Source organism: Narcine bancroftii, chromosome 4 (genome assembly GCF_036971445.1).
Source record: "Narcine bancroftii isolate sNarBan1 chromosome 4, sNarBan1.hap1, whole genome shotgun sequence".
Classification (NCBI taxonomy): Eukaryota; Metazoa; Chordata; class Chondrichthyes; order Torpediniformes; family Narcinidae; genus Narcine; species Narcine bancroftii.
The window spans coordinates 91,074,729-91,205,410 of record NC_091472.1 but is presented as its reverse complement, the minus strand read 5'-3'; the positions used below and the strand labels follow the sequence as shown (position 1 = coordinate 91,205,410).

General features: G+C 40.8%; 3 protein-coding genes across 4 annotated transcripts; 1 reads left to right on the top strand and 2 right to left on the bottom strand.

The window, feature by feature from the left end:
- Positions 1-26,699: 26,699 nt before the first annotated feature.
- On the bottom strand, positions 26,700-81,575 carry LOC138760819 (solute carrier family 22 member 2-like). The gene is made up of 11 exons (XM_069931985.1): positions 81,080-81,575; positions 69,454-69,557; positions 69,204-69,358; positions 66,573-66,741; positions 66,375-66,489; positions 64,996-65,102; positions 47,122-47,336; positions 44,816-44,924; positions 36,327-36,439; positions 28,955-29,054; positions 26,700-26,946 (listed from the first exon to the last, which is right to left on the bottom strand). Exons 1-11 carry the CDS (start codon positions 81,536-81,538, stop codon positions 26,844-26,846), a joined length of 1,749 nt encoding a protein of 582 aa, XP_069788086.1. The 5' UTR covers positions 81,539-81,575; the 3' UTR covers positions 26,700-26,843.
- Positions 81,576-92,139: 10,564 nt separating this feature from the next.
- LOC138759895 (cystatin-like) lies at positions 92,140-99,122 on the top strand. Of its 2 annotated transcripts, XR_011355204.1 has the most exons (4): positions 92,140-92,427; positions 95,777-95,893; positions 97,112-97,432; positions 98,834-99,122. XR_011355204.1 is itself a non-coding variant. In XM_069930407.1 (3 exons), exons 1-3 carry the CDS (start codon positions 92,242-92,244, stop codon positions 98,918-98,920), a joined length of 390 nt encoding a protein of 129 aa, XP_069786508.1. In that variant the 5' UTR covers positions 92,149-92,241; the 3' UTR covers positions 98,921-99,122. The 2 variants fall into 2 exon arrangements, 1 of the variants encoding a protein (XP_069786508.1); XM_069930407.1 differs by lacking the exon at positions 97,112-97,432 and having other exon boundaries at positions 92,149-92,427.
- A 24,641-nt stretch (positions 99,123-123,763) lies between these two features.
- Positions 123,764-125,253, bottom strand: LOC138759894 (cystatin-like). The gene is made up of 3 exons (XM_069930406.1): positions 125,007-125,253; positions 124,049-124,168; positions 123,764-123,951 (listed from the first exon to the last, which is right to left on the bottom strand). The coding sequence occupies exons 1-3, from the start codon at positions 125,250-125,252 to the stop codon at positions 123,862-123,864; spliced, it is 456 nt and encodes a 151-aa protein (XP_069786507.1). The 5' UTR covers position 125,253; the 3' UTR covers positions 123,764-123,861.
- Between the last annotated feature and the right edge of the window lie 5,429 nt (positions 125,254-130,682).

Genomic DNA, 130,682 nt, shown 5'->3' with positions numbered 1-130,682 from the left:
TATTTTTTTTTAACATTCACATAACATACAGAATCTGTATTTATCCCCTCACACCTTTGTACAACTGAAAGTACAGTCAATTAAATTATATTGATGCAACTAAATTATATTAAATAAAATTAAAAAGAAAGTAAAAAAGCTCAAAATGAAGCTGAAAGAAACACATCGCTTACGTCATGTCCCACTTCTTTGATCACATTCATTTCCCTTCTGGGACGGATTGCTACAGTACCCCTATTTCAAAGTGGAGGGGAAGGGGGTAATCAATTTGTGTGCCAATATATTCCAAGTAAGGTAGCCACACTAGTGAATGTGTCGTGTTTCTTCCTTAGATTGTTATGATTTTCTCCAGGGGATGCAACTCTGCATTTCCACATCCTGTCGTGTGGTATTTAGTTGGAAGTTGGACTTCCATGGCTACCAACAAGGCAACCTTCACAGACAGAATTTGTTCTTTGGGCAGTCTAAAACTCACATCCCCAGTGTCTCCCAGAAGTCTGGATCCTGTGGAAAACCCACTTCTGTAATTTTATTTAGAATGTCCCACAGGTCTTCCTAGAAAGATCTCACCTTTGTACATAGCTAGGTGGAGTGGACCAAGGTTTCAACCTCCACACCACACCTAAAGGACATTTCTGAAATTTCTGGCTTTGATTTGTATAATTTTTGTGGTGTAAGGTACAACTGGTGCAAGAAATTGTACGGCATCAACCTCAATCTGGCATTGATGACTCCAGTCACACACTTCCAGACAGAGGTCTTGCCACCTCTCTTCCTTGATTATTGTGACTCATTATCTCTCCCTTGACCTGTGTGAGCCTGGCTTTGGGCTCTCACTTTGGAATATGTAATACACCTTAGAGATAAATTTACACATATTCCCCTGTCGAATTAGAATCTCCATGTTACTACAACTAGATCGGATCAAAGATAGTCCCAATTTTTCCCTTAATAAAGATCATATTTTCAGATAGGAGAAGAATATTTCATTTCACAAATTGTATTTGTTCCTCATCTGCTTGAATGCCATGAGCTACCTTTGCTTGTAACAGTCCTCGATACACCTGATCCTTTTCTGGCACTAGGCATCCAGGATTTTATTACCCAGAGTCAAGGGTGTTAAGATGTTCTAGGTCAAAGGTGTTTTTGGAGATAACCCCACCTTCAATCCAATACATTGATTTATTCTTTTCACATCTGAAGTTCATGCTTCAGTATGGGGTTTTCTTTGAAATTAATTTAGTGTCCCATAAACTCTCCAGCTATCTTTTCACCTTCCACAATTTGTGCCCAGGAAGCAAGTTGATAAACCTTGCTTGGCTTGCTCAGTAATATAAACCTTGCTTGGCTTGCTCAGTAATATTTTTTTGAAATCAGCTAATTTTAAACCTCCCCCCCAAATTATAGTCCCATGTCAACTTTTCCATGGAGATTCCAGCCACTTTTGACACATTCGTTGAGAGCATCTTAAAAAATCCCTGTGGCAATGAAAGATGTAATGATTGAAAAAGATACTGGAGACTTGGCATCACCTTCATTTGACACAGTTAACTCTGTCCACCAGCGTTATGGGCAGAATCATTGTACTAGGAAGGGGTGTGGCTGTAATGTGACAGCACTGCCCCCCCCCCACTAGTCAGAGGACACACCAGCTGCCAATCAAAGTTTGGTTCTGCCTCACCCATTAGTGCTCATCTTGCTTTTATATCCATGTAAATTACCTGGACTGGACTCTCTAGTCTGCCTGTACTTGGCCTTGGGCCATTGGCTGTTGTAATTGGATTAACCATCCTGGCACTGAGTCATTGGCCCCTGCTAACGAGCTGGGCTGGAACCTCCAGCACTATAAAGTGCCATGTATTTTTTGTTTTCTCTCTTTGCCAGCTTGGGACCACCCTGCTTCACTCCAGGCCTAGAAATGTGGAAGGGCAATGGACAAACTGTTGGTAAGATGTGCACTGTTAAAAGGGTTAGGAGCATTTGATTAGTGTCCATTGTAGAATGGAGCTGTGTCTGCACTGAGTCAAGGGGTGGTACAGCATCATAGTGAGTTTTCTTTGATCATTGTATGTACCAGTTCATTGTATATCTGTGTGTGTATTTTGTTCCCACACTATTTACCACATGTTCATTATTAATTGTCTGCTATTACAGTTTACAGCAGCTGTGTGTGAATGTGTGTGCATGTTCACTCTGTTACTATTTCCCACACTTGCCTTCTGTAAATAAAATTCTTCCCCATCAAAACTGTGTTCAGAGTCCTTGCCTTTGAGACCTACCAAACCTGATTCCTCACTCACAAACCATCATCCATCTAGCAAGGTCCACCTCAATCTTCCAGAGCAAAGGGAGATAATTATGCTTATATAAATTGCACAAATCCTTTATCCCCAAAATATTTAATGCCTCTAGCAGCCATTTAAATGGACTTCTCTGTGATATTGCTTACAATCCTCATTCCATCAAAGGCATAAGCTCACTTTTGTCCATTTAGTTTATACCCTGAAACCTTTCCATAATCCCCCAGTATGGTCCTCAGCCTAGCTAACAACTCCCCAGAGTCTGTCAAATATACTAACACATAATCAGCTAAAAGGTTGATTTTGTGTTCCACCTCTTTATGTCTGGATCTTGCCATATGGCTTCTGCCAGCATCTCAATTACTAGTACAAACAAGGCTGGGGACAATGGATAACCCTGTCTACTGGACCTGCTCAAAGGAAACACTACCCATTTGTAACAATTTTTGCTTGAAGTTTACAATAAAGTACAATAAAGTTAATAAATGTTTGGCCAATCCAAATTTCTCCAGTACCTTGAACAAAAAGTCCCATTCCACTCTGTCAAAGGCCTTTTCCACATGCAAAGCTATGACCATTCCTGGATCCACCCCCAGCTGTGCCAGATGTACTATATTAAATAATCTAAGTATGTTGTTTGCCAATTGTCTCCAGCTTGATTTGGATTAGTTAGTTTCATCAGATATTCTGCCAATGCATCATCATGAATCTCCCCACCAAGTCAGCGACCACTTCCTTGACCATCACTGGATCATTCCTCCCTATCAAGATAGACACTCCACTGGCTCTGGAATTGAAGGAGGACATCACCACCTGGCCCACCCACCCCCTCTTTAACCTTAATTTCTCCTCCTTTGTAAGGTGGGTCTCCTGTAAAAACATTGTACCCACCTGCATCTTTTTTAGGTGTGCCAAGATTCTTTTTCTTTTAATTGATTTGTTTATCTCATTTACATTAAAACTCATGAATTTGAGTGACTTATCCATTATCTCTGGACCACTCCGTTATATCTTTCCCCTTCTTTCTCATCCCCTGATACTTAACCTCCATCCTGGTTCTCCTCCATACATCCTTGGCACCGGGGACTGTGTTCTGCACAAGAACTAAACAAATTAACAAAACTAATGCCCACAATTCAGAACAAAATGAAAAACACCCCAGAAAACCCCCCCTCCTCTTTTCCCCCTCTGTTTACCTTTACTTCCTTCCCAGCACCAATAACCAAGCCATTGGCACCAATTCCCCCACCATTTTGAGATGTACCCAATGCACCCATCTACCATTTATATCTCCCAGCCTTTCTTTAAGCTCCCTGTATTCATTCTTACTTCTAATATACATTCATCTTTAAACATTAATATTATGAAAAAAAACACATATCCCACTTGTATTCCTCACAATTACAACATTTGCAATCCATCTTTCCCCTAATTCCCTCTTTCCATCTTATTTACATTTAATCCTGAAGTGGTGGCAGCGTTTCTTACAAAGTCCATTACCTTCCTTGGATTCTTAAAAAAACTTTCTTTCCCCTCTTCCCTTTACTATCTTCAGCGTTGCCGGGTGAAGAAGGGTAAAGGTGATTCCTTTTTTTAAATTTTTTTATTTTTCACACTATGAACCATATTAATCAAAATACACACAAACATTTCCCTCTTGAATATACACAGTGTAATTTTCTCCCCTTTTCCCGCTCCCTTTTCACCCCCCTCTAAACCCATTAACATTTACAATACAATAAAACCATTAAACAATGTCATCACACAATGAAAATAAACAAGAAAATTGTGTCATCTACTTTTACACACTGGGTCAGTTCATTTCGTCTTCTTCTCATTTTTTCATTTTAGGGGGTGGAGGTCCGAGGCAAGCCCTCTCTGTTGTGTTCCATGTACGGTTCCCAAATTTGTTTAAATAATGTGACTTTATTTTTTTAAATTATATGTTATTTTTTCCAATGGAATACATTTATTCATTTCTATGTACCATTGCTGTACTCTCATGCTCCCTTCTGATTTCCAAGTTGACATTATACATTTTTTTGCATCAACTAAGGCTATCATAATAAATCTTCTTTGTGCTTCATCCAGTTTGAGGCCTAATTCTTTACTTCTTATATTATTTAGAAGAAAGATCTCTGGATTTTTTGGTATGTTGTTTTTTGTGATTTTATTTAATACTTGATTTAGATCTTCCAAAATTTTATCACTTTCTCACATGCCCAAATTGCATGTACAGCGAAAATATCTATCTGATACATTTATTTAACTTTTGGAACATGGTGTATAGGCTGTGTAACCAATTATATTGTATCATGCGTAACCTCTTATTTATTATATTTCTCATAGTTCCGGAGCATAACTTTTCCCATATTTCATTTTTCATCTTTATGTTTGGATCTTTTTCCCATTTTTGTTTGGGTTTATAGCTTATTTCATCATTTTCTTTCTCTTGCAGTTTAATGTACATGTTTGTTATCACATATTCAAAACTGCTTCCTTCTGGTAATCTCAGTCTGCTTCCCAATTTGTCCTTTAAGTAGGCTTTCAGTTGATGGTATGCAAACATTGTACCATGAGTTATTCCATATTTGTACTTCAGTTGTTCAAATGTGAATAAATTATTTCCCAAAAAAAATTTCTATTCTTTTAATTCCTTTTATCTCCCATTCTCTAAAGGAAAGGTTATCTATTGTGAAAGGGATTAGTTGATTTTGCATCAATAATAATTTTGGTAGTTGGTAATTTGCTTTTTTCTTTTCTACGTGAACCTTCTTCCAAATGTTGAGTAGATGGTGCAGTACTGGTGAACTTCTTTATTGCACCAGTTTTTTATCCCACTTATAAAGTATATATTCTGGTACCTTCTCCCCTATTTTATCTAGCTCTAATCTTGGTCCAATCTGGTTTTTCCCTTGTTTGATAAAAATCTGATATATATCTTAATTGTGCTGCTCTATAATAATTTTGAAAGTTTGGTAGCTGCAAACCACCTTGTTTGTACCATTCTGTTAATTTATCTAATGCTATCCTCGGTTTCCCCTCTTTCCATAAGAATTTCCTTATTATTCTCTTTAGTTCATTGAAGAATTTCTCTGTTAAGGGAATTGGTAACGATCGAAATAGGTATTGTATCCTTGGGAAGATATTCATTTTAATGCAATTTTCCTTTCCTATCAGTGTTAGTGGTAAATCTTTCCAATGTTCTAAGTCATCTTGTAATTTCTTCATTAATGGCTGATAATTTAATTTGTATAAATGGCCTAGATTATTATCTAATCTAATACCTAGGTATCAGATTGCTTGTGTTTGCCATTTAAATGGTGATTATTTTCTAAACTTTGTGTAATCCGCATTATTCATTGGCATTGCTTCACTTTTATTTGCATTGATCTTGTACCCTGATATTTATCCATATTCCTTCAATTTCTTATGTAATTCTTTTATTGATAATTCTGGTTCTGTTAAGTATACTATAATGTCATCTGCAAATAAACTGATTTTATATTCCTTCTCTTTTATTTTAATCCCTTTTATTTTATTTTCTGTTCTTATCAGTTCTGCCAATGGTTCTATTGCTAAAGTGAACAGTGAGGGAGATAGTGGACATCCCTGCCTAGTTCATCTGCTTAATTTAAATTGGTTCAATATATATCCATTTACTGTCACTTTCGCCATTGGTCCCTTATATAATGCTTTAATCCAATTAATATATTTCTCTGGTAGGTTGAACCTCTGTAATACTTTGAATAAATAATTCCATTCTACTCTGTCAAAGGCTTTCTCTGTGTCTAAAGCAACAGCCACTGTTGGTGTCTTATTTCCTTGTACTGCATGGATTAAGTTAATGAACTTACAGACATTGTCTGTTGTTCATCTTTTCATAAAAAATCCAGTTTGATCTAGTGTTGCTATTTTTGGTACACAGTCGGCCAATCTGTTTGCTAATAGTTTGGCTATTATCTTATAATCTGAGTTAAATAGAGATATTGGTCTATACGATGCTGTTGTTAATGGATCTTTCCCCATCTTTGGTATTACTGTCATTATTGCTGTTTTACATGAATCTAGCAAGCTTTGTGTTTCTTCTATCTGGTTCATTACTTCCAGGAGAGGAGGAATTAATAATTCTTTAAATGTTTGATAGAATTCTATTGGGAGTCCGTTTTATTGTTCAGTACTTTTTTAATATATCCTGTACTTCCTCTATTTCAAATGGTTTTATCAATTTGTTTTGCTCCTCTTCTTGCAATTTTGGTAGTTCAATTTTAGCTAAAAACTCATCTATTTTGTCTTCTTTCCCTTCATTCTCAGTTCGGTATAATTGCTCGTAGAATTCCTTGATGTTTTCATTGATCTCTGTTTAGTTATATGTAATTTGTTTGTCCTTTTACCTTGATGCCAATACCATTCTTTTAGCTTGTTCTGTTTTAACCGGTCAGGCTAGTATTTTGTGTGTTTTTTTCTCCTAGCTCATAATACTTCTGCTTTATTTTCATTATGTTCTTCTCCACCTTATATGTCTGTAATGTTTTGTATTTTATTTTTTTGTCTGCCGATTCTCTTCTTTATGTTGCATCTTCCCTTGTTGCTAGTTCTTTTTCTGTACTTACTATTTCCCTTTCCAGCTGTTCTATTTCCCAATTGTAGTCCTTTTTCATCTTAGTTACATAACTTATTATCTGCCCTCTGATGAAGGCTTTAATTGCATCCCATAATATAAATTTGTCTTTCACTGATTCCATATTTATTTCAATGTACATTTTAATTTGGTGCTCAATAAATTCTCTAAATTCCTGTCTTTTAAATAGCATGGAGTTTAATTTCCATCTATATGTTCTTTGTGGGATGTCCTCCAGTTCTAATGCTAATAACAGGGGTGAGTGATCAGATAACAATCTAGTTTTATATTCCATTTCCTAACTCTCCCTTGGATATGGGCTGACAACAGGAACAGGTCAATCCTTGAGTAAGTTTTATGTCTACTCAAATAATATGAGTATTCCTTCTCCTTTGGGTGTTGCCTCCTCCATATATCCAAAAGTTGGATTTCTTGCATTGATTTAACCATAAATTTGGCTACTTTGTTCTTTTTGCTAGTCTTTTGTCCAGTTTTATCCATCTTTGAATCCAAATTAAGGTTAAAGTCCCCTCCTATCAATATATTCCCCTGCATATCTACAATCTTCAAAAAAATATCTTGCATAAACTTTTGATCCTCTTCGTAAGGTGCATATATATTGAGCAAATTTCAGAGTTCTGAATATATCTGATACTTTATCATTACATATCTCCCTGCTGGATCTATTATTTTCTCCTCTATTTTGATTGGTACATTTTTATTGATTAATATAGCTACACCTCTGGCTTTTGAAATATGTGATGCTGCCATTACTTGCCCTACCCACTCTCTCCTTAATTTATTGTGTTCCACTTCAGTTAGATGTGTTTCCTGCACAAATGCTATATCTTTTTTCTTTTTTCAGTATATTTAATAGCCTCTTCCTTTTGATTTGGTTATGTATTCCGTTAATATTTATAGTCATATAGTTCAACATGGCCATCTCATACTCTGTTTACATTTCATTTCTGCTTCCTCACCACCACCTTTCCCCTTTTCCCCATTTTCATTTCTCAGTTTTCCTTTTTTGAACTCAATGGATGACAAAACTTCTAAAACATAAAATACTTCAACCATTCCCACATCTAAAATTCCCTTAACCCCAAGTGTCCCCCCCCACCTCTGAGTCACCCCTTGTTCCTTGCCGGGCAACCATAACTTCCCTCTCCATTCGGAATGCAAACCCGTTCGTAAGTGTCAATTGATTTCGCAGTGACTGTTATTCTCTCCCACCCAACCCCCTCCAGAAAAGACTTTTATCTTCATATTAAAACAAAGCTCCCCCTCTTTTCTTCCCTTTTTCTTTTTTTACCCCCTCCTCTTTCCCCCCCTTCTCCCTTACTTCCCTTTCCTTCCCTCCTTTAGTTCTTACTTATACATTATTTTTACATGTTTATATGTAGTTTGTCATCATTCTTCATTCTTATTACATCTCTTCATCTCTCTTTCTGTCCTGCAGGCATTCTGCAAATTCTCATGGTTTCTCTGAGAACAGTTTGTTTTGCTCCCCCGGGATAACTATTTTAAGCATTGCTGGATATCTTAACATAAATTTATAGCATTTTTTTTCCATAGGATCGATTTTGCTGTGTTAAACTCCTTCCTCTTGTTTAGGAGCTCAAAACATATATCCGGGTAGAAATTTTTTTTGACCTTTGTACTCCAGTGGTTTTTTTGTCTTCTCTAATTTTATTCATTGACTTCTCCAATATATTTTCTCTTTGTCGTGTATCTCAGAAATTTTACTAAAACAGATCTTGGTTTTTGTTGTGACTGTGGTTTCAGGGCTAATGTTCTGTGTGCCCTTTCTATTTCCATTCCTTCCTGCATTTCTGGCATTCCCAGGAGTTTTGGGATCCATTCTTTTATAAATTTTTTCATATCTTTGCCTTCTTCATCTTCCTTTAGGCCCAGTATCTTTATATTTTTTCACCTTCTATAGTTTTCCATTATATCCATCTTCTGAGCTAACAATTCTTCTGTTTCTTTAACTTTTTTGTCACTTTCTTCCAATTATCTTTTTAAGACGTTCACTTCCATTTCTACTGCCATTACCATTCTTCCACATTTTCTAATCCTTTCCCTACATCTGTTATGACCCTGCATCTATTATATTCACTTTTTCTTCTGTACTTTTCATTTTTCTTTTAATTTCACTAAATTCTAATGCTTTCATTTGTTCTTGAAATTTTTTAAAATCTATGTACTGTCCATTCATTTTACCTTCTATTCCTCTGTGCAGAGCTTGGTGTTCTCCTTCTTCTTCTGTGTCTGCTCTTGGGTTTGTGTCTTCTACTTCTCTTCCTTGTATCTGTGTCTTTTCTGACTTTCTTGTTGAGCTGCTTGCCTCAGTGTGTTGGGTATTTTTTTTTCATGGCTTCTTGATGTTGGTCCTCTTCTTCTGGGCTGGTTATCTGTTGGGCCTCCTGCTTCTGTTTTTCTTTCTCATCCCTCCCTTTCCCATTGCTTTCCTTTTCTTCCAGCTGGGAGCCCTGCTGTTGGACATCTCTCGGCTGTTCGTTCTGTGTAGTTTCACTCCACAGCTGGTCCCCCTCCCATCGGTGTTCTCCTTTTCCTTGTTGTGCGCAGTTGCACACCTCTATTTGGCTCAATGAGCAATTTTTGCAGTCCCACGGTTGGGAGGTCATGACACTGTGGGGTCTCCACTATCCTCGGGGAGCGGGCTCCTCTTTCCATGGCGGGTCCCTGCTTTTTTGTGCAGGTAAGGCCTTCCCCTTTCTCTTCTGGTGTTTTTCCTTCTTTTTTTCCCGTTGTTTTTGGTTTTTCTTTCTTAGGTGCCATTTTCTTTCTTTTCTCCACACCTTTATCTTTTATTTGTTGTGTTTTGTGTATTTGGGGCTTTGGTTTTCCTTCACTTTTTTTCTTCTTTTCTGGAGAGGGCTGGTATTCTCCTACCGGCCACTACTCCATCACGTGACTCCTCCCAATCCTTTTTTGTTTAAGGCTCTTTTTAACAGCTCAAACTCCCTCCTGCGTTTCAATAGTGTCATGCTTATGTCCAGGCAGAATAAAATCTCCCCACCCCCCATATTCCACTGGACCCCACCCCACCCCCCCCCCCCCCCCCCCGCCTTTGCACCGACCACAGCTACCCGTAAAATCTTCTCTCTATCCTGCTAGTGAAGAAGTCTTACCAGGATAGAGTGTGGCTGTTGATTTTTTTTTTAAACTTTATTTATTCGTTCAAAATACAAATACTAAATAACACATACAACAATTAACCATAAACCATAAACATGAATGTTATATTTTATATAAAAAAAAGAAAAGAAAAGAAAAGAACCCCCCCCTTCAGCCAACTCTCCTAAGGAGAGCCATAAAGAAAGAGATAAAATATTAAGAAAAAATTAAACATACATATTGAGATCTAATCAACGTAAATCAAAATGTAAATATTCTTAATATAACAACCACTTATTAATAAAAAAACTATAGTTAACACGCGAAATGTAATTTTTTCCATTATTAAACAATATTTCATCTCATTATGCCATCTATTAATATCAATCATATTTGTATCTTTCCACATACTAGCAATACATTTTTTCGCTACAGATAATGCTAAATATATAAAAGCAAGTTGAAATTTATCTAATCCCAAACCTTTCAGAGGATGCAAACTGCCCAATAAAAATACTGTTGGATCTAAAGGTATTTTAATCTTATATAGGTATTCTAAAAACAATTGAATTTTCTTCCAAAAAGATTGTGTGTGTATATATATATATATATATATATATATATATACATGACCAGACAGCACGAAAAAAAGTTCCAATAGAATTACCACATCTAAAACACAAATGTGATTCATGAAAACCATACTTTTTTAGTTTTTCAGGTGTTAACTATAATTGATGTAAAAAAATTATAATTAATCATTGCATAACGTGCATTTATCAGTCTAGTTACACTATCATAACAAATATCTGACCAATCATCCTCGGAAAATATAAAACCAATATCCACTTCCCATTTACTTTTGGATTTATCCCAACCCTTTTTATCCATACCATCCTGTAATATTTGATACATAGATGAAATATAACCCTTCATAAGAAAAGTCTCAAATTTAGTCATTTCAGGTAAAATCATATCTCTATCAAAAACATGTTTTACCAAAGATCGAATTTGATAGTAAAGAAACAGAGTTCTTATCAATACCATAACTGTCCCTCATCTGATGTGGCTGTTGATTTAAGGTGCAAGAGACTGGTGGGCCCATTCTATCTGAGATCTACTTTTTCAGGAACTCCACCATGTTTCTCTCCTCCTTATCCTCCTTCACCCCCACAATTTTAACTGTATTCCTACTGCTGATATTTTCTAAGGTAGCCATCTACTCCCACATCCTTGCCCCATCCTTTTCCCACACCTCTATTTTGTTTTCCCTCTTATCCAATCTTTTTTCCACTCTCTCAATTCTCTCTTCCATTTCTGATACCCTTTCTGTTAAGTTATCCAGCCTTTTTTTGATTGCCTCCTATCCTGTCACCAGTGTCTTCAAAGTTCTCCAGTATCTCTCGGGCAAAAGGCATCAGGAACTTTGCCCCCTTTAACTGTTCTTCCACTCTCTGTATTGTCCTTCTTTTACTCTCTCATTCTTCCCCTTCTCCCTCTTCTTTCCCCTCACATTCTGACTCCAGGCCATCCTGCCACATTACTTTCCCGCTGAATACCTTCTGGACACATTGCTCCAGGCCTGATGCCTCGAAAACCCACCAACACCTTGGACCCGACATTTTTGTGCCCACTAGTTGGAGCGGCCTTGTCAGGTAAGTCCTTGTCTTCAATTTTATTTTTTCTTCCAGCCCGCGGGGTCCTTCTCTCTGCCACCACAGCATTGCTGCCAACTCCACCTCAGCTTGACTCCCCAACCTCGGGTCCCCAAATCTCCCACACTCGACAGTGCTCCATCACCACCAATATCACCGTCAGCACCTCTTCAGCTCGGTTCCCCTGACCTCAAGCCCCTGAACCATCCGCATCCGACAGAGCTCCCGTTGACTCTGCCTCAGCTCGATTCCCCTGACCTCGGGTCCCCAGATCTCCCACGCCCAACAACACTCCTGTCATCTCCACCTCGGTTCGGCCCTCATGCCCTCAGGTGTCTGAATCACCTCTTACAAATTACAAAGCTCCCAGCACTTTGGTTGCATCCTTCCCTTGACCCCTTCAGATCCAACCATATCAAGGCCACCCTGTTTCTCCCTCCTGAGCAAGTCTTGTTCCTTTGTGAAGTTTCAGAGTTCCGCTGCCATCGGTCTTATTAGGCCCGTGTCAGCCTCTCCACTTCCTCCTCGTGGTGAAGCTTTTCCTCCATCCCATTTATTCATTCTTTTTCTCCATTTTTTTTCTCTCCCTTCTCACTCTTTCTTCTATTCATATTCTTGGTTGTCTTCCCTCTTTTTGTTTTTTTTTATTTTAGGGGATCTTCTTATATCAATCTTTTATTCTCTTTTCCTCGGGGTGATCTTGGATCACCTTACAAGCCCCTTGTTGCCATCTTGGATCCCCACCCAAACACATTCATCATTGAAAAGGATCTTTAATTCATTGACGATCGGATTTGCTTTAATTATTACCAATGAACAGTTTGAAGGAACAGGAATGTTTGCAAAATGGGATGTTTTTAAAAATGTGAATAGGGCAAAAAAGTGGACAGCAGACAGCACTGGTAGATAATGTTAAGGATAATCTCAAGAAATTTTAGAAGTACATGAAGGAAAAATGTCTCTGACAAAACAATGGGACCCCTGAGAAATCAATGTGGTCAACTCTGTATGGAGCCATAGGAGATGGACAAGGTCTTCAATGAGTATGGCTCCTCTGTTTTTACTGTCGAGAAATACATGAGGACAGTGGAACTTGGGGTAGTTTTGACATCAGTTAGTATTAGAGTTGAGGAGGTGCTGAAGGTCTTGATGTGTATGAAGGAAGACAAATCTCCTAGGCCTAATCAGATAAATCGAAGGACACAGTAAGAAGCAAGAGAGTAAATTGCAGGTGCCAGGCTGAGATTTTTTTGGGTTATCATTAGTCAAGGTAAAAGCCAGAAGACTGGAGGGTGGCAAATGTTGTGCTTCTATTCAAGAAAGGCTGTGTTTCAAAAGCCTGAGAAATAGGCCAATGAGCCAAATGACTGTGTGTAGAATAATAGCTATAGAATATCTAGTTATTGGAATTATGATGAAGAAACTATCACACAGACTTTGCCAGTAAGATGGGGGAGATAGAGAAAGAGTAACCAAGGGCATTCCAGACAAGAATCAAGTCTCACCTCTTCGACTGAGCCATATCCTAATGCCTGCCTGACCTCTTTAACACAATAGTGTTAACTGACTAACTGACTACTACCTGTTAGACGTGATCTAAAGGCAGCAACAAGTGTCCAGCACCACTCAGATTAAATGACCAACGACAAATCATTTCCCTGTCTTTAGGAAGAGGATATGCAAAATGTAAAACATAAGCTGTAGCAATACCTTTAAAGAAATAATATCCAATTTGTATGCAGAAAAATGCCTTAAATATTGTACCCTGTGACTGTGTTCTTTGAATGAGACCAAACAATCTTAGTGAGGTAACCTTGTCTACCCAACACTGCAGACTGCTCATTGCCCGCTAGCATTTGAATTGTACTGTGTGGCTTGGTTGTACTTTTTGCTTCTTGACAGGAGCTCAACCTTAACATTGGTGTAATCAGCCATCCCTCGCTGGGAAGATCACCACATATGTTGCAAATGGCCACAAGGACACTGGGACATCAGATGGAACGGCAGTGCATCTTCAGGTCCCTTGAGCTTGAACTCCTTCACTGACCCAAGGTAACATTGTGGTCCATCATATGAGGTTGATCTCATTCCCTGCTGAGAGAAAAAGAACCACACACAAAGCCCAAGACACAGGGGTGAGTTGAGAAGAATTAAGATTGTGATTTGTGAGCAAAATGTTCTGCTCGTTGTGAGTATATGTGCAAGGCTATCACCCACACTCGGGCATCATTTTTTTTGAGCGATTGGTTGTAGCATCGACCTAGTTGAATGGAGAGGTTCCTAAATTATGATACCTGACCATTGACTAAGGGGTTGACTACAGGGATAGTCTATAATTTTGTCCTGCCAACTGCAAATATCAGCACGCAGATGAAAAAGATACCTTACAACTGCTGGGGAAGGTTTGGACCACACAAATATCTCAGAGGCTGGTAGTGGAAAGTTACGTTCTGACACTTGAGTATTATTTTGAGCAGCTGGTTGCGTAACCAACCTAGTCTATTTAATCTATTCGGAAATGGTGTTTTACCCCATTCAATTACGATAATTGACTATAAATTTTTCCTGTTAAGTGAAAGGGTCAGTTGGCAGACGATTTAGTCAGTACAATTCGGAACTAAGGCTGGGAAATGGGTCAGGCTATCAATAAAAGCTGGGTTGGATGCCCAGGGCAAACAATGTGCACATCAATCCTAACCATGGTAAACAATAACATCCTGTCAGCGGTATTAACTAAGAAACTAGGAAATGAAACAAAGCCAAGGACGTGAAATTGCCAATGCTGAACGACTACTGTGGCAAAAAGACTCCTCTAAGAAATGCAAAATAGAATTAGAGAATGGAAGGAGAAGGCTCACAAAAAATGGGATGAGGAAAGGAATAAGAATTGGAAGGTTAATGCAAGTAGAAAAGGCTTAGCAGTTAGCACTCAATATGGACAACAAAAAACATGGGAGGTATTGCAATCAGAGTGCAACTGGCATGATAAACAACGACAGAAAAGGGATAAGAAAAATAAACAAAAGCACTTAATGACTAATAAAGTAACGAGAAAACAAAATGACATATTAGAAGAAAAAGAGGGGGATGTTGTAGGGCACGGGGCAACAGCAGAAACAGTCCAAAAGACACATATTGAACCTTTCTCCAGTACATCAAGCTAGAAGGTGTGAAGTGTCAAAACAGAAGCCCTGTAGAAGACATTACATTAAATGGGATATGTAAAGACCACAAATTATCATTTCAGATAAAAAACCTGGTAGTTACAAAATATTAAGGAGCTTGAGAAAAAATGCGCACAATTTATAGTGTGGGAAAATACCGACTCGAATGTTTTATAACAACGAACAGGAGCAGATCGCAACAGGGTTAAAATATTTAAAGTTCTGCCCACTTAAACTCAAACCCAGAGAGAGAGACTTGCTGTCCCCCTAACTGACTTACTCCTTTGTTGTTCTGCTAATCTGTATGTACATGCTAATACCATTTTAAGTGCTGTTTCAAGGAGCCCAGTTCAATTTTCTACTGGCACTATCCAAAGAGGAAACATTTTATCAACAAAAGGAGGCTTGTAATTAGCAGCTCTTAAAATACATGGAGAAAATTTAGACATTAAAAAGAAGTCATTTATCAGTGCCCATTTTTCATACATGACTTCATGTTAGCAGGGAAGTACCATTGGTGAACATTTTTTTTCCATTTACATCAGATCATATATTGCTTTCAGAAGATTAACCACGTTAGAACTCTTTTTTTCAAATGGACCCCTTCTTGAATAGGTTGGAACAATACTGACTTAACAGTCTGCCAACTTACTGCTTCAAGTTCAGTCAGGCTAGATGGGGCTTTTATCTCAGGAGATTAACTAAGGAGGTACTTGCCCATGGTCATTAAATAAAGTCAGGATGGTGTATGGAAAACAAGTAAAATTGAAGATAATTTAAAGTGGATGTAAGAAACAAATGATCATGAATAAATTGAGTAAGAAATTCAATAAAACCATTTTCTTGATAGAGTTAAAATATGAAGAAGTTGAGATGAATTGCCAGGCTCACAGTAAAGTGGGTGGAAACAAATGGAATAATAACATTTAAGAGGCTTCCAGACAGCCAAAGGCAAATGAAGAGGATGGAGGGATGTTCAAGTGACAACTTTAGTTTGATTTGTACCCTGGGACCGGCACAGACATGTGGAGTTAGGCTGTTCCTGTGCAGTGCTATTTGATGAATGATTTTGAGGGGAAGTGAGCTAAGCAGCAAAACTATAGGAGGACTATAAAAGGATGTGTAATGTGAAAACAAGCGTGATTGGAGGCCGCTCTAATGGCCTATAAATATCAGCATGGAGTAAATGAGTTTCAGAGTCTGAAAAAGGTCACCTGCAAATCAGAACAATACCTCATCTTCTGACTGGCCACCATTGAGAACAACTTCAACTTGGTTCTTTTTTCACTTCAGATCTAACTGTGTGCGGTAGCATTTGATGGTTTAAAAGCCTTGCAGGAAATGCCTTAGAGGCAAATTATACCCCAAATAAGGATGTTAAAAAATGGTTCGGATTCAGCCATACTTGTGTGACATAACATTTGTTGAGAAAACAGTAGTTCAAAATACTTACTGAAGTCTACATTTTTATAGCTACCTTTTTAACTCAGAATATTCACTTTCAAACAACCCTTGTTTTTAGTAAAAACACTCCAATTTTCTTTATAATCTCAATTATAAATTAACCTAGTGTTCCTGCAGACTGAAAGGAAAATCAATCAATAATTGGTTAAATTGAAAATTAACGGAGAATGCCTAAAAATTTCCATTCCATTGAAATGCAGCAATTCACTAACAGAGACAAGCTGCCCAAGTGAGCAGGCAGACATCAAGTTTCTGGACAACTGGGAGAGAGAAAATTAAAAGCTGCCTTCTTACAGTAGAGGGACGCCTCTGCCACTGAGACCCAACCCTGGGAATAGAGGAATCGCGCCCCCACATCCCGATACTTAGTTATAAATTATGCTGGCTGGCTAAACATATGTACAGTACCTGATATCTTTGTTACTTGCTTATGTGAACAATTACACCCACATTGGCAAGGAGGGAATGGTTAATGTTACTTTGTAGATACCTCTCTACAAACATGGTGGCATCCAAAATTTTAATTAAACAGACAAAAAAAAACAAAAAATGCTGCATGCCAATAAAACAATGTCGATAAAGGGACACCATGCCAGAAGAGATGTTCATCTAGCTATGAAGCAATTTTTTCATGGTAATAATCTGAGTTATCTGAGTTTACTGAATTATTGAGAGTACATTGCTGTAAATATTGCTGCTTTATTTGTTAAAATGATACTGCTTTCACAATTAGTTTAAAATTTATCAAGGGAAATAATTCCTTGCAATGGACTACCTGAGGTACTGAACTCAGATAATGGTCCTCACTTTGAAACTGAGATAAATAAAGAACTGAATAAGGAATTGGAGATCCTATTATATTTCCACTACTCCCATCAAACCCAGACAGCAGGAATAGTGGAATGTGTGAATAGAGCATTAAAAAATTAAACTGGCAAAATTGACGAAGGAAACAGGGCTAAAATTGGCTAAAAGTGCTACCCCCAGCATTATTTAAAATGCGAGTGACACCGCAGATTAATTCTGCTGCACTGATGGACCACAGACAGCCAATTCGGACACTTTTGGGAGCAAAGCCCGCACTGCCAGTGGGGATGAAATTATTATCATCAAGCCACAACGTGAGAAAATATTTTAGTAATCTAACTAAGACTTCTTCAAGCAGTGCATTCACAGGCGTATCAATTCCACCTAAAGGATGGTAATCCAACAGAATGTGGTGAATATCCTAATGTCGAATCTGAAAATTCTATCCTTGTGAGGAAATGGGATCAGAGGAAATTGAGAACTCAGTGAGGAATGGCCATTCCAGGTGCTTTTAAACAATATTGACTGCAGTAAAGCTTGAAGGACGCCCTCACCGTATATACCAAACAGACTGAAGGAAAAAAGCCCATCTCAAACTCCACGCAGACCTGGCAAGATCTGATCATTTCCCTGACGTCTTCCACTGAGTAGGGCAGATTGCACGCCTTGACAAAACCCTGGATGACAGAGCTCGTTATGCAGAGACCGCAGTTGGCTGGTGTGTGCAGAGGCACAGTTTCCTCTGGATAAGGCATCTGGAGGGTCATTAAGGGCACCTCGCCAATGGACAATGTCATAATTGTAGGTGAAGAGTTCAATCCTCCACCTAGCAATTTTGTCATTTTTGACTTTTCCCCACTTGACATTATTAAATATGAATGCGACAGAGTGCTGGTCGGTGAGGAGCACAAATTTCCTACCAGCCAGGTAGTGTCTCCGGTGCCTCACAGCCTCTACAATGGTTGGAGCCTCCTTTTATGCAGATGGGCTCCAGAGCTCGTGGCCTTGTAATGTCCAAGGGGAAAATAATGCAACCAGCCTGCCCGCAGTGGGTAGTGGCCAGGGCTACATCCGAAGTGTTGTTTTCCACTTGGAAAGATACATTCTCATCAACCACATGCATAGCGGCTTTCGCAATGTGATTCCAGAGGTAGTTAAAAGCCATTTGGGCTTCAGCCGAGAGGGGGAAATTAGTGGTTTTTAAGAGAGGGTGAACTTTATCACCGTATCCACTGGGTGTAAAATGAGAAAATCCTCAGGCATCTCCTCAAAGCCTTCATGGTCCTGGGAATGGGGAGCTCTAACAGGGGGAACATCCTATGGAATCGGGGCCAATGATGCCATTCTCCACCATGTAGCCAAGGATGGCCAGACGTTTAGACCTGAACATGCACTTGCTAGAATTATAAGTGAGGTTCAGGGCTTTCACCACATGGAGAAAACTCTGGAGGTTGGCATCATGGTCTTCCAAGGTATGGCCACAGATGGTGACATTATCGAGGTAGGGGAAGGTAGCCTTCAACCATTCTGTCCATCTGCCTCTGGAAGATAGAAACCCTGTTAGTGATGCCAAAAGGGACCCTCCGGAATTGATAGAGATGACAGTTGGCCTCAAATGCCTTATATGGGCGGTCCTCGGAACGGATTGGCAACTGGTGATAAGCAACTTTCAGGTTGATAGTTGAATAGACCCGATACTGCACGATATCGTTCACCATGTCTGAAATTCAAGGGAGGGGTTATATGTCCAGGAGTCTGTACCAATTAATAGTTTGGCTACAGTCAATTACTAGCCTGGACTTGTTTTCCATTTTACCACTACCACTTGTGCTCTCCACGGGCTGGTGCTAGGTTTGATGATATCTTCATTGAGCAGACTTTGTGTATCAGACTTTATGAAATCTCGATCTGTTGTGCTCTTATCTCCTGCTCTTGGTAGCAATAGCTTTGCAGTCTGAAGACAGATTTGGGAAGAGGGGTGGGGGGGGTTGATATTTAGTGTGGAGAGGCTGCATGTGGGTTCTGATGTTAGGGGCCCTCTGTTCCAAACCATTACAGGAGGGAGGGGTCAGAATACTCCAAGTTCACGCTTTTAAGGTGACACAGGGAGTCCAGACACAACAACACAATTCACCAAGTACATACATGCATATCTTACAAAATTCTCCCCCCCCTCCCCCACCCAAACCACAGATGTACTATACAAATGCGCGTAGAATATCCGGTAATTAGAAGGATACATCTTTAAGTTGTATTCTTGCATAGTCCGTGAGTCTATGAAGCTTTCAGTAGAGCCTGTGTTGATTAGGCATTTAGTGGAATGTCCATTTACCTTCACAGTCACTATGGAGTTACTGAGCTGGTGAGGTCTGGACTGATCTAGGACCATTGAGGCTAAGACATCGGAGACTCCATACTCCTTACTCAAGTAGCCCCACTGTCCTGGGTTTCCCTGCGTGGGTAAGATGGCGTTGATCTCGTGGCATGGCAAGGTGGCTGCCCTCCTTCCATGATGGTGCTGAGTTTAAATTTTGGTCACAACAAGATGGCTGCTGAGCCTTTTTGCGCTGTTTCCTCACTGCCACCCTCCGTCAGCATGTAGCGCAGCAAGTGGGCTCGGGTGAACTTGGGGCAGACAGCTTGGGGCTGGAATGAGATCTGGGAGCAGTGTAGGCCCTGAATTTTCCCAGGCTTCCCTTTGCGTGGCTTCCCCTTACCCAATACCCTTTCTTGCCACAGGTGGAACACTGAGTCTTTAGCCAGGCAATGAGATCGGGGATGCTGGCTCTTGCCGCAGAAAAAGCATTTCCTAGTATGGGAAGCAGCAGCTGTTAGGGCTGGGGTAGTGGGAGCGGTCCTTGGAAGGAGTCACCTGGGTGGGCGAGCCCACTGGCTTCAAAGTCATCGATTGTTCTCATGCTTAGCCTGTTCCAGTGACTTGGCCAGTTCAATGTGGCTAGCCAGGTCCTTCTTACCCGATTTGAACAGTCGCTGCCTCATGTACCTCGAGCGAACCCCTGCGACTAGAGTGTGCTGGATCTGTTTTTATTCACTAACATGGCCCATAGCCTCTTCATACCTGCACTTCTTGGCAAGCATCCACAGATCCAGCAGGTAGTCATTGATGGTCTCTCCTGGCCATTGGCGACGTAGAGCTAGTCAGTGCCCAGCTAGGACCTCGCTTTGTGCCTTTAGGTACTGAGTCTTCAACGCCTCAATGGCAGCATTATATGTAGTGCAGTCCCTGATGACTGCATATCCTTTCGTTCCTACCCTCGAAACGAATGCAGACCTCCTGAGTTCATCAGTGTGGAAGATGTCTCTGGTCGCATTCAGGTAGGCCTGGAAGCAGTCTAGCCAGAACGTGAAATCCTCAGCCATGTCGGGGGTCAGGGGGTCTATCAGCAGCATGCCTGGCTTGAGTAGCACTTCCATCTTTTAGGGAATAAGCTAATAAAATTGTAGCACGAATAAAAGCTCTCACGACTGGAGGGAGAACAAACACTTTTATTAGCTTATAACTGAGAGTAGGGTCTCACAGAAGTCAGAAGGGTTCTGGGTTTAGGTGGGACACTGGGGTTATGTGAGCAGATGGGCCGGAGCCAGCCATCAACACAACATACTACCAGTGAATCCCAGTTCACTGCACACAGCATTTGTGTGTTTGTGGGGTGGAAGGGGCAGGGTGGGGGAGGAGAAGATGATGAGAATGTGGAGAGAATAAAACAAAGGATTTGTGTAATGGTCAGCAGGGACTTGGGGGACTGCAGGGCCTGTTCTTGTACTGTATCTCTTAATGACACAAACTTGTTTAACAAATTGTCTAACACATTTTCACAATAGTTTAACATTGAAAAATGTTGTATAAACTTCAACCCTGGAGTTGGTCATCGAAGGGGTGTTGTCTACTGGAAAGAGAAATTTGAAAACCCAAGAAGAACAGCAGTCCTCCCTGCTCCCACGGACAATGTTCAGCTTGTTTGTGGGGAGCTGGAATACACTCAGGAGCTGATGGATCCACAGAGAAGGACCGGAAAGCTCCAAGGATGACAGTTTAAGATTGCACGTCACTGCAACCTGACTACCTCTTTCGCCACCAAAGCATAAAAGGTCAAAATACCTCAAGCCACTTCCCACTCCTCTCTCTACCATACCAAACAGACCCCATTGTGGTTGCTGGCTCATTCTGCACTAAACCTCCCCACAGTCACTAACACAAAGACATTAACTTGCTTCAGTTCATTGGAGTTTCAGATGTATAGTTTGCACTTGTCTTTCAATGAACCCATGACCTTTGTGGTAGTATGGGGATGATGTAATGATAACAACCCAAACTCTACAGCCATCTTCCTAAATTCTTGTGACGTGAACTGTGTTCCATTGTCACATATTACTTGCTCGGGTATTCCTTGTTCAGCATGGAGTGCTCTCATTTCTGAGGTGATAGTTGATGCTCCCAGGTCTTTCACCCTTTTGACGAATGGAATCTTAGAGTAGTAACAGGTTACTATTAAATACCACTCTTGATTCTCAGTGAACAAGCCTGCTCCCACTGTGTGCCATGGACTGGGAGGTACTTCAGTAGAAATCATTTCCTATTTATTTGTGTGTTTCTGTTGATGCTTTTGGATATCTTCTTCGTCTGGATCTTACAGTTGACAGAGGTCAATTGCAACTCCCAGCAGCTATCCAGATCTAGAATTGCTGGTCCATCTGCATCTACCATGTAGAACATACAGAGGATGTTCTTTTCTTTATGGCAGCCATTGATCTTAGCTCTCCCTAGTTGCTTGATCATGGGTCCACCATAGGCCGTTAATGTGACATTTGCTGTTTCCAATACACCGTTTTTTGGATACCCTTTTATTATGTTCTCTGGGAACATTTGGCGGTAGAGTCTGAGTGGAAGGGCGTTGCTTTGTGATCTTGTATCCAGCTTTACCTTTAGGTTAAATATCGTAGGGTTGTTCTGGATTGTCTTCTGTATTTGGATCCTTGTGTGCAACTCCCTTCCTTCTTTCATCTCACCTGACATCTCATGAAGGCGTATGGATTCTATGTCCAGTATTTGGGTGTCGGAGTCCTCACTGTTGTTTCCTTTTCTGTGGCGGATCTTCTTCTTGCCTTTTTTCTTCACTAGTATTACTGTTTTCTTAATGCCAGACTTGCACATTTTAGCCCAATGGTTTGCTTTATCACAGGCTCTACATTCAGAACCGTATGCAGGGCATTTGTTTTGGTCATCGAAGGGGTGTTGTCTACTGCATTTCCTGCAGGTCTTGGGGGTTGCCACTTTTCTGATTGTGCCCTTTATAGTATCAACCCTTCCTTCTCTTTGCTGTAGGTGAGTCTGCATAGATAGGGATTTCATTTGCATCCTCGTGGCTTCGAAGGCTCTGGCTGTGTCTATAGCTTCAGCCAGATTCAAGCTATCCTTCCCTATAAGGGACTTTTGCCCTTTGAGATGGGCAAACCCCAATATTAGTTGATCAACTAATCTTTCCTTTATATCTTTAAATTTGCATTTTGCAGCAACAATTTTTAGTCTAGTGAGAAAGTTATCAACAGTTTCATCAGTCTCTTGCATTAAGCCTTGAAATTCATAGCGTTTAATTCTATGACCTGGGTCAAGGTGAGAAGCAAACTTAGCAAATATCTGCTCTGGATCATTTTTCTTCACCTCTGTAAGGTCCCAGCTATTAAATAAGTCAATGCCTCACTCCCCTGTCCAGAGAAGTGTATAACTGACCTTCTCCTCTGCTGTTGCATTTTTAAAATAGCTTTTGAATGCTAAATTGCACTTATGGTGAAACTTTTTAAATGATTCAACAATGTCTTCAGCCTCGCAGTCCATCATTGGGTGAACTGCTGTTGATCCAGCCATTTTGTTTCAGTCACATTTTTTCTTTTCTTCCCCTTCATATTTCAGTGACATAATCTATTATATGGCTTTATTCCTGTTCTCTTATACTACTACCATCATGTTATGTCTCTGGAGTTACTTAGGAGGATTCTTAAATAACTTAGAGATGCAAGATTCAAATAACTGAAGAGACCTTTACTTACTGATGTCTTCCACCATCTCAGGAAACTTTTCACACACTCACATATACATACACATACGTCCCACAGTGCTGCACTTTAGTTACTACAGTGAGATGGGTGCATTCTTGCGCAGTTACAAAATAGTTCACATTATCCTGACTATATAACAGACATCTATATCAGTGATTTAGATGAAAATGCACATGGGATGATTAGAAAGTTTGTGGATTCAAGATTTCTTTCTTGTCATGTAATAATACAGAAAATATCATACTGCAAGAAATTGCCTTCTGTCTGCTATTAGTATTTCTCAGTGCCCCTTGCAGCCACAGAAAGTGTAGCAAAAAAGATTCCCTTCAGAGACACAGCACATCCATGAATTCTTCTCCAATGCCCCTGCAGCTTCTGCAACCCCACAGAACCTGTTTGATCCTTCAGCAACCTGAGCTCCAGTTCAAAAGCTCTGACATTATCAGAAAGCCTTCAGCACCCGAGGCACCTCGGGAGCCCTTCTTGCCCTCAGCACCCAGTTGAATCCTGGTTCCACGAGTCCCTCAACCACAAATTGCTTACCGGCTGCAGCCTTTGTGGGTCCTTCAGCCGCTAAGACCCTCACTGGTCCGATGCTGTGGTCACTGTGCTGTAGGGTCACCTCCTCTGCTTCTCCTTCTCAACAGGGAGAGTGTTCTCCCCATTTCTGGTGCCCTGTGCTGATCCCCTGATTCCCCAGAGTCTGCAATCTGAAAATAGCCATTGCCATCTGGGGGACAGACCCTGTGGTTATAAGATTTTAATTAAAACACTGTCAGCTCATTTAACAATAGCAAACTGTTTAAAGCCTTTATGGAGGCACTAGCATTAGAACCAGGTGGTTAGACCCTGCAGAGCTCCCCGCTCTCCTGGGTCCACACCAATGGCAGGGTTGCCATCGAAGCAACTCTGGCAGTGTATACTAAAGCATCTAGTATTGTAGATAATGAAGATGGTTGCCAAAGATTTCAGCAGATCTTGATCAGTTGGGAAGGTGGGCAGAAAAATGGTTGATGGAGTTTAATATAGAGAAATGTGAGGTTTGCATTTTGGAAGGCCTAATATGGTTAGGACCTACACAGTGAATGGTAGGGATCATGGAGTGTTGTAGAGCAGAAGAACCTAAGAGCACAAGTATATAGGACTTTGAAAGACATATCACAGCTAGATTAATGGTTAAAAAGGCCTTGATCGGTCAAAGTATTGAGTATAGAAGTTGGGAGGTCATATTGCAGTTGTAAAAGACGTAATTGAGGCCCCATTTGGAGAACTGATCAGTTTTGGTCACTATGCTACATGAAAGATGTAGTCAAATTGGAGAGGATGTAGAGAATAATGCCCTGGATTGCTCTAAGCCCAGCGCTGAAGGGATTGTCCTGGGGCCAGGGACTGTCCATGGAATATCTCACTCTGGGAGGGTAGCACCACCTCAATTCTGCTGGCATCCAATGCTACTGTTGGCTACCAAGGCGCCATTCCACACCATCATATCCATGACCCCTTCCACGCAGTCTGTCCATGGCCTCATGATCTGCCAAGCCAAGGCCACCTGCAGGATGGAGGAGCAGCACCTAATATTCCATCTGGGCATTCTCCAACCAGATGATATTAACATCAACCCAGTTTCTGTTAGACCCCTCCCCTGCCCCCTCTCTCTCTCTCCCTGTCCCTCTGTTTCCTTTCCTCCAGCTTCCTGCCCCCTTCATTCAGAGAACTCTCCCCTCCCCCTGTCAGTTCTCAGCTCTTTTTTCTTCTGCCCTTCCACCCATATCTAACCATTACCTTTTGCCTGTTGGCCTGTGGTCCTCCCCTTTGCCCCTTCTTCCCTCTTTCCCTTTCTCCCTTCTCACCCTAAACCTTAACCCTCCAGTTCTAGAATCCACCCTGGGAAATAGACAGTGAGCATTCACTATATCCATGCATGTCATGACTTTATAAACCTTGAGAAGGTCACCTCTCAGCTTCTGATGCTCCAGGGAATAAAGACCCAACTCTTCCCTATGACTCAACCCCTCTGATGAATCCCTTCTGAACTTTTTCTAACTTAATGACTTCCCTCCTATATCTGGGCTACCAGAATCACACATAGTCCTCCACCAAAGATTTCTGCAGCTGTGTCATGAAATCACAGCTTTCGTGCTTGAAACTTGGCCCAAGTGTGCCAAGCGCCTTCTTCACCACCCTGTTCATCTGTATCACCACTTGCACCTGTAATCCTGGCTTTCTCTTTTCTATTAAACTCTCCAGGTCTCTGCCATTTACAGTGTGTATTAATTATGACTTTAGAAATCTTCACTATCTGTAAAATACACGCGATAAATCACAATATCAAACATCAACCTAGCACCCAAAGGACATGGTGAGTTATCTCCTCACCTGCAGGGGGACAGATATAAAGCAGAAACCCTGAACAATGAGCAAGTCAGGCAGCATCTGTGAAGAGAAAAAAACAGCTGACGTCTCAGGCTAATATTCTTCATCAGAAATGGGAGAATGAGAAAAAAGGCTGGTTTAAGTTACAGAGGTTGTTGGTAGTGGGGGGTGGGGGGGGGGGCATGGTGGAATGGAGAGGACAAAGGGAATCTCTGAGATAGGGTGAGACCTGGATTGTCATGGGGATAAGTTGTTAATGGTTCAGTTAAAGGGTGATAAAGAAATGTGATGTATTGAAGATAGCAGGCCAAGGGTTGGTGACAGAGAGAGGAAAAACCAGGCAAATATCACATCCAAATGTTCTCTGGTAAAAATGTCAACTTCTGATACAAAGAAAAAGAGTATTCTAAAGTTGGAGGATTCAACATTGAATCCAAAAGGCTGTAGTATGCCCAGACAGATGAAGTGTTATTCCTCAAGCTTGTATTAGATTTTAATTTTTTTTTTAGCGATATCGAGTGGCAGAAGGCCCTTCTGACCCTTTAACCTTTTACATATTGGAGGGTGGATGAAACCAGAACACCTGAAAGAAACCCACAGAAGGTCATGGGGAGAATGGACAAACTCCTTGCAGGTAATGTCAGTTTCAAACCCACCACTGTAATAGCGTTGTGCTAACTGCTACACTAAACATGCGGCCTGAGTGTACAGGAGGCCACAGACTGATGGGTCAGAATAAGAATGAAAGTGATAGACACTGGGGAGCACAGCACTCTGCATTTGGCTTCTCTAATCCAGAGGCCACATTGTGAACACCATTCATGGTACACCAAATGGGAAGATATCTAGGTGGTTGATGCTTCTCCTGGAAAGGTTGTTCAGGTGCCTGGGAGGAAGGGAAGAGGTTAAAGGTCAGGTGTTGCATCGCCTATGGCTGCATTGGGAAGGTGCTGTGAGATGGGGAGTGGTGTGGTTTGCAAAGGGAACCGTCATTTCAAAAGTGAATGGGAGGATGTGTCAAGTGAAGGAATCCTGTTGGAGCTGGTGGAAGTTGCAAAAGGTGATATGTTGGAAAGGAATTACTTATAGACATAAACAGTTAGATTAATTGTTCCATTTAATATTCCTTGCATGATCAACAACCATGAATCATTGACATTATTACAGAAACTGCATTTCTAAAACATCTTGTCACTGCAATCCATTAAATATACTAATTTTTTATTTTATTGATCTCATCTCCTCATAAAATGATGTTCTCTGAAGCAGGATCCTTCTCAGTTGTTTTAACAGAGGAATATGCAGCCCCCATCTGGTAGCTCACCTTGGGGGAGGGTTTCTTCTTCCTGGAGGTGCAAAGAAGTTTGCTTATCAAAATAAACCAGGAATTTAATCTCACACAAGGTTAAAGTCTTTTACATTTACATTCTCATTGATTTGGTCTGAAGCTGCACTGATAGAAGTGGTGAGTATGTCATTGTCAGTCCCCATGGTAATTGGGTGAGCAGCTTAAACGGGTGACTCAAGTCGGGTGACTCCAGAGGCACCTTTGGAGGAGTGGACGACAAAGTCTGGACCCAGCCAATTTCCATATAACAATTACAGCACAGAAACAGGCCATCTCGGCCCTTCTAGTCCGCACCAAACCAAGAACTCTCCTCTAGTCCCACCTACCTGCACCCTGCCCATAACCCTCCATTCCTTTCCCATCCATATACCTATCCAATTTTTTCTTAAATGACAAAATGGACCCTGCCACCCAGAAGCTCATTCCACACAGCCACCACTCTCTGAGTGAAGGAGTTTCCCTCATGTTACTTCTAATTTTTTTCCCCCTAACTCTTAACTCATGACCTCTTGTTTCAATCTCTCCTACCCTCAAGGGAAAAATCCTATCCAATCAACTCTATCTATCCCTCTCATAATCTATAAAATCCCCTCTCAACCTTCTACACTCCAAGGAATAAAGACCTAATCTGCTCAATCTTTCTTTGTAATATAGATTCTGAAACCCAGGTAACATTTTCGTAAATCTTCTCTGCACTCTCTCTACCTTGCTGATATCCTTCCTATAATTCAGTGACTAGAACTGTACACAGTATTCCAAATTTGGCCATACCAATGCGTTGAACAGTCTCAACATCACCTCCCAACTCCTGTATTCTATGCTTTGATTTATAAAGGCCAGCATACTAAAAGCCTTCTTCACCACCCTATCCACATGAGATTCTACCTTCAGGGAATGATGAACCATTATTCCTAGATCTTTCTGCTCCACTGCATTCCTCAATGCCCTCCCAGTTACTACGAATGTTCTGTTTTGATTATTCTTTCCAAAATGAAGCATTTTGCACTTCTCAGCATTAAACTCCATCTGCCATCTTTCAGCCCACTCTTCTAAGCAGTCCAACTCCTTGTGCAATCTCTGAAAATCTTCTTCATTATCCACAATTCCACCTATTTTAGTATCATCCACATATTTACTAATCCAATTTACCACCCCATCATCCAGATCATTAATGTAAATGACAGTCACTGATAAAATCTGGAGGGTTGGGGGGAAGGAATTGATGAGAATGGGGGTAAAAATAAAATGAGATTATTGTAGGATTTGTGCAAATGAGTGGTTGGCATGGCCAATGGATTAAAGGGCTCGTTTCTGTGCTGAATCTCTCTGTGACTGCAGAGATGAACAAGAAGAGATATTCTAGTATGGATGAACAAACTGGTTTTAGAACAAATTAATTCAGGGAAGCAGTAAGGAATGTATTAGTAATAAGGGAGGCTGTGTTGTTTACCCATTGCTGTGGTTAAGGACATCTCCTCAGGGCTGGATAGAGATAGAAGGTCCTGACCCATATGAGAAAGGGATTAAGATGGAGGTTCTGGTAAAGGAATGTGAGCAACTCAGCTCAAAATATGAAGCATAAGCATAACGTTAATATCTTGGGATTCACTGGAACTGTGTGCAAATTGGCTCAAGGTAAACCAGGGAGTTTTGTGTGAAGCTAGAAAGCTAAGACCAGAGTGCAAGGAAGGGGATGCTGGTGCTGTTACTGGGGCATTCTGTCAGGCTTCATTGTAAACTGTCTGCGACCAATGCAGAGGAATAAGGGCTGTGGAAAAAGCTTCAAACAAAGTAGTTGGGGTGGAGGGTGAGGAAGGGGTGCTGGATTAGCAAGATTGACACTTTGTGAATGTTAAGGGAATCCTGGGATATGGGGTTAGCAGTGTTGAGATAAAGGATCAGCCGTGATCATATTGAATGGTAGGACAGGCAGGAGGGGCTGAATGACCAAACTTCTTTATGATGGTGTTATCTCCCAGTATGGGTTAAGTCACTCGTTCACTTACTGTCCAATGGTTTCTGCCTCTTCGATGGTCTCTGGTAATCTGATCCCCTTTGTTTCAGGCAAACACAAGACCAGCCCTCCAGCAACCAGAGCAATTACCCCTGCAAGGGAATGGGCACAATATGCATAAGGACTACATGCCTCCTTCACTTTCTAAGAAACCAGTCCAGACTTTAACAGTAATTCCTCATCCACTGGACCAGCAGTTGCTCTGCATCCTGTCCAAGTTCACCAGACCAATTTGAGCACTCTGCAAGCCCCTTAGAGAATATGATTTGTACATCGGAGGGGACCTTGATGGGAAAGGTTGGGTTACAAGTATCGAGTAGCCTGGCTTTGATGTCTCGAGTAGGGTAGAAGGCCACTGCCAGGAATCACACTCATTTCCCACCCCCAGTGAGCAACACTCCCACCTGCTGGTACCCAGGAAAAATGCAAAGTGCTGGCATGTTCCTTTAAGATGGAGTATCATGTTTATTAGAGTGCAAACACAGATTTCACCGTAGCCATTTCTATTGATGGAAGCTACTTCTGATACGGCACAACCTCACATTTGGCTCCTGTCAGTTTGTTTATGCAATGCGGTTCTGTGCAGACATAAAACAAGTGCAATGCAATTCCAATATAATGCTGTTGTTGGGAGACAACTTTTAACACTTATATTATGAGCTAGGCATTTTACATTAAACTAACGTTTAACTAATTTTGCAACTGATTTTTATTTTTATTTATTACAGTAGATACACCAATAGTTTGAACAGATTTCTCTGACACTCATCCCTATTCCCTCCATTCAGTTTCCATATATTTTGGTGCGATGTTTTATAGAACAGATCCCAGTCTTGCTCCTTTACTAAAACCTCTTACTCAGTGCTACTGTTGCCAGAGAACTTTCACAACCAAAGGCCTGTTGCCATCTTTTGGGAATGTTACAGCCTCCCTGTGGCCCTTGATTAAAAACATGCACCTTCCGAAGGAGATATGGCCTACGACCAATGTATCCAACACCATGAAATAACAAGTCTCGCAACTTACACTTCCTGTCTCCCCCCCACCCACCCCCATATTTCTCTAGACGTCGCAGGGCATTCTAAAACAAATGGCATGTGATGCCTCCTGATGTCATGAGAAAACCATTAACACACTCTCATCACTGAAGATGCAGGACATGAACATTATAAAAATGGGGTGGAAAGCACGAGACAAATATCTCAGTGTACTGGCTTGAGGAATTTTTTTTAAATAATTTTTTATTTTTCACACTATGAACCAAAATATGTACAAACATTTCTCATTAAATTTACACAGTGGTCTTTTCTCCCCTTTCCCCCCCCCCCTTTCCCTCCCTTCCCTCTTCCCACCCCCCTCCAAAACCCATAAATATTCAACATATACAATACAAAACCATAAAACACTATCTTCACACAAAGGAAAATAAACAAGAAAAATGCATCATCTATTTATTACACACTGAATCTAGTCGTTTTGTCTTCTTATCATTTTCATTCTCATCTTAGGGGATGGAGGTCATAGGTAAGCTCTCTCTGATATGTTCCATGTATGGTTATCAAATTTGTTCAAACGTTGTGACTTTATTTTTTAAATTATATGTTATTTTTTTCCAATGGAATACATTTATTCATTTCCATGTACCATTGCTGTATCTCTTCCATTTTCCAAGTTGACATTATACATTATTTTTGCTATCACTAAGGCTATCATAATGAATTTTTTTTGTACTTTATCCAATTTGAGGCCTAATTCTCTACTTCTTATGTTACTTAAAATAAATATCTCTTTTTTTTTGGTATGTTATTTTTTGTAATTTTATTTAGTATCTGATTTAATTCTTCCCAAAATGTATTTACTTTCGTGTGTATTGTTGTTCCCATTTCCTTCTTGCAGAGAAAACATCTATCCGATAATGGTGAATCCCATTCTTTTAACTTTTGAGGAGTGATATATACCCTGTGTAACCAATTATACTGTATCATGCATAACCTTGTGTTTATTGTATTCTTCATAGTTCCAGAACATAACTTTTCCCATGTTTCATTTTTTATCTTTATGTTTAGATCCTTTTCCCACTTCTGCTGAGGTTTATAGTTTATTTCATTTTCCTTATCTCGCAGCTTAATGTACATGTTCATTATAAATCTTTTAATTATCATTGTGTCTGTAATCACGTATTCAAAGCTGCTTTCTTCAGGTAATCTCAAGCTGTTTCCCAATTTATCCTTTAAATAAGCTTTCAGTTGATGATATGCAAACATTGTACCATGAGTTATTCCATATTTGTACTTCAACTGTTCAAATGTTAATAAATTATTTCCCAAAAAACAATTTTCTATTCTTTTGATTCCTTTTCTCTCCCATTCTCTAAAGGAGAGGTTGTCTATTGTAAAAGGGATTAGCGGATTTTGCGTCAATAGTAATTTTGGTATTTGATAATTCGTTTTTTCCTTTCTAAGTGGATCTTCTTCCATGTATTAAGTAAATGATGCAATACTGGTGAGCTTTTATATTGCACCAGCTTTTCATCCCACTTATAAAGTACATGTTCCGGGTACCTTCTCACCTATTTTATCTAGTTCTCTCTTAGTCCAGTCTGGTTTTTCCCTTGTCTGGTAAAAATCTGATAAATATCTTAATTGTGTGGCTCTATAATAATTTCTAAAATTTGGTAACTTCAAACCACCTTGATTATACCTCTCTGCTAATTTATCTAACGCTACCCTTGGATTCCTCCCTTTCCACAAGAATTTCCTTATTATTCTCTTTAGTTCCTTAAAGACATTTTCTGTTAATGGAATAGGTAACATTTGAAGTAAGTATTGTATCCTTGGGAACACATTCATTTTAATGCAGTTTACCCTCCCTATCAATGTTAGCGGTAAATCTTTCAAATGTTCTAAGTCTTCCTGCAACTTCTTTATTAGTGGCTGATAATTTAGTTTGCACAAGTGGCTTAAATTATTATCTAACCTAATACCTAGGTATTGGATTGCTTGTGTTTGCCATTTAAATGGTGATTCTTTTTTTAAATTCTGTATAGTCTGCATTACTCATTGGCATCACTTCACTTTTATTTGCGTTGATCTTGTATCCTTCAATTTCTTATGTAATTCTTTTACTGATACCTCTGTTCTGTTGGGTATACTATGATGTAATCTGCAAATAAGCTGATTTTATACTCCATCTCCTTTATTTTTTATCCTTTTTATTTTATTTTCTATTCTATCAGTTCTGCCAAAGGTTCTATTGCTAAAATGAACAATGAGGGGGATAGTGGACATCCCTGTCTAGCTGACCTACTTAATTTAAAGTGATTCGATACATATCCATTTACTGTTACCTTCGCCAATGGTCCATTATACAATGCTTTAATCCAATTTATTTATTTTTCTGGTAGATTGAATTTCTGTAATACTTTAAATAAGTAATTCCACTCTACTCTGTCAAAGGCTTTTTCTGCGTCTAGAACAACACCCACTGTTGGTTTCTTATTTCCTTGAACTGCGTAGATTAGATTAATAAATTTGCAGACATTGTCTGCTGTTTGACTTCTCTTAATAAATCCAGTTTGATCTTGTTTTTCTATTTTAGGTACACAATCAGCCAATCTGTTTGCTAATAATTTCGCTATTATCTTATAGCCTGAGTTAAGAAGAGATATTGGTCTATATGATGCTGGTGTTGATGGATCCTTCCCCATCTTTGGTATTACTGTAATTATTGCTGTCTTACATGAATCTGGCAAGTTTTGTGTTTCTTCTATCTGGTTTATTACTTCCAGGAGAGGAGGAATTAATAACTCTTTAAATGTTTTATAAAATTCTATTGGAAATCCATCCTCTCCTGGTGTTTTATTGTTTGGCAGCTTTTTAAATATATCCTGTACTTCCTCTATTTCAAATGGTTTTATTAGTTTGTTTTGTTCCTCTTCTTGCAATTTCAGCAGTTCAATTTTAGCTAAAAATTCCTCTATTTTATCATCTTTCCCCTTGTTCTCAGTTTGATACATTTGTTCATAAAGTTCCTTAAAACTTTCATTAATCTCTGATTGATTATATGTAATTTGTTTGTCCTTTTTCTTTGATGCCAGTATCATTCTTTTAGCTTGTTCTGTTTTAAGTTGCCAGGCTAATATTTTATGTGCTTTTTCATAAGTTCATAATACTTTTGCTTTGTTTTCATTATGTTCTTCTCCACCTTGTATGTTTGTAATGTTTCGTATTTAATTTTTTTGTCCGCCAATTCTCTCCTTTTCATTATATCTTCCCTTTTTACTAATTCCTTTTCTGTACTTACTATCTCCTTTTCCAACTGCTCTATTTCCCGATTGTAATCCTTTTTCATCTCTGTCACATAACTTGTTATCTGCCCTCTAATGAAGGCTTTTATTGCATCCCATAATATAAATTTGTCTTTCACTGATCCTGTGTTTATTTCAAAATATGTTTTAATTTGGCTTTCAATTAACTCCCTAAATTCCTGTCTTTTAAATAGCATGGAGTTTAACCTCCATCAATATGTTCTTGGTGGGATGTCCTCCAGTTCTATTGCTAATAATAGGGGTGAATGATCTGATAGTAGTCTAGCTTTATACTCAGTTTTCCTAACTCTCCTTTGTATATAGGCTAACAACAAAAAAACACATCAATCCTTGTGTAAGTTTTGTACCTACTCAAATAATATGAAAATTCCTTCTCTCTTGGGTGTTGCCTCCTCCATATATCTATAAGTTTCATTTCCTGCATTTAACCATAAATTTGGCTACTTTATTCTTTGTACTTGTCTTTGATTGGTACATTCTTGTTAACTGGTATGGCTACACCTCTAGCTTTTGAATTATAGGATGCTGCCGTTACGTGTCCTACCCAGTCTCTCTTTAGTTTGTTACGTTCCGCTTCAGTTAGATGTGTTTCCTGCACAAATGCTATATCTATTTTTTCCTTCTTCAATAAATTTAGTAGCCTCTTCCTTTTAATTTGGTTATGTATTCCATTAATGTTAATAGTCATATAGTTCAACATGGCCATCTTATATCTCGTGTACACTTCTTTTCCACCTCTTCGCCACCTTCATCCCCTTTTCATCTCTTAGTTTTCTCTTATTACACTTAATGTACGACAACACATTTAAGACATAAAGTACCCCTGCAGTTTCCACATCCACTAATACCTTAAGCCCAAACGTTCCCCCCTCACTGAGTTGCCCCATATCCCTTGCTGGGCAATCACAACTCCCCTTTTCATTTGGATTGCGATCTTGTTCGCAGCGTCAACTGATTTTTGCAGTGACGGTTTTTCCCCCTCTACCCAGCCCTCTCCACAAAACACTTTTTTAAAAATCACATATAATAAAGCTCTCTCTCTCTCTTCTTCACCCCCACCACTCCCTTCCTTCCCTTCTCTTTTCCCTCTTTAGTTCTTTATGTATACATCATTTTTACATCTTTATATATACTTTATCACTGTTCTTCATTCTTGTTACATCTCTTCATCTCTTCTCCTGTCCTGTAAATGTTCTGCGATTTCTTGTACTTCTCTGGATCCAAGAACAGTCTGTTTTGCTCCCCGGGTATAAATATTTTAAGCATGGCTGGATGTGAATGCCTTAATATAAATTTGTAACCTTTTTTCCATAAAATCGATTTAGCTGTATTAAACTCCTTCCTCCTCTAAGAGTTCAAAACTTATATCTGGGTAAAAAAAATATTTTTGACCCTTGTATTCCAATGGTTTATTATCTTCTCTAACTTTATTCCTTGCCCATTCCAGTATATTTTCTCTTGCCGTGTATCTCAAAAATCTTCGTTTTTGATGTGCCTATGGTTTCGGAGCTAATGCTCTGTGTGCCCTTTCTATTTCCATTTCTTCCTGCATTTCTGTCATTCTCAGGATCTTCAGGATCCATCCTTTTATAAATTCCTTCATATCTGTGCCTTCTTCACCCTCCTTCAGGCCCACTATTTTTATGTTGTTTTGCCTACTATAATTTTCCAATATATCAATTTTCTGAGATAACAACTCTTGTGTCTCTTTAATTTTTTTGTCACTTTCTTCCAATTTTTCTCTTGTCATTTACTTCCATTTCTACAGCCTTTTCTCATTCTTCCACATTCTCTACTCTTTTCCCTATTTCTGTCATTACCAGTTCTAACCTTTGCATTTTATCTTCTGTTCTTTTCATTTCTCTTTTAATTGCATTAAACTCTAATGACAACCATTCTTTTAGTGATCTCATTTGTTCTTCAAAAAAGACTTTTTCTCTATTCTGTTCATCAGTTTTATCTTTTATTTCACTTTATCCATCATTTTTACCTTCTATTTCTCTGTGAAGATCTTGGACTTCTTCCTCTTCTTCTGTGTCTGTATCTGTGTTTGTGTCTTCTTCTCTTTGTGTCTGTGTCTCTTCTGTTTTTCCTGATGAGCTACTTATATCTCTTTGTCGGGCCTCTTCATGCTGGTCCTCTTGTTTCTGGTCCTCCCTTCCTGGGCTGCTCATCTATTGTGTTTCCTGACGTTGGTCTTCTTGTCGGTTATCCCTCCATCTATCTCCCACGTCTGCTGCCTTCCTCGTCCTCCAGCTGAGCGCCCTGGTGTCGGACATCCCTCAGCTGTTCGCTTTGTGACAGCCAGCTCCTCTGATGAGCATCCCCCACCGCCCCCCCCCCCCCCCCAGCATCCTCTTTCCCCTTTGATTGCACACTGCGCACTTTTGATTGGCTCCAAGAGCCATTTTTGTAGTGCACTGGCTGGTGGGTCGCGACTCCACAGGGCAGACATTGATCTCGAGGATCGGGCACTCCTTGCCAACACAGTGTCCTGTTCCTTCATGCAGGTAAGGTCTTCTTTCTTCTCCAGTGACTTTTCTACTTTTTTCCAGTTGTTTTTACTTTCTACTTTTTGGAAGTCATCTTCTTTCTCTTCTCTGATTCTTTATCTTCTGTTTCTTATATTTTATTTTTGTTATGCTTTGGCTTTTCCTAACATTTTTCCTATTTTCCTGGAGAGGGCTGGTTTTCCCAACCAGCCACTACTCCATCACGTGACTCCTCACTTGAGGATTAATACATCAACCAGCTCCGACTGCTTCTGTACCTTGAACAGGTGTGCCAAGTTGAGCTGGTTCATTTTATTTGTAAACCTCCATGGAGCTCAGTGCTGTACCCCACACACAATGTCAGTGATAACATATACACACAGCTCTGAACGCTCTAAACAAATTCTCCTTTGACTCATCTCACTTCCTCCAAATCAAAGGAGCAACCCTCTAATGCTAGAATCACACACCTTACCTTTGGAGAAAAGAAAGCACATTTCATTGAATGCAGGTTAAATCATGTTAATGCAAGGCAGCTCCCTCACCAAAAGCCAACAGAGGCAGTTCCATCCACACTGCTGCCAAGCGGTACAAAATGAAAGGAGCCACTATGCCTCCGACGTCACACATTGCCGAACATAATGAGATGGCAAAGTTCCTGTTGGAGAAAACAAGGACTTCTTATTCCAATGGATCATGGCTTAATTTTACTAATTCTCCTTTCCAAAAATGAGAAACAATGTTTATTTTTACATTACATTGACTCAGCAGAAATGTTGTCCTGTTTCAATTTGTCCTTAATTGGAAATATGTTTTATCCGTGTATGGTGGGTAAAGATGAAAAGTACGTTTAGGTTTAACTGTTCCACTTTCCTCCCATGTTCCAAAGACATGAAGGGTTCATAGGTTAATTGGCCACATGGGTGTATTTGGGCAGCATGAGCTTGTGGGTCAAAAGGGCCTGTTACCAAGTTGTATCACTAAATAAAAAATGTAAATGAGTCTCTTTGGCGAGAAAGTGCTTTGAAATGAAAATAACTTCTGCGACCAAGCACAGCTTGTTTCCCCTTGCGGGAGACCTGCCGCAGGAGTGATCAGGATCCCATCATGCACTCAGTCCTCAGCCCAATAGTGAAGCAGGTGGAGCTGCTGCTTCACAGGTCACCAGCCAGGTTTGATCCTGACCTCAAGCTGTCTACATGAAGTTTGCATGTTCTCCATGTGCCCTCCTGGGTGGCCTGCAGTTGTCTTGTTCTGCATCCCAGAGATGGGCAGCTGGAGGGTTAATTGGCCGCTGTAGATTGCAACACTCAAGTGGGTAAGTGGAAGAATCTGGGGGCAGTCATGAAGGTGTGGTGATAGAGTGGTCATGATACTCTTGACCATTAGAGGGAATTGGAGATAAATGTCTCACCTCAGGTTAGATTAAAAAATGGTTGCACCACGAGTCATTAATAAAATACTGTTAATATAAAATAAACCAAGTTCCTTTATTACTTAAAAGAAACATCACAAGATACCAGGAATGTGTATCAGTCAACATCAGCAGGAAACATGGAGAGTGTGAAGGATCCTGATGCTGTTATTTGGACTGGGAATGTCGACCACAAATGGGAATTGTCTGCAAGCCATTGGACTCGATAGCAAACTGGATGCACGGAAGATTCCATCACTACTTAACCGTGGTAGAACTACAAGCATTACAGGTTTTCATCATATTTGTTTTTGCCAAGGTAGTGACCAGGGCATGTTCGACAAAGTATTAAGATGGATGATGAACACTGCTCACCAAAAAAAAGAAATATTCGAAAGTTATGTGTGCACACAGCTGCAGGCAGAGAGCTTTGATACTTTCTTAATGGACTTGAAACTAAAAGCAAGAACATGCAATTTTAGATCACAGCAAATTTCAATGATCCATGATCAAATTATGTTCAGAATTATTGATAAGAAAGTGAGAGAGAGGTTACTGAGAGAAACAGAGCTTACCTTAGCTTGAACTGTGAAGATATGCCAAGCCAGTGAATTAGCTCTGCAACATGCAATAAAGTTCAGTGAGAGTGCAAAAGCCAGTGAAAATGAAAGCATAGCTGTAGCCACAATGTGTGTCCACACACACAAACAAAAGATGAGATATAGGAAACAACAAAAAGAAGGAGAGACATTGATTTGTAAACAATGTGGGCCTCAACATGCACCAGAACAGTGCCCTGAATATGGAAAAATCTGTAATAAGTGTAAAGGGAAACTAAACAGAAGTGATAGTGTGCAGACTATAGAAGAAATTTCCCTCAGTGATGCATTCTTCATGGGCATGGTGATGCAGGAAGGTTTCAAACCAACAGACACTGAACAGCCAAGCATGAACAGAGTTGAGAAGGACAAGTGGACTGTGACATTGCATGAAAATGGAGCAGATATTCCTTTCAAATTGGTCACAGGGGCAAAGGCCATTTGATCTGTGAGTGCAACATCAGGACAATGAAGATAAAGCCATACATCCATCCAAATTCTGTTCAGCTCAAGGCCTACAATGGACAGAGCATTGGCACGAAAGGTACATGTCAACTAAAGTTAAAGGTAACCCTCATGTTTGCAGTAGTTCCAGACGGACATGACAAAGCATGTGAAAACTTAAGCCTAGTCAAGAGGGTGCATCATATTAACAGTGCCAATGCACAGAACAGTGTAGAGGAAATACTGAACCAATTTCCAGATATCTTCAAGGGGTATCTATAAGATACTGTTAAAGGAGGATGCACAGCCCCAAGGCAGGTTCCAGCACCACTAAATGACAAGCTCAAGCAGGAACTCAACTGAATGACATCACTAAGAGTCATAAAGAAAGTGGAGGAGCCCACAGAATGGGTGAATTCATTGATGTGTGTTAAAAAGAAGAAAGGTGACCTATACATGTGCATGGACCCAAAAGACTTGAATGCCAATATAAAGAGGGAACATTATCAGATTCCAACCAGGGATGAAATTACAAGTGAGGTGAAGAGAGCACAAAATACTGTACATTTAATACACTTTGGCCGATACTCCTATCTAAGGATGCCTTTTGGAATTTCCTCAGGTCCTGAAGTGTTCCACAGGACAATGGAGCACATCATAGAAGGCATAAATAGGGTACATGTATACATGGATGATATGCTACTATGGGGATCCACACAAAAACAACATAATGAGAGGCTCATCAAAGTGCTTCAACACATCCAGAAGTATGGATTAAACCTAAACAGAGCAAAATGTCAGTTTGGTGTGAAGGAAATCACCTTTCTGGGAGATAAGCTCTCGGAGGCAGGTGTGAAAGCAATTCTAGAGATTCCCATTTTGAGAGTGCTGGGAATGATCATTTTCATTGGTAAATTCATTCTAAACCTGTCTTCAAAAACAAAGTACCTGAGGAAGTTGTTACAGGACAAATGTGAATTTAAGTAGATGGCCAACCATGAAGAAGAATAGGGATGACCGAAGACCATTCTAACTACAGAGCCAGTACTTTTGACATTCTTTCATGCATCCAGAAGGACGAAAATATCTACGGATGCTTCAAAAGATGGACTAGGTGCCGTATTACTTCAGGCTGTGAGTGAAGATTGGAGGCCAGTAGAATACGCATCAAGGACAATGAAAACATCTGAATGTCGATATGCACAGATCGAGAAAGAGTGTTTAGGTCTGGTTGATGGACTCAGTTATGTGTATGGTCTATCAACAGTTTTGTGGCAGAGATGCACCTCAAGCCACTAGTAACGGTAATCAAGAAACATCTCAATGAGATGTCGCCAAGAATCCAAAGATTGATGATGCAGTGACAATGTTATGATTTTGAATTGGTGTACACACCAGGGAAACGTATTGTGCTGGATGATGTGTTGTTCAGGGCAACACACAGAGAGAAGCACACAATAAGAGTTCCACAGAAAAAGATGTGAATCTCCATGGGAATCTGATCGCTGAATCTCTTCCTGTATCTGACATGAAATCCAAGCAGATCACAGCTGAAACAGAAAAGGACACAGTTCTACAGAAGGTCATCAAGAATCTGAATGAAGGATGGCCTAGAGGTATGTGATAAAAATTAGCCCAGATGGTGTTGTACAGGTACACAATCCTCTATCTGGAACCCTTGGGGGACAATGTGTTCAGAATTTCGGATTTTTCTGGATTTCGGAAAGCCAGATTTAAACCTACCCGAATTGCGCTGCCACATCCACCCCCACCACTTCCCACTCGCGCTGCTGGTCTCTTCCACTCGCGCTGCTGGTCTCTCCCCCTCGCCCGCCCAACTCGCCCTGCTGGTCTCTTGCCCACCCAACTCAAACTGTCGGTCTCTCACCCGACCGACTCGCGCTGCCTCTCTCAACTGGTCAACTCGCACTGCCAGTCTCTCATCTGACCTACTCGTGCTGCCGGTCTCTCACCCACCCAATTTGTGATCCCGGTCTCTCCCCCTTGCCCGTTCAACTCGCGCTGCCGTCCCTCTCCCCACCTGCTGGATTTTGGAGCTTTCTGGATTTTAGATGTCCAGATAAAGGATTGTGTACCTGTATTTAAAATAATATTTTAAATTGTTAATTAACAATTATGTTACACCTACTCCAACTAACTTATCTAAACTTAACTAAATTTATATACAATTATCTAACTCTAACTATGTGCGAATATAGTGGGGTGTATGGAATACCCCAAGTCACTGCAGCTCAAGGCTCAATTCAGGGAAGTTCAAAGTTAGGAATTCGGTGATGATACGTGGGCTTGAGATTGAGGTGACTCACAGGCTTTAGATGGTTGAGGCATGCAGGCCTTAGATGAAGTTAGCAGTTCCTCAAGTGGGTAAAAGTGGTCTCTCATTCCTCTATAAGCAAAAGGAGGAAATTTGACATTCTGTCTATAACCACACAATAAGGCCAAGTGGGTTTCTCACTCCCACAGAGGAGGATGAAGAGATGATAACTCTTGTGCTACTTCCTCAAAAAATGGCTTCCAGCCACTCCAACCTATTCAGTCTTAATCTGTTGGTCACATGTTCTCTGCACCTGGGTTTCAGAAACCCTGCCTTGCTTCTCTTTAAATCTATCCATTTAGAAGGCGATGTCTTCAAAGCCTGCTGCTAGTTTCACAGTCACTTCAAATCCTGCAGGCAGGTTGTTAAATTTATTCTCTTAAAGGAGAACTGCAAATGGGGGAACGTCACAGGTAAATGTCAACCATACTACAACATCAGACCAGACCTGAGTGTTGTCAATGGGCTTCTACTCAGACAGAACGGAATTATCATTCCTCAATCACTACGAAAAGATATGCTGAAAAGGGTGTATGGAATGGAAAAATGAAAGAGGAGGGCCAGAACTACCTTTTATTGGCCAGGTGTAAATGCTGACATTGACAGGATGGTCGCAAGCTGTGAGACCTGTCTGAAACATTATGCAAAGCAGCCAAAGGAACCCATGATGATAACTGATGTACCAGCGGAAACATGGCAGAAAGTTGGGACTGACCTTTTCCACCTAGATGGAAAGAATTACTTTCTGGTTATTAACTATCTATCAAACTATTTTGAAATGGTTCTGCTTCCTAATATGTCTGCTGCTTGTGTGATCAAATATATGAAATCAACCTTTGCAAGACATGGATATCCTCAAATCGTCTACAGTGACAATGGACCATGCTATAGCTGTAGAGAATTCTAGAACTTTGCAGAAGAGTATGATTTTCAACAGAAGAGCAAATTTCGAAGGAATAAGAAGGGATTTGGGGAGTATTGAGTGGGACAGGATATTTTCAGGTGAGGGTGTAAATGAGAAATGGAGGATATTCAAAAAAGAAATTTTGAGGGTACAGAGTAGTTATGTCCCAGTGAGGTTCAAAGGAAAGGCTGGAAGTCATAGGGAGGCTTCGTTTTCGAGGAATATTGGAAATTTGGTTAGGAGAAAAAGGGAGGTGTACAAGAGGTATAAAGAACAGAGAGCTGACAATTTGAAGGAGGACTACAAGGAGTGTAGAAGGAATCTTAAGAAAGAAATTAGAAAGGCCAAAAAAAGGCACGAAGAGGCTTTGGCAGACAGAGTAAAAATAAATCTAAAGGGTTTCTATAAGTACATTAAAAGTAAAAGATTAGTGAGGGATAAAATTGGACCCCTTGTAGATAGTGAGGGTAGGCTGAGTGAGAAGTCAGAGAAAATGGGGGAAATTTTGAATGATTTCTTTGCCTCGGTATTCACTAGGGAAAAAAATATTGAACCAGTTGAGGTAAAGAAAAATAGTGGGAGGTAATAAAGCATATAAGGATAACCAAGGAGGTAGTGATAGCTGTGTTGAAAAAGATAAAGGTGGATAAATCTCCGGGACCGGACAAAATATTCCCAAGGACACTCAGGGAGGCTAGTGGACAGATAGTAGGGCCATTAACAGAGATATTTAGGATGTCACTGGCCACGGGGGTAGTGCCAAAGGATTGGAGGGTGGCGCATGTGGTTCCGCTGTTTAAGAAAGGGTCTAAATGTAAACCTGGGAATTATAGGCCCGTGAGTCTGATGTCTGTGGTGGGCAAGTTGATGGAAAGTGTTCTGAGGGATGGTATTTACAATTATTTGGAGGTACAGGGATTGCTAGGGAGTAATCAGCATGGTTTTGTCAGGAGTAGATCATGCTTGACAAACCTGATTGAGTTTTTCGAGGGGGTTACAAAAAAGTTTGTTGAAGGGAAAGCTGTGGATGTTGTCTATTTAGACTTTAGTAAAGCTTTTGACAAAGTTCCCCACAGGAGGTTAGGAAAAAAGGTGGAGGCATTAGGTATAAATGAGGAGGTAGTGAAATGGATTCAGCAATGGTTGGATGGGAGGTGTCAGAGAGTAGTGGTAGAAAATTGTCCAATTGGAGGCCGGTGACTAGTGGAGTTCCTCAGGGATCGGTCCTGGGTCCACTATTGTTTGTTATATATATTAATGATCTGGAAGTAGGGGTGGAGAATTGGATAAGCAAGTTTGCGGACGATACAAAGATTGGTGGTGTTGTGAACAGTGAGGAAGATTACCGTAGATTAAAAAGTGATTTAGGAAGGCTGGAGGTGTGGGCTGAGAAATGGCTGATGGAATTTAATACAGATAAGTGTGAGGTGTTACATTTTGGAAAGGCAAATCTAAATAGGTCATATGCATTAAATGGTAGGCTATTGAGATGTGCAGAGCAACAAAGGGATTTAGGAGTTGTGGTAAATAGTACCCTCAAGGCTGATACTCAGGTAGATAGTGTGGTGAAGAAGGCATTTGGAATGTTGGCCTTCATAAATCGGAGTATTGAATTCAAGAGTAGGGAGGTTATGATGAAATTGTACAAGGCATTGGTGAGGCCAAATTTGGAGTACTGTGTACAGTTTTGGTCACCAAGGAAAGATATAAACAAAATAGAGAGAGTGCAGAGAAGGTTCACGAGAATGTTGACAGGATTTCAAAGTTTGAGTTACAGGGAAAGGTTGTGCAGACTGGGGTTTTTTTCTCTGGAGCGTAGAAGATTGAGAGGGGACTTGATAGAGGTGTTTAAGATTTTAAAAGGGACAGACAGAGTAAATGTGGATAGGCTTTTTCAATTAAGAGTGGGGGAGATTCAAACTAGAAGGCATGGTTTAAGATTAAAGGGGGAAAATTATAAGGGGAACATGAGGGGGAATTTCTTTATGCAAAGGGTGGTGGGAATGTGGAATGAGCTTCCGACAGACGTGGTCGAGGCGGGATCATTGGTTACATTTAAGAAAAACTGGATAGTTACATGGATAGGAGAGGACTGGAGGGGTATGGACAGGGTGCTGGTCAGTGGGACTAGGAGGATGGGGATTTGTTACGGCATGGACTAGTAAGGCCGAACTGGCCTGTTCTGTGCTGTAAGTGGTTATATGGTTATATGTGACTTCAAGTCCTCTTCATCCCCAGTCAAACAGTAAAGCAAAGAAAGGAGTTCACATAATTAAACAGCTGCTCAAGAAAGCACAAGGCAGCGGCTCAGATAATTATGTAGCTCTGTTGTGTTGCCGAGCTTCACCACTTGAACATGGCATGTCACCCACTGAGTTCCTGATGAGACGTAGACTACACACCACACTTCCCTACTCTGCAGATCCATATAAGAACAGAGATGTCAAACAGAAACAAAAGCATCTGCAAAGGGGACAAAAAGCAAACTATGACAAGTCAACAAGAAGCTTAGGGCCACTGGCACAACATGACACAGTGAGACTCAGATTCCAGCATCTGGGACAAGAAGGCCACTGTTCTGGAGGAAGGAAATCCAAAATCCTACACTGTCAGAAGAGGACAATCAAATAGGAATCAAAAGATCCTGCTGAAAATGCAAGACACTGCAGGAACAGACAAATGCAGAGGATCCAGCCTGCACAGCAACAGAGGAAACACCACCAGTGCTAGACAGTAGTGGAGCAGCAGAGCTGACACAAGCATCTATGTTGAGAAGATCCACACGTGTTATCAAAGCACCCGACAAGCTGAATCTCTAAAAAAGAACTGCACACTTAAAATGTTTGTGCTGCTGATGTTTGATTTTATGTTTGTGTTTAACATTATATTGAAACGAATACTGTATTAATGTGTTATGTTGCTACATTGAACACCTTAAGGAAAGGGGATGTGGTGATAGAGTGGTAGTGATACTCCTGACTATGAGAGTAAGTTGGAGATGAATGCAACACCTTGGGATAGATTCAAAAAATTGGCTGCATCATGAGGTTGTGAGTCAATAATAAAATATTATTAATATAAAAAAACACTCATTTCTTTATTACTTAAAAGAGACATCACAGAAGGCATGGGGGAATGTGTTGAGGGAATGGGATTGATCCATGAGCCAGCATAGACTCAGTGAGCTGGAGATGCTTCCTTTTATGTTGCATGAAATACCCAGTCTTGCCAACATCACTTGTTAAACTTTTATAAATCCACACACTGTTTCAAAGGAGCTCTTACTGCCTTTCGATACTGCCTAAAGTCATCTGCTGCAACTCAAAGTCAGAACCTACCTTAAAAATGTTGGGTATAATTCTGTATTTACAAAACAGACCATTAAAAAAGCTGTCGTTATGCCGAATTTTCCCAAAGATATGACTACAGTTTTCAGCCAGAAGATATCTAAATTAGAAATATATTAGATATACAATTAATCAAAGTAACCATATTTTCTCAAACCATATTGTAGAATTTAACTTTCATGTTATTTAAAATAATATGGGAAACCAAATACTCATTTTAACAATCTATATTTCTTAACCATTGTAATTTTATTTTCATTGAGGAAATGTCTTTTTATGTATTATTTAAAACATACAAGAAAAAAATAGATATTTAAATGATTTCACTTCTTAGCATTAATTTTATAAATATGCCAAGCATGAAAGGGTAAGTTTAATATGTCTCGGGCTTCATCTATTCTTACAAAGTCTTTCCAAAGTGTGCACACATTGATATGCAGTGGCTATTATATGAGGATGTTGGTCTAACTCTGGGTTAGAGTTGCCAATGTGAGCTGATGAATCCGGGATCACATCTTGGGAATACAGGGTCATCCTTGATTCACTGGATGGAATTCATGAGGTTGCATCATGTATATTGTAACTCCATAAAATGAATATTCCTGGTTATATGTTGTAGTTGGCGAGCCGTGTTTCCTGTTTAGGATGGTTCGATCAGAATGCAACCATATCATGCTCGAGTATCTTCAGCCTATCACGTTCAGCAGTTCTCCAGTGATGTGCAACACCTGTGACACGCTACAGCATGCAACACCTTCCAACAAATTGTATTGACAATACATTGCTAACATATTCATGGGTATCTTCAACATCTCACTCCAACAGGTTGTGGTACTCACCAGTTTCAACAGGTATCAATCGTACTGGTACCAAAGAATAATGTAATAACCTGCCTAAATGACTATCAACCAATGGCCCTCTAATCAAAAGTGATGAAGTGTTTTGAAAGGCTGGTGATGAGGTATATCAACTCTTGTCTGAGTGGTAACATGGATATGTTCCAGTTTGGCTATCATAGCAACAGGTCTATGGCGGATGCCATCTCACTGGCTCTACACAAAGTCCTGGAACACCTGGACAGTAAAGATGCATACATCAGGATGCTCTTTATCAGCTACAGTTCAGCATTTAACACCTCAAAACTGATCAGCAAACTCCAAGACCCGGAACACAACAGCCCGCCGTGTAATTGGATCATGGATTTCCACAAACAGAGAGGATTGGTAAGAACTTCTCCACATTCTCCATCAGTACTGGAGCACCACAGGGCTGCATTCTTAGATCTCTGCTCTATTCACTTTACACCTATGTCTTGGTACGACAACAACACCATCTACAAATTCACTGATGATACCACAGTAGGGGGTTGTATAAAAAGGGGTGATGAGTCAGCGTACAGGAGGGAGATTGAAAACATGGCTGAATGGTGCACCAACAACAACCTTGCACTCAATGTGACCAAAACTAAGGAGCTGATTGTTAACTTCAGGAGGGGAAAACCAGAGGAATAAAATTAGTGATCATTGAAGGGTCAGAGGTGGAGAAGGTGAGCAAATTTGTTCTTGAAAGTCATTATATGGGAGGATCTTTACTGGACCCAACACACTAATGGCATTGTGAAGAAAGCACATCAGCACTCTACTTCCACAGGAGTTTATGATGGTTTGGTATAATATCGGAACCCTGACAATGTCTGCAGATGTGTGGTGGAAAATGTGCTGACCAGCTGCATCATGGACTAGTAAAAGTGCTGGAAAAACTCAGCAGGTCACATAGCAGCCACAGAAAGGAAAAGCCAGTCCACGTTTCAAGCCTGTGGCCTTCACTGAGAATGTGGCAAAGTAGGCAGATACTTGAATAAAAAGACAGGGAGGGGTGGTGGTGTGAGGAGAGGAGGCAGGAAGGAGGAGGAACATAGGCTAACAGGTAAGGGAGTCTGCATGCAGACTGGGAGATTGTTTCATTAAAGCACCTTCCCTCTGTCCTCTGCAACAATAAGGATCTTCCAGTGGCCAACCGTTTCAATTCCACACACACCATTGCTACACCGGCATGTCTGTGTATGAACTCGTACTGGCAAATCAAAGCCAGCTGCCAACTAGAGGAAAACACCTGACAGTCTTCAGAGGATGTAATGACAGCTGTTTTACACCTGCCTTAAAAGGTAACCTGCTGACCTTCCCTTTCTCCTGGGAAACGCAGCAGAGGGATTCTGTTAGCTTAACTGCACTGTGGTCACTATATTGAAGCAAATATATTCTCTGGATTAGAATCCAAGTCAGTGGCATTCAACTTACCGTCAGGAATGAAGGCAGTTATCAGGCATGTGACCCCTGCTAACAGATTGCCTGCTGCAAAGGGCCAGCGGCGCCCGATTCGATCGATCAATAGTAGAACAATGATGGCCGAAGGGATCTCTATCACTCCCGAGATGAAGAAGTTAATGTAAATGTCCCCTCCTATAATTCCCAATCGCATTATGAGGCCACTATACACCACAGCACTCACGAACCTGAAACGAGGGAGCTTCATGTTTTTTAAAAATTTTATTTATTAATCATAATAAAACATACAATAAAAAATACAACTGAAGAAAACAAAATACTTACATATTTTTATATGTAATTCCCCCTCCAGCCCCACACCCACCTCTCAACTACCCCAAAAGAAAGAAAAGAAAGAGGAGATCACATAACATAAAACTCATCAATCAGTTGCCATGGTTTGGAGCAACACCATTAATGTGTGGAAAGGAGATTAATGATTCAACCCCAGAAAATCCAAATACGGGCTCCAAGTTTTAACAAAAAATAATTATTATTATGTAAATTATATGTTATCTTTTCCAATTGAATACAAGTTCTCATTTCTAAATGCCATCGCTGAGTACTCAAATTAGTCTCATTTGTCCAAATAATTACCAAGCATTTTCTAGCCACAGCTAAGGCCAATCTCAAAAAAGCAATATGAAATTTATTTAATTTTAACTCCAAACTCAATCTTTAATATAGCCCAACAAAATACTAAAGGATCAAGTGGAACCTTCAATTTAAAAATAGCTTCTAAAAGTTACTTAAATCTATTCCAAAAAGGTTTCACCATCTCACGTAGCCTTCCTTATAACATCTAAAACATAAGTCCAAGGAAATAAACTTATATTTCCTTAATTTCTCTGGAGTTAAATATAATTGATGAAGAAAATTATAATGAACCAATCGATACCTTACATTTACAGTTTTAGTCATACTTTCCTCACATATATTCATCCAAACATCCTGAGAAATAGATATAGACAAATTTTTTCCCATTTTAATCTGGATTTATGAACATCTGGTTTAAGCATTTTATTCTATAATAAAGCATAAATCTCAGATATAAATCCTTTCTTGCCACCATCAGTAAGTAAAATTTCAAACTTAGTCCGTCTAGATAAGTGTAATGTTCGCCCAAAATGATTCAACAATAAAGATTTAATTTGATAATAAGAAAAAAGAGTATTCTAGATATTTCATATTTCTCTTTCATGTTTTGGAATGAAATAAAATATCCTGCTTCATAACAATCTTCTACTGATTCAATACATTTCTGATGCCACAACTTCAAAAGTTGATTATTAAGTGTAAAAGGAAAAAGCTTATTTTGAAACAAAGGGGTTTTACCTGAAATTTTACCTTTTTTACTCCATAAATCCATTGTGTTTCAACACAGGTAAATTATAATTACTTAATAACTGAGAATTCCATCTATAAATAAACTGATCCATCTTCTTTGCATCAATCTGAGATAATTCAATATTAGCCCATATCAAAGGTTTATCCACTTTAAACATCCTTTTAATAAATTTCAATTGTGCTGATTCATAATAATTTTGAAAATTAGGAAGTTGAAAACTTCCTCGTGCATACTTTCAAGTTAATTTCTGCAATGACACCCTCACCATTTTATCTTTCCATAAAAACCTCCTCACCAAAGCATTTAGGTCTTTTAAAACATTTTGAGGAATCTTGCAAGGAATAGATTTAAAAAGATACTGAATTCGAGGGAAAGATATTCATTTTAATACAATTAACACATCCTATTAATGTTATAGGTAAATTTTTCCACTGATTCAAATCATATTTAATTTTAGACAATAAAGGTAGGTAATTCAATTCATAAAAATGATTATAATGACCATCTATCTTAATACTTAAATAGTTAATCAGACTAACCATTTAAATTTCACAATAGGCCTACACAGATAATAATCCATTTCAGCTAGAGCTATAATTTCACTCTTTTCCCAATTAATTTTATAACCCGATACTTCACTGCACTGCTCCAATCTATCATGCAGACTCCCCAAAGATTTCAAATGTTATGATAAATATATTAAAACATCATCTGCAAACAAATTAATTTCAAATTAATCAGATTTGCGTAACCTCGTGTTTATTGTATTTCTCATAGTTCCAGAGCATAGCTTTTCATTATTTATCTTTATGTTTAGATCTTGTTCCCATTTTTGTTTAGGTTTACAGTTTGTTTCCTCGTTCTCCTTTTCTTGCAGTTTGATGTACATGTTTGTTATAAATTTTTTAATGATCATTGTGTCTGTAATCACATATTCAAAATTGCTTCCTTCTGGTAACCTCAGACTGTTTCCCAATTTGTCCTTCAAGTAGGTTTTCAGTTGGTGGTATGCAAACCTTGTATTGTGAGTTATATTATATTTGTCCTTCATTTGTTCAAAAGATAATAATTTATTTCCCGAAAAACAATTTTCTATTTTTTTGATCCCTTTTCTCTCCCATTCTCTGAAGGAAAGGTTATTTATTGTGAAAGGGATTAGTTGATTTTGTGTCAATATTAATTTTGGTAGTTGATAATTTATTTTATTCCTTTCTACGTGAATCTTCTTCCAAATGTATATTATAGATTGAACTTTGAATAAATGGGAAGTGGGGGGGGGGGGTGGGGGGAGAGGGAGGGAGGGAAGGGAGGGGTGAAAAAGGGGAGAAAATGACACTGTATATTTTTTTTATTTTATTTTTTTAATTTTTTTTATTTTTCACACCATAAATCACATTAGCCATGATATACACTTTTTCACACATATACAGTGACTTTTTCTCCCCCCCCTCCCTCCTCCCAAGCCACCCCCCACCCCCCCTCTCATCCATTTTAGGTATACAATCTAGGTTGCATTAAGCCAGTCAGACAATGTTGTCATTCAACAAAAATACACCAGAAATTCTACTGAGTCCATTCTTTTCTTTCCTTCTCCTTCCATCAACTTAGGTAATGTTTGTCCCCGGTAGGTTTTCGCTATTGTATTTAATGTAAGGCTCCCATACTTGTTCGAATATTTCAATGTTATTTCTTAAACTATATGTTATTTTTTCTAATGGAATACATTTATTCATTTCTATACACCATTGTTGTATTTTCAAATTAACTTCCAATTTCCAGGTTGACATAATACATTTTTTTGCTACGGCTAGGGCTATCTTAACAAATCTTTTTTGTGCATCCTCCAAATCAATTCCAAATTCTTTGTTTTTTATGTTACTTAGGAGAAAGATCTCTTGATTCTTTGGTATATTGTTTTCTGTTATTTTATTTAATATCTGATTGAGATCATCCCAAAATTTTTCTACTCTCTCACATGTCCAGATTGCATGAATTGTTGTTCCCATTTCTTTTTTACATCGAAAACATCTATCAGATACTGTTGGGTCCCATTTATTTAACTTTTGCGGTGTAATGTATAGTCTGTGTAACCAATTATATTGTATCAAACGTAGCCTCGTATTTATTGTATTTCTCATCGTTCCAGAACATAATTTCGCCCATGTTTCCTTTTTTATCTTTATATTTAAATCCTGTTCCCATTTTTGTTTAGTTTTACCATTTGTTTCCTCATTCTCCTTTTCTTGCAGTTTAATATACATATTTGTTATAAATCTTTTGATTAACATTGTATCTGTAATCACATATTCAAGGTTACTTCCCTCTGGTAAACTCAAATTGCTTCCTAATTTATCTTTCAAGTAGGATCTCAGTTGGTAATATGCCAGCGCTGTATCTCCAGTTATATTGTACTTATCTCTCATTTGTTCAAAGGATAAGAATCTACTTCCTGAAAAACAATTTTCTATTCTTTTAATCCCTTTTTTTTCCCATTTTCTAAAGGAAAGGTTGTCTATTGTAAAAGGGAGTAGCTTATTTTGCGTCAATATTAGTTTTGGTAATTGATAATTTGTTTTATTTCTTTCTACATGAATCTTCTTCCAAATATTGAGGAGATGATGTAATACTGGAGAAGTTCTATGTTGTACCAATTTTTCGTCCCATTTACATAATATGTGTTCAGGTATCTTTTCCCCTATTTTATCTAATTCTAATCTCGTCCAGTCTGGTTTTTCCCTTGTTTGATAAAAATCTGATAGGTATCTTAATTGTGCGGCTCTATAATAATTTTTGAAGTTTGGCAATTGTAAGCCTCCTTGTTTATACCATTCTGTTAATTTATCTAGTGCTATCCTCGGTTTCCCCCCTCTCCATAAAAATTTCCTTATTATTTTATTTAGCTCTTTGAAGAATTTTTCTGTCAGTTGTATTGGCAATGCCTGAAATAAGTATGGTATCCTTGGAAAAATGTTCATTTTAATACAGTTTATCCTTCCTATCAGTGTTAGTGGTAGATCTTTCCAATGCTCTAAATCGTCCTGTAATTTTTTCATTAGTGGATTGTAATTGAGTTCATATAATTGGCCTAGATTTTTGTTTATTTGTACACCTAGGTATCTCATTGCCTGCATTTGCCATCTGAATGGAGATTCCTTCTTAAATTTTGAGAAATCTGCATTATTCATTGGCATTGCTTCACTTTTATTTACATTTATCTTGTAACCCGACACTTCTCCATATTCCTTCAATTTCTTATATAATTCTTTTATTGATAGTTCTGGTTCTGTTAAGTACACTATAACATCATCCGCAAATAGACTGATTTTATATTCCCTGCCTTTTATTTTTATTCCTTTTATATTATTATCTATTCTTATCAATTCTGCTAGTGGTTCTATAGCTAGCGCAAAGAATAACGGTGATAGTGGGCATCCCTGCCGCGTTGACCTGCTTAAGTTAAATTGCTTTGATACATGTCCATTTACTGTCACTTTCGCTAACGGTCCCTTATATAATGCTTTAATCCAATTAATATACTTCTCCGGTAAACTGAATTTTTGCAATACTTTGAACAAATAATTCCATTCTACTCTGTCGAAGGCCTTCTCTGCGTCTAAAGCAACTGCTACTGTAGGTGCTTTATTTCCTTCTACTGCATGAATTAAGTTAATAAATTTACAAATATTGTCTGTTGTGCGTCTTTTTTTGATAAATCCAGTTTGGTCTAAATTTACCATTTTCGGTACCTGTTCTGCTAATCTGTTTGCTAATAGTTTAGCTATTATCTTATAATCTGTGTTTAGCAAAGATATTGGTCTATATGACGCTGGTGATAGTGGATCTTTCCCTTGTTTTAGTATTACTGTAATTATTGCTGTTTTACATGAATCTGGTAAGTTTTGTGTCTCATCAATCTGGTTGATTACATCCAGGAGCGGCGGTATTAATAAGTCTTTAAAGGTTTTGTAGAATTCTATTGGAAATCCATCCTCTCCTGGTGTCTTATTATTTGGTAATTTTTTTATTATCTCTTGTATTTCTACTGTTCCAAATGGTTCTGTTAATTTATTTTGTTCCTCTATTTGTAGTTTTGGTAGTTCAATTTTAGTCAAAAATTCATCTATTTTCCCTTCTTTCCCTTCGTTTTCAGTTCGGTATAATTGTTCATAGAATTCTCTAAAGTTTTCCTTAATTTCTTTTGGATTATATGTAATTTGTTTGTCTTTTTTCCTTGTTGCCAATACCATTTTCTTAGTTTGTTCTGTCTTAAGCTGCCATGCTAGGATTTTGTGTGTTTTTTCACCTAGTTCATAATATTTCTGTTTTGTCTTCATTATATTCTTCTCCACCTTATATGTTTGTAGTGTTTCATATTTTATTTTTTTATCTGCCAATTCTCTTCTTTTAGTTGTATCTTCCTTCATTGCTAATTCTTTTTCTATATTTACTATTTCCCTTTCCAACTGCTCTGTTTCCTGATTATAGTCCTTCTTCATCTTGGTTGCATAACTTATTATTTGCCCTCTAATGAACGCTTTCATTGCATCCCATAGTATAAACTTATCTTTCACTGATTCTGTATTTATTTCAAAATACATTTTAATTTGTCTTTCAATTAATTCTCTAAAATCCTGCCTTTTGACTAGCATGGAGTTTAATCTCCATCTATACATTCTTGGAGGGATGTCCTCTAACTTTATTGTCAATATTAAGGGTGAATGGTCCGATAATATTCTAGCTTTATATTCTGTTTTTCTTACTCTATCTTGCATACGAGCTGATAACAAAAATAGGTCTATTCTTGAGTATGTTTTATGTCTAGCCGAGTAATATGAATATTCCTTTTCATTTGGGTGTTGTTTCCTCCATATATCCAAAAGTTGCATTTCTTCCATCTATTTAATTATAAATTTGGTTACTTTGTTCTTTCTGTTAATTTTTTTTCCCAGTTTTGTCCATATTTGAATCCAAATTCAGGTTGAAATCCTCTTCTATTAATATGTTCCCTTGCATATCTGCTATCTTCAAAAAAATATCTTGCATAAACTTTTGATCTTCTTCGTTAGGTGAATATATATTAAGTAGATTCCAAAACTCCGAATATATCTGACATTTTATCATAACAGATCTCCCTGCTGGATCTATTATTTCCTCTTCTATTTTAAATGGCACATTTTTGCTAATTAATATAGCCACTCCTCTTGCTTTTGAATCATACGATGCTGCTGTTACATGTCCTACCCAATCTCTCTTTAATTTCTTGTGCTCCAATTCAGTTAAGTGTGTTTCTTGGACAAATGCTATATCAATTTTTTCCTTTTTCAGTAAATTTAGTAGTTTCTTCCTTTTAATTTGATTATGTATTCCATTAATATTTAAAGTCATATAGTTCAGCGTAGCCATTTTATATTTTGTTTATCTTCTCTTTCCGTTTTTCCATCATTACCTTTCCTCCTTTTCCATTTCTGTTTTCTTATTTTCAACTCTTTATAAGACAACATTCCTACAACATCCAACATTTTCCTTATTCTCCTATTTCTATCTTCTTTATCCCCAATCTCCCCTTCCCCTCCTGAGTTGTCCTTTATCCCTTGTCGGACAACCACATCTCCCCTCTCCATTTGGATTTGCGAATCTACTCGCAAGCGTCAACTAATTTTGCAGTGACCGCTATTTCCCCCCACCCAGCCCCCCCCAGAAAAGATTTCACTTTTCATATGTCACAAAGGTCACTCTTTTAATTCCCTCCTTATTCTCTCTATTTCATTACCTTCCCTTATTAATTCTTGTCTCTACTATCTATATTTTCCTCTAATTACAGATACAATCACGTATGCACATTGTCTCTATTCACTCTTATACCTCTTTACCCGCATACATATCAATCGTGATCATTTTTACTCTCATTACCCGTCTTCATCCCTCAGTCTATTTTTGTCTTTACCCACATACATATCAATCGTGATCATTTTTACTCTCATTACCCGTCTTCATCCCTCAGTCTATTTTTGTAATTGTTCTGCAAATTTTCGTGCTTCTTCTGGATCCGAGAATAGTCTGTTTTTTGTCCTGGAATAAATATTTTCAATACCACTGGATGCTTTAGTATAAATTTATACCCTTTCTTCCATAAAATCGCCTTTGCTGTATTGAACTCTTTTCTCTTCTTTAGGAGTTCAAAACTTATATCTGGATAAATGAAGATTTTTTGCCCTTTATACTCCAGTGGTTTGTTGCCTTCTCTTACTTTTTCCATTGTCTTCTCCAGTACCTTTTCTCTTGTAGTATATCTTAGGAATTTTACTACAATAGATCTTGGTTTTTGTTGTGGTTGTGGTTTCGAGGCCAATGCTCTATGTGCCCTTTCTATTTCCATTTCTTGCTGTAGTTCTGGACATCCTAGGGTCTTAGGGATCCACTCTTTTATAAACTCCCTCATATTCTTGTCTTCTTCATCTTCCTTAAGGCCCACTATCTTTATGTTATTTCTTCTGTTATAATTTTCCATTATATCTATTTTTTGAGCTAGTAGTTCTTGTGTCTCTTTAGTTTTTTTATTAGATTCCTCCAATTTCTTTTTTAAGTCTTCTACCTCCATTTCTGCTGCTACTGCCCGCTCTTCCATCTTGTCCATTTTCTTTCCCATTTCTGTTAAGGTCATATCTATTTTATTCACTTTCTCTTCTGTGTTGTTTATTCTTCTTCTTAAATCATTGAATTCCTGTGTTTGCCATTCTTTAAATGACTCCATGTATCCTCTAACAAGAAAAAGTATATCATTTGCCTTGCCTTTCCCTTCATCTATTTCACTGTATTCTTCCTCTTCTTCTTCCTCTGGGTTGGCCATCTGTTGTTTCTTTGTTGCCCTTTTCTTCTCTTCTTTCTTGTTTTCATTGTTTTCTGTGGTCTCTTCATGCTGCAGGTGTTCTGCAGCTGTCGTTGCCGGCTGTGGAGATTGACTCCCCAGCTGGTTCCCCCTCCCGTCGGTGTGTTTTTTTTCATGCGCGGTTGTGCACTTTTACTTGGCTCTGCGAGCCATTTTTGTAGTCCTATTTTTACCGACCTGAGGAAGCGGGCTTCTCTCTCCACATCGGGCCTCTTCGGACAGGTAAGGCCTTCTCTCCCTTCCTCCGTTGTCTTCTCTTCCTCTCTTCTTACCGTTGATTTTGATTTTTCTTTTTTTGTCGTCATCTTCTTTCCACCTTTATACTCACTTTTCTTTAACTTTTATTTCTGTGCCTTTGTATTTTCTCTTGTTTTTCCCGACTTTTCTGGAGAGGGCTGGAGTTCACCGTCCGGCCACTACTCCATCACGTGACTCCTCCGACACTGTATATATTCAAGAGAAAAATGTCTGTATGCATTTTGGTCAGTATGGTTTATAATGTGAAAAATAAAAAATTTTTAAAAAATCTTTAATATTACTATCTTGTCTAATCATCTGAGCCAAAGGTTCAATAACCAATGCAAATAGAGCTGGTGACAAAGGGCAGCCTTGACTAGTCGATCTAGTTAATGTAAAAGGTGAAGATACCTGTCTATTTGTAACAACTCTAGCAGTAGGGTTTTTATATAAAGCCTTAATCCAACCAATTAAAAAAAGGGCTAAAATTAAACCTCCAAAACTTTAAATAAGAAACTCCATTTTATTCTATCAAAGGCCTTCTCTGCAATGAGAGAAAAAAAACTTTGATTGGTCAGATTGCTCCCGAGAAACATGAATTAAAGAAATCAACTTTATAATATTATCAGCTGAATATAAATTTTTAATAAAATCCGCTTGATCTACATGAATTAAATCTAGTAAATATTTAGCTAACCTATTAGCTTAAACCTTTGCAATAATTTTATAATCAGCATTCAATAAGGAAATTGGTCTATAAGACCCTGCTTTTAATGGGTCCTTATCCTTCTTAAGAATAACTGTAATAATTGCTTTAGAAAAGGAGTCCGGAAAAGAACAAACCTCTGTCACCTGTTTCAATACATCCATCAATAAAGGAATTAATAAGTCCTGAAATTCTTTATAAAATTCAGAAGTCAAACCATCATCTCCTGAAGTGCATCTGTTACTTCTTTAACAGTAAAGGACGCATCCAAATCCTTAATCATTCAAAAAAGGTAAATCCAAATCTGATTTAAAAAAAACATCAATTTTGGTTTCATCTTCCAATACTTCATAAGTATACAATTTTTCATAAAATTTACAAAACACATCTTTAATTTCCTGAGATTTATATGTAATCATTGAATCATGTCTAATAGCATTTATTGTTCTAGAAGCTTGCTCCATTTTTAACTGCCAAGCTAATACTTTATGAGCTCTTTCGTCCAATTCATAATATCACTGTCTAGTTCTCTGTAATAATTTCTCAAATTTATAAGTTTGTAACGAGTTATATCATGATTTCATATTAACTAAGTGTGTTGTCTTAGCTTCTGTAGAATTTCATTGTAAATCCTTTTCCAAAATTTATCTCCTCCAATTTACTAACCTTAGCTATATGTTGTTTCTTAATTTTAACAGTATAACTAATAATTTATGCCCTTAAACAAGTTTTTAAGGCATCCCATAAAACAAATTTACTATCAACTGAACCTATATTTATTTTTAAAAAAAGATGTATTTGAACCCTTATAAATGTACAAAATTCATCATTTTTCAACAGTAAAGAATTAAATCTCCAAGGATAGACATTCTCAATTCTCTCTGAACCAGTACACGTTATTAATAACAAGGAATAATCAAACAAAATCCTACTCTTATATTCAGCCTTCAAAACTCGGCCTTGTAATTGTGTTTATACTAAAAAATAGATCTATTCAAGAATAAAACTAACAATCATAATGAAATGAATAAAATGAAAAATCTTTCTCTTTAGGATTTATCCTTCTCCATATATCTACCAAATTCATACCTTTCATTAATGCCATTAATGTTTGGCCATTTCGGATCTAATTACCGATTTTGGAGATCCAAACAACAATTAAAATCACCTCCTACCATAATTTTATCATATGCCTGATTTAAATTAAGGAAAGGATCCAACATAAATTGCTCATTGTGGTGCACTGTTATCAGACACACACAAGGAAAAGACTGAACAACAGGCTTTAATCCACAAAGACCTCCACAGAGCCAGGCTGGCTGTGGCTGCAGCATCTTAGTGTGAGGCCTGGGGAGGCCAGCGCAGGCTTATATCCCGGAGGGTGATTGACACCTGACTGAGTGGGGCTTGATCCATTCAGGCCGACTGATTGGCAGCCAGCCAGGTGTTGTCCTGTACCCTTTCACTCCTGCAGGTACAGAGGTTGCCCCCTGCAGTAGGCCGGTGGTGTACTACTACATACACCCGCTTCTTTAAAATTGTCCCGGGGGGGTGGGGGGGGGTGGGGGGGGGAGTAACAAGGAATCGCACTCACGATGTACATACAATATTTATGGGTTGAGATGATTCGGCAGCTGCCGGTATCTCTGAGACCATCGTAGGACTGGCTCCTGGTCACTGGTCAGAGGAGAAGTGGGGAGTCCCTGGTGAGACGGTGTCCTCCCTGCCACTGCTGAACCTAATGCAAGCGTAGTTATGGTTTGCATGAAGGAGGAAAACCTGTTCTACCAAGGCTTAGGCCTTGTGTGTCCTTACATGCTTACGCAGAAGCACCAGTCCCGGGGAGGCTGGGAGTGACATTCCAGTCGCCGACCTCCTGGGGAATGAGAACAGATGTTCATCAGGGGTCTTGTTGGTAGCTGTGCACAGCAATGACCGAAAGGCATGGAGCACCTCAGGCAGGGCGTCCTGCCAGAACTCAACGGCCCACCCTTTTGATCTGAGAGCCGCCTTCCAGACCACCCCATTCCACTTGCCCATTGCCTCTTGGGTGATAGCTTGTCATCCGACTGGCCGCGATACCCCTCGCCATCAGGTATTGGTGTAGCTCGTCGCTCATGGAATTAGACCCCCGGTCGCTGTGGATGAAGGCGGGGTAGCCAAACATGGTGAAAATCTGCCCAAAAGCCCCCATGACGGTGGCCGTGGAGGTGTCTGAATAAAGGATGGCGAAAGGGAAGCGTGAGTACTCGTCCACTACCATGAGGAAGTAGACGTTTCAGTTCATGGAAGGCAGGGGTCCTTTGAAGTCAACGCTGAATCACTCAAAAGGCCAAGTAGCCTTTACAATGTGGGTCTTGGAGGGGGGGGGGGAGCGGAAGAAACGAGGTTTACACTCCGCATAGACCCGACAGGCCTCATTCACATCCCTGACGTCCCTGTATGGCAGATTTTGGGAATTAACAAAATGGTACAACCGGGTAACGCCCAGATAGCAGAGGGACTCATGCAATGCCTGCAACCTCTCATCATGCATAGACGCGCTAGTGCGAGAGAGGGTATCAGGGGAGTCATTAAACTTCCCGGGGTGGTACTGGATGTCGTAGCTGTAGGTTGCCAGCTCGACTCTCCTGCGTAGGATCTTGTCGTTCTTGTGGGTAGTGTTAAACATGAATGCCACAGCCCGCTAGTCTGTGAGGAGGGTGAATATCCTGCCGGCCAGGTAGTGGCGCCAGTGGCACACCACTTCCACAATCGCCTGGGCCTCTTTTTCAATGGCGGAGTGCCCTAGCTCGGAGCCGTGGAGGGTCCTGGAGAAGAAGGTGATGGGGTGTTCCCCCCTTGGTTGAAGGTAGCAGCGAGGGCCACCTCGGAGGCATCGCTCTCCACCTGGAAGGGGGAGTCCTCATCCACAGCCTGCATCGTGGCGTCCACGATGTCTTGCCTGATGCGGGTGAAAGCTGCCTGCGCCTCAGGTGGGAGGGGAAAAGTTGTCGCTTGTGTCAGTGGGCGGACCTTGTCCGAGAAGTGAGGGACCCACTGCGAGTAATAAGAGAACAGGCCCAGACATCTGTAGAAGGCCTTTAGTGTGGGGGGGGGGGAGGGGGTAACTCCATTAATGGGTGCATCCTTTCCAGATCTGGGCCGATGGCTCCATATACGATGTACCCCAGGAAGGTGAAGTAGGTGGTGCTGAATGCATACTTCTCTTTGTTGTAAGTGAGGTTCAGCTCCACGGCTGTCTGGAGGAATTTTTCCAGGTTAGCATCGTGGTCCTGCTAGTCATGGCCGCAGATAGTGACGTTATCCAGATATGGGAACGTTGCCTTTAGCTTGTGCCGGTCTACCATGCGATCCATCTCCTGCTGGAACATGGAGACCCTGTTCATGACCTCAAAAGGAACCCGGCGGAATTGGTACAGGCGCCCGTCTGCCTCAAAGACAATGTAGGGTTTGTCCTTCGGATGGATAGTGATTTGGTGATACGCCGACTTCAGGTCAATCGTGGAAAAAACCCAGTGGTGGGCAATCTCATTGACCATGTTGGCGATCCTCAGCAGGGGGTAGGCTTCCAGCTGGGTGTACCGATTAATGGTCTGGCTATAATCCACGACCATCCTCGGCTTACTTCCCTCTTTGACCACCAGGACTTGGACTCTCCAAGGGCTGTTACTGGGCTCTATAACACCTTCTGCCAGGAGTCACCGCTCCTCTGCCTTGATGAAGTCCCTGTCTGCAGCGCAATAGTGCCTACTTCTGGCGGCGATCGGCTTGCAGCCTAGCGCAAGATGTGGAAAGAGCACCGGTGAGGTGATCCGCAGTGTCGAGAGACTGCAGGTTGGCTGGGGCTGGTAGGTTGGCGTGCTGTGCAATGTGAGTGGAGGTTGGGGCCCCCCCAAAGGCAAGGGTGACACTCTGCAGGTGTCACTGGAAATCCAGGCCCAGGAGGAGTGATGTGCAGAGTTTGGGCATGACCAGGAGCTTGAATCCTGTGTAAGTCTTCCCTCCCACCATTATATCGACCGAGCAGTGCCCGAGGGTACCAACAGTCTTATCCTTGGTGGCGAGGGCAATCGAGCTGGTGGTCGGGTGGACCTTTATCCTTAGGGAGTGGGCCACGCTCGGGTGAATGAAGCTCTTGGTGCTGCCACTGTCCAATAGGCACTTTGTTACCTGCCCGTTGACTTGCACATCCATCAACGAGCGCCCGAGATTGTGGGGAATGTCTCTGGTCAGCGTGGTGGTGGCCAGGACCATCTCGGAGTCGGAGTCGTCACTATCCGGAGGGATGGGGAGCGTCAATAGGGTGGCCTGGTCATCGCCCATGTTGACTACGTTGTTCTCAACGTCGTCGGGGGCCCTCCGTTTCAGGTGTTGCCTGGCCCAAGATGGCAGTGGCACATGGGGAGCCGCCGCGTGGCTGGCCTCCTTCCCCAGCCATGTCCGCTGAGCCAGGGTAAGTGATGTCATCACGACCAGCGGCAGTGACATCATTATGTCAGCTGGAAGTGACGTCACGCCGTGAGCCTGAAGTGACGTTGCTGTAGATCTCGGTGAGGGCGAGGGCTGGTGCAGATGCTCGGGGCACATGCTGTGATGGTTGCTGGCGGGACTGGATGTTGCGCAGTCGAAGTCGGGAAAGGCGGGAACAATGGCGCCGCCCAGCATGCGCGTGTGGGGGGATCTGCGGGGGAGGTAGGGAGGTCATAGAGGGCCGCTGAGCTGCTGGTAGGTTTAGAGAGGCACACTCTAGCAAAGTGGCCTTTCTTGCTGCATCGGGAACAATACTGGTTCCTAGCTGGGCAGTTTTGGTGCAATCATCGATCTGACCCACATCAGGACTCACAGTACTTACAGGGGCACCGGGCACCTGCTGCAGCGACGTTCTCCACCTCAGCTCGGCCTGGGGCTGCATCTGCAGTGTGAGAGGGCCATGAAGGAACATGGGGGAACCCTGAATTGAAGGCTTCGACATGCAGGGCTGCTGCTTCCAGGGTTTGGACCACTTCCACACTCCTGGTTAGGGCACAGATGTTGTCTTCCAGCAGCTTCTGCCAGATGGCCCTCAAGCGTAGCCCTCGGAAAAAGGCTCTCGACCTCCTCTACATCTACCCCGGGTTCAGCCAGACACGGTCGAGCCAACTCTCGCAAGTGTCCCAGGTAAGACTCAGCTGTCTCCCTGGGTTGCTGGTCTCGGGTGTTGAGGTGGTACCTTGCACAGACCACATTCATGGGGGGCTTGTACAAGTTCTCAAGAATGTCCATTGCACTCTTGTACATGGAGCAGCCTTCTGTTACCTGGAAGGTGCGGGGACCAACCTCTTCCGATCGGAGTCCAGGATGTCACCCTCATGTGCCTCAATGATTGCCTCGACTGCGAGCTGCCAGATCTCGAACCGTGTCTGGGCTTCCGGGTGGCGTGGGTTGACCTCGAGGCTCCCTGCGCTCAGGAGTTTTTCCTTGGCAGCCGTGGGAAAATTTTGTGGATTAAATTGTGGTAAGCTGTTAGACAGAATCAGACACACACAGGTAAAGACTGAACAACAGGCTTTAATCCACAAAGACTTCCACAGAGCCAGGCTGGCTGTGGCTGCAGCATCTTAGTATGAGGCCTGGGGAGGCTGGCGCAGGCTTATATCCCGGAGGGTGATTGACACCCGACCAGGTGGGGCTTGATCCATTCAGGCCGACTGATTGGCAGCCAGCCAGGTGTTGTCCTGTCCCCTTATACTCCTGCAGGTACAGAGGTTTCCCCTCCCCCTGCAATAGGCCGGTGGTGTACCACCACACTCATCATCTATATTAGAAGCATAAATGTTCATTAAAGTCTAACACTCAAAAAAAAATTTATAATTAACAATCAAAAGTCTACCAACTTACTCAAGAACTGATTCCAATTTAAAAGATAACTTTTTATTAATCAAAATTGCCAGTCCTCTTGCTTTTAAATTAAAATAAGATGCTATAACTTGCCCGACCCAATCTCTTTTTAATTTCTGATGATCCTTTTCAGTCAAATGTGTCTGGAAAAAGGCAACATCAACCTTCAATTTTTAAAAATACACCAATACCCTTTTTCTCTTAATCAGATTATTAAGCCCATTAACATTAAAAATAGCTAAATTTAAATTAGCAATTAAGACGTATCAATAAACACCCCACCAGAAATGGCAAAGCACCTCCCCATGGCAACAACACAAATAAAGCCAAAGATCTCCTCAAAGAAAAAAGAAAGAAGAGAAACCCTATAAAAAACCCAAACAACAATTACCCCCCTTCAATTATACGGGAGTGCCCAATGCCACAAAGAGGCCAATGACTTTGGAAGGATCAGTAGATGAACCACCTCCCCAGAACACTACAACAAGAAATAATATATAAAAATAATTTCAAGTATGAAATGCTTCCTCCAAGTCTCAATTAACCTGATCATCATCAATACCAATATTAATCAACTGTTGAGATTCCATCTTTTGCTTCCCGTTCTTCCTCTTCGGAACCATAACAGGTTGTTGAGGAAACCTTTCTTGACTTTGCACCTGCTTATTCTTCTCTTTTCTTCTTTGGCTTAGCTTCGCGGACGAAGATTTATGGAGGGGTATGTCCACGTCTGCTGCAAGCTCGTTGGTGACTGACAAGTCCGATGCAGGACAGGCTTATTATCGGGTAGAGAATTAGCAAATGTAAGAGCTTCAACAGCATCACTAAAAAACTGAGATTGATAATCTCCATAGAAAACTTTTAAGTACTTATCCTTAATTCCACAAGACAGCCTTAGCCGAATTAAATTCTGTATGACGTTTAATAACTGCTAGACTCAAATCAGCATAAAAAAAGACTCTACTATTTTTAATGACTAAAGGGCCCTGATTACTTCTCCCATTTTGAACAGCAACTCTTAATGTCAACTCTCTATCTTTATAACGTAAACATCTAATCAGGATAGAACATGAAGCTTGACCAGGAAGAGGCTTCCTTCTTATTGCTCTATGAGCTCTGTCCAGTTCCAGACCATTTGGAAAATATTCTGTTCCCAAAACCTCGGGAATCGACTTCTGGAAAAAAACTGAACTGGGTCCGGACCTTTAAAATCTTTAGGAAGACCAGCAATTCTATCATTATTTCTCCGAATTTGATTCTCCAGTGCATCAATCTTCTTCAATAAATCACTTTTCTGAATTTCCCAGCCAGTAAATGAATATTCCATCTGCCTCATCTCTTCTTTACATTGTTCCACATCATCTTTACAGTCAATAAATTCTTCTTCAATCTTCTTGAATTTATCCTGGACTTTATCCACCACTTTCAAACATTTTGCCATGTCCAATTTAATAGGAGATATTTCCCCCTTCATATCAACAAACTGTTCCTTCACAGATGAAAACCCTTGACTCATCTGAATAGCCAAATTCTCCATCTGCTTGGATAAGTCAATATGTAAAGTTGGATCTGATTGGTGAGGATCAGACTTAAATTTAAAGCCTGCTTAACCATAGGCCTACCCTTGTATATGACAGTTTCCTCCTCCTCCATACCTTGGTCTTCCTCTTCTTCCAGTCCATCTGTATCTGCTTCCTCCTACTCCATCGATATTGAGATCACTTCCACCCAACTATGGGTACGGACACCCCCTCCCATCAGTCCAGGATCACTGGACTGAGAGAGGTCGGGTCCCCCCACAGCCTGGGCCCTACTGGGGTGGGGGGGGTGGGTAACAACATTGGGTGCCGGCGCCATCTTCCACAGCACTGCGTGAAATCGGTGCCGGTGTAGACTAAATCCTACCGGAGGTCTGGTGCTGTGGATGAGGGTGAGGAGGAATCGAGTCCAAAGGCTCCACTTGTAAGGTAGGCCCAAATTCTTCAGCACTTGTTAACTGTTTAGTAGTTGTTTTCTTTGCTGGTTGAGCTTTTGTTTTCTTTATGGCTGCTTCTAACATAGTTCAACAGTATGTTTAATACTTTCTGTAAATACTTTTAAAACTTTTAAATGGGCTTTGAATAGGTCTGCTAGGAGGAGGTGCTTTCCCATGTCTTCTCCCTACGCCATCACGCCACACCCCTGAGCTTCATGTTGAGGTGATGTGGTCCCACCCCTCAGAGTTCTGACTGTGTCACTAACCACTGATGTCTCCACGTTGAATCAAGGCAGATGCCAGGGCTACGCCTATCACATGGCAATGTTTCATACTCAACCTCCTCCCTGCTTGGTTTTCAACACCCTTGTCATTTCTTGTGACCACCATGAGCCTGTCATGTGAACAAGCAATGTACTGAAGGATTGGCAGAAGTGTCTGAAACCAAAGACAGATGTGGAAGCAAACTCTGCAAAATTAATGTCTCCATTGGCTTTTAACTGTTGACCCTGCACCCACATCTGGTTGGTCTGAAGCTGCACCGGACAACAAACAGTGACATAACAGTAAAAGCCTCAATGGCGTAGCAGCTGCAGTTAAAAGCCACACAAGCTCTAAGCATGAATTCCATCATTGTGTCCTGTTTGTTTCTGGAACTAAATGAACTTAGTGTTTGAACCTTGGCAAAGAGACTACAGAGGTGGCTTGTCACTGGGTTTTCAGTATGTCTCTTTCCATGGGGAAGGACTTCTTCAGTAACAGTCAGACACCAATCTAATCCACATTGCAATAAAGAAAGTATAAAAAGAGCTCACCAGTTGTACATCAGAATAAAAGTGTTCTTCCTTATCTGTGGAGTTTTCACCAGGTCAGAGACAGTAGGCCTCCTGAGCTCATCTTTGGAGTTTTCAATTGGGACCGTCTGCCATCAAGAAAATCACAAAGTGATAAAATGTCCTGGAGAGACCTATTAATTAATAAACTCAACCAAAAGATTCACTCCAATTCTGTAAGAACATAGAAGATACAAGGGTATAAGTCGGCTATCTGGCCCGTCGATTCTGCTTCACCATTCAACAAGATCATGTCTGATCCAGCCATAGACTCAGCTCCACCTACCTGCTTTTTCCCATCATCCTCAATACACTGACTATGGAAAAATCTATCCAATTCTGCTGTAAATACATTTGACGAGGCTGTTTCTACTGCTTCTGAGAGCAGAGAATTGCAGATTCACCACTCTCTGGGAGAATCAGTTCTTCCTCATCTCTGACTTGAACTCAAACCATAAGCTTTGATCTGGAGCAGATTTTATGTATGAAGAGTTTCAGGGTACTTGACTTAATAATAAGTGGTTTTAAAAGAGAACTCCCAGATCTGATTAGTCACCAGATGCTCAGAAGCTGCCTCACGTGGTCTAGAAGACAGTGGTATTGCAATCACATTGCTCCCCTTACAGGAACATGGACATTTTGACATTGTGGGCACCAAAGCAGTGCAGGACACGGTCAGTTAGTTCCTTTAGCTTGGATCAGGGACCCCTGCCCATGCATCTGGTGATCATTACAAAATGAGCACTGCTCAGAAAAGGACCTGTGCTAATGTCAGGTGGAACAGCTTCCTGTTTGACTGTGAGGTTGGCCCAGTGATGCAGCTGGTAGACCTACTGCCCAGCAGCAGGTCCAATCCTCACCTTGGGCATTACCTGCATGGAGTTTCCATATTGTCCCCATGACCATGTGGGTTCCCTCAGTCCCTCATTCCAAAAATGTGTGAGTGTGGTGGCTTAATTAGTCACTGTAAATTGGCGAGGGCGGACTAGGGGGCAGGGGTTGATAATATGATTGCAGAGAGAAAAAGAAAAAGGGATTAACGTAGGCCCAATCTAAATGGGTGGTTATCAGTCACTGTGGGCTGCATGGGCCAAAGGGCCTGTCTGAAAGTTCTTTCTTTGTCTCTCTCTGCTTCTCTCTCTCTCTCTTCTCTCTCTCTCTCCCTTTGTCTCCCTCTGTCTGTCTCTGTCTCTCTCTCTCTGTGACTCAATGATATTATTCCCTAAGTAGCCAATCAACCTGAGCCTCAAACACCAGAGAATTCTGTGAGTAATAACTACAAGTACTCGTGGGCTTTGATACATAGCGGGCAGCAGAAAAGAAGGTGGGTGAAAGGTATGGCTAACCATGATGCTCATCACCTCAGTATCCATTGAGAAGCTCCTCTTGTTCTTTTTTGCCACCTTCTGTAGAATTTTGATCGCTTTTTCCCTTTTCTTCCTTGACAGTAACCACCTTGGAGACTCTGGCAGCAGCCTGTGATTATAAAACATCTGTTGGGTGCCTTGACAAAGCTTGTCTGCATGTTCAGGCAACAGTGATTCATTGTTGGACTTTACCAGTAGTAGATCAGGAAAATGAAGTTCGGCACAGTCATCACCAGCTGCAAGTTCCTCCAGGCTGGGACCAAATATGCGACACCAGAAAGTAGCATCATCCCAAAACTGAAGAACATCTGGATTATAATCCCCACTGTTCTTCTGTGCTTCATTCCAACCAGTTCAGAAACTAGGGAACAGGTGTAAAAGCACATCTGTCAGGACCTTCAAAGGCAACTTCCTGTACCAATCATCCTTCTTCAATACCATGTCTATACTATCCTCCCACCCCTTTCATTCAGTCACCCAACTAAATAGTATCATTCTCAGAACAAAGATACAGGGTCAAAAATTCCCAGCCCCAAAACAACAGCAACTTCAATAAACAAATGGAATCTCATGCAATAAGTAACCAAACAGAATTGGTTATAATGAACAAACACCAACCCATATTAAACTATTGAATTAGGGCAGCAGGTTAGAGCACCAGTTAGCCCAACACTGTTACAGTGGCAGTGACCCAGGTTTGAATCTGGGGCTGCCTATAAAGAGTTTGTACATTTTCCCTGTGTCTGCGTGGATTTCTTCCAGATTTCGTCAAAATGTGTGGGGATTGTGAGTTAATTGGGATATTTGGGTGGCACAGGCTTGTGTGCAGGAAGGGCCTGTTACAATGCTTTAAATTTTTTTAAAACTAGCAATGCTTATAATGCTTAAAGGTCTGCAGATGCTGTGATTGTAGTAAAAAACACACCAAAATGCTGAGGAATTCAGCCTGTCTTTTCAGCGTCCATAGGAGACAAAGATAGATTGCCAAGGTTTCAGGCCTGAGCCCTTCTTCAAGGAATGGGCAGAATAAGTCATAAACAGAAAATTTCAGAAAGTCTCAGAATTCAAACAATGGGGAAGGAATCCAGACCAGGTGTTAATTGGATCTAATAAGGGAAGAGGTAAGAATTTATCATGTTTGCGTGAGAGTAGAAGGAATGGAGAGACACAGATAGGGAAAGGCGATGGATGAGGTGTTGTTCCTCCAATTTATGGTCTCAATCTGGCAGTGCATGAGACCATGGACAGGCATGTCAGCAAGGGAATGGGATGGAGAATTTAAATGGGTGGCCACTGCGAGATCCACACTATTGTGGCGGACAAAGGAAAGTGCTCAATGAAGTGATCTCCCAGTCTGTGACCAGTCTCTCCGAAGTAAAGAAGACTACAGCGGGAGGACCGGATACAGTAGATGACCCCTGCAGATTCACAAGTGAAATGTTGTTTCACTTAGAAAGACCATTTAGGGCCCCGAATGGTGTTGAGGGAGGAGGTGTGGGCACAAGTTGAGCATCACAGGGGTAGGTCCAAAGGGGACGATTAGAAAGGAGGGAGAAGTGGACAAAGGAGTCACAGAGAGAATGGTCACTGAAGGTGGCAGAGAGGGGAGGAGAGGGGAATATGTGTCTAGTGATGGGTAGTAGATGACAGAAATAGTGGAGGAGGATGTGCAGGCTGTGGAAGTTGCTGGGGTGGAAGGTGAGGATGAGGAATCCTCTCCTTGTTGCACATGGGGGTGGAGGGGACAGGGCAGATGTGCAGGTAATGGAGGATATGCAGATGAGGACCAAGTTGATGATACTGGAGGGAAAGCCACATTGTTTGAAGGAGGAGGACATCTCTGATAAGCTGGTGTAGAACTCGTTTAGGTGTAGGTGAAGGGGAAAGAAGGTGAGGACAGAGCAATCAGTCTCTGAGAGTGGAAGTTTGGACAACATGGTGAAGATCAGGCAGGGGTTAAGGGGAGGTTCATATGGGGTGGAGAACCCAATTGTCCTGGTAGATCCATTCGCTTGCTGACATGCCTGTCCATGGTCTCATGCTCTGCCAGATTGAGACCGTGAAATGGAGGAACAACACCTCATCCATCGCCTTTCCCTATCTGTGTCTCTCCATTCCTTCTCCTCTCATGCAAACATGATAAATTCTTACCTCTTCCCTCATCATATCCAATTATCACCTTTTGTTGGTCTAGATTCCTCCCCCAGTGTTTGAATTCTGAGACTTTCTGAGATTTCCTGCTTCTGGCTTATTCCTTGAGGGCTAAGGCCCAAAGCATTGGCAATATATAATTGTCTCCTATATACCCTGAAAAGACCAATTGAGGTCCTCTAGCATCTTGGTGTGTTTTTTAAAGCTTGTCTACAACCTTATAAAAACAAAGTCTACAAATAACTATTATGATGAGACCAATGATAAATTTAAATAAAAAAGGATCAGCTTTTCTGTTTGTTTTTCATGAGGGCATCCAAAACTTTGCAACAACCTGTTGTATCCTGAAATAACTAATTTAAATGGTATTTAATAATAGCATACTTCCAAACATCTGAAGAGCAATATCCAGTGCCTTTAAAATACCAAATTCATCAATCTAAAAGGACTCTAACCCATATATGGACACACTTGGACATGCTCATTTTAATGAAGCACAGAAGTTAAAAGGCAGGGAGGTTTTGCAAGGAATTCCTGAAACTTAGGGTATTAGTAACTACATGGTCCCACGTAGTTATCAGGTATCATCTGATTAAATCTTGGGAAATACAAAATTCCAGGACTGAAGAAATAATCACCTTGCTTCATATATGAGGGAGAATAGAAGCTTACTTAGGATATAGGCAGCTATCCAACCACCCTTGCTGAATAATCCTTGCAGAGTGCGGAAAACGATGAAGCAGATGTAATTTGGAGCTAATGCCACCGCAATCCCTAACACTGTGGTCACAAAATTGGAAACTAAGAAGCAGAATTTCCTACCATATCTACAAAACAAAACAGAGGAAAACATTCAGATTTGAAATAGGCAAACATTGTTGAATATTACTTTCCATGTAATGTGGATGTGATTGATACTTACATGTCTGCCCCATAACCCAGGATTGCTGTTCCAAACATAAATCCCACATTTAGACAAGCTTGCGCCATATCCACCTTCCAGGCATCGGCACACACAAGTCCAAACTGTACAGTTGATGGAGATGGACAAACAAGTCAACATAATATATCACTGTCCATTCACATTCTCTTAACTGCTTGAATCTGTGTTCGCTGCATGACCAGATTTGTCTTCTGCCAAGTGGGAATCACAGTTTGTGTGTGAGGAAATGTGAGGCACCTAGTGTGTCCTTCCATGGCTCAATTGCATCAAGATAAGGACCTCCCAATTCTTATGGAGCATTCTTTAATTAGCACAGTTTTGATGGAAACATTCTGACTTTAAATCATGAAGAGAGAAAATTTGACCCCCTGTGGATGCCACCAGTAAAAATCATAAGGCAACAATTCTGAGTTGTTAATTTGCTGACCTACTTATTTTAGGGTAACTCAAGCTGGAGAAAAGCTGATACTTATTGTGAATTGCCCTGAGAGTGTCAATGAGTGGCAAAATGTGGGGGAATTGATGAGATCATGAGGAGAATAAAAATGGAATTAGTGCAGAATTAATATAAATGAGTGAGGGATGGTCAGAATAGACTCAGAGGGCTGGCTTCTTTCGGTCCTGCATGATTCTACAACTATAGTATAAAAGGCCAGTGGGCTGATATCGCCTCAAACCGTGCATCTTGGCGCCTCACAGTTCGGCGGGCAGCAACCTCCTTTGAAGAAGACCACAGAGCCCACCTCACTGTCAAAAGACAAAGGAGGAAAACACCCCACACCCAACCCCAACCAACCAATTTTCCCTTGCAACCGCTGCAACCGTGTCTGTCTGTCCCGCATCAGACTTGTCAACCACAAACGAGCCTGCAGCTGACGTGAACATTACCCCTCCATAAATCTTCGTCCGCGAAGCCAAGCCAAAGAAAGAAAAGAAAGAGTATAAAAGGAAAAAAAACTGCTACAAACACAAGAGAAAAACATGAATTAAAAAGATTTGTCAAGAGAAAAGTTACAGTGGATACTGGGAAGAGGCAGACAGGGGTAAGGTTCCACAAATTCAGATGTTTGGATTATTGAGCAGAAATTTTTAAAGTGCTATTGGTTAGCGTTTAAAGAAAAACAGACACAGCCATAACTACTTCAGTCATTAGAACAGTTAAACAAGAAAGTCTACAGACACTGAGTGCAATACACAAACGTGCTGGAGAAACTCAGCAGCATCCATAAGTATACAAGATACACACATATTGACCTGACGAAGGGCCCAGTCCCAAAACATTGGTGGCCTCTATAAGTTGTGCCTAGTGTGTAGATGAGTAGTTTTAACTGAGGGAAATTGTGGATATGGAGAGAATAAAATGGATTAGGGTAGGGTAGTGTTTGATGGTTAGCATGGACTCAATGGGCTGAAGGGCCTGTTTCTGAGCCCATCATAGATGAAGTGGATGAAATTGGACATAGAATGCAAAGGGTGTTGAAGATCAATTTGTGTCGACTTAATTAGTTCCAAACTTCTGCAATTAGGCAAATGGTTTGGTAACCCTTCACCAATAGAAGATCAAAGTAAGGGGAAAGTCAGTAGAGAGTCACTGGTGATCAAATAGAAGCAGAAAAAGCTGGAAACACTCAGAAAGTCAGATAGCATCTTAGAAAAGGAAAGAGGGTCAACGTTTCAGTTCAAAAACCTTCATCAGTTATCAGTGACATGAGCTCTTTTTGCTTCTCTTTCAGATTTCCAACTTACTGCTATTGTCACCCTGGGAAAAAGGTGCTGGCTGTCTACCCTATCTATGCTCCTCATAATTTTATATACCTCTTTTAAATCACCTCTCATCCTTTGTCGCTTCAAGAGGAAAAGACCTAGCACAGTCAACCTTGTTTCATAAGACATGTTCGTCAGTCCAGTCAACATCCTGGTGTGATAGTACAGATTCTATCACCAATGTGTATATGTACAGATGTTAGTATAGGATGACTGTGATTGGCTGAGAGGATAGCCACGCCTACTGGCAGGTCTTAAAGGATTGCTCCTAGCCAGACCAGGTCATTCTGGACTGGTCCACCTACTTGTGATATGCTCCAGTCTTTTAGTTAATACAAGCCTTGGTTTGTATCAACATTTTTGGTTCTTTCAAATCACTCTACACCTGGTAAATCGCTTCTACCCCTCCTCCAAAGCATTTACATCCTTCTTGTAATGAGGTGACCAGGACTAAATTCAATACAGTACTCCAAGTGTAGTCTACTCAGAGTTTTAGAGAGTTCTTGAACTCGATCTCTTGACTATCCCTCGACACAGGGGTCAGTACACCAAATACCTTCTTAACCACCCATTCTACTTGCATGTCAAACAAGTCAACATAATATATCACTGTGCATTATATCCTCATATGATAATCCTTTCATTCCTGGAATCATCCTTGTGAACCTCTGAACCCTCCCCAATGTCAGCACATCCTTTCTTAAATGAGGAGCCTAAAACTGCTCACAATAATCCGTGAGGTCTTATCACTGCCTTATAAAGTCTCAAAATCACATCCCTGCTCATAGTCTATTCCCTTTGAAATGAATGTCAGTGTTGCATTTACCTTCTTCACCACCGACTCAACCTTTAGGGTATCCTGTACAAGGACTCGCAGATCATTTTGTATCTAGGAATTTTTAATTTGTTCCCTATCTAAAAAATAATCTGCCATCTTATTTTTTCTTGCAAATTGCATGACTGTACACCTTCCAGCATTGTATTTCATTTACCACTTCTCTGCCCATTCTCCTAATCTGCTTAAGTCCTTCTGCAGCCTCCCTGCTTCATCAGCACCACCTGCTCCTCCACCTACCTTCTTGCCATTAACCATGTACTCCACTATCAATTTCAACATTCCAAAGTGCATCACTTCTCACTTATCCAGATTGCACTCCATCTTCCACTTCTCCACCCAACTCTGCATCCAGTTTATATCCTGTTGTAACCTACGACAACTATCCTCCAACCCTATACCATCTGCAAATTTATTGACCCACCCCTCCACTTTTTCATCCAAGTCATTTATAAATCTCACAAAGAGCTGGGGTCTTAGAACAGATCCATGCAGAAGGCCTCTAGTCACCAACCTCCAGGCAGAATACGGTCAGTGGATCCCGTGGCTCATGATGCAACTCTTTTTTACTGCCACCAGCTCTGTTAAAAATGGAATTGATAGAGGGCAGAAAGTTTAAAGTTGAGGAAAAAGTAATTAGAAAGTTGGTGCACTAGTCAGCGAGAACACATAAAGTTAAGAAAATTCCAAGAAGAAAGTGATAAATTAAATTTTGAAAGTGACGAGAATGTGATATCTTGATCAAAAGTCATGTTGAGGATAAAGTCCATCAGGTTTTTTTTTGAGTAAAGTAAAACATTAATGCACAAAAATTGGATCAATTAATACCCTTCCTTTCTGTGCAAGTTACATAAAAAAGCAACTTTACCTGGGATCATGATCTGATTGGGCTGAAATCACACCCAATGGGAAATTGGTCAAGGCACATCATAGGTGGACAACAACTGATGTTAACTGGTGCATTTGCTTCTGTAGCACCATGAACTGGAGTTCTTGGGTGCAAGCTATCACCTTCACATAACATTCCAACATTGCATTTGAGTCAATTTAGAGGGGTGCAGCTGAAAATGAGAGACCTTGCAGGACAACCTCAGGTCTCACTACTGGGTACGTCCCCACCCTCCAATGCCAACAGAGTGTGCTCGAGCAAAGAAGAGCTAGAAGTTGACATTCTCCTTCCATGGGTGCCTAAATAGTGACACCAGAAGCAATCCTCCATCGTCACAGCCATCACTGAGGTTGGTTACTGAGGTCAAGAACCTTGGGGAACAGATAAGCCCACACCCATCAGAAAAGGGCTTGCTCCTGGCTGCTCTAATCACATGCTGCCACACTGGCTACAGGCTGTGTAAAGAAGCCAACTACAGAAACAACTGGCCACACCCTCAGGCCTGGACCATCCCATTCATAGAGCTCAAGGTCACGTGGTCTCTCGGCATTCATGCCAAAAAACCTCTCCAATTAGCTTCCAAAGGTCTGTGGCAGTTCTCCTCAGCTTCTTACTCACCACTGTGGCTGAGAAATTATCCAGGCACTGTGTGCTGACAAAGAGGCTGGAGAATCACGCAATCACATAGCACAGAAACAACCCTTTTGGGCCTGATCCATCTCATAACTGCTGATGTGTCCATGTCAGGCTTTCCTGTCTAATTGCCATTTAAACACCCTTACAATTCTTACATCCCTGCAGACCTTAGAAGCCGACACATCAGTGCCTCAGTGGTGACACCACAGGAATAAATCTACCATTAGAAACATCATCATAAGGCCATCCAGGTAACTGTAGCCTTGATCCCTGTGAGGAACAAATGCCACCAGGTATTGGGCTTTGCCAGTAATGTGGGCTTCCTACAGGTGTCACTAACTGCACTCTTTAGCCTTGACCTCCCCTCAACATCAAGACCCACAGAGCACAGGGACAGACCCCTCGGCCCAACCTGTCTCAGCTGAAATAATCCATCCATCACATTCCTCCAACCCCCCCACTAACCCCTCTGCAACCATTCAAGTACCTGTCCAAATGTCTCCCAAGACATCCCACTATACCCACCTCCACAGCTCCCTCCAATAGCTAATCCTGCCACTCTCCTTTATGGTCATTCTGCATATTTGGGCAGGGCCTTGGGCAGGAAAGGCAGAGGGGAATACAGAACAAATGAGGATAACAGCTGTCCCCAACAGCCAGGTGGGAATGGTATATCAGGAAAGATTCCTGGGGGTGGTCACATGATGTGGGGTGGTAGGAGGAGGTAGAATCCCAGAACTCACAGGATCATAAGAAAATAAACTGAGAAAAATTCAGGGTACCTTCTCAGGACTGATGGGAAGGATGTCAGAGGTAGGAAAAATAATGGGGACAAGCAAAGATACCATACATAGTATGGGGAATAAATTAAACACATTGATAAAGGAGAGGGACCGTATATGGGGGAAGTTAGATGCCCTCGAAAATTATAATAGGAGAAATATTTTTAAAATATTGGGACTAAAAGAGGGGACCAAAGGACCGAACCCTGTGAGCTTTTTCCAAAGCACCTGAGGTGCTGGCAAAAGCAAATTAGGGGAAAGGGTAGAATTAGACAGGGCACATAGATCCCTCTTCCTGAAACCGGGACGTGGGCAGAAACCACGTTCTGTCCTGGTGAAACTAATACGTTACCAAGACAGGGAAAAAAATATTGGTGCCAGTGGCAACTGGTGCAAAAAAGAGAGAATGTTCCATGGAAATAGAGGGGAACAAGATTTTCTTTTACCCTGATATTAGTGCTGCACTTTTGAAGGACAGGAAAGTGTTTGAGCCAATCAAAAGGTTGATAAAGCAGAAAGGGTACAACTGTGTGTTGAGACACCAGCCACTCTGAAAGTGGTGTAACCAGATGGTGTGGTGGGGGCGGTGGGGGGGTGGGCGGGGGAGGTGGAGGGAAGTTTATTACTGACCTGGAGAGGGAACAGCAATTTGACTAAGATTTACTTATACTAGGGGGTTAAAAACAAGAATTAAAGCCAAGATGGGGACTAACCTATATTGATGCATATTTTATTGAGTATTGTAAAGTATTCTGGCATAAAAAGATGGAAATATTGTGTCCATAATGAATAGAAATGAAGTTTTAAGTGTAATTTTCCTGGTAATCTATGGAAGAGGATGGAGGAGAAGATGGGTACGAGGCACACAACCTGTTATAGCAGTGGGGGGGGGGGGAATGGTGATGATCTAAAGGATGTAGTCACCAAGGGAGGGAGGAGATGTGCAATACGGGGCAAAGACCATGATGGGAAAATTGTTTGGGACTAACTAAATGTGTTACCTCAGTTTGTGTTTGTGTTTTCCTTTTTTATCTTCCTTTGGTTAGCTATTTTAGTTTTTGTCTTTTTTCCTCAGGATCTGGCATGGCTCAGACAGTCACAGGTGAAGGCCTGGATGAGGAGGGGACTCAGGGCAGTAGAGGTACAAAAGAAATATAACTATGATAACTCCTGCGGCAATGGTTAAAGCATAAAATTTGTAAATGTCAATGTCAATGGTCTGAACAGAACAATCAAGAGAAAAAGAGTCTTGGCACACATTAATAAAATGGGAGTGGACCTGGCCTTCCTCCAAGAAACCCATTTAATGGAGCAAGAGCACCATAAATTAAAAAGAAAATGAGTGGGCCAGGTATTAGCCTCCTCATTTGGTTTGAAGGCAAGGGGGTGGCAATACTGATCAGGAAAAGTGTTCCGGTGAGAGTGCAGGGTGTGACTACAGACAAAGCAGGTAGATTTATAATGGTATACTCAGAATCCTGGATGCTAATGAATTTATATGCCCCTAATATAGACGATAAAAAATTTATACAGGGCATTTTCTTAAGATTGGTGGAAGGAAAAGAGAATGTTCTAATGGGGAGAGATTTTAATTTTTGTCTGGACCCTGTTTTGGAAAAGTCAACAAATAAAATAGCGAAAACAAGAGCAGTACATGCCACCATTGATGATATGAAGGAGCTGAATTTGATAGACATATGGAGGTGGAACCATCCAAGGGAGAGAGACTATTCCTTCTGCTCAAGGCAGCATGACTCCTACTCTAGAATAGATTTTTTCTTGGCTTCAGCCCATATAGAGGGTAGCATCATGGAGGCTGAGTACATGATGAGACATCTCTCAGATCATTTGCCCCTAGTAGTTAAGATTGAGATGCCGGATAGCAGGAGATGGTATACAGTTGGCATCTTAATGTATTGCCATTAAAGAAGCTTGAGTTTTGTAGCTTCATAAGAATGCAGATAGACATGTTTTGTGAGGCCTGTACCTCTACTCCAGATAAATTCCTTTTGTGGGTCATCCTCAAAGCATATTTGAGGTGTCAAATAATCGGATACACTAAAACAGTAAAGAAAGAATATGAGAGGGAGGTGGGCAAATTAGAAGAAGAGATTGCTTGTTTAGAAAAGGGCTTCCAAAAATTGGGCTCAGAAGATCAGTATAGGGTTTTATATAACATGCTTCAAACATATAGCATGGAAAAGGCCATATTATGGTCTAAGCAAAAATACTACGAATTAAGGAAAAGAGCCCACAAGGTTCTTTCATGACAGTTGAAAGCAGAGCAGACTGGGAATGGCAGGATCTCTTACAAACCAAAGGAAATTAATGACACCTTGCTGAAATTCTATGAAGATTTATATCAATCAGAATTGGTAGGGAGGTTGGATAAAATTGATGAGTTCCTGTCTAAGATAGAGTTGCCAAATTTAGATCTGGAAGGACAGGAAGGTTTAGACTGTCCCTTCACGGAAGAAGAAATAGTGAGCACATTGAATTTGCAGCAGACTAACAAGTCTCCAGAGGAGGATGGGTTTCCACCTGAGTTCTACAAGGAATTCAAAGATATGTTGATACCTCTTTATATTGGAGGCGATAGATCAGGCAATGGAGACTCATAGACTCCTAGAATATTTCTTGACAACAATCATTATGACAATTTTGGCTCTCGATGCAGAAAAGACATTTGAGAGATTATTCAAAGTGATGTAACAAATATGGTCAGGGCCAATTTTTATTAATTGGATAAGGGTGCTATATCATGTGCCCAAGGCAAAAGTTGTGACTAATGGGCAAATTTCTTCAGCCTTCCTACTAACAAGATCAAATAGACAGGGATGCACACTATCTACAGCTACCTTTGTACCAGCTATGGAACTGTTGGCTGAGGCCATTCACCAGGATCCAGACATCAAGGGGTTTAAAGTAGGCCATACACAAGATCGGCTTATGTGCCAGTGATGTTCTGATATATTTGATAGACCCAGTAAACTTATTGTCCAAACTATGTTCTACTTTGGAAGACTATGGGGAGGTCTCCAGGTACAAGATCAATTGGGATAAGAGCATAATTATGCCACTTACCAGGAGGGGGAAAACTACTATAGCCATGTCAAAAGAATAGTTATTTAAAGTGGCTGCAAAATAGGATCAAGTACTTAGGAGTCAAAATAGATAATAATCTAAACAACTTATACATGTTAAATTATAACCCCTTGCTGGGAAAAATCGAGGAGGACCTAAACAAGTGGATGTCCCTACCCATAATGCTGATGGGCATGGTCAGCTGTGTGAAAATGAATATGTTGCCAAGACTTCATTATCTCTTTCTGTCACTGCCCGTGTCATTGCCCAGGGTTTTTTTTTCCAAACCCTGCTCTCATGACTAAGAACATTCCTATAGAATGGGAAGGTAGCCAGGGTCTCTGGAGAAATTGACCTGGGATTACAGTCTGGGTGGATTGCAAATACCAGACTTCAAAAAATATTATTGGGCAGCCCAGTCAAGATACATCTCCTCACTCTTTGAAGGGGGAGGTTTTCCATCTTGGCAACAAATTGATCTGCACTTGGTGGGCTCGAGGGTGGCATAGGACTTTATTTATAAAGGAGATGCAAAATTGTTATCTGGAAAAACTGACAGCCCCATATTAAAGCAAATTATTCACATTTGGAACAAATTAATCATTATTTAGGAATAAAATTGGGGCTGTCCCCAAAAATGCCCTGACTCCAAATCAACCAATACCTTTGACGGTAGGTAACAAGATCCTGGACACCTGGTGTCGAAATAGCATCAGGTGTAGAGGACTGTTACGAGCAGGGGCAACTAAAGTCATTTGAATAACTTAGGCAGAAGTACAATTTATTAAATAAGACATTCCACTGCTACCTTCAGATAAGATCTTTTCTGCAGGACAAATTAGGTCCAATCAAAGTGCAGTGACATAGAGACCATGATTCGAAGGGGGATCACTCAGAAATTTATTTCAACAATGTATTTTTTTCTCCAAGCAAAAGGATCTAAATGAGGTCTCCATAAGTCAAGGCAGAGATGGGAGTCAGACTTAGGAAATCTGAGTATTGCACAATGGAGCAAGGAAATGCAAGCCTGTGTTCCCCTGGAAAAAAATCACCTATAACTTAAAGGGAAGGTATGGCACTTTTCAAAAAGCTTGGCAACCATACCTGAACCACATAGGAGCACGGTTATGAAGAGGACAATTTTCCCTCATGGCCTGGTCTGCTCCAATTCCTCCCCAACTGAGGGGGGGGAGAGAGGGAGGGACAAAGAGTCCACCTCATTCTAGCCAGGAAAAATCAGGGAAAAAGAAAAAGAAAAAAAAAAATCAGCCTAATCCTGGGCCACTGGGCCATGTCAGACCTATAATTCCCTGATATGATTTATTCCTTTGTTGTAAATATTTTTAATGTCTTAAATGTTTTTCTTTGATTGGTTGTGTGTCAAGTGTTGGATGTTGAGGGAATGGGGTGGAGGGAGGGAGGGGATGTTAGGCTTAGACATAGGAAAACCTGTATAGAATGGGTAAAGGTAAATTGCAACTGGTATAGATCTGTAATTACTGATAATGACAATGTTGTAAACTGCTCGTGTCCAAATTTGAAAAACTGTAAATAAAGTATTCAAATATAAAGATTCCTGATGGGAGTAGCCAGAGCGTTCACCAAGGGAACAGAATTCAGATGCAGTCAGCTTCTCAATCACAGGGATGTCAATGACTACAGACCGACATTGGCTCAAGTTGCCCATGGAGTTCTTCCACAACAGGGGAGGTTCATGGGCATGTGAGTGTAGGAGGCTTGCCGGAAGATTCTCCTGCTTGGTCGCAGGCATGTTCATCTCCAGGGAGGCCGGTCTGCCCAATCTCTCCCACCACGAGGAGGGCAAAGGATCCTGGTGGAATGAGGGCTAATCTCTTTCTCCTGGCCTCTCATCACCAATTCACAGCCCCGTCAAGGTTGAGGAGTCACTAGGATGCATCAGTCAGCAGTGTGGGAAGGGCATCAGCCTTGAAGGCACACTTCCCATGGCCAGATGGTCGCCAGGAAGAGACAAGCACTACAGATGCTGTGAAAATTGCCACTGTTTTGTGGCAGTGATCACACTTATAAAAAGGGCAGGTCAGTTTCACCAAACACAGGAGCTCTCTCCCTCTCACCCTGCTCCTGAGCAGCCACTGACAACCTGTGTCATGTCCTGAGTAGAATGCACCTGTGCATTGATTCAGACATATGATTCTTTTGCAGAGAATCTTTGTCTTTGGTATTCTCTTTCTAAACACAGTAGAAATAAAACCTAAATATTTTTAAAGCAAAGTTTGGTCAATACTTGGCAAGAAAAGGGGGTAAAAGTTTACCATAGGATGGAGAGGAATCTGGATTTCAGGTTACAATCAGATCGGCCATAACTAAACTTGTGGGTTAATTAGCCTGCACCTATTTGTACTCTCATAGTGACCCTGTTGGGTGATCACATTTAGCACATTATAAAGGAGAAACCCAGTTTTTAGGCATGAAGAAAGATGGGGTGGTGGGGGTGAGGTGGGAATGGAGAAACACTCCACAAGTCAGCCATCTCAGTGCTTCTGCAGTTAGTTTAAATGTTGGGTTAAGGTCAGGAATAGTCAGGAAGTCAAAAACCCTTTTGTGAGGACAGGGTCCAAATAATATTGCATCTTCCAAACCACAAAAAATACTGGGATCTAGTGCAAAACCTAAACGTGTTGAAGAAACTCAGCAGGTTATCACAGAAGTACAAGAAACATTCCTGACAAGGGCTCAGGACTGAAATGTTGGTTACCCTTTACTTCCTACCAATGCCCCGGGACCTGCTGATTTTCTTCAGCAAATGTAGAAACCGTTCAAAGAGTTGAGGCATCCAATCAGAGAAATGTCAGCTGTTGTGGAGGCATCAATCTGCTCCTCTCCAGTGTAATATCACCTCCTGTTCTTTCTGGCCATTAGCTGAATTGCTGACTGCAAAAGGGATAACCAGGTATCAGAACACTAAAGGGTGCCAAGGACGCTGAAGGTTCCCGATCCTGTGGGAGGTTTGGATCTGGAGCTTGGGCTGCTGATGTTTTGGTCTGGACTCCATATGGCTGCTGGGGCTCTGGAGGCGAATCCAAGGACACTCGGTGACTTTGGAGGGACTTTCTTTTGGTTCTCTTTCTCTAATTGTAAGAGTCTCCTCAAGCAAGTTCTGCGGATGCCTAATCTGTCTGTTTTACAGCAGACAAAAAGAAATTCCGTGTAATATTGCCCCGTTATTGCACATGACAATAAAGGAATCTTCTTTCACCTCAGGCGCTGACTGCCCCGTTTCTCTGGTTTTGGATCTGGTTGGGATGTCCTGGGAACTCAGATGAGGAACAAGGTTAAATCCAGCAGAAACACTAGTAAAACACGAAAGTCTGCAGACAACGTGGTTGAAGTGAAAACAATGCTGGAGAAACTTGACAAAGATAAAGACACATGCCCCACGTTCCGGGCTTGAGCCCTTCATCAAGTTACACTAAATGTCTGGTGACGCCTCTCCCTGGACCCCTGCGCTTGGTGCATCATCTCACTTGGTGACTGGTTGACGTTTAATCAGGGGTCCTGTGCGAGGCTGGGACACCCTCTCAGTCAGCCCTGCCTCCTCACCGCTCCCTTGCGGGTCTCGTCTCGTTTACTTACCTCGCTCACTATGCTCGGGTGCGAACCCTCTTCGAAAACCCAGCCGTCCTGACAGGGAGCAAGGTGTGGCCCGGCCGAGGCGTTGGGCGGGAAGGAGAGGGGGTTCTTGCAGCGCTCCGAGCCGCTCCATTCCCACCGCACGTCGAACCTGAGACAGCGGCTGTGGGCCAGGTCGCCGTCGGCGGCGGGGGGCACCGTGTAGTTGCGCTCCTCTCCCTGGGTCCAGCCGCAGTTAGCCTTCAGCTCCGACACCCCGGGGCTCCTGCACCAGTGCTCAGGAGTGATGGCCAAAAAGACTATCCCGACGTACAGGTAGGAGAACATCGCGGACGCTATGCATATGAGAAAAAAGCGGTTCTTTTGGAAGGGACCGAAAGCGCCAGCTTCCTCCAAGAGATGATCGAAGGTGGTCATTTCCCCAGCGCCCAGCCCCATAGTCTCTGCTGTCGAGGAACGCATAGCCACATGGAAACAAACCCCGTGTGAATTTCGATCAAAGGTCTTCCAGGTATTTGAATACAGAGTTAATGAAGAACTAACCTCGTTTCATAGAGCCAATTCAGATCAAGCTCGTAGAGCTGCCTCCCCGGGACACGCCGGCAGCCTCAGCCGACAATTGGCTCGCCTGTGTCCTTCTCCACTCGCAAAACATGGGGTCAGCTCACTCAGACCAGAAGCGGCCTTGAAGGACCAGACCCAGCTCGGGAAGTGGCCGAGGAGCCCATGTTTGGGCACATGGGTGCAGGTCCAGTCAGGAGCCGATTCCCAAATTCCTTGCTGTGCTCTTGCACTTTACATCACCACGGACTATTCCTCAGATTGGTGTCACTGGGTACAGAGCTACACAGGATGCCTTGTGTGCAGGGCCGGTGCCAGACTATTTTGCGCCCTAGGCAAAGCCAACGACTTGCACCCCCTCCCCCCAAAAAATTGCCAACTTTGCTTTTCAAAAACAGATGTTTTGTAGAAAAAAATGAAAAGCACAAAACCTGAAACTGCTAAATTGATTTTAAACTGCAATAATAAATAATACATCAATCTTTGATTATAATTCTCAAATGCAAAAGAAACTATTTTGGCACAAAATCATTTTGAACTGAAAGGCACTCAGTTCATTACATATCTCTGCCCAGGGCAGCACATTAAAACATTTCACTTCACACACCTATTATACCTTCCAGTGTCCTTTTTTCCTACGAGAATGGTGAAGTATGGAAATGACTCTTTGACCCATCAAGTTTGGTCTGACTTGACATAGATTTTTTCCAAATCTATGCTATTTTCCCACAAGCTGCCTAGCTTGCCTAATGGTAACTTCAAGCTCAAAAGAACAACTTTATCTGAGACAGCAAAAGAGGCTTGTTTTCTTCCTCTTTTTTTCCCCCGGAACACATGGTATAGTCTCAGTCTTGAAGCTATATACAAAGCACACCAAAAGTAAAATAAAACAGGAAGTAAAACCCCTCCCTTACTCCGGAACTAGCCTCACTTTCAAAACAGCTCACTTTACAACATTCTGCATCTCTGAAAATAGAGATACCAAGTACACTGAGAATCATTGCCTATTCTGTCTCACTGGATACAGAAACATTCCTTAAACTACATCAGTGGATATAGAGATACAGTGCAAAATCTAGATCAATGGGCCTCCACCACTCACTCCAAACCCAACCCCCCATTCTCTCAGACTTGTTCTGATTTGCATAAAGTGTGAGTATGGTTCCAGTCTTTCTCTGCCGGTCTCCTGCCCAGCATCGGACACTCTGGGTGAGGTGAGTAGGGGAAAGCCCAGGATAGCTGGACTGTCTGCTCTTTGTGCTTGTATTGGGAAGGATTGTGGCTGTCATGTGACAGCCCTGCCCCCTACCTAGTCAGAGGACACATACCTGCCAATCAAGGTGTGGTTCCGCCCCACCCATTAATGCACATCTTGCTGTTGGACTCATGTAAATTACCTGGACTGCACTCTCCGGCCTGTCTCTACTTGACCTCAGGTCATTGGCTGCCATAATTAGATTAGACTGCCATAATTAGATTAGCCTGCCTGGCACCAAGCCATTGGCACCTGGTTAATGATGTGGGCTTGTCCCTCCAGCACTATAAAGGTGACATGTGCTCTTTGTTCTCTCTCTTTGCCAGCTTGGGACCACCCTCCTTCACTCCAGGCCTAGAAATGTGGAAGGGTACTTGAGAAACTGTTGTAAGGATGTTAACTGTTGAAAGGGTTGGGAGCATTTAATTAGTGTCCCTTGACAAGGGGTGGTGGGGAATCGTAGTGATTTTTCATTGATCATTGTATGTACCAGTTCATTGTTTGTGAGTGTGTGTATTTTGTTCCCATGCTATTTTCCCCATGTTCGTTATTAATTGTTCACTATTTCTTTCCCACGGTTGCTGTAAACTGTGTGTGTGTGCTGTATCAGTTACCATTTCCCACTCTTGCCTTCTGTAAATAAAATTCTTCGCTACAAAAAAACTGTGTTCAGAGTCCATGCCTTTGAGACCTACCAAACCTGTTTCCTCATTCACAACATTGCTCAAACCCTAGCATTTCAGGAATTGAAGCAAACCTCCCATCCCATCTGACACCCCTTCCTACTTACTTCCTCTGGCCTCCAGGACATCCTTCATATCACAGGCTTAGACATGGGGAGGGGTCTCAGATTCCTGAACTTCTCATAAGACAAAACACATGGCACGGAAAAGTTATCATGTCTCCAGTTATCATACTGCAAGAAAAATAAACAGGATGAAATCTTGAAAAAATGCAAGGAGATAACCTGAGAGAAATCAGGAAGGCTAAAAGAAGACATGATGTTACTTTCATAGACAATGTGAAGGGAAATCGTTAGTGTTCTATAAAATTGGGAAGATATACAATATTTGTGTGCAAATATTGCATTATATTAGTCAATATTAATGGGATAAATGGGATGGTGAAGAGGAAGTGGGTTTTGACATACTTAAAGAAATTAAAAGTGGATATAATCTTTTTGCAAAAACGCATCTTACCAAATTGGAACATGATAAATTAAAGAGAGGAATGGGTGGGACAAATAATATTGTCTTCCTTGGGTTGAAAGGCAAGAAGGGTAGTGATTCTAATTAATTAAAATACACAAGTGTTAATAGAAGACATTTTGATTGACAAGCCGGAAGATATGTAATGGCACATTGTAAAATTTATGGAGAAGCATGGACATTTATGAATATTTATGCCCCAAATTATGATGATGACCCTTTATGAAAGATATCTTCTCAAAAACATCAGAGGGAAGACAAATTATATTGGTTGGAGGAGACTTTAATTTCTGCTTGGGCCCAATACTAGATAAATCAGCAAGAACAATAACGAGGGCGAAAGCAGCAAAAACCACAATTTCATATGTGAAAGATCTAAATCTTATTGATGTATAGAGGGATATCAGGTAGCAAGAAAGGAGCTTAAGGGGAGGGAGGCTGAGGAGAGCAAGAAGGGGACATGAGATGGCCTTGGCGAGTAGGGTTAAGGAAATCTCCAAGGCATTCTTCACTTTTTTTTTAAACTTTATTTAAGATTTTTATAACATGAATAAAATAGAAAGTTACAGTAAAAAGATTAAACATAAGATAATAAAAATTACAATACTAGATCGGCAGACTAAATAAACTAACCCCCCCCCCCACAAATTAGTACACAACATTAATGACCTAGCTTAAAGTTAGTCCAACCCCCCCAAAATAAAGAGTGAAAGAGTGAAGAATTAATAAAATGAACAATAATTATATATAAAAAACCCTTACACAAAAAAAGATAAAACATAACAAATAAAGATACTAACATCAAAAGAAAAGAAGAAAAAAAATTTATCAATACTAAAATATCAAACTTAAAAACGTATTTAAATCAAACTTAAAAGCATATATTTAGCAAACGGAGTCCACTTCAACCTATAAAAAGACATCCTATCCTGAATTTAAAAAGATATCCTTTCCATAGTCAAAGAGAACTTCATCTCCAAATACCACCTATCTAAAGTTAATATATTTCTATCTTTCCAAGTAAGAGCTATACATTTCTTGGCCACAGCTAAAGCTAAATAGATAAAAGAAATCTGATAATCTTGTAGGCCCAAATCAATTAATGATTGCATATTCCCTAATAAAAATATGCCAGGATCTAATACAAGACAAATATTATATAAACTATTAAATATAGATTGAATACCCTTCCAAAACTGTTGCAATCGATCACAAAACCAAACAGTATGCAAAAAAGTATTAGCTGTCTGGTCACAACGAAAACAGCAATCCGACTTACTAAGACCAAACTTTTTTAATTTCTCCGGTGTTAAATATAACTGATGTATAAAATTGTAATTAATCATCGCTAATCTAGCATTAACCAATTTCCTAATACTATTCTGACAAATTTCCATCCAAGCTTCTTCAGCTATTATAAAACCTAAATCTTTTTCCCATTTCAACTTATCCTTATCCCAATCTTTTTTACTATCAATTTCTTGTAAAATACAATACAAATCAGATATATATCCCTTTTGTGGTATTGAAAGTACATATTCCTCAAAATTAGAATCAGGCAATAAAATCATATGTCGACCACATATCTGTTTTACAAAAGATCTTAATTGATAATACACAAGGCATTCTTAACTTAAGTGAGGAACAGAAGGATGAAAGGAATGAATTTAGGACTGATTAGAGATAAAGGTGAGAAGATGTGCCTGGAGGCTGTGGTAGTGGGTGAGGTCCTCAATTAATATTTCTCTTCAGTATTCACCAAGGAGAGGGACTTTGATGATGGTGAGGACAATATGTGTGGGGTTAATGTTCTAGAACATGTTGATATTAAGAGAAAGGAGGTGTTGGAGCAGTTAAAATATATTAGGATGGATAAGTCCCTGTGGCCTGACAGAATATTCCCCAGGCTGCTCCATGAGGTGAGGGAGGAGAATGGCAATGAGGAATCATACAGGAGGGAGATAGATCAGCTTGTTGAATGGTGTAACAGTGACCTTGCGCTCAATGACAGCAAAACCAAGGAGATGATTGTGGATTTCAGGAGGAAATCAGGGGAAAATGACCCAGTCCTCATTAGTGGCTCAGTAGTGGAGAGGGTCAAGAACTTCAAGTTCTTGGGTGTCAGCATCTCCGAGGATCTGTGCTGAAGCCTCCATGTTGATACAATCACAAAGAAGGCTCACCAGCAGCTATACTTTGTGAGGTGTCTGATGAGATTCAGAATGTCACTGAAGACTCTTGTAAACTTCTACAGGTGTACCGTGGAGAGCATCACTGCCTGGTTTGGAGATGCCAACTCTCAGAACAAGAAGAAACTCCAGAGGGTTGTTTTTTTAAAATTTTTTTATTTTTCACATTATGAACCATACTGACCAAAATACACACAAACATTTCCCTCTTGAATATACACAATACCATTTTCTCCCCTTTTCCCCCCTCCCTTCCCTCTCTCCCTCACCCCCCCCCCACCTACTCAACATTCAACATATATGATACATTAAACCCATTAAACAATCTCATCACACAATGAAAATAAACAAGAAATTTGTGTCATCCACTCTTACATACTGGGTCAGTTCATTTCGTCTTCTTCTCCTTCTGTCATTTTAGGTGGTGGAGGTCCGTGGTAGGACTTCTCTGTTGTGTTCCATGTATGGTTCCCAAATTTGTTTGAATACTGTGATGTTATTTCTTAAATTATATGATATTTTTTCCAATGGAATACACTTATTCATTTCTATGTACCATTGCTGTATTCTCAGGCTATCTTCTAATTTCCAGGTTGACATAATACATTTTTTTGCTACAGCTAAGGCTATCATAATAAATCTTTTTTGTGCTCAATCCAAATCGAGTCCAAGTTTTTTACTTCTTATATTACTTAGAAGAAAGATCTCTGGATTTTTTGGTATGTAGCTTTTTGTGATTTTATTTAATACCTGATTTAGATCTTCCCAAAACTTTTCCACTTTCTCACATGCCCAAATTGCATGTACTGTTGTTCCTGTTTCCTTCTTACAGCGAAAACATCTATCTGATACTGTTGGGTCCCATTTATTTAACTTTTGGGGGTGTGATGTATAGCCTGTGTAACCAATTATATTGCATCATGCATAACCTCGTGTTTATTGTATTTCTCATAGTTCCGGAGCATAGCTTTTCCCATGTTTCATTCTTTATCTTTATGTTTAGATCTTGTTCCCATTTTTGTTTCGGTTTATAGCTTATTTCATCATTTTCTTTCTCTTGCAGTTTGATGTACGTGTTTGTTATACATCTTTTAATTATCATTGTGTCTGTAATCACATATTCAAAATTGCTTCCTTCTGGTAACCTCAGCCTGCTTCCCAATTTGTCCTTCAAATAGGTTTTCAGTTGGTGGTATGCAAACATTGTACCGTGAGTTATACCATATTTGCACTTCATTTGTTAAAAAGATAATAATTTATTTCCCAAAAAACAATTTTCTCTTCTTTTGATCCCATTTCTCTCCCATTCTCTAAAGGAAAGATTTTCTCTTGTGAAGGGGATTAGTTGATTTTGCATCAATATTAATTTTAGTATATTAATTTTGGTAGTTGCTAATTGGTATTTTTCCTTTCTACATGAATCTTCTTCCAAATGTTGAGCAGATGGTGCAGTACTGGTGAATTCCCGTGTAGCACCAGCTTTTCATCCCACTTATATAGTATATGTTCAGGTACCTTCTCCCCTATTTTATCTAGCTCTAATCTGGTCCAATCTGGTTTTTTCCTTGTTTGATAAAAATCTGATAGGTATCTTAATGGTGCTGCTCTATAATAATTCTTAAAGTTTGGTAGCTGTAAGCCCACTTGTTTGTACCATTCTGCTAATTTATCTAGCGCTATCCTCGGTTTCCCCCCTTTCCATAAGAATTTCCTTATTATTTTCTTTAGCTCTTTGAAGAATTTCTCTGTTTGGTGAATTGGTAACAATTGGAATAGGTATTGTATCCTTGGGAAGATATGAATTTTAATGCAATTTACCCTTCCTATCAGTGTTAGTGGTAAATCTTTCCAATGTTCTAAGTCATCTTGTAATTTCTTCATTAATGGCTGATAATTTAATTTCCATAGATGGCCTAGATTATTATCTAGTTCAATACCTAGGTATCAGATTGCTTGTGTTTGAAATCTAAATGGTGATTCTTTCTTAAACTTTGTGTAATCCACATTATTCATTGGCATTGCTTCACTTTTATTTGTGTTGATCTTGTACCCCGAAACTTCTCCATATTCCTTCAATTTCTTATGTAATTCTTTCATTGATAATTCTGGTTCTGTTAAGTATACTATGACGTCATCTGCAAATAGACTGATTTTATATTCCTTCTCTTTTATTTTTATCCCTCTTATTTTATTTTATCAGTTCTGCCAATGAACTGATATAGCTAACGTGAACAGTGAGGGAGATAGTGGACATCCCTGCCTAGTTGACCTGCTTAATTTAAGTTGGTTTGATATTTATCCATTTACTGTCACCTTCGCCAATGGTCCCTTATATAATGCTTTAATCCAATTAATATATTTCTCTGGTAGGTCGAACCTCTGTAATACTTTGAATAAATAATTCCATTCTACTCTCTCAAAGGCTTTCTCTGTGTCTAAGGCAACCACCACTGTTGGCGTCTTGTTTCCTTGTACTGCATGGATTAAGTTAATGAACTTACAGATATTGTCTGTTGTTCGTATTTTCTTAATAAATCCAGTTTGATCTAGTTTTACTATTTTTGGTACACAGTCAGCCAATCTGTTTGCTAATAGTTTGGCTATTATCTTATAATCTGTGTTGAGTAGAGATATTGGTCTATACGATGCTGGTGTTAGTGGATCTTTCCCCGTCTTTGGTATTACTGTCATTATTGCTGTTTTACATGAATCTGGCAAGTTTTGTGTTTCTTCTATCTGGTTCATTACTTCCAGGAGAGGAGGAATTAATAATTCTTTAAATGTTTGATAGAATTCTATTGGGAGTCCGTCCTCTCCAGGTGTTTTATTGTTCGGTAGATATTTTAATATATCCTGTATTTCCTCTATTTCAAATGATTTTATTAATTTGTTTTGGTCCTCTTCTTGCAATTTCAGTAGTTCAATTTTAGCTAGAAACTCACCTATTTTGTCTTCTTTCCCTTCGTTCTCAGTTCGATATAATTGCTCGTAGTGTTCCTTGAAGTTTTCATTGATCTCCGTTGGGTTATATGTAATTTGTTTGTCCTTTTTCCTTGATGCCATTACCATTCTTTTAGTTTGTTCTGTCTTAAGCTGCCAAGCTAGTATTTTGTGCGTTTTTTCTCCTCGCTCATAATACTTCTGTTTTGTCTTCATTATGTTCTTCTCCACTTTGTATGTTTGTAGAGTTTCATATTTTTTTTTGTCTGCCAATTCTCTTCTTTTTGTTGTATCTTCCCTTGTTGCTAATTATTTTTCTGTACTTGCTATCTCCCTTTCCAGCTGTTCTATTTCCCGATTGTAGTCCTTCTTCATCTTAGTTACATAACTTATTATCTGCCCTCTGATGAACACTTTAATTGCATCCCATAGTATAAATTTATCTTTCACTCATTCCGTATTTATTTCAAAGTACATTTTAATTTGTCGCTCAATTAATTCTCTAAAATCCTGTCTTTTAAGTAGCATGGAGTTTAATCTCCGTCTATACATTCTCGGTAGGATGTCCTCCATATCTATTGCTAATAACAGGGGTGAGTGATCCAATAACAATCTAGCTTTATATATCATTTTTCTAACTCTCCCCTGGATGTGTGCTGACAACAGGAACAGGTCTATCTTTGAGTATGTTTTGTGTCTTCCTGAATAATATGAGTATTCCTTCTCCTTTGGGTGTTGTCTCCTCCATATATCCAAAAATTGAATTTCTTGCATCGATTTAACCATAAATTTGTTACTTTGTTTTTTCTGCTAGTCTTTTGTCCAGTTTTGTCCATCTTTGAGTCCAAATTAAGGTTAAAGTCCCCTCTTATCAGTATATTCCCCTGCGTACCTGCAATTTTCAAAAAGATATCTTGCATAAATTTTTGATCCTCATCATTAGGTGCATATACATTGAGCAAATTCCAAAATTCTGAATATATCTGACACTTTATCATTACATACCTCCCTGCTGGATCTATTATTTCCTCCTCTATTTTGATTGGTACATTTTTATTGATTAATACAGCTACTCCTCTGGCTTTTGAATTATATGATGCTGCCGTTACGTGCCCTACCCAGTCTCTCCTTAATTTCTTGTGTTCCACTTCAGTTAGATGTGTTTCCTGCACAAATGCTATATCAATTTTTTCTTTCTTCAGTAAATTTAACAGCCTTTTCCTTTTGATTTGGTTATGTATTCCGTTAATATTTATAGTCATATAGTTCAACATGGCCATTTCATACTTTGTTTACCTCTCATTTCCGCTTCCTCATCACCACCTTTCCTCCTTATCCATTTCTGTTTTCTTTTTTTGAACACACTGTAAGACACTTCAAAAACATAAAATATTTCCACTATTTCCGTATCTAAAATTCCCTTAAACCCAAATGTCCACCCACTCTGAGTTGCCCCTTGTCCCTTGCCGGGCAACCTCAACTCCCCTCTCCATTTGGATTGCGAACCCCCTCGCAAGCATCAACTGATTTCGGAGTGACTGTTAATCTCTCTCACCCAGCCCCCTCCAGAAAAGACTTTTATCTTCACATATAACAAAGCTCACCCTCTTAATTTCCCCTTTACTTCCTTTCTTCCCTTTTCTTCCCCTTCTTATTTCTTACTTATATGTTATTTTTCTTCTTTATATGAAGTTTGTTGTCATTCTTTGTTCTTGTTACATCTCTTCATCTCTCTTTCTGTTTTGCAGGCATTCTGCAAATTCTCGTGCTTTCTCCGGATTCGAGAACAGTCTGCTTTGCTGCCCCGGTATAACTATTTTAAGCACCGCTGGATATCTTAAAATAAATTTATAACCTTTCTTCCATAGGATCGATTTTGCTGCGTTAAACTCCTTCCTCTTCTTCAGGAGCTCAAAACTTATGTCTGGGTAGAAATTTTTTTTTGACCTTTGTATTCTAGTGGAACTCCAGAGGGTTGTTAACTCAGCCTGCAACATCACAGGCACCAGACTTCACCCCATCAAGGACATCTACATGAGGCAATGTCTTAAAAAAGCAGCTTCTATCCTCAAAGACCCCCCCACCACCCAGACCATACCCTCTTCACTCTGCTACCATAGGGGAAAAGGTACAGGAGCCTAAAGACAAGCACTCGACAGCACAAGGTCAGCTTCTTCCCTGCTCCCACCAGATTCCTGAATAATCAATGAACCAAAATCACTGCCTTACTTTTCATGCATGCACTATTTTTATTAGATGGTTATAATATGTATGTTTGCACTGTGATGCTGCCACAAAACACTGAATTTCATAACTTGTACAATAAATCCTAATTCTGATTCTGATTTTGGGAGTCTGGAACATACTGCCAGAAGTGGGGACTATTTGAAAGACAGGAGGAGATGTCAGCTGAGTTTGTCATTGTGTCATAAATGATCATATTTCATGTTGGTAAACAGGAAAGTCTGCAGATGCTGGGGCCTAGTGCAGTACACAAAATGCTGGAAAAACTCAGCAAGTCACGTCACATCCGTAGGAAGTTAAAGTTAAAGTTAACTTCCTACAGATGTGACGTGACAAACTGCTAGATTGGCAGGCCTAGTCTGCAATAAAGGCTGACTAACAAAGTAAATAGTTAAATGCGGGCACACAGTCTTCTTTATCTCCTTTTTCTAAACATTTCTTTTAACAAATCCCACATTTTGCCATCTCTCAACATTTCCTTCATTTGGGAATGATCCAGTATTAAGATGCGGTCTGGGAATGATAATTCTATTAATGATTATATTCTGGAAGAAATTGTTGCAGACTCTACAGATTACTGCATTTATCTATTTACTTTGTTGTTAGTGTTTTAGAGCTTGCAGATTAGGTTTATCAGGCAGTTTGCAAGACAGCTATCTGATAAGATGACCACACGTGGCACAAAGGTGTCTAACAAACTCAGCTGATGTGTATTTCTATTCAGGTTTGGGGCTTACTGGAAAAGCACTTCATTCTACAACAGGCAACATGGGTGTGGGATGGCAGCGTCTCTGTATCCTGATCATTGTAGTTTGCTCCATGAACAGCGCACCCATTTATCCTGAGGATCAGAATGCCCAGACCTCACTGAATTTCGCTGTGAAGTCATTCAATTTTTTCTCAAAGGATGATCAACTCTTCAAAATCAGCAAGATCGTGAACTCACAAGTTAAGGTGAGTAGAACAACGAGATGAAAAGTGTTTGCGTTCAGAAAAGAGCTTGGACTCTGTACTGACAATAACCACACCAGTAGTATGAGTATAAGACAGCTTTAATAAACTAATATGTCTCTCTGCAAGACGAACCTGGAAGGCTAGACTGTAGCTCTGGACTGCTTTATACGCAAGGTCACCGGGATGAACCCTGGTGACCTAGTGGTGTAATTACATATCTCCACAGACTCCACATTTTAAAGGTCACCTCTGATTTACTTTCACAATTTGGTTCTGTGCCTTTTTACAAAAACGCAGAAGGTAAAATAAATATTCCCTGCATTGCTTTGTTATCAAAACAAACTGATCAGGAGAGTGGTGCTTAATAAAGTAGCTGTCAGGCCACTCCTTGTTGCCATGACAGGACTTGGTTGTGATGTCATGGGCTTGGTGAGGTCAAAGTTTGTGGTAGTAAAGGGGAGCAATGTGTCAGCCAATGTTCACCCTCACATAGTCAGCATCACTTGTGTGATCTGCTCCTTCTGATTTTGTGGCAGCTTACTGTGTACCTTGACAGCTGTGAAATGCTCTGGGGCATCCTGAAATGGTTCAATTGCAATATAGCTTCTCCTTCTTGTGGATTTAACCATTATCCCCAGGTTCCCTTCAGGCCACAGACCTGGAAATATATCAGAAGCCCCTTCATTCTTGTTGGGTCCACCAGCATTGAGGAATCGGTAATAAACACCAGTCCAGCACTCAAAAATGAAAAATAATTCTGAAAAATGAATAAATTAAATGTAATTCCTGGAATCCCTTGCCCTCATGCCTGCCTAGTTATAACTTGGCACTCTGTTTACTTCACTTTGCTCTGCCCATACATCAGAACATTTACTTATGCCTGGCAGTCTCTCTCTCTCTCTCTCTCTCCCTCTCTCCTGTATCTCTCTCTCTGTTTCTGCCTCTTTTTTCTGCCTATCTCTCTCTCACTCTCTGTCTTGTCTGTTTATCTCTCTCCTTTTCTGTGTCCATCTCTGTCTCTGTCTCTGTTTCTCTCTCGCTTTCTCTCTCTATCTCTCTCTCTCTCTCTCTCTCTCTCTCTTTCTCTCTCCGTCTCTGTGTCTATCTCTCTGTCTGTCTCTGCTTCTTTCTTGCTTATCTAGATAGTAAATTGCATAAATTTGCTCTCCCCAACCCCAAATTATTATTACTGGGTCGCATTGAGACATCTGTTTTAATAGTGACTTAGTCAACCACCAACGTGAACCACTCCAAAGGCAATTCAATTGAAACTCCACAAGGACAAATGAGAGCAGCAAACAGGACAAAACCTGGTGGAACAGGTACTTGAGATGCTCATGGGCATCATGTGGAAAATGCAGGCAATGTTTCTGATGCACCATCAATTACTTGAAAGACTGTTGTCACTTAAGAACAACGGCACATCCATACTATTCGACTGTCCTGCACTGTGGGGCTGTGGGGCAGTCACCTTTACATAGGAGCCTGTGGGGAGGGTCCACTGGTACAATTTGACAATAGGTGTGGCTGGCCAGACAATTACATGCAAACACAGTGGTTTACCACATTCACCCCTTGTTTTTAAAAAGAGTCCAGTGGGGTGAAGTGGAATTTACAAAGTCACAAATTCAAAAGTCACAAGTTCAGTCTTTCAGGCATTCTAGTCATTCGTTGGGACCGTCGTAGAACTGGTTGTGGCTGCTGTGCAGCGGCGGGGTCCTGGATGGTCTTGGGTGCCTGTACATACTCATCAGTGTTACACTGGTGGGCAGGTGCCAATGTATCCTCCCTCAGAGTAGAGGCAGGGTACCAGGGGTCAGATGTTCAATTGTGAGGGCATTGTGGGGTGGTTGGCAATGGTCTCTAGTTCTCCTAAGGGAGCCAAGTCCCTGACAGAAATGGTATCTTCGTGTCTATCAGGGTATGCCATGTCAGCATATTGGGGGTTAGCATGGAGGAGATGGACTCTTTCAACCAGTGGGTCAGACTTAGGGCTCCTCACGTGTTTCCTGAGTAGGATAGGCCCTGGAAATGTCAGCCATGCTGGTAGTGTGGATCCTGTCTCCGATTTCCTGGAAAAGGAAAACATACGTTCATGCAGTGTGGCATTTGTGGCCATACATAGCAGGAGCCTGAGGATCTCCTGTCAGCGGGAGATTAGAAGGCCCTTAGACTGCAAGGTAGGATGACTACCTTCCAAACCGCATCAATCTGTCTCTCCACTTGTCTGTTACCCCAAGGGTTGTAACCAGTGGTCCTGCTCATGTCCATTGCCCCTGGTCAACAGGTATTGGCACAGCTCATCACTTATAAAGAAAGGCCCCTGGTCACTGTGAATATAACTGGGGAAACCAAACAGAGTGAAGATACTGCGCAGGGCCTTGACTGTGGCAGCAGGGGATGGCAAATGGGAAGCGGGAATATTCATCGATGATAAGAAAATGCATGTTTCAGTCAGAGCAGGTGTCTTTTAAAATAAACACTGAGTCACTCAAAGGGGTAGGTGGCTTTAATTAATTGTGCCCTGTCTGACCTGTAGAAGTGCGGCTTGCACTCAGCACAGACTTGGCAGTTCTTTGTCATGGACCTAATCTCGTCGATGGAGTACGGCAGGATACATGCTTTGACAAAGAGTAAAAACCTGGTAACACCAGGGCGTCAGAGATCATTGTGGAGGTTTTGCAGCCGGTCGAACTGTGTGCTGGCACAGGTCCTGCAAGACAGGGAGTCTGGTGGCTCAAGAAGGATGTGGATTTGATGAGGAGGCAAGCCTTGTCCACTTAATTGGGGATACATTGTGCATAATGAACAAAAAAACCCAAGGCACTTTTTCAGGGCCTTGAGGTTGTGTGAAAGGGGAAGCTGCAGGGATGGTCACATGCAATCTGGGACCGGACCAATGACACCCTTCTCCACGATACAGCCAAGGATGGCCAGACGGGTTGTGCGGAATACGCACTTGGCCTTATTATATGTCAAGTTAAGGATCTTGGCTTTTTTGAGGAATTTCTGGAGATTGGAATCATGGTCCTGCAGGTCACGGCCACAGATGATGACATTTTCAATAACTTTAAGTGAATAAAATTGATGCACCATCAATTACTCAAAAGACTATATTTGAGAAACTAATAGGTTTTTATTCACTTAAGAACAAAGGAACATCCGTACTGTTTGACTGTCCTGCACTGAGGAGGGAGCTGTGGAACAGTCACCTTTATACCGGAGCCTGTGAGAGGGGCCGTAGGTACAGTTGGCCAATGGATATCCTTGACTAGACAATTATATGAAACAAAGTGGTTTACCACAGTTTCTCACTGAATAAATTCTGTGTAAATTACTTTGTTACTAGGATCTGGGTGGATTATTGTACCTATTTGATATCGAACTGAGCAAGACTGTGTGCAGGAAGAAGACTGCAGTGAACCTGGCCACTTGCCCCACTGACAACTCAGAGGGAGGTGCCAAGGTAAGAGAAATACTGTCATTGTGAAGTACTCTTCTAGTAGCTTAAGGTTAGCTTAAGACAGGATAGGCAGGATGGGATGGGGAGAGAGGAATGAAGACTTAAGGCCTGTCCTTTACTGCCTATATCCATCTGCAGTGGTCAGGTGAGAGCGCACCACCAGGAGGGAGCAGACATCCTGAGTGAGTGGCACTTGTTCAACCCAAACCATGCCCTGTAAACCAAACCTGCACCCAAAGAAGGGCCAATTATTCCCACCCAGAAACCATTGATGGCATGGCAGGGGAGAGAGCCTTGTGCAAGATCTCTGACATTGCACTAACAGCAGCCCAGGAATGTGGGAAAACAAGTGAAGGAATAGGATTGCTCATCTGAGCAAACAGAGACTCGATATGTCAAATGACCTCAAATGACCATGATCCAGGCAAAAATAGGATCTGTGTGGCATTGTACAGGGCTATGTCTTTGTGGATCTCCAACACATTGAGAATTATTGTAGAGAAGGGGAGGAATTGGGACTCACAGATGAGGTGAATGTGCAATCTCAGCCCACTGTCGCGTTCTTTATTGCTGAATCCTATCACTCTCCCCATATCTTTAGTGTTGATGAGTAACCAAGCTTGATCCTCTCCTGAGAGGAATTTCCTGGTGATTTTCTTGCAATGAATGTTGGGGTAGTATCACAAGAAGTCCAAGATATCTCCTGCAGGCTAAAAAAAAAGTCTTTTTTAAACCATCAGACCTGTAAAATTCCTCAGCTCAGAGAGGCCAGAAGCTGGAATAGGCACCTTGCCCAAAGGTGAGGGTGGGTGGGGGGGGGGAGATCACTGACATTGATGGGACACAGTGTGGGATTGAGGGGGAGGGAGTGTTGGAGAGGTGTGGGGGATTTGGGGAGGAGTGAGGGAGGGTAGGAGAGAAGCGGGAGAGGGGTGGCAGAGGGGTCAGGAAGGGTGGGGAAGGGCTAGAGTGACAATGGAGAGGGGTGGGGAGGGGTGAGGAGGGGTGTGGAGAGGTTAGGGAGGGGGTGGGGAATGATGGGGACTATGGTGAGGGGTGGGGTGTTGTGGGAAGGGTGGGGTGCGGTAGTAGGGAAAGGGTGGGGTGCAGTGGTAGGGGAAGGGTGGGGGAATGGGTGGAGGTGGTGGGGGAGAGAGGGGGCAGGGTGGGAAGAGTACCAATTGATCAACAATCAGAGGTGATGCAGGCTTTGTTCATTAGGTTGCAGCTCTGTGACCTTGTGAAGGATTCGAGGAGGATGATGTCAACCAACTTGGTGGGGATTCACTTCTCCAACCCTTGGCCTGACTTCTACTTGAGAGAGTTCTCTGGACACAGGTGGTTGGTTCAGTGGGAGAACACCGGCTTGAATGGTTCTACCTTGGCAGAGTCCCAACCTGAGGCTGTATTGGCCACAGGATGGACATGACACCACTCCCAGTTCAAGTTGAGGTCACTCACCAAGCAGCCACGTGACTTGATTCCTGCCTGTGCCTGGATGTGACAGCTCCAATTGCAGAACAAGGTTACAGCTGGAATAAGGTGCGATCCCCTCTCACCCCATTCAATAGCAATTAGTGTGATGACACTGGCAACAAAATCAATGATGAGGCAGGCTGAGTTTCCAATGCTGGTTCCATGCCGTTGTTCATGAGTGGGAGCAGTCAAGGAATTCTTCTTTCTGGCCGTTGCTTCACTCCCACCTCACTCGCCCACAGTTTGCCCGAGGTCAGTGTAATTCAAGTAATGCCGCTGGACTCGGGTCATGGCTGGGAAATCGATCACCATGATGTCTTTGGATGTTCCTGTTGCTGGAGGCACTGGTCTGTGCCGGAATTTCAGGTCAGGATAAACTCCTTCTGTCGCTGCCTGGTGCTGGCTGAGCACAATGGAATTGTCCGCGTCCATGGGGTCACTCCAGCCATCTGGCAGATGAATCACAAATGAATCTATGTCTAAGCACCAGTTAAATAAACTTCAAATGCTCCTGTTCAAATTTATCTTCTCCAGAAGAAACAGCAAGAACATTATTCAAATAAAGCAAGAAAGTCTGCAGATGCTGTGTAGTTTTAAAATTTATAAAATTAAACTTTATTCATATAAATATATCCAGGAAGTACAATGCAGTCAAGCCACCTCTTTGGTTTCATTGACAGTGAAATGAAATCAGTTGATGTTTGGTGTGTCATCAAGTGTGTACCATCTCTGTATACAGTCCCATCGCCGCTTGTGTGGCCTGACTGCACAATGCACTCTATACGTGGAGGGCTGTAACATTGGACTTAGTCCTCCCCATGGCCTCCACTGGGTCAATGAGAAACAACACAAATTCCGGGGTACAGGAGTAGCATGGAGAATTTTCCATCTCAGGGAAAAGTCTCCACATGGTCTCTTTCCCAAACTGTCAGCCATTGTTAACAATATAGCATGGTAGAATGCCATTCCAGCCTATGAAACCCACATGACCAAATTACACCCAATTTACCTACCAATTTTTACATTTTTGGAGGGTAGGAGGTATCAATAACTCCAAAGACTAGAAGTTATTTGACTGGTAGGCTTTTATTACCATAAACAGAAGGCACGTCTCATGTTACTGACCTGAGACCCGAGCTTGTTCTGGGGGAGGGGCTATGGCATGGCCTCCTTTATTAGGGGAATCAAAGGGCAGGAGCCACAGGTACAATCAGCAAGGGGTGGACCAGCCATACACATACAAACCGTATTAACAGTGGTTCAATCATAGGAAACTGCAGTCCCCAGTGAAAGCCCACATAGGTGACGGGGAGAATGTACAAACCCTTACAGCCAGATTCGAACCCAAGTTGCTGGTACTGTAGTAGAATTGTGCTCATCACTACACTCTCCGTGCTACCCATCGTGCCACTCCAGTCCTGCTGACTCCCATCATAATGACCGCCCCCAATCTGTGCTTCTTTCCAGGAGCTCCTCTGCCACTTTGAAGTGCTGTTTACATTCTGGCGAGATGAGAGAACCCTCCTGAAATCCAGCTGCAACCCAGCCAAGTAATGCAGACAAATGAAGGTGTCCATTGGAAATCTTATCCCAACTTCCTGGACGTGATGGGTTCCAAAAGACAGCATTGAGCCTTCACATCCTCCTGTTGTAACTTTGATTTAGTATAAATGTCTTTGGTAAATATTCTGTATTAGTATTACAACACATTATACTCTCCTTTATTCAAAATAAATTTTATTTATGATACAAAAAATATGTAGTATATGTAGAATATGTAGTACAAGAAAAAAATTGGACAGATACATGGATCGGGCAGATTTAGAGGGATATGGGCCAAATGCAAGCAGGAGGGAGAAGCGTGGGTGGGACATTTTGGTTGGCATGAGCAAGTTTGGCAGAAGGGCCTTTGCATGCTGTCATATATATTTGTACATTGCACCAATTCCCCCCTCCCACCCCGCCCAAAGGCTATGCCACTAGTCCCAGACCCTCATTGTTCAGTAATGGAAAGAAATTTACACTGTGCTGCTTCCCCACCGCACCCTGATATTGGCTGTGCATCCCTCAGCACATACTTCTGCAGCCTGGAATGTGCCAGTTCCAGCGTTCCCTCACCAACGTCTCCATGTACCAACAAGTTTCAGGCAGACCAAAATGTGATTTTCACCAAGTTGCTGGTCTTCCAGCAGCTCTGGATGTCTGCCTCTGTGTGTGTCCCCGGGAACAGCCCATAAATCAGAGTCCTCTGTCACGCTGCTGTTGAAGACAAGGACCCTTACATCCTTCTCCACACACTCTTAGCGAATCCACATACTGAAAACAGGTGGGCAACTGTCTCCACTCCACAGCTTCAGATCAAGGTGCATTGTGGATGATATTTCTGTCATACAAGAAGGATCAGACTGGGAGGGCTCCTCTCACTGCCAGCCAGGCCAGGTCCTAGAGCTTGTTAGTGAGCACTGGTCATAAGGCATTCCACCAGATGACCTGGACAGTCTGTTCCAGGAACCACCCCATAGTATCCATTCAGTTCTTGTCTCAGTATCTGCAGAATGTTCTGTAGAGACCAGTGCCTGATGGACTTGTCATCAAAAGTAAAAAAAAACTCGCACAAAGGATAGTTAGTGTGGTCAAATCCAGCTGATTGGGACATTGCACAGCAATGAGGCTAGGCCCATCCTTCGCATCACTAGGGACAGATAGAACCTCGGCACTTTTGCTCCACACTCAGCCTGCAGCCGCACACAAAGGTGGTCATCAGGAAGTGGGCCAAGTTGGGTATGCCCTTGCCCCTGTTGCATGGTGACTTGTACATGCTCCATTCACAACATTTAACTACAGTCACATCAAGATTGCCACACAGCCTCACACATCCAGACAGCAGATTTTTATCCCATGCAGAAGCCACCCATTGTCATGCGTCTTTGGTTCCAACCCCCACCCACTGAATTCTTCCCTCTCCTCTGGTTCTATCTGGTCTCTCTGTTCCACCATTCTCACCTCTTCTGTTCAAATTCTAACACTGGCAGCATTTGTCTTCTCATCATCCAGTCCACCCTGCGTCACTCACCTTCCTCCATTGACTCTTGCCTCTCTCTCTCCCTTTGTCCAACCTCTGCCTCTGTCCATCACGTCATCTCTACCTGGTTCACCAATCCCATTGTGGGACCCCTGCCTCACCTGTCTCACCCTCCTGTTGACTTTACACTGCTGCTGTACTAACTTTCCTCAATCCTGATGAAGTTTTGGCTCGAATGCTAATGATTCTTTATCTTCCACTGATGTTGCTCGACCTGCTGAGTTCCTTCAGTTGATTGTTTGGCCTCAGATACCAGCATCTGCAGTCTCCTATGTGTCTCCATCCCTTTGGCCCTTCTGGACAGGCTAGATGTGCAGCACTGATTCCCTCCAGGGAAATATTTTTCCACCTTCTCCATGACATCCATACACACTGGACCGATTGTGCTGGGATCACTGCTCCATGGAATGATTGCTCATGAACATAACTTATACATTTTTCAATTTTGTCCCACTGGGGATAAATATTGTCGGTGATTGTGATCCATTTAAGTTGCTGATCATATCTGATGGTATTTCACTGGCTCAATAAATGGGAGTGTTATTGGAAAAAGATAAGGGAGAGTGAGATTTGTTCCCCAGCTGGGCCTGTGTGTCCAGTGACAGGGTTCGTTTCTCTGGTGACTGGTTCCATGTGAAACCTGCCACATGTGTGAGGTGTTGCACTTTGGTAGGTTAAAGCAGGGCAGGGCTTAATTGGTGAATGTTGAGCCTTGGGGGTTGTAGCACGAATAAAAGCTCTCACAACTGAAGGGAGAACAAATGCTTTTATTAGCTTATAACTGAGGGTAGGATCTCACAGTAGTCTTCAGAAGGGGGGGGGAAAGTCAGGATTATATGTGGGCAGATGGGGTGGAGCTGGGAGGTGGGGGTCAGCCATCAGCACAACAGATACCCAGTTCATTGCATTCACCCCTTCCTATAGAATTTAGGGTCTGTGAATAAAGCCAGAGAACATGGGTTCAGAAGAGAAAAAAAAGTCAAAAAATATACAGTTATTTACAAATTTACAGATTTAAGTGGTCTGGGGGTCTGGAGATCCTGGTGGAGCACCTTAGCACCAGGGGGCCTTGGACTTCTTGGGTCTCTGGGTCTCCTTGTGAGGGAGGAGAGCGGTTTGAGTTTCCGGTTCAATGGTGGAGGGGTGTGCACTTTCCTCTTTAACCAGATTCCCCAAGGCCCCGACTGGGGGTAGTGAGAATGAGCTCCATGGGCCGCATGGCACTTGAGGAAACGGACCTTCTGTTCCAGTGGGTGCCAGATCCCTGATGGAGACGGCAAGGAGCAGTTTCACCTTTTCCACCGGGTGGTCGGTCTTGCTTCTCCTCATGTGCTTCCTGAGAAGGACTGGGCCAGGAATGGTGAGTCAGGTTGAGAGCGTAGTTCCCGATGCCAACCTTCTTTCAAAATCGAATAGGAGCTCGTGAGGAGTAGTGTTGGTCACAGTACATAGTAGCAACCTGATGGAATGGAGTGCCATAGGAAGGACTTCCTGCCAGCTTGAGTCTGGAAGGCCTTTTGATTTCAGGGCCAGTTTGACAGCCTTTTAGACTGTGGCGTTCTCCTTTTCAACCTGCCCGTTTCCCTGGGGGTTGTAGCTAGTAGTCCTGCTAGATGTGATGCCCTTCACCAGCTGGTACTGATGTAGCTCGTCACTCATAAAGGATGAACCCCAGTTGCTATGAATATAGCCGGGATACCTGAACAGGGCGAAAATGGAATCTAGGGCCTTTATGACTGATGAAGTGGCAAACAGGAAGCGGGAGTATTCGTCAATGATAGAAAGGAAGAAAGTGTTCCCATTCGTGGAGGGAGAGGTCCCTTAAAATCGACACTGAAGGACCTGGATGACTTGATCAGGTGTGCCTTTGTGGGGCGGTAGAAGTGCGGCTTGCACTCCATCCAGACCTGGCAAGACCTGGTCATTTCCCTGGCATCTTCCATGGAGTAGGGCAGATTGCGAGTCTTTACAAAATGAGCCATGCAAAATGAGCCATTGATAGCAGAGCTCATTATGCAGAGTCCGCAGTTGGCCGGTGTATGCAGAGGAACAGTTTCCTCACGCTAAAGTACCTGAAGGACAATTAAAGGCTCCTGGCTGATAGGCAATGTCATAATTGTAGGTGGAGAGCTCGATCCCCCACCCAGCAATCTTGTCATTTTTGATTTTGCCCCTCTTTGCATTATTAAACATGAATGCGACCGAGCATTGGTCAGTGATGAGCGTAAATTTCCTACCAGCCAGGTAGCGTCTCCAGTGCCTCACGGCTTCTACAATGGGTTGAACCTCCTTTTCTATAGATGGGCTCCAGAGCTCTTAGCCTTGTAATGTCCGAGAAAAAAAATGCAACCAGCCTGCCCACCTGGTTGAGATTAGTGGCCAGGGCTACATCCATAGCATCGCTTTCCACTTGGAAAGATACATTCTTGTCCATCTTGTGCATGGCAGCTTTCGCAATGTGATTTTGGAGGTAGTTAAAAGCCATTTGGGCTTCAGCCAAGAGGGGGAAGTAGTGGCTTTTAAGAGAGGGTGAAGCGTATCTGTGTATTGAGGAATCCACTGGGCATAATATGAGAAAACCTCAGGCATCTCCTCAAAGCCTTCATGGTCCTGGGAATGGGGAGCTCTAACAGGGGGAACATCCTATCAGGATCGGGGCCAATGATGCCATTCTCCACCATTTAGCCAAGGATGGCCAGACGTTTAGACCTGAACATGCACTTGCTAGAGTTATCACTGAGGTTCAGGGCTTTTGCCATGTGGAGAAAACACTGGAGGTTGGTGTCATGGTTTTCCAAGGTGTTGCCACAGATGGTGACATTATCAAGGTAGAGGAAGGTAGCCTTCAACCCATACTCGTTCAGCATTATGTCCATCTGCCTCTGGAAGATAGAAATCCTGTTAGTAATACAGAAAGGGTCCCTCACTATTGATAGAGATGACAGTTAGCCTCAAATGCCAACTGGTGAGAGGCAGCTTTCAGGTCAATGGTCAAATAGACCCGATACTGCGGAATATCATTCACCATGTCTCCAATTTGAGAGGGTATGTGTCCAGGTGTGTGTACTGATTAATAGTTTGGCTATAGTCAATTACTCGCCTGGACTTTTTTTCCCCTTTTACCACTACCACTTGCGCTCTCCATGGGCAAGATTCGATGACACCATCAATGTGTAGGTGTTGTGTCTCAGACTTTATAAACTCTCAGTCTGCTGTACTGTACCTCCTGCTCTTTGTAGCAATAGGTTTGCAGTCTGGGGACATATTTGGGAAGAGAGGTGGGGGGGGGGTGGGTTCAATATTCAGTGTGGAGAGTTTGGATGTGGGTTCTGATGTTAGGGGCCCTCTGTTCTGAACTGTTACAGTGGGGAGCGAACCAGAATACTCCGAGGTCACGCTTTTAAAGTGACATAGGAAGTCCAGACACAACAACACCGGAGCACACAATTCATCAAGTACTTACAGTCGTATTTTACAAAATTCCCCCCTTCAAATGACAAATGCACTATATAATGTTGTTGAATATGTGTAGAATGCGAATGAGACACAAGGAATATGTAATAATTGGAAGGATACATCTTTAGACTGTATTCCTGCACAGTCCATGAGTCTATGAAACTTTAAGTAGAGCCTGTGTTGATTAAGCATTAAGTGGAATGTCCGTTTACCTTCACAGTCACTATGGAGTTGCTGAGCTGGTGAGGTCTGTCCTAATCAAGGACCATCAAGGCTAGGACCCCTAAGACTCCATATTCCTCACTCAAGTGGCCCCCACTGTCCTGGGTTTCCCTGCATGGGTAAGATGGTGTTGACCTCTTGGCGCAGTAAGATGGCCCCCCCCTCCTTTCACCTCCAACAATGATCTGACAATGATTGCGTTGATTTTGAATTTGAGTCATGGCAAGATGGCTGCCGAGCCTTTTCACTCCATTTCCTCACTGCCATTGCCACTCTCTGTCAGCACAGCAAATGGGTTCGGGTGAATTTTGGGCAGACAATTTGGGGCTGGAATTGGATCTGGGAGTGGTGCAGACTGCGAACTTCACATGGCAAACCCTTACCCAATGCCCTTTTTTTGCCACAGCTGGAACACACTGAGTCTTTAGCCGGGCAACGAGATCAGGGATGCTGACTCTTGCCGCAGAGAAAGCACTCTCTAGCACAGGAAGGAAGCGGCAGCCGTTAGGGTTAGGGTAGCGTAAGGGGTCACCTGGGTGGGCAAGCCCACTGGCCTCGAGGTCATTGTTCTTGAGCTTGGCCTGTTCCAAAGACTTAGCCAGTTCAACGCGGCTAGCCAGGTCCTTCTTACTCTTTTTAAAAAAAATTTATTTAAGAATTTTATAAAACATTACAAAAAAAAGACAAAATACAAAAGTACAAATACAATAAAACAGAAAAAACTATAATACCCCCCCCCACCCCCTCCCTCCCTCTACTAACCTACACTATCTCAACTATCTTCCCCCACACCACGGAGCCTTACACAAAAAAAGTTTTAACATGCCAACTCTTTATATATAATTTACTTAAAATCTATAGCCATACATTCCAAATATAAACTCCATATTTTAACAAAAAAAATAATTATTTTGCAAATTATAAGTTATTTTTTCAAGATATAAACACAATTGTAATTCATTATATACCATCTTTGTATATTCAATTCTACATCATCTTTCCAAGTTATCACTATACATTTTCTTGCTACCTCTAACCCTAATTGCAAAAACGCCAATTGTGACTTATCAGCCAATCCTGGAATAACAGCATTTATATTGGATCCATTTGCAAAGCAATTTTAAATAAATCTCTCAAAAATTTTATAACTTTTTCCCAAAAGAATTTAACTTTCTTACCCATCCAAACAGAATGCATAAAAGTACTTGTCTCTTTTCCACACCTAAAACACAAATCTGTTAAACTAAACCCATATTTATTCAATTTCTCAGGAGTCAAATATAATTAATAAAATTATAATTAACCATACTATATCTCACATTAATTAATTTTGTAACACTATCAGTACACATTTTTGACCATTCCTCCCAGGACAATTCAATATTTAAATCCTTCTCCCATTTCTCCTTTGTCCTATTATCCTCCCCCACTTTCTACATCTTTTCCTGCAACAACTTACACATATCCGATATAAACCCTTTAGTTTCCTTATCAACCATTAAATTCTTAAACTTAGATTGACTTGTTAAAATTAAGTCCCTACCAAATTGTATTTGCAAAAAATTTCCAACTTGACAAAAGGCCAAAAAAGAGTTTGCAGAAATACCAAATTTCTCTTGTAATCTATTAAATGTAGAAAATTTACCTGCCTCAAAACAATTTTGAATGGTAATTATTCCTTTCAATTTCCAATTTTTCAAATAAAGATTATTTAAAGAAAATGGAATTAATTTATTCTGATTCAATGGTAATTTAGCTGAAATTTTCCCTTTAGGACATATAAGTCGATCTCGCTTATACCAAATGTCAAATATGTGCCTTAATACTGGTAATTTATATTTTTGTAACAATAAAGGATTCCATTTAAAAATAAATTGACTAATTTCTTTTTCAAAAATTTGATCTAATTCAACTTTGGCCCACATAGGTGGTTGTTGAACATCAAATAACCTATTAATAAATTTCAACTGTGATTCATAATAATTTTGAAAATGTGGTAATTGAAGTCCTCCCCATTCATATCGCCATGTTAATTTATGCATAGAAACCCTCGACAATTTACCCTTCCTCAAAAATAATTGAATTACTTTATTTAATTCTTTTAAAAATTACTTTGGTATCATACATGGAATAGATTGAGGGGAGTCACGTGATGGAGTAGTGGCCGGTAGGGAAACTCCAGCCCTCTCCAGAAAAGTTAAAAAAAAGATAGAGAAAAAGCAAAGGCACAAACTTAAAAACCAAAACAAAGTGAAAGTAAAAGTGTGGAGAAAATGGCAGCGAAGAAAGAAAAACCAAAAACAACGGGAAGAAAAGAAGAAGGAAAGACGTCGGAAGAAGAAGGTGAAGGCCTTACCTGTACGAGGAGACCCGTCGCGGAGAGAGAAGCCGGCTCCAACAGGTCAGTGGAAGTCCCGGGCTCAGGACTACAAAAATGGCGCATGAAAAAAAACACACTGACAGGAGGGGGGAACAGCTGCGGAGTCGATCTCCACAGCTGAGAGAGACACCTGCAGCACAGCAGCAGGTGGAGAACACAGACAATAACGACAACAAGAAAGAAGAGGGTAAAAAGAAAACAAGGAAACAACAGATGGTCAATCCAGAGGAAGAAGAAGAAGAAGAACAGAAAGAAGTGGAAGAAGAAGAGAAAAGCAAGACAATGGATGTATCTTTTTTTAAAGAATATATGGAATCAGTGAAAGAATGGCAATTACAAGAATTTGATGAGATAAAAAGAAGAATTAAGAATGCAGAAGAAAAAATGAATAAAATGGAAATGGCCATATCCGAGTTGGCAAAAAGAGTGGAAAATATGGAAAAACGAGAAACATTTGTAGATATGGAAGTAGAAGACTTAAAAGAGAAATTAGAAGAATCTAATAAAAAAGCTAAAGAGGCACAGGAGCTGTTAGCTCAGAAGATAGATATAATAGAAAACTATAATAGAAGAAATAATATAAAGATAGTGGGCCTTAAGGAAGATGAAGAAGGCAAGAATATGAGAGAATTTATAAAAGATTGGATCCCCAGGGTCCTGGGAAGACCAGAATTACAGGAAGAAATGGAAATAGAGAGGGCACATAGAACTTTAGCCCTGAAAACACAACCGCAGCAAAAACCAAGATCCATTTTAGTAAAATTCTTAAGATATACAACAAGAGAAAATATATTAGAGAAAGCAATGAAGAAAGTAAGAGAGGACAAAAAGCCACTGGAATATAAAGGTCAAAACATTTTTTTCCTATCCAGACATAAGTTTTGAACTCCTGAAGAAGAGGAAGGAGTTAAATACAGCGAAAACGATCTTATGGAAAAAAGGATACAAGTTTATGTTAAGGTACCCAGCGGTACTTAAAATAATTATTCCAGGGCAACAAAACAGACTATTCTCGGATCCAGAGGAAGCAAAGAAATTTGCAGAACAACTACAAAACAAGCAGAGAGATGAAGACATGTAATAAGAGTAAAAATGACCACGATCTATATGTATGTGTGTAAAGGGGTATATGTGTGTATATATATATATATATATATATATATATAGTGTGCATACATGAATGTATCCGTATTTAGAGGAAAATATATAGAGTATAGACAAGAATTAATAAAGGAGGGAAATGGAATAGAGGGAATAAGGAGGGAATTAAAAGAGTGACCTTTGTTACATATGAAAATTGAAATCTTTTCGGGGGGGGCTGAGTGGGGAGGAGTTACGGTCACTACAAAATCAGCTTACGTTTGCGAGTGAATTCGCAAATCCAAATGGAGAGGGGAGATGTGGTTGTCCGACAAGGGATAAAGGACAACTCAGGAGGGGGAGGGGAGAATGGGGTTAAAGAAGTTTTAAATAGGAGAATAAGGAAAATGTTTGATGTTTTAGAAATGTCTTATAAAGTGTTCAAAACAAGAAAGCAGAAATAGATAAGAAGGAAAGGTGATGATGGAGAAACGGGAAGGGAAGATAAACAAAGTATAAAATGGCTACGCTGAACTATATGACTTTAAATATTAACGGAATACATAACCAAATTAAAAGGAAGAAACTGCTAAATTTACTGAAAAAAGAAAAAATTGATATAGCATTTGTGCAAGAAACACATTTAACTGAATTGGAGCACAAGAAATTAAAGAGAGATTGGGTAGGACACGTAACAGCATCGTCGTATAATTCAAAAGCAAGAGGAGTAGCTATATTAATTAGTAAAAATGTGCCAATTAAGATAGAAGAGGAAATAATAGATCCAGCAGGGAGATATGTAATGATAAAATGTCAGATATATTCGGAGTTTTGGAATCTACTCAATGTATATTCACCTAACGAAGAAGATCAAAAGTTTATGCAAGATATTTTTTTGAAGATAGCAGATATGCAAGGGAACATATTAATAGGAGGGGATTTCAACCTGAATTTGGATTCAAATATGGACAAAACTGGGAAAAAAAATTAACAGAAAGAACAAAGTAACCAAATTTATAATTAAATAGATGGAAGAAATGCAACTTTTGGATATATGGAGGAAACAACACCCAAATGAAAAGGAATATTCATATTACTCGGCTAGACATAAAACATACTCAAGAATAGACCTATTTTTGTTATCAGCTCGTATGCAAGATAGAGTAAGAAAAACAGAATATAAAGCTAGAATATTATCGGACCATTCACCCTTAATATTGACAATAAAGTTAGAGGACATCCCTCCAAGAATGTATAGATGGAGATTAAACTCCATGCTAGTCAAAAGGCAGGATTTTAGAGAATTAATTGAAAGACAAATTAAAATGTATTTTGAAATAAATACAGAATCAGTGAAAGATAAGTTTATACTATGGGATGCAATGAAAGCGTTCATTAGAGGGCAAATAATAAGTTATGCAACCAAGATGAAGAAGGACTATAATCAGGAAACAGAGCAGTTGGAAAGGGAAATAGTAAATATAGAAAAAGAATTAGCAATGAAGGAAGATACAACTAAAAGAAGAGAATTGGCAGATAAAAAAATAAAATATGAAACACTACAAACATATAAGGTGGAGAAGAATATAATGAAGACAAAACAGAAATATTATGAACTAGGGGAAAAAATGCACAAAATTCTAGCATGGCAGCTTAAGACAGAACAAGCTAAGAAAATGGTATTGGCATCAAGGAAAAAAGACAAACAAATCACATATAATCCAAAGGAGATCAAGGAAAACTTTAGAGAATTCTATGAACAATTATACCAAACTGAAAACGAAGGGAAAGAAGGGAAAATAGATGAATTTCTAACTAAAATTGAACTACCAAATTACAAATAGAGGAACAAAATAAATTAACAGAACCATTTGAAATAGTAGAAATACAAGAGATAGTAAAAAAATTACCAAATAATAAAACACCAGGAGAGGATGGATTCCCAATAGAATTCTATAAAACATTTAAAGATTTATTAATTCCTCCCCTCCTGGAAGTAATCAACCAGATTGATAAAACACAAAGCTTACCACATTCATGTAAAACAGCAATAATTACAGTAATACTAAAGCAAGGGAAAGATCCACTTACACCAGCATCATATAGACCAATATTATTACTTAACACAGATTATAAGATAATAGCTAAACTATTAGCAAACAGATTAGCAGAGTATGTACCAAAAATGGTAAATCTAGACCAAACTGGATTTATTAAAAAAAGACGCACAACAGACAATATTTGTAAATTTATTAACTTAATTCATGCAGTAGAAGGGAGTAAAGCGCCAACAGTAGCAGTTGCTTTAGATGCAGAGAAGGCCTTTGACAGAGTAGAATGGAATTATTTATTCAAAGTATTGCAAAAATTCAGTTTACCAGAGAAGTATATTAATTGGATTAAAGCATTATATAAGGGACCATTGGCGAAAGTGACAGTAAATGGATATATATCAAAGCAATTTAACTTAAGCAGGTCAACACGGCAGGGATGCCCACTATCACCCTTATTGTTCGCGTTAGCTATAGAACCACTAGCAGAATTGATAAGAACAGAAAATAATACAAAAGGGATAAAAATAAAAGACAAGGAATATAAAATCAGTTTATTTGCGGATGATGTTATAGTATACTTAACAGAACCAGAACTATCAATAAAAGAATTATATAAGAAATTGAAGGAATATGGAGAAGTGTCGGGTTACAAGATTAACGTAAATAAAAGTGAAGCAATGCCTATGAATAATGCGGATTTCTCAAAATTTAAGAAGGAATCACCATTCAGATGGCAAATGCAAGCAATAAAATACCTAGGTATACAAATAAATAAAAATCTCGGCCAACTATATAAACTCAATTATTATCCACTAATGAAAAAATTACAGGATGATTTAGAGCATTGGAAAGATTTACCACTAACACTAATAGGAAGGATAAACTGTATTAAAATGAACATTTTCCCAAGGATATTATACCTATTTCAGCATTGCCAATACACTTGACAGAGAAATTCTTCAAGGAGTTAAAGAAAATAATAAGGAAATTTTTATGGAAAGGGGGGAAACCGAGGATAGCACTAGATAAATTAACAGAATGGTATAAACAAGGAGGCTTACAACTGCCAAACTTTAAAAATTATTATAGAGCCGCACAATTAAGATACCTATCAGATTTTTATCAAACAAGGGAAAAGCCAGATTGGACTAGATTAGAATTAGATAAAATAGGGGAAAAGATACCTGAACACATATTATATAAATGGGATGAAAAATTGGTACAACATAGAAGTTCTCCAGTATTACATCATCTACTCAATATTTGGAAGAAGATTCATGTAGAAAGGAATAAAACAAATTATCAACTACCAAAACTAATATTGACGCAAAATAAGTTACTCCCTTTTACAATAGATAACCTTTCCTTTAGAGAATGGGAGAAAAAAGGGATCAAAAGAATAGAAAATTGTTTTTCAGGAAATAGATTATTATCCTTTGAACAAATGAAAGATAAATACAATATAACTCAAGATACAGTGCTGGCATATTACCAATTGAGATCCTACTTGAAGGACAAATTAGGAAGCAGTCTGAGTTTACCAGAGGGAAGTAACTTTGAATATGTGATTACTGATACAATGATAATCAAAAGATTTATAACAAATATGTATATTAAACTGCAAGAAAAGATGAATGAGGAAACAAATGGTAAAACTAAACAAAAATGGGAACAAGATTTAAATATAAAGATAAAAAAGGAAACATGGGAGAAATTATGTTCTGGAATGATGAGAAATACAATAAATACGAGGTTACGTATGATACAATATAACTGGATACACAGGCTATACATTACACCTCAAAAGTTAAATAAATGGGACCCAACAGTGTCTGATAGATGTTTTCAATGTAAAAAAGAAATGGGAACAACAATTCATGCAATCTGGACATGTGAGAAAGTAGAAAAATTTTGGGAAGATCTAAACCAAATATTAAATAAAATTACAGAAAACAATATACCAAAGAATCCAGAGATCTTCCTCCTAAGTAACATAAAAAACAAAGAATTTGGAATTGATTTGGATGGTGCACAAAAAAGATTTGTTAAGATAGCTCTAGCCGTAGCAAAAAAATGTATTATGTCAACCTGGAAATTGGAAGATAATTTGAAAATACAACAATGGTATATAGAAATGAATAAGTGTATTCCATTAGAAAAAATAACATATAGTTTAAGAAATAATATTGAAATATTTGAACAAATATGGGAGCCTTACATGAAACACAATAGAGAAAACCTACCAGAGACATTCACTACCTAAATTAACGAAAGGAGAAGGAAATGAAAAGAATTGACTCAGTGGAATTTCTTGTTTATTTTTATTGAATGACAACATTGTTTGACTGGTTTAATGTATCCTAGATTTTGTACTTTAAATGGACGGGGTGGGGGGAGGTAGGGAGGGTGGGATGGGAGGAGGGAGGGGGGGAGAAAATGGCACTGTATATATTTGAAAAGGAAAAAGTATGTATCATGGTTAATGTGGTTTATGGTGTGAAAAATAAAAAAATTTAAAAAAAAAGAATAGATTGAAAAAGATATTGTATACAGGGATAAATATTCATTTTTATACAATTTACTCTCCCAATTAAAGTTAATGGCAAGTGTTTCCATTTCAATAAATCAATTTTAATCTTATTTAACAATGATTTATAATTCAGAGTATATAAATCCTGATATCTCTATTAACTAAAACTCTAAATACTTAATTATATTAGACTATTTAAATCTAGTAATCTGTCTACAATCTGCATAATCCTCATCTGATATAGGTAATATTTCACTTTTCTCCCAATTAACTTTATATCCTGAAAATATACCATATTGATTTAGTAAATTTTGCAATACGTTCTAAGATTCTTTAGGATATATTAGATATATCACCCAAAGCAATCAATGCTGGTGAAAGAGGACAACCTTGTCTAGTTGACCGAGATAATGTAAAAGCCAATGAAATCTGGCCCAAACTGAAATTTTTCTAAAACCTTAAATAAAAATTTCCACTCAACTCTATCAAAAGCCTTTTCCACATCTAACGCCACTATCATTGGTTGATTAACTTGTTGTCTCACAGCAGTAATTATAGAAATCAATTTAGTTATGGTATCAACAGAATATCGACCTTTTATAAATCCAGTTTGATCAACATGTACTAATTTTGGCAAATAATTAGCCAATCTATTAGCCAGTACTTTTGCCACAATCTTATAATCTACATTTAATAATGATATTGGTCGATAAGAGTACACTTTTAATGGATCTCTATCCTTCTTGGAATAACAGCAATCAATGCCCTCGAAAACGATTCTGGAAATGAACCTCACTCGGTTGCCTTTTTCAAAACATCCATATAGATCAAAAACAAAAAATCATTAAATTCTTTATAAAATTCTGCTGTAAACCCATCTTCTCCAGAAGACTTTCCTCACATCGTTGATTGCAATCCTTCATTTAATTCCAATTCTGTAAAAGGACTATCTAAATCATTAATATCTTTCTACTCAATAATGGTAAATTTAAATTGGCCAAAAACAAATTTGCTCAGTACTTTGCCTACTTTCTGATGTATAATGTTCCTTATAAAATCTAAAAAACTCCTCATTAATTTCTTGTGGTTTATAAGTAATCTCTAAATTTTTCCTAATTGGATTGATCGTTCTTGATGCCTATTCTGTTTTCAATTGCCAAGCTAAAACTTTATGTGCTGTCTCACTTAACTCATAATAATGCTACTTTGATCTCTGAATAATTTTTTGATATTTATATGATTGCAAAATATTATATCGCAACTTTAATTTAGATAATTGTACCTTATTATCTTCATTAGAATTCTTCCGAAATTCTTTTTCTAACCTTTCGATTTATTTTTCCAAATTTTGACTCTCAATCAAATGTTGTTTTTTTAATTCTTGCTGTATATCTAATAATCTGACCTCTCAAATATGCCATTAAAGCATCCCTTAAGACAAATTTACTCTGAACTGAATCTTGATTCATTTGTAAATAAAAATCATTTGTTCTCTAATATATTTAATAAACTCAGGTCTTTACAATAACATCTCATTAAATTTCCAATGATAAATATTTCCTACCTTCTTGGTGCTCAAACAACAAGCCAACAACAGCGAATGGTCAGACAATGTTCTATTTTTAGACCCTGTATAAATCTACCTTGCAATGGAGCTGAAACTAAAAATAAATCATTTCTAGAAAATGAATTATGTCATGCAGAATTAAAAAGAATAGTCTTTTTCCGTAGGATTTAATTTTCTCCATATTGGCACTAAATTTAAATCCTTCATTACCTCAATAATTCTCTTTGCCATTTTAGTTCTCTTAACAATCTTTGGAGATTTATCCAAAAAAGGGTCCAAACAACAATTAAAATCCCCTCCCACCAAAATATTTCATTCGATTGGTTCAAATTTAAAAAAGCATCTGTAATAAATAATTCATCATCCTCATTTGGTGCATAAACATTCATCAAAGTCCAAACTTCCGAAAATATTTTACAATTCACCACTAAAATTCTACCAGCATTAGCAAAAAAAATCCAAAATAAACGGTACTTTCTTATTTACCAAAATAGCTACTCTTCTAGCTTTGGAGTTAAAAGATGAAGCAATCACATGTCCAACCCAATCTCTTTTCAATTTCATATGTTCCTTCTCTGTTAAATGAGTTTCTTGCAAAAATGCAATATCCACCTTCAGTTTTTTAATATAATCCAATATACATTTCCGTTTTATTGGATGATTTAATCCCGTAACATTAAATATTGCAAAGTTCAAATTGTTCAATATCACCTATAGAGTGGCACTTAACCCAATTTACTCTTACAATAAAAAACTGGCTCCCCCTCTAAACCTAATTAAAAAACCCACAAAAAAAAAGAAGAAAAAAAAACTCTTTCTTATTGAAGTGAAAATTAGTATCTCCCTAAAAAAAACCCCAACAACAACCAAAAACAGATGACTTTGAATTTGAATTCAGCAGGGTCATCTACCTCTCCCCGGCCAGTCTTCCAGAAGAAAACTTTTTTTAACAAAATCCAAAATTTATTGTCCAGATTGCTTTATTATATCTTCTGCCACCTCAATCAGCTGCAACATCTCCATCTTCTTCAATTCACTCCCATTTCCATTCTTGACTTTAGGAACATTGACTGCTGCTTCTCAGAAAGATCAAAACTCAACTTATTATCTGGTAAAGAATTAGCAAAGGTTAAAGCATCTTGAGCTTTCTCAAAAGATCGATACTGAGATGCCCCATAAAACACTTTCAGAACAACAGGATATCTAAATGTCGACCTGTAACCTTTCTTCCACAACACCGTCTTAGCTTGATTAAACTCCTTATGCCACTGTATAACTTTCTGACTTAAATCTGCATAAAAGAAAACTCTACTGCCTTGAACCATAATTGGATTTTGATCAATTCTAGTATTCTGTACAGCAAAATGCAAAATTGTCTCACGATCTTGATATCTCAAACATCTAAGTAAAACTGCTCTCGGGGTTGTCCTGGAAAAGGTTTTCTTCTTAACGCTCGATGAGTCCTGTCCAATCCCAAACCATCCAGAAATGCTTCCACCCCTAATATTTCTGGAATCCATTTACAAAAAAAATTGTAGGATCTTGACCTTCAAAGTCCAATTATCTTTACATTATTCCTTCGAATTTGATTTTCCAAAGAGTCAATTTTTTGCATAAACATACTCTTCTGCATATCCCAACCAGATACTGATTCTTCCACTTGATCCATTCTGTCTTCAACATTCTTACATCTTCCCTGTACTTCATCCACTGCAATCAAACATTTATTAAGATCTTCTTTCATGCCAGCAATTTCTCCACGCACATCAGATATTTTACTTTTCACATCAACAAATTGTTCATCAACATTATGAAAGCCAGTAGTTATATAAGTCATCATGTTTTAATTCTGTTTTGTTAACTCTTCAAACATTGTAACCACATCAGGTCCAGGTGAAGGATTTGAAGTAAGTGAAACAACAGACTTAAAAGAAGTAGCCATTTTTGTAGTTCTGGGCCTACCTTCTATTGCTTCAGCTGCCATTAATAACAGCTCTTGATCTTCTTCATCCAAATATTTGATTTGTTCTTCCTCATCATCTTCAGGTATTAGAACATCCTCTTTTGCTGCCCTGCTGTGGGTCTGAACCCCAGTCCACGTCGGGTCGAATTCTTCAGTCTGGCGTGGAGCAGGTTCCCCCGCAGCATGGAATCGATCTAGAACCTCAAGAAAACGCGATGTTGGGTGCATGCTCATTGGGCCCATTGCGTAATAGCAGGCGCTCACTGGCACATCGGGATGCGTTGGAGCACTACCTACAGTGCTATCCCACCAGCAGCCCTGCTCAGCTCATCCCTCCCGGCCACACCGATGGTGATACGTTTGCAGATGTCCTGACCAACGTTGCTGCCATCTTTAGCCCGCTGAATCCCTGGAGATGTTGACCTTCTTTCAAGTTGATCCGAAGACATCCTCGGTGGCTTGAGTTCCATGCTTAATTGATCCTGGTGCTTCTTCTGTTCGGTAGGCCCAGATTTTTCACTTTCTCCCATAACTTTAATAACTAACTTCTTTTGCTTCTGACCTTTTCCTTTCTTCATTTCTTGCAGTTCCAACACTTAATAATACATCTAGTAAACTTTTTAACTTTTAAACAATCTTTACAACTCGGGCATTAATTAATCCTGCCAGGGAGAGATGGAACCCATGTCTTGGTTCTACACCATCTTGCCATGGCCCCCCGGTCCTTCTTACCCGACTCAAGCAGTTGCTGCTTCATGTACCTCAAGCGTACCCCTGCAACTAGAGTGTCCTGAATCTGTTCTTCTTCATGAACATGGCCCGTAGCTGCTTCATATCTGCACTTCTTGGCAAGCATCCACGGATCCAGCAGGCAATCATCGATGGTCTCTCCTGGCCATTGATGATGTAGAGCTTGTCGGTGCCTCATTAGAACCTTGTTTTATGCCTTCAGGTACCTAGCCTTCAACACCTCGATAGCAGCGTCATACGCAGAGCAATCCCTGATGACTGCATATCCCTCCGTTCCTACCCTCAAAACGAGTGCGGACCTCCTGAGTTTATCAGTATGGAAGACATCTCTGGTCACATTCAGGTAGACCTGGAAGCAGTCTAGCCAGAAAGTGAACTTGTCAGCCACGTCAGGGGATAGAGGGTCTATCAGCATCATCTCTGGCTTGAATAGCGCTTCCATTGTTAAGGAATAAGCTAATAAAATTGTAACGTGAATAAAATCTCTCATGACTGGAGGGAGTACAAATGCTTTTATTAGCTTATAATTGAGGGTAGTGTCTCACAGTAGTCTTCAGAAGGGTTCTGGATTTAGGCAGGAAACCAGGGTTATATGTGAGCAGCTGGGGGTGGAGCCAGCCATCAGCACAACACACTACCAGTGAATCCCAGTTCACTTCAGGGGTGTTCTAGAACAGAGAGATTTGATGGTATGGGTACAAGAAACTTCACTGACAATGATATCACCTTGTCACCTTGGGGGCGGGGGGGGGGGGTCACTTTTGGCATAGCAGTTAGCACAATGCCTTTATAGTGCCAGCGATCGGGAACAGGGTTTGGTCCCATGCTGTCTGTAAGGAGTTTGAATGCTCCCCCTGTGTCTGCATGGGTTTTCTCCAGAGACTTCTGTTTCCTCCCACCATTTGAAACACACAGGGGGTGTAGGTTAATTAAATGTAAATTGGGCAGCGAGGACTCATGGGTTGAAATGGCCTGTTACCGTGCTGTTATGTCTAAAATTTAAATTAAAAAAATTAGAATTTGTCCCTCCACTCTGTCCTGACCCACCTGGAGAATGACGGCTCATACACCAAGCTGCTGTTCATTGACTTCAGCTCAGTGTTTAATCTGATCATTCCCCAGAGGCTGGGCGAGAAGTTGTCCACACTGGGACTGGACACCCCTCTCTGTAAATGGATTCTGAACTTCCTAACAGCAAGACCACAGTCTGTCTGGGTCGGTACAGAACGTTGAGCCCTGTCACACTGAGCACTGGCGCACTACAGGGCTGTGTGCACAGCCTGCTCCTGTTCACACTACTGACCCATGACTGCATCACCAGATCCAGCTCCAACAGTGTAATCAAGTTTACAGATGACACAACAGTCGTTGGCCTCATCAGCAACAACGATGAGTCTCACTTCAGAAGTGGAAAATCTTGTGATATGGTGTGAGAATAACAGCCCAATCTCAACATTGACAAGTTGAAGGAGATGATTGTGGACATCACAAGAACCACCCTCCATTACACATCAATAACTTAGTAGTGGAAAGAGTAGAGAGCACCAAGTTCTTTGGCGTTCACTTAACAAATGACTTGTCATGGACACACGACGTCTCCTCACATGTCAGGAATTCACAAAGACAAATGCAATCCTGAGAAAAATTAAGCAAGCAAGGCTCCCAGCCACCATCATGTCAACCTTCTATAGGAGCTCTATTGAGAGCGTTCTGGCCGGTTGCATCCCGGTGTGATACATATGCTGCAGAGAAATGGATCGGAATTCAATCCACAGGACCATAAAAATGGCAGATTTGATCACTTGGGTATCCCTACCCTCCATTGACATGATCTACATGGCATGAAAAATCCCCTACCATGCCTCATACAGCATCTTTCAGCTACTCCCAATGAGAAAGAGATACACAAATATATTTGAGCCAGCACAAGCAAGGTGAGGAACAGCTTCTCACCATGAGCAGTGAGACTGCTGAACAACCAAAGGAACAGTCCACTCTAATCATCCGAGATTTCCATATTTATGAAACAATATTTATTTGTTTGTTTGTTTGTTTGTTTGTATATATGAATACTTGTCCTGCATATTGCTTTGTTTGTATGTATGTGTGTTATATCTGGTTGTGAATCTGCGTGGTTTGCACTGAGGACCAGAGAATGCTGTTTTGTCAGTCGGTACTTGTGCAATTGGATAATAATAAACTTGACTGATTTCATGAAGGAGGTAACAATGGAACAGATGTTGGCATTTGGAAAGCTTGCTTTCTTTAGTTAGTGCATTAAGTACAGGAGTAGGGAGATCATGTTATAACTGTACCAGCCTGTATGGTGCTGTATTATTTAATGACATGCAGAAACGATGGCTAATTGGGAGACAGAAGAAATCAAGGCCGGGTCCCAGAGCTATGCAGGGAGTTAGCCTGAATCAAGTCTCCAGTGACAGGATCTGTGTGTCCAGTGGAAGGTTCCATGTGTCCAGTGACAGAGTCCGTGTGTCCAGTGAGTGGGTCCGTGTCTCCAGTGACAGGGTCTGCATCTCCAGTGACTGGGTTTACGTCTCTATTGACAGGGTCCGTGTCTCCAGTGACTGGGTCCGTGCATCCACTGACTGGGACTGTGTGTCCAGTGATTAGGTCTGTGTCTCCAGTGACAAGATCTGTGTGTCCACTGATTGGATCTGTGTCTCCAGTGACTGGGTCCCTGTATTCACTGACTGGGTCCGAGTCCACTGACTAGGTCTGTATCTCCAGTGACTAGGTCTATGTCTCCAGTGACAGGGTCTGTGTCTCTAGTGACTGGGTCTGTGTGTCCAGTGACAGGATCCATCTCCAGTGACTGGGTCTGAGTCCAATGACCAGGTCTGTGTCTCCAGTAACTGGGTCAGTGTCACCAGTGACTGGGCCTGTTGGTCCGGTGACTGGGTTTGCATCTCTAGTGACTAGGTCTGCGTCTCCATTGACAGGGTCCGTGTCTCCCGTGACTGGGTCTGTGTGTCCAGTGACAGGGTTCATGTCTCCAGTGTCTGGGCCTGTGGGTCCAGTGACTGGGTCTCTGAAAATCATGCTCTTATCATCCACCCAGCTGAGCCATCTCACAATCATATACAAGCTAATTTAAGTTTTATAAAGTCCAGCCAACCCCTGTCTTGCCTCTATCATTCCGATGAATCAACTGAGCAAACCTTCTCTGAAGTGCCTCCCTGAATAAAGAGACCACAGCCATGTGGAACATTCCGGCTGTGGTTTCACCACACCTCACAGCTCTGCCACAATCTATCCTCCTTATGCCTTTTTAATTCTGGCTGACTTTCTGCATTTCCTCCACAAGGTCACCGGGCCCTATCTATGTGCAACACAAGTGAATTTGGCTCACACCAGATCAATAATTTCCTGCCCAGGTGAATAACCCACATGCTGTCCTTGGGTTATAATGGCTGGCCTATGGGACACTGCTGTATACAAGCCATAAATTCTAAAGTCTGACAAAAAGTAAAATAGGTTCCTCCCTCTCCCTACTTTTTAGTCATTGTTCTCTCATATAGTTCTTATTTGTTTGGATGCCATTCACCACAGTATGTTTACCATATCAGATTATATCTGGACATTTTCAAATTTACAGGCACAATCAACTTTTCAACACCAGTAAGAGCAGAGCTTGTTCATTTCTGGGGACAGCCTTACATTATATTCTGTGACAACTTTTTCCCACTTGCATAACTTGTCTCTATCTCTCAGTGCCCTGACCATTTGAATTTTGTATCATCAGGATACAAAACACTCAATCCCTTTATCTATCTGATCAATAGTATCATAAATCTTGCAGGATCAGAACTCCACATAAAACAATGCTGGTATCCCGAGGCCTATGAAGGCCTCTGTGTCTGTGCTCAGATAACAGTCCCTTTACTCATGTTTCCTGTGATGAGCTGCCAAAGATGGTATTTGTAGAATAGATTCAGCTGAAATTTTAGAGGTAAGGCGGGTGGTTCACAGAAAGAGGATGAAGGAAACTGGGAATGGAGCAGAGCACTGCCCTCCTAAGAATTAATACCAACATTCAAGGATGGGTCGAAGCAACCAGGGTCAAAGCTAGCAGGTGGTGAGAAGAACCCACCAAGTCAGATCCTTCCCACGTGACCGGAATATCACCTAAATGTACATTGTCCCCAAGTTAATTACAGTGAATGGAGACAGTCGCCAACCTCTGCAGACTGTGGATTTGCTAAAAGCGGGTGGAGAAGGATACAAGGGTCCATGCCACAGTTCATCCCCAGCAGCTGTGTAACAGAGGACTCTCTGATTTACATGCTGTTCCTGGGGATGTTTGCAGAGATAGATATCTAGAGCTGTTGGAAGATCATCAATTCGGTGAAAGACACCCTTTGATCCGCCCAAGACTCGTTGGTCTTTCAGCACACAGAGTTGGGGGGCGACTTGAATATGCAGGTTAATTGGGAAAATAACCTGCATAACCTGCAGTTGGTGCAATCCTAAGAGAAAGAATTTATTGAATGCCTTCAGGGTGGTTTCTTCGAACAGCTTGTGGCTAAGACGACCAGGGAAATGACAATTCTGGATTATATGTAATGAACCAGAGCTGATAAGAGAGCTGATGGTAAGGCAGTGATCATAATATGTCAGAATTCACCCTGCAGTTTGAAAGGAAGAAACTAAAATCAGATGTGTCACTTTATCAGTGGAATAAAGGGGACAACAGAAGAACTGGCCAAAGATGAACTGGAAGGGCACAGGAGCAGGGATGATGGCAGAGCAGCAATGGTTGGAGTTCCTGTGAGAAATAAGGAAAGTGCAGGACAAGTATATTCCAAAATGGAAGAAATATTTGAATGGAAAAATACACAGCTGTAGCTGACAAGAGAAGTCAAAGCCAAAGTAAAAGCAAATGAAAGGGCAGAGAAGGAAGCAAAACTGAGTAGGAAGAGGCAGGACTGGGAAGCTTTTAAAAGCATTCAGAAGGCAACTAAGGTCATTAGGAAGGAAAAGATGAACTTTGAAAGAAAGCTAACAAATAATATCAAAAAGGATACCAAAAGCTTTTTTTTTTGTATATTAAGAATAAAAAAGAGGCAAGAGTAGATAAAGGACAAGTAGAAAATGATGGTGGAGAAATTGTAATGGAAGACAAGGAGATGGTCGAGGAACTCTACCATCAGAGTCAGGGAAGTTAATGCTACTTCTTCACTTTGCTTAGTTTTGCGCTGTTGTGATTTGTCTGATTGGAGAGTGTCCAGACAAAATACTTAGTGAGGAAAGAAATAAAGTTAAAGTTAATAGTTTGCACTCTGACTAATGACAGGACTGGCTAAACTTGCTTAATTTAGGAGCCACATACGATAAACTTCAGATGTTTGAGAGCCACAAGCCTCTTACGTTAAGTAAATACTTGCACATTTTTACCCTTACATGTTCGTTTTGTTACAAAAATTTTATATATTAAAAAAACCATGTACATTATAATATTTATTCGTGTTTAAACTGTTAATCTGTATTAGTTCCAATAATTAAAAAGTACACAATTCATGTCAAATATTTTGCTTAAATTGGTAAGTCTGTGTTCAGGGTGACAGGAGCTCAGATGGGCAGGTGGCCAGAACGTCGGAAGCTCAAATCAGAGGGTGACCGGAGCATCGGGAGCTTGGACAGGCAGGTTGATGGTAAATCTGTGACTGGGGCATCGGGAACTTTGCTGGGTGGGCGGTTGGGGTGATGGGAGCTCGGAGGGCAGGCAGCCTGGATCATACTAACACTTTGCCAATTTCACTGCCCGGAACACAGACAGGTACAGCCACATCATGTGATTGCAAGCCATGCCCACTAAAACTACCATTGTGAGTACCGGATCGTATGATTCCTGATTCAGCCAAATACCAATACTTCTGCGAGCCACACATTAAATATATATGTCAAAGAGCTACATGGGGCTTGCAAGCAACAATTTGGCCACCTCTGTTCCATGACACCTAGGTTTGGAGGGCTCACAGTCTCACCAACACAATAAGACATTTTAATTCCTGGGGCAGCACATTTGGTGTAGTGGTTAGCACAATGCCTTTACAGCGCTAGTGATTGGGTTTGGGGTTCAAACTCTGTGCTGTCTGTAAGGAGTTTGTCCTTTCTTCTTGTGTCTGTGTGGGTTTTCCCCAGGGGCTCTGATTTCTTCCAATCCTTTGAAATGTACCAGGGGTGCAGGTTATTTGGGTGTAAATTGAGTAGCACAGACTCGTGTGCTGAAATGACCTGATACTGTGCTGTATGTCTAATTTAAATGTGAAGGTTGTGCATGTTTTGTGTATTTGATTTAAGATATGCTGTTATGAGTTTATGATATTATGCATACAAATATATCATTTTGATATTAGTATTTTTTTTTGATGGTTGAGCCAATTTTAACTCAATTTTCAAAAATTGACACCGAGTTCATATCGCATTCTGGGAATCAGTGTTTCTGAGCTGCATGAACACATGAATAAATTACTGATTTGTCCATTTCTCTTTAAAATTTGGAACTCAGAATTGAGGAAATATTGAATGATTTTATGTTAAAGGTGTTAATCTGGATCAATTGTGGCAAAATCAGTGTATCCTCGGTGCTGGGAGCTGGGAAAGGAGCAGAGATGTTAGCTGCAATCATCCAGTGTTATTTATATCAAAGGATTAAAGGATTGCAAATGTTATATTTTTATTCAAGAAACATTTGGAAGTGAAACCAATAATTACATGATAGCCAATCAAAACTAGAATGTTTTAACAGAAGTGAAATACAAGACCAGCAGATGCTAGAATCCCGAGGGAACAAAAAGAAACTGGAGGGACTCAGCGGGTCGGTCCACATTTCAGATAGTGAACCTTTATCAGGAAACAGTCCCAACCCAACAGGTTGACTGATCACTACTCTCCGTGGATGCTGTTGAACCCGCTGAGTCCCTCCAGTTTCTCTTTGTTCACTGGAATCTTTTAAACTGTGGACAAATGCAAGTTTGTGTTAAAGATATTTGTGAAAAATAATTAGCAGTTTTAAATTAATTTTATTAATCTCCATTTGATGCATACCTGAATGAATGTATTTAAGGCATATATTTATAGTATATATTGCAACAGTGAAGATCTATTGGCATGCAGTGAGTGGGTTGACTGTATGACGAGTCGTGTTAATCAGCATGTACTGTTTGCATTCACACAATGAATTGACTCTAAAGCACCCAATTTTTGTATGAGTGGCAGAGCATCAAAAGACACTTGGTTTATTTATTCAAGCAATTCATGTTATGGAAATGCAACAATCAGAGTGAAAGCCATTACACTATTATTAATACAACTAATGAAAAATTATTGGAGTTTTACTCAAGTCTTTTCCCTTCATTTCAGACAATGCAGGTCTTGCAGGTCGTAGAGATTACAAATGGAGTTTATTACAGCTGTTCGACAAAACTTTTCCTTGTGTACTTTCAGGTGGGGTCCAGATCACAAAGTGGCACATGTAGAACTGGGAAGAATATAAAGCACAGATAATATAATGCCAATGCATTTAACATGTACAGTGTAATGGAAATCTGCAGAGAATATAGGGTGTCTCATTTTACCTCGGACTGTCCAAAGGTTTGAATGACATGGCAGTCTGCAGTTTCTTTCTCATTTCCAGAAGCTGGGCAGTTAGTTTTCCCAATGAAAACATCCATAGTGTAAAGAATTCCCTCAAAGACCTGGAATGATAACAAAAGCCATTTATCCATGCTCTTGTTTTGAGTGCTCCTTCTAACCTTAAATAACAGTAATATTTTCACACCTCATCTGTCTGCCAGTAGTTTTAATCCTGATAAAGAGATAGTGTACTCTTGTTAAATTTTACACAGCCATAATTACCTGGACGATGGAAGCATGATGGGGCATCTTTCAAAACCCACTCACACACATTCTTGGGTGAATGAAATGTACTTCATTCAGATGTGCATTGTACAAAACAGGCCAACATTTTCATCACAAGTCCAATTACTTAATGTCAGTGCATTTGTTATCATTTATACACAACCTTTAAGCCAATAGTTCATGTGGTTTCAACACATATTCTTTCCATGCAGTGTGCTGTTATTGGAGGGTTGGGATCATTGACCTTTCCAATGACAGCTCTCTGCTTCAGGCAGTATGCTCCAGGTACTTGCCTGGAGTTACCTCCAGGTACTCTTGATAAAAAAGAACCCCCTCAAGGTCCCCTCTAACTTTCTAACCCCTAGTTTGCAGTACACAGACATGGACCAGGCCTTGCTTTGGAACACCCATCACTACATAATACAGCATTAGGAAGATGCACACGTGTCCCTCCAAAGGTCAGGAAATTACAATTTCTGTGATTCAGATGAGACAGCGCTGCATAGAATTCCCTCCCTCCTCACTTGTAGCACTCAGGTGAGTTCCAAATTTGTTCTAACTCTGAACTTGTTTGAGCAGCACTTCATAGCAGGAAATAGTGCCTTGCAAAGACAGATAAACAGCATTCATTCATTCATTCAGGATTGCACGTAAATTAAGTTCTGAAAACATTACCTGAGCCTTGAAGTTCAGGTACTGGACGACGTGGTATAAAATGCCCTTCTGGAAGCTGAAAAGGTGTAGGGCCATGGATGAAATTTTCTGGATATCGTTGTCACTTGTATCAACATTCAAGAGTGAGGGATTATCATGGGCAGATTTGGCAAGTTGCTGGATTTCCTTGATAGTGTGCTTGGGCTCAGCACAAGTGAGAAGAAAAGTAATGGAAAAAACAACAAGTGCAAGCTGCCAGCCAGCCATGATCTTCCCTTTGTCTTGCTCGGTGAATAGGCAAGGTGAACTAGTTGCCCTGTTATTATACCATCTCAACACAAGGGTGTGACAATAATACCTCATCCATTTAAACATTAAACTGGTGATACATTGTTAGCTTAAGTTAATATGGCTGTCTAAATGTTTGTGTTATTTTCAAGATAAGAACAAATAAAGTGATTTCTTATCGCAAAGAGGAGTGGTTTGTGTGATTTTATTTTGAAATATTTTTCTCATATCTCTTATCTGATGCAATTCTCCTGCACCAGCTTTCAAATGACACATATTAATTCTCGTACTCAAACAGTGACCTGTGGTGAGGATTTCCAAAATCCATATGGATGCCACAAAAGTTTTCTAAACAGTGTAAAACGTTCCTGGCCCATTGAAATCAGGAATCCTTCATTACTATGTTATCCAGGCTTCATAAAGCCCAATGCCGCTCAAGGGTACCCACAAGCCCTGTAAAATGGTCTAGCATTCCACTCGATTCGATCCATAGCATAAGAGATTGCAGAAACCAGCTGATGCACAGTAAATAACTCGAGATGCTGAGTCTGAGTCACTGATCTACAGGCTTTTGTTCACAATGAACAAGGACCTCATCCTGTGTCGTGACCTGGGCTTTCTGGGGAAGGGTCTGAATGATGGAGGGTTTATATAAGGTCAAAGGAGGGGGGGGACCACAGGACAGGACGGAGCCAGGAAATCAGGAATACAATGCAGTTCAGCAGTTCACCACATTCACCCCTTGTTTCTTTTAATTGGGGGGTGGAGTGAAAAAAATCTTGTGTCACCGGGGTGGCAGAGGTTGTTGTGGAGGGCTTTGAGGTGATCCACCTGTGCACTGGCACATATCCCTCATGACAAGACATCTGAAGTCTTGTTGAGCTTTTCCAGCCAGTACAGGATGTTGTAATTGTAGGTGGAGAGCTCAATACTCCACCTCAAAATTCTGTTGTTCTTTATCTTACCCTGCTGTTTATTGTTGAACATGAATGCATGGTCTGTTGTTCCGTGAGCAGGGTAAAATATCCGCTGGCCAGGTAATATCTCCAGTGCTGTACTGCCTCAACTATTACCCGAGCCTCCTTCTTTATAGAGGAGTGTCAGACCTCAGGGCCCTGGAGAGTGTGGTAGAAAAAGACAATGGGATAGCCTGCCTGATTAAGGGTGGCAGCAATGGCGAAATCAGATACATCACTCTCCACCTGGAAGGGGACAGATTCATCCACCGCATACGTTACAGCTTTTGCAATGAACTCCTTTATGCAGCACAAGGCTGCCCATGCCTCATTTGTAAGGGAGAAGAAGGTGGACTAGATAAGGGGGTGGGCTTTATCCACATGATTTGGAACCCCTTGGGCGTAATAGGAAAATAACCCCAGGCACCTTTTCAGGGCCTTGAGGCTGTGGGGAAGGGGAAGGTCTAGCAGAGGCCACATGTGGTCAGGGTTGGGGCCAATAACCCCATTCTCTATGATGCAGCCAAGGATCGCCAGTCGGGTTGTGCGGAAAACACACTTATTCTTATTATAGGTTAGATTCAAGTGTTTGGCAGTGGTGAGGGATTTCTCGAGGTCCGTATCATGGTCTTGTAGGTCATGGCTGCTGTTTGTGATGTTATTCAGATGTGGGAAGGTGGTGTGCTTGTTATTTTGGTCTACCATCCAATCCATCTCCCATCGGAAGATAGAAACGTCACTGGTGACACTGATGGGGACTCTGAGGAAATGGTAGAGGCGTCCGTGCACCTAGATAGTTGTGCACTGATGATCCTCAGGGCAGATGGGGAGTTGGTGGTAGGCAGATTTCAGGTCTATCATGGAGAACACATGATACTGGGTGATTAGGTTGACCATATCCATGATGCAAAGGAGGGACTGCATGTAGCGGTTAATGGTTTGACTATAGTTGATGGCCATTCTGCATTTACCCCAATCCTTGACCACCACTACCTGGGCTCTCCATGGGCTGGTGCTGGCCTCAATAATCTCCTTGTCCAGGAGTCGTCATACCTCCGCCTTTATAAACACCCTGTCCTTCTCACTTATCACCTGCTTTTTGTAGCAACTGGCTTACAGTTGGGGGTAAAACTGACAAACAGCTGCGGGGGGGGGGGGGGGGTAGAGTTCGTGCATTGGTTGGTCCAGTAGGGGAGTGGAGGACATGCGGCCGGTTAAGGAACTGCGGGTTGCCGACCGTGAGGGGTGAGAGAGGGCTGTCATATTGCATAGTGACACTCTTTAAGTGACACTGGAAGTCTAGCCCAAACAGTACAGGTGGGCAGAGCTGCAGCATAATGAGGAGCTTAAAATCTCTATATGTTGTGCCCCACACAGTTAGCATCACCGTAATGTAGCTAAGGATTTCTGCAGAGTGAGACTTTGAAGCTAGGGTGACTTTGTAGGCGACTGGTTTAGCCTTAAGGGAGTAACATTGGACCGTGTCTGGATGAATAAAGCTGTTGGTGCTCCCGCTATCAAAAAAGCATTTAGTCACTGGGTCGTTGATGGAGATGTCTATCATGGAGCGGGTGAGTTGGTGAGGGCTGTTCTGGTCCAGCACCACTGAGGCCAGGGTCAGTCCGTGGTCCAACCCGCACTGAGTCTCCATCTGGAGACATGATGGTGGTGCCCATACGGAGGCATTGGGTTTCCCCAGAAGTCGGCAGCATCCAAGATGGTGGATCCCTTGTTGAGGCGAAGTAGTCTCTGAAAGATGCTAGATGCGTAGTGGTCCTTCTTCCTGCACTTGGAGCACGTCACATTTCTTGCCAGGAAGCGTTTTGCCTGACCACTGAAATAGCACTTCAGTGCACCTGGGAGTCAGCAGCAGTGGTGGGCTTATTAATCAGGCGCAGTTGCGTCCCAGGATGGTGACCCCCGTGTGGGCCTGTTCTTATTGTGGAGGGTGATCTCCAGCAATTTTGCAAGATCAATCGCTCCTTATGTCTAACTTACTCTGCTCAAGTAACCACTGGCACAAGTAGTCAGACCTGATGTCTGCAACATAGGCATCCTGGATTATGTCCTCCGTATTTTGGGTGGATGATACTGCCTGGAAGTTGCACGCTCGCGTAAGTCCTTACAGGGCTCATAGCCTGATTTGTCCCGTCGCTGTCTGCAGGTGCCTGGTGTATACCTCATTAATTTTCTCCCTGTATTGCCCCTTGAGTACATCCATTGCTTCCATATATGTGATGGCATCCCTGATTATTGGGAATACTTGGGATTCAACCCGGGAGAAGAGTAAATGCAGTTTGTTTGTGTCAGTGGCTACGATGCCCACTGAGTTTTGAAGGAAGGCCTCAAAACAGCATAGCCAGAGTTCAAAACTGTCTGAGGCATCTGGCAACTGTGTATCGATCTCCAGCTTGTCAGGTTTCAGGAGTTGGTCCAATATCAGCGATAAAAACAAAAAATTGTGAATAAAATTGACGCACAGTAAATAACTCAAGAGGCTAAGACTGAGTCACTGATCTACAGGCTTTTATTCACAATGGACATGGACCTCATCCTGTGTTGTGACTTGGGTTTTCTGGAGAAGGGTCAGGGTGATGGAGGAATAATACAAGGTCAAAAGAGGGAAGGGCCACAGGTACAGTCACAGGATGGGACGGAGCCAGGTAGTCAGGAATACAACACAGTTCAGAAGTTCACCACACAGGCCTTTCATCCCAATGAGTTTACAGTAACTATCAAGGACCCATTTACACACATCCTATTTTATTCTCCCTACATTCCCATCAACTCTTCCTGATTCCACCACTACATGCCCACAAGGGGCAATCTATAATTAACCTACCGATCTGCACATTTTTGTGAAGTAGGAGGAAGCTGGAGCACCCAGGGAAAATCCATATGGTCAGAGGAGAACGTGAAGATTTATTATAGTCGTGCAGGTCAGGATTAAAAACCTGGTCACTGGCACTGTGAAGCAGCAGCTCCAATGTGAACAAAATCAGGTCAACCTATCAGCAACAAAACCAAAACAAATTATACTCATGGAATGATATCCGTTCCTTTCCTAACTCAGCTCAGCTTGAGAAAGTATACCCAACAAAGGGACTTTGTCTTTTGAGGTTTTTCTTTGCTTATTAGCCAAGGGAGACCTTCCCTTGGTTTCAACCCACCTCTCAAAGCCACTTTCAATGCCCTGAGGTCAGACTTCCACTCACTGAACATTCACCTTGAATTATTTGCTGTCCTTTCTGTAGCTATATTCCACCTTGAGGTGTTGAGCTTGTCGTTCCCCAAATGCGTCCCACTAAAGTATAGGCCACTGGCATCCCAGCAACAAATCTATCACCTTCTTCCTCATTTTTTGAATATTCTATTTATGATTTTCAGAACTTAAACTCAGTTATCAATATTATCAACATTACTGTTAACATAAATATTAGCTACAATTTAAAATTATCAATTCTATACAAGATTTTTTTTGTAGAGTTCAAGCTTTTTCTGTCCCCTTCCCTTCCCCCTTACACAACCAACATTTAATACTTAACACTTAACCAACCACAGTTCCACACAACGTTCAGGACATTCACAACAAAGGTAAGAAACATATATTAGGAGTTCATGGGTTTGTCATGACATGATGGCCAGTGCTCAGGCTGTTTTCTTTCACCCCACCCCGCTGCCCCCAACAATTTAGGGGTGACAGGAAAGGTAGGATGGCAAGGCACGATGGTTCACACTATAATGGTGCTCCTATGGAATTTAGGTATGATTGCCAAATTTTCAAGAAAGTGTTATACTTCTTTCTTAAGTTCTAAGTAATTTTCTCCGGGGAACACAGCTTTGCATTCTCAAGTGGGAATCGGATTTCCACATGACCCCTATGCATTTCCTGGCCACTGCCAATGCGATCATTATAAATTGGATTTGAAATTAGATTAATTGTAAGTCTTATGTCCATTATGTTTCCCAAGAGGTATGGCTCTGGGTCCTTTGGGAATTCTTTACCTATGATTTTTTTTCCAGGGCTTGGCCCAGTTCCACCCAAAAGGGTCTCACCTTGATATATGTCCAGGTTACGTGCAAAAAGGTTCCTGTTGCAATGCCACATCTGAGCATTGGTCTGATAATTCCAGTTTAAATCTGTTCTATTTTTTCAGCATCAGGTACAGCTGGTGTAGGAAATTGTATTGAGCCAGCCTTTAACGCACATTAATAATTGCAGTTGTGCTGGTCCGCAGTGAAATGTCTTATTTGATAAATCATACTTATTCCTAAGTTGTTCAAATGACATTAGCCACCCCTGCTCATAACAGTACTCTATGCACCTGACGCCATTACAATGCCAGGTGTACAGAATCTCATTACACACCTTCAATGGTATTAATCTATTTGGAGTCAGGGGTGTGTTTGGGTATAGTCCCACTTTGGTTCCTACATATTGGTTAATTTTATT

Excerpts from the sequence above, each read along its gene's own strand:
- LOC138760819 (XM_069931985.1), bottom strand. The coding sequence starts at position 81,538 with ATGCGTTCCTCGACAGCAGAGACTATGGGGCTGGGCGCTGGGGAAATG. Across the intron at positions 69,359-69,453 it reads CTGGGTTATGGGGCAGACAT|ATATGGTAGGAAATTCTGCT; the intron begins GTAAGTATCAAT and ends TTTGTTTTGTAG. Across the intron at positions 29,055-36,326 it reads ACTGCCTCTGTTGGCTTTTG|GGGTAATTGCTCTGGTTGCT; the intron begins GTGAGGGAGCTG and ends ATTCCCTTGCAG.
- LOC138759895 (XM_069930407.1), top strand. The coding sequence starts at position 92,242 with ATGGGTGTGGGATGGCAGCGTCTCTGTATCCTGATCATTGTAGTTTGC. Across the intron at positions 92,428-95,776 it reads TCGTGAACTCACAAGTTAAG|GATCTGGGTGGATTATTGTA; the intron begins GTGAGTAGAACA and ends CTTTGTTACTAG. Across the intron at positions 95,894-98,833 it reads ACTCAGAGGGAGGTGCCAAG|GAGCTCCTCTGCCACTTTGA; the intron begins GTAAGAGAAATA and ends GCTTCTTTCCAG.
- LOC138759894 (XM_069930406.1), bottom strand. The coding sequence starts at position 125,252 with ATGGCTGGCTGGCAGCTTGCACTTGTTGTTTTTTCCATTACTTTTCTT. Across the intron at positions 124,169-125,006 it reads ACCTGAACTTCAAGGCTCAG|GTCTTTGAGGGAATTCTTTA; the intron begins GTAATGTTTTCA and ends TTATCATTCCAG. Across the intron at positions 123,952-124,048 it reads AAACCTTTGGACAGTCCGAG|TTCTACATGTGCCACTTTGT; the intron begins GTAAAATGAGAC and ends TATTCTTCCCAG.